A 144179-nucleotide genomic window follows, 5' to 3' on the forward strand; every position below is an offset into this window, starting at 1 on the left:
GTGTGATATATGCTATATGTCACAACCAGCAACACCAGGTGAAAGGTTAGAGGATTTGCACTATCAACAAAAAACACCAAAACAAGTGGGTTGGATCATGTACAGCCATGCCTACAAAACCATGGACCAGGTGTAATCCACAGGAAATGGTGTTCAGTGTGTGCTCTCCATCAACAAGCTCGCTTCTTTGAATAATATACTCCCACTGCAAACACACACAGGCTGATATCATATCCAGTATTCCTCCAAACAGCATGGAAGGTGATTATCAAAGACACCACAAACAGTAGAGTTCCACGCTGGTGGGTATAGTAGACAAAAGAACACACCCCTCGTCGCTTCCTCACACCATTATAAATAAAAGGCACTGGCCTCTAGAGATTTTGTTCTTTTTCTATGCAAGTACTGTTCAGAATGAATAATCCCCCTGACTTGTTAGTCATAAATAGTAATGTGTGAATGTCCTGTTCACGGTAACACAGCGCCTCAAGAACCCCTGGCTGGCAAAATTATTGTTCCTTTCCCTTCTCCGGACCATCTGCACCCTAGCTGTCTACTTACTGAGTTGAATTCCAGCCTGTGCGCCTTGACTCATAAAGCCAAAGGGCGGCAACTGATTGAAAATGTGGGGCGAAATTAAGTTTATGTCTGTCTGTCTTGAAGACTAAACTAATTTTTCAAGAGGCAGGTAGAGAAGTAGAGCATGCCATATGGTATACCGTTGCCTTAAAGCCATCCTGCTGCATGGTGATATTAAAATTAGATTCATGCAACTGTTCCTTTACTTTAAAATCAGACAAAATGTGACTGCAGTTTGTCATTGTGGGGCAGAATAGCTTAGGCGTCTGACAAAAGCGCACAAATTTATGGCTGGCTACGCCACAGAAATGCTCTGCAGCTTACAATACAAATAGAGGCATTGATTTACAAATAGAGGGATTTTTTTCTCTCTCTCAGTCATTTCCATTGCTTTCACAGGCACAGAGACACATTTTCAAGACAAGATATAAATGGAAGGAATTCATGACGCAGTTACTCCACCTCTGCGGTACATGGCAGCAACACCGGTGGAAATAGGTGTATGGGGCTACCTTTCTCTGTTCTGTCTCAGTGAGCAGCATCTCCTCCAGCCCTTTCCTCAGCCCCGTCAAGCTGCCTTGGCAACAATCAGAGCAGAGTGGCTGAGGCATGGCAAAGAGCAATGTACAGTGGTGGAGTGGTAGGAAATTACAAAAGGAATCAATTCAATGAGTTCCCTCCCTCCATGGAAAAATGTCTATAAATCAGGCAGGTGGCCAGACCCAAACAACAACCATTTAAGAGCCTGTCTACAAAAGCACAATGCATTACAGAGCCAGGAGAGCTCAGTAATATGGCTTCTACTGCTCTACAGTAAATCCCCTATATTTTTCACTCTACCACTGTCCCAACAGAGCCTTCCTGTCAACTGCACGACCTTGGTGCTTTTTCTGCTGACCTTATCCATATTTCTTTTTTTACTGGTATGAGATCAGATGCTTTTTTTGTACCATATTACAGACAGCAATGCCACAATGAGGACTTAACCGTCTTCTGCTCTTCACTGACAACAAAAAAAGCACTGTAGAAGCTGTAATCATTTTAACCCTTACATACTGTTCAAATGTGATACCTTCACAGTATGGTTCGGGTCAATTTTGACCCGGACCAAGAATTCCCTCATAGTAAGTGTCTATATTGAATTTTAAACTGCAGATCTATTTAGAATGTTTAAATGGCCTATGACACAAAAAATAATCTATGATTAAGTGTTTCAGAGAGCAGGGAGAGTGCATTTTTTAAGTTTTACAACACTCGTTTTTGGAGAAAAACATCTACTACACATAAAATCCATAATGATTTAAATATATTTCATTTAATTTTAAAATGGCATAAACATTGTGGAACTGTTGGAATTCATAGTATGACCATGTTTAACCATTGCAACCATTAGGTGCTATATGTTATACGAAATGCTATATCATAAGAAATCCATCCATCCATTTTCTTCCGCTTCATCCATAATTATCAATATTAATTCAACATTTACCACTTAGAACACATTAAACATTAGAAACATTAAATAATAAAATGCCTCCTATAAAAAAAATGCACTCTCCCTGCTTTATATATAATATGGTTTTCTTCGGCATCATCTTCCTGCTCTGACACATCCGCCACCAAATCACTATCAACCTCCTCCTTTTGGAAGAGCGGGTTTGGAACACCAGGTCGTCATTTTTTCCTCTAAAAGCAGTTTGCAGACTGCATTTCTGGGATGACGCCCTTTCTTTGTGCTTTTCCATGATTACAAATGTCAAGTCCTCAGAACAATTATTTTGCCAATTACGCTACCGGTGCCCATCACTTCCTGTGTTGTTTTCCCATGTTTCCCATCGTGACGCTATCACTTCATGGGATGCGAGGCTTAATGGGGGTTGTAAATAAACTAAGACGCAAGGTCAGCAGGAAAACCACTGATGGAATACATTAGTGTCCTGCTCTAAAGAAAACAACAGAGAAGACAACATGAAATATAACAGTAGAGAGCGGTAAAAGGCCTCCATGACTGTTACCCACTCCTGATTTATCTGCCAAGAGAGGCAATCTAACCCTTCTCTGCTGATTTGTCATGTTCCCCGTGACCTGTCCACAGACATGAGCATGGCGTGGTGTGTCAGGTTGTGGGTTTAAACAACCATCATGCGGTCATTGTGGAGCTCATTTGAGTTCACACATGTATTTGTGTGTGTGTATCTCTGCCACATTAATTTTCAGTGTCTGCTGCTGATAAATGTCAAGGTCACTTGAGAGATGGCGAGCAGTAGTTTATCCCCCCCTCAGAGACAACACACACACACAGATGCAGTACTGTAAACAGCAAACACATAACAGCCATGAATCATCGTGCACCTGTGGTGGGTGTGGAATAATTACAGCGGAGTCAATAGCATTAGACTTTTTAGATGATGTAATGTTAAAAACATGTGCTGCCAAGTGAAATAATATGGGTTTATCCATGAATGAGCAGCTGGATGTGTATATATCTGCCCTGTAAATTAAAGGGCTGCTCCCATGTTTCCGGATGACTGGTCACTTTCCTCCTTCATCTACTGTAGGTGCAGCACAAAGTGACCTTACAGTGAAATGTAACCATCCCTCTATTTCAGCTTCACATGCTCTCACTGTATATTCGACATAATCGCATGCCATGCTATAATTAGCTGAACAAACCTGTTATAGCATAGCACTTCACACTGGGACTGCATCATGTAATTGCGAAGATGCCAGAGCATAATAATAACATCATGTCAATGGCCTCTTGCAGTGGAAAATTAAGTTAGGAATAAAGGAAGAAAAAGACTTCCACTGATAAAATACGTAAGTGATTGTGTGTGCGCACACAATATTCCAGCAACATCAGTGTTACCTTGGTTACTAATCCTGTTTACTGAGGATTGGATCCATTATTCAGGTTCTTCGTCTCAAAGCTGAATAGTTGTTATCACCATGTGTCAGGGACAGAGACTCAGAGGAGGCAAATATTGAATATTCAGTATTTTCTTCACAATATTTCACAGTATTTAATGCACTAAGTGTAATCCCTTTTGGAATATAAACTGTAATGAAAACCTGGATTTCTACAGCTATAAAAATGAAATCATGTGCTTTCACTAAAAAGAAAATCAATTTTAAAAAGCAATGAGACATGTGAGATGTATTCATCTCTGTACCTATCTTTCTATCTATGACAATTAATTGAATATAAAAAAAACTTAAAATTGCTCCGTAGTGCATCCTTTCCTTGGGTATGTGCCACTGATTCTGCACCAAATCATCCTTCATAAAAAATAACATCCAAGTGATGAATGGGTCACTTAGAAATGATTTCAGGAGAGCTCTACAAAAGCTGAGGCTAATATGCGCTGATAACTTGACAGCACAAAAAGTCTGAATAAAACTGCAACATGAATTACAGCCTACGCATTCTGTGATCCGTGAAACGGCACACAAAGCATTAGGGATGCAACAATATGGGTATTGAGATAGCAAAAGCTTTTCCCACTGATAGCCACTGTATTTGGTTTCCTCACAAAACAGACAAAACTGCTGCAACATTCACATATTGTTGCTGTTTCTAATTCTCCCACTCAGCCATACAGTGGTAGCCTCTTAACCATGCAAAGAAAACCTGTCTTAGCAGTTGACTGGCCAGTACAGAGAGTAAATCATCACCAACTAAAGCCTTCATCAACAATAAGTGCATTTCCATTAAAGGTGACTGATTTTTATCTTGTGTTTTGTTAAACCAAAAAGGGTTCAATGTTAGGCATAAAATCAAAAATCAAAATAATAATAATAAATAAACTTGTTAATATGAAATGCTATTTCATCACTTTTATTGTCCTTTCCAGGAGTCCATTTGTTTTTATGTCAAATGTTGTTTTTTTTTTTTTTTACCAGTAACAGTTTTATTCCATTGTCACATTTTATTTCATTCTTAGTTTTCACAACAACAGTTTGTCACCATTTTTTGACCCCTCACTTTTAACGTTATCACACATGCCCAGCCTCTGAGTTTATGGACTGCAAGCTACAGTAGCAAACTACCTGTCGGCTGGAGAATTACAATTCTCTGAGACAGCTTTTAAAATCACAACACTGCCTAACACTTATTTAAACAGCTAATCCAAGTTCACAAACCACCATTGGTAGTTAGCAAGGTAGGTAAGTAACAGATGGAGTCTCATAAAGGTCGCTTAGCAACCTTAAAAATGTTGACCTTTTTTTTTTTCTTTTTGCAAAATTGTGAAGTTTTAAGGCCGTTGGTTTTAACAATTAGCTGTTGAGCTTAACCGAAACTCAATGGTTCTCATTAAAAGTTTGGTTTGCAGGGTCTCCATTGATTGTTTTCAGTACACAACCAATGAATCCTGGGATAAGCTGGACCATGAAGACTCCTAGATCCATCATTGTCTATGGAAAAGAAGGTTGCATTTGTAGCTACATATAACGGATCCTTAGAAATGGGACAGCCCAGTCATGCTGCTGTAGCTCAATTGGTCTTCAACAGCAGCTTCCCTTAAATGGAAAACAACAAAAGCTAGCTAATAAGGTAGCAGGCAGTTGATGAACCTGCTATAAGGCTCGGAACATGTGATAAAGCGAACGATAAAAAAAATACCATTTCATGATATTGAGTTGTAAAATTCGATTTTGTTTGTTCATTCATATGTTTATCTGTTTTGTAATGTCAGCAGAGTTAGCTGGAGTTGGCCTGTCCCAAAGCCTCTAAAGTCCTCTCCTTCCCTCTGTCTGTGTCCCAGGAGGGAAACTGGAGGAGAATGACTGGTAAAACCCAGACAAGCAACGTGACCAACAAGAATGACCCGCGCTCCCTCAACTCCAGAGTCTTTATTGGCAACCTCAACACAGCCATTGTCAAGAAGACCGATATAGAGGTCATCTTCGCCAAGTACGGCAAGATAGTGGGTTGTTCTGTGCACAAGGGTTACGCCTTCGTACAGTACTTGAACGAGAGGAACGCTCGGGCGGCCGTGGCAGGAGAGAATTCCCGGATCATCGCTGGACAGCCTCTTGGTGAGTTTTTACTCGTCGTTGTGTTTTGTGAGAAATCTGTTTGTTGCTGGCACTGCAGATGCAATTAGGACCCGATGAAGAGCCAGTAAGATACAGTCTACACCCCACTTCCCCAAAACTTTCCTCTCGAAATACAGAATATTTCGTTAAAGCCTTTGCTTTGCTTTGCTGGAGGAATGGATTGTCTCTCTTGGGAACACAAAATGCCTCGGGCATCTCTCAGACTTTTAGTTTAGAACCTCCCTTGGCTCCTAAATGCTGAAGTGTCTGTGTTTGTTGTCACGCTGTTCTGGAGAAAATCCCTGCAGAATCTGTTAACTGATCCACTAGTGAATGTAAGCACAGTTTGATGTGAACATTTACCAGGCTGCAACTTGCAAAAAAAAGTATGTCAAAGTTCTTGTGACACACTACTACTACAGAGCAGAATGTGTTAAGTGGCATGGGATGCAGCTGCAATTTGCTGTGCAAGCATTGATTTTCTAGCGCGCCTGCTCTTTGTAATGGCTTGTTTTTGTGAATGTTGACTGTAAAATGTTTTTTATTCACATTTATTTTGCTCATGGTTTTGAGGCAAAATATTTCTGGGATCGGAAGATGTGATTCATAAAGTACTTTTGCAGACAATCTGTAGAAATTTAGAGAAAAATGTTGTTTATATACAGTCAGTAGGTCTTCCTGTCTTACCTTACGCCCCCCAAGCTAACAAACAAAATTTAATGTGGAAACAGGTTTGTCTGTAGAGGGCATCGGGCCTCATCTTGTTAAAACATCTTACCCCAGGGAATGATTGTGAAGGCTCAGCAGATCATTCTGTTTTAAAACTTTACAGTGATGGTGATGGTACATGTTTTTGTTTCAACCAGGAGGCCGGGGTGCAGAGTGCAAATATCACTGGATGTCAGAATGCTGCAGAATGAAAAATGTCATCATGAGATGATCAAAGAGAGAATGGATTATTATGTAAATGTTAGATATGTGCAAAGTTTGGCCTCTCAGCTTTGACCTCAACAATTCCTCACATTCTGCACTGCGGGGATTAAGGAGTGACAATGTAGTATATTATCCACCTTTACTTTTTTGCTTAAATATCTTGTATTATTTTATGTTCTTCTTTGTGTGTGTGCTTTGTCTGGAACTCAAGGGATGTGTGAATCAATGTCCTGCTTAGAAGTAATCTGACTTCATGGAGTATGTCCATATGCAAACAAGGTGGACACAGTGGTGGAGGTTGAGGTGCCGTGGGACAGAATTTGTTTGGTGTCCCAAACTGAGAACATTAGGCACTGACTGTAGGGACTGGGGGGGTGACAATGATAACATTTCCCTCTAATGAATATACTATAGACTCAAATGGATTATTATGGGAATGTAGACCATGGTTGATATTTGGCATCTAGGCTCTGACCTCTCTTGCCACATGGATAAATCAAGCTCAGAACAGCAGAAATTGGGAGCGTGACATTTATAACTTTGCCCCCTAAGGAAGCATTGACTCAGAGTGCTGGACTCTGGGTAGAGGAGGGTTTTCGGATGCTTATAGTTTTTTGACCAGGCAACAAAGCTCTTCCAATCGGGTGAATGTAGAGTACAAACTGATTTGATCTTTGGTATCTAGGCCATCTGATTGCTCACCAAGTTGCCCCAGCAGGAAGTGGGCTCAACTTCCTGCCAATGGGATCATAGATGCAGAACTTAAAGGTGGACATCAGGATGGAGATAAAGGTGCAGCTGACTGGAACCTGTTTGAGTTTCACAACAACACATAGCTTAGCCAGGAGTTGAAATGGATTATAATGTGTGTGTAGCATATTTCCATATTTGGCATCTACTGTAGGCTCTGACCTCATCGCTCCAGATGCTCATTTAACAAGCTCAGCACAGCAGGGATTAGGAACTAATGGTGGTGATGTCCCCCAAAGGGAGCGGAAACTTGGACCTTGCAGACGGAGTCTATATGGTCAAGATGGAGAAAGCAGTGTTTTGTTTCAACTTGAAATTGTGGGCAAGGAAGTAAAGTGCAAATACCACAGTGTGACAGAATGTTACATTGTTAGAGCAGAGTAGAGCACGATGAAATTTCAGCCAGTAACATTTGGCATCTAAGCTTTGACCTCGTCCCACTCCACAGGGAGACACCAAGCTCGGTATTGAGGAGGGATGATAATAACTGTCCCCCCCTCAGGGAATTTAGACTTGGAATCTATAGGTGGATGCTGGGATGGGGTGGAGGTGCAGACTTGAGTTGACTGCCAGGAATAGCTTGCTTTATTCACATTTCAGCCATCGTGTTGGTATGAATACAGTGTCTCTCTCCACTGGTATTTCAGCAGGACACGTATTTATCAGCTCAGGTCCTCCGGCTTGAAAAATGATCTTTCTAACCGCTCATGCACCCTGCCACACCATTACACTGTTTCCTCAGGGCAGTTTTAGGGGTTAGGATTGGGACTGAAAGAGGAAAAAGTTTTATTCAAGATAATTAACACGAGTGAGGTAAACAATTCCAGTTAAGAGGCATTAGCCAAAATTATATTGCCCACACTTGTAAGTGCTTTGTTGATTAACATTAGCTGGAACTAACATAATTAATATTTGAAAACTGAATACTTGAAAACAGGAAATGCAGAGCTGAATCAAAGGTTGTTGTGTCTCCTCTGACTCAACAGGAAAAGTTATTGCTGTATCTTTTTTTTAGACTGCATTTAGCTAACACAGACATGTGTGACTACTGCGAGCAGAGCTGAGCCAGTCAAATTCATTATTTTGGTATTGTCCAATGTTGTCTAAGTCCTGCCAATTCATACTTGATATGTTTTCCCATAAAATCCAGAGAACCATCAGCCCCCCTTGCTTTGTTTAGTGTGGTGACACAATTGCAACAAACAAAGGCTCTTTCTTTTGCCATACTGGCCAGGTAATAACATTTGTTTTAATGGAAAGGCTGTTATCCCCCGACATTCTGTATTATATTAAACTGGAGGAGCTATGTATAGTGGTAGGAGGTCAGCTGACATATTGACATTGATATGGCAAAAAGAAAAACATCAAATCAATTGTCCAACTTAGAGACCCGTGTGGTTCCTTTAGTTTCCATTGGCTGCTTGCCACCTACGCCACCTCAGACAGGCCTCTTGGCTGCACAATTAACATATGATATTCCCTCTTAAACTGATTTATTTTGGATTTGATTTAACTTTCTGCATGTGTATTGATGATTCAGTTTCTGCATCACAATGATAAACAAGTCCATGTAATGATGTGATCCCTGTTTGCCTGATTAATAGAGGCTAATGGCTTTTTGTACTTTGGGGCTTTCATTAGTTTGATATTTGGCATTATGGATGTGGTAATCAGCGAATCAGCAGAAAAACACATCAGTTATTAAAACCCAGTCACAGCCAGGTCCGGCGCTATCGGTGATTTATTTGTGACTGCAAATCATTTGACTCTTGACACGTGATGGCTTGATTTAGGTTGGGTAAAGCAAACATAATCTAAAGAATTTTCATTACTCTGCCATTTCAGCACATCCTTAATTGACAATTAAGGACACCCTCAATCTCATCCAACCGAGCTGATGCTTTTCATATTAACATGGCAGGGAAATGAATCAGCAACGAAATGACTCGGAGTTGAGGAATGACCTCCACAAAGGATCCGTCTTTCTGTTCTGAAATGTCTCATTAAAAGCGTTATTACCTTGCGAGCTGATTACGCAGAGATCGCACCTGTAGATAACACAATCTGGCTGTGTTACTTGAGTAATTGCATTCATACATGTCGGTGTTTCAACAATCGCTGCCTCTGTTTACTGAACTCGTCCACCACCCACTTAAAAAAAGAAAGAAGCAGAACATGTTGTGGAGGCAGAGGTAGGCTACGTTTGAAAAGCATGCTTCTCTGCTGGCAGTGGTCACTGGAAAGGAGGTCAGTGGAATAATCACATCACACTGCGACTGCACAGATCCACTTGAGCTGCTCAGACACACTGCTGATGACTAATCTGTGCACTCAATGATAAACAGGGGTCAGAGGTCACAGTCACAACACAAGATAAGACTATCAGTGTGTGTGTAAGTGTGTAGGTGGAGGGGTATGTGTGTTTGAAAAACAGCTGATGAACAAATGCAAAGATTTTATAATAACACAGCTGGCAGCACCTTCCTCTCCTCGCCGCTGAGTGAAAAATGGATGCTCCATTACCCTATCAAATATGAATAGGAGTTCATGAGAATGCATCTAAGATCGTGAGCACAGCAATCATTACTAAATAACAGTGCATGTGACGCTACTCTGGATGGCATAAGTGCAGTATTTCTATAGGATTCAGAGTTACAAGCATGAAGATATTTCTTAAGATATTTTTTTTTTTTGAGAATCACTTCAGATGAATTGTGTTGATGTCGAATATTGAGTCTTACAGAGCAGACGTGGGGAATTTTTCCTTCTGTTGTCTCTCTCCATCTCTCTGAGGTGCTGAAACATAAAGGCAAGGCTGTGCCTCAATAAATACCTCAGTATGATATATTGAAAATAACCTAAGAGAACTATTATGGCAGCGCTAGACAGAAACGGTAGGAATTTTTTGGACATCAACCAAATGTTTTGGAAAAGCTGCTTCTTGAATATTATTAATACTGCCATTAATACAATTTATATCATCATTACCTTAATATGTGCCAAGTGCAGGTCACATTCGTATGCCCCACTTGGAAGAATACAGCAAAGAGATTCAGCATATTACTCATGTAGTTGTTTTGTGACACTGTCCATGGTGCTGAATCTGTATGGTAGTGGTTTACGAATATGAATACGAACACAAATTACTTTATTATAGTAATTCCCAAAAGGAATGTAATTGTATAATAGCAAGTAGTTTGCAATTATTTATCTGTGTGAACTACTCCCTAACCCTCCTATTTCCTCAAAGACACAATTTGTAAATCTTTGTAGAGATCCGTCAATCTAGTTTGTATCCCACTCTCGCCTATAATGTCAGCTGGGATTGGCTCCAACCCCCAAACTAAACAACACAACATGTCGGCTGTGTGGCTCTTTTACAAAGTGTATGAGACTCATTTAACGTAGCCCCCTGCAATGAATGCAAATGATGGTTGGTGTGGGTTGTCACTCATAGATGATCAGTATGAATATCAGCGGAACAGAAAACATGATCCCAGCAACCCTACTTAATACTGGCACTGTTGTGTCTCTGTCCGTGGTGCTGACATTGACTCAAACACTCAAGTACATGTATAGAGCACTATTTTAGTAGTTATTACACAAGTGTATCCCACCAGTATTTTATATTAGAATACAAAACTGTATGTAGGCTATTTAATTTCCTATATTAAATTGTGGGATTAAACTGAATTAACACAGATATTCTGATATGAATCATACCATTCAAACACTTCCCAGTAAAATGATTTAATGCTTCAGTTTTGTTTTCTTTGAAATGTCTTACCGCTACAATTGATTTCTAAAGACACACAAGTGTCAATTAGGTCTCTGCTCAGGTGAGGGATTTACAAGTGGCCTCACTTACAAATAATTACAGTTAACACTACAGTAATAATGGAAATCAGCCAGTAAGTATGATGTTGAGTCATTCTCCATTGATAATTAAAAAGCAGTAATGTACAAGCTTTTTAAACTAACAGCCGCCTGTGTTGGCAGTAACACTATAGTCCCATTACAATATGGATTCAAACTAGCACAGTGCTTTGGAGTGTACCCGATTGAGCAAAGTCTGTACATGTAATCAATCCCAAGAAAAGGTCTAATGAGCCAAAATGCTCAAAATGACCTGTGCAATCAATGCCTCGAGTGTGCACACTTGATATCTTAGGGTACAATTAATTTTGTGTGGCTGCACAATGTGTTCAAATCTTGGATTAAAATAAATGTGCAATATGTACACTGTAATTAGGCCACAGCACCACACTCACCACTTTGTCACCAAACTATTTTTAATTCCACTGACAATCACACAAGTAACGTGTTTTCTCCATCTGAGGCCAGCTGCTGTGTTGTTGCATAAGCCACGTTAAGTACAAATATTTCTATGTCTCACTTCTGTTGCCATGTGTTCCCTCCCCCTCCGGCTAGAAGCTGACATGGGGGACTTCCTCGTGACACGGTGACATGATGATTGCTGGCATCCATGCACCTCCGATGCATCTAAGCATTTTCCGTCTTCAACCCGCTGAGATCTATGCGCTGTATCTCCATGGCCCCGCACTTTAGTGGACTCAGTGGGCTGCCATGGAGACAAAGAGTGACAGATTTTTCCAGCTCTGAGCTGTCCCCTGCATGCCACAGGCCTTGTGTTAGTGCTGAGTCTCCAAATACATAGCTACACCACCCTGACAGCATACACCCCATATGTTTTGAAGGTTTTTAAAGGGATACGCCAACATTTTTTTTTTTCGTGTCTTGCCTCACTCCCGAGTCCATGACAAGCAGATAGACACCATCCTTTCGACTGTGCGTGCAGTAACAAGGGAGAGCCCATATCGCCTGTAATTAGCTTAGCTCAAACGCTGGAAGTGTATAGGTAGTGTTAGCCTGCCTCCACCTAAAGTCATCAGAGACGCTCTTCAGCAACTCTAAACGGAAACCGGTGGGCCGATCTTCATCTCAGAACTGACAAAACTCTCCGGTAAGGCATCTTGAGCGGTCAAATGCCGGTAACGGGACGAGATCGGTCAAAACGGAGGGTTCAAGCAAAGACGGTTTATTTTGGTTCAAGCTAGCTACATCGAGGGTAGGTTAGCTTCCTATTTCAAAGTAAAAGCACACATTTTATTGTTTATCGACAAATTAACGACACACTGCTGATCTAAATGGCTACTTTCTCGCCTAAAAATGTTTGAAATGTTGATAAAGTGATATATTTACAGAGTTTAGAGCTAAAATGAAATCAGCTTCTGACTGCTGATTTCGGCTTGGGGAGGCAGGCTAACACTATATGCACTTCCAGCGTTTGAGCTAAGCTAATTACAGGCGATACGGGCTCTATCTCCCTTGTTACTGCACACACAGTCGAAAGGATAGTGTCTATCTGCTTGTCATGGACTCGGGAGTGAGGCAAGACACGAAAACAAAATGTTGGTGTATCACTTTAAGGGTTACGATTGTATAAGACTCCTTTTATTTATCTGCACCAAACTTGAATCCATCCCTTCATGGGGTAAGATGAGGATCTATCGTTCCTTGTTTTTCTCATGTACATAGGTTGTTGTTTCAGCTACTCTTCATGTGCCACTGTGCGCTTGTGTGTGTCTGCCCGGAGGCAACAAATGCGTGATTGGCAGGTGGTGATTGAAGCTCTGGTGGAAAAGGACAATAACATCCTATATTTTTCTATGAGAGACCATGAATGAGGATACAAGCTGCTGTGCGACCCGGGGAGCACAGCAGAGGAGAGAGATCAGCAGAGAGAGGTTAATAGCAGAGAGAGGGCAAACTAACAACATCTCTGGAGAATCCGTCTGGTATAGCAGCACACCTGATAATCGCCCTTCTGTTGACTCCTCTTTTGAGTAGCCTGACCCTCCCAGAGGAGATCTGCATTCCTTTCCACCTGGAAGTTTCATGGTGAAGGTCCATCCCATCGCAATATTAATGACCACACTGAAGGATAATGTGTGATGGATCACCAATCATACTGCCTCCAAATGGCATTGGCAAGAGTTAGGCACATAAATAATAAAGTGATTTAGATGCAAAATCCATCCTAAGCGGATTACAAAGGCAGTGGCACTGCAATCAATCGTCATTTTGGGCCAACATGATGCATAGCAAGCAGCGCAGGACACAGAAACTAAACTGTGCCGGGAAGAGGGAGAAGACTGAGGAGGGACAGGTAGGAGGAGAATGTGCAGGGGGAGACTGCCTCAAGTGTGGCTGCAAGTCCAGATCCAGAAATCTGTTTAAATTCCATATCAGGATTTCTGGATCTGGACTTATTTGCAGCAACACTTTTTTTTCCCTTTAGAAAACTGACAAAACGCAGTTGTATCATTGCTTTGTTTGGAATATTTAGATTTGACTTTAATGTCATAAAAGCTTTCCATTTTCTCAAAGGACCTAAACAACTGGTGATTTTGGGCCGTCCCAGAAAAATGTTTACAACCGTGTCTTTGTGAAACCTTTTCATGTGGATCCACTGTAGGAAGGTTTGTTTTGATCCACCGACAGCCAGTTTAGAGCTTCACGGATAAAACAAATCTATGCAGCAGGTTATTATTATTATATTATGGGCCATGGTTATGTAATATAGTTTGACAACATCCAGCGGCTGTAGTTCTTATAATAGCATCTAAGATCCAGAGACATGATAGAACAAGGGACAAAGTCCACATAGGAGGAGGGTGTGGTGGATGGAGGGTCAACAGAACGCAGGAATATGACACAGGAGAGGTGGTATTCAATTTGCACATGGAAAAGCTTTTTATGTTGTATCTGTTATCTGTGAATGCTGTACAAAGTTAACCATGTTGTTATAACTGTTGCCATGGCAAAGATTGTCTTATGTCCACACAGTGTCAACTTTAAAGGGATACACCAACATATTTTTTTTTCGTTTCTTGCCTCACTCCCGAGTCCATGACAAGCAGATAGACATCATCCTTTTGACTGTGTGTGCGGTAACAAGGGAGATACGGGCAGAGCTGGTGCACCACTAATTAGCTTAGCTCAAACGCTGGAAGTGCATAGGTAGTGTTAGCCTGCCTCTTACCCAAGCCGAAATCAGCAGTCAGAAGCCTTAAACTCGACATTTCAAACATATTTAGGCGAGAAAGTAGCCATTTAGATCAACAGTTTAGAGTTGCTGAAGAGTTTCTCTGATGACTTTAGGTGGAGGCAGGCTAACACTACCTATGCACTTCCAGCGTTTGAGCTAAGCTAATTAGCGGTGCGCCAGCTCTGCCAATATCTCCCTTGTTACTGCACGCACAGTCGAAAGGATGGTGTCTATCTGCTTGTCATGGACTCGGGAGTGAGGCAAGACATGAAAAAAAATGTTGGTGTATCCCTTTAAACCACACACTTTTGCTAAACCAAACTACGTTGTGACCATTTATTGCTGTAAGCATCCATTTGTGTTGGTATACTCCTCATTGCATCCGTTTTTATTGTAATTATGACAAACAACATTAACAGGACTCTTTTGTCTGCTAAACTATCAACATTCCCATCAGCCTATATTAGTCTTGATTACATAATGACCACATGCTAATGTGCTAAACAAGGACACTAAAGCTTGTACTTTCCAAAAACATTTGCATTTCCAATGTGAGTATGTTACTGTAGCATGCTGACAGTCTTCAGTGGGCCAGTCTTGCACAGATGATATACAATTACTGCACTTTGGATGTCGTAAATCATAGTTTGGTGTAAATCTGGCAGATTTCAAATCTCAAAAATCACCACTTTGCACTGTCTTGATGTCAAACAGAATGTAAAAAAAAAAAAAAAAATCTTCAAAGGCATTCAGATAAAACGTGTCACTCACATAGATAAAGATGAAGCTGTCAATCAAAATGCAAGTACATGGCAACACCCCGTCAAAGAGCGCAGGTAACTCCGTGAATACATTGAATATCACAGGCTTTACAAAATAAAAACCCGAGGGGGGAATTTTCTTTTCTTTTAAATCTCTCCAAACTGATCCTCCTCCTGCATCTCCTCCACCTGGCTGCTGTAATTCTCTCCATCATTCACCATTAGTATTCACAGGCTTGCTCTCACTTGAACATTTGCATAGATAATTCCAACTATGTCTACAATAACTGCACAGCTCAGTAACTTTATTTTGAGAGCCAGGTTCAGAGGCATGAACGGGCATGAGTGAGAGGCCTTGTGGGTATTGCAGTATGCAAGTAGATGGGCCAATTCCCCCTGATTCACTGGCCTGAACCATGCCAAAGCTAACCCCATAAGGCCCCCTCTGTGTCTTTGATGTCCCTGTGTTTGCTGTGAGAGTATTCAGTGAGTCAGAGTATGTGTGTATGTGGGGTATGCAGACGTTTGGAAATGCATGTGAAATATGTACCTCTTCATTTAGAAAAAGCATTTTAAGCTAAACACAAATTATAGTATAAATATAGCATTCCTCTTTTCCTTCCTCGTCTTAGTCACTCCTTCTCTCTCATTTTATATCTCTTCTCGTCCTTGTGGGTGATTAGAATGCACCCTGGTCGTCCGTCTCCTCCCTCATTAGTCACACTTGGAGAGACTGGGCTGGACGTTGAATGCACAGTTGGCCTGACCCGGCCGGCGTTCGACAAAAAACATCCATAACGCCAGGTACAGAGCAGCATGCAGACTCACTCACAGTCATACCATAACAACAGGAATACGGCCAAGCCTGGGGATTTATCTGAGCCGTAATGTATTCAGAATATAAGAGCATGTCTCTTTTGTGGAAACAATACTGAAGAAATTTAAAAGATTGTCATTGTGCACTTAATAGGCTTTAATAAAGCCACCAGGAAAACCAGGAAAGCACATTTCCCCGGCTGCCAGGATCTCCCTCTGTCTCTCTGTCTGTCCCTCGCTCTAGCCCTCCCTCTCTCTCTCTCTCTCTCTCTCTCTCTTCCTCTTTCATACATACTGACAAATGCTTTAGTGGGGCATGAGCCACAGTGTGGACAAAGTGAGATGGATTACTGTGTGGATTTTGGCAGGGGAAACTGCAGCTAATTCTCTGATTAGAAACCTGGGTTCAGAAGGCAGAGAAACACTGAGCTGTGAATCAGAGTCAGAGCGCAGGGCTCAGTGGGCTCCAAAAAGCTCTCTCTTTCTCTTTCTCCCTCTCTCTCTCTGTGTGGGCATACGTGTGTGTGCGTGTGTGTGGGCAGGCATGTGTGTGGTGGTAGGGCAGTAGATGGATCGGCTCATTTACTCATTCGAATCAGAAATCAAGCTTGTTTTATGCATTTGATGTGTATTTTTTTTGTCTTTTATGCGCAGGTATTTGTGTTTCAGTTGATAATAATGGCCTCTCACGTTTTTTGAAGCTTAATTTCTTTCATCTCCGCCACAGAGCAAAAGGCCGGCAAATATTCTTTTTAAAAATCACACTCATGCATGATTCAGGGCAGCGTGCTGGTTGTCTGGCAGGTTGCATATTTGATCCTCGTGCAACAGCCGATGTGTCAAAGTTCCCCTGAGCAAAACAAAGAAAGCTGCTTCCTCAGCACGAGCAAGAAATAAAGAAATAAAGAAAAGTAATATCCACTCCATAACGGTCAGATATTCCAGTATGTATCCACAGGATGCAATCATGAATAAATGTAAACAAAAGTAAATTACAGAGAGGTTATTGCTTCCAATTTTGATTGACAGTACGTGACATTTGAAGTTTTTATTTGGCTTGTGAAATATCAATCCTGTTTTTCAATTATGATTATGTAGGATGCTATTTATATCTCGGACATATTTTTCATCAATAAATGTGTGTAAATGTGGCAGAAAAAAATATGTATGGATAGATCAAGCCAGACTGACAGATTTTGCTCTCTTCATTACTTCTCTGAGTTTACATGGCAACTCATGTAGCAATACAACCCATTGTAATTTGATTTGTTCATTTCAATTAAAATGGTGTTCCTTTAAAAGTTCCTCCACAGTATGTCTCTGGGCGTAAATTAAATAAAAAACCAGCAGGAAAAACAGAAAATCTTGCATAATCTCCCACAGATGAAAGGCTGCTAATTAGAAACACAATCAAAGTCTGCTTGATACAAACAGGACTGGTGCTGTTTTTTTTATGTATTTTCTTTCTTTCTTTTTTTAGTATTGCATCACGTTGCAATAAAACACAAATGGCAGAAAGACTGTTGTTTGGGTTTATAAAAAATTTGCTCTAAAATTATATATTATGAACAATATAAATATTTTGTCATTTAGTGTAATGATAAATGATTGGTTATTTCAAGCCCAGTCACAGCAGATGTTATCTCAAGGCACTTCTCAAACAGTGCAGATTTAAAGTGTGCTTTTTACAGAGTTGATTGCAGAGAAGTGCTCGCTTGTCGTGGGAAAGAAAAACTTGCTTTGAAGAGGCAGAAACAGCAGAACCAGAACCAAGCAGAAGCAAAAACCATGAGCCAACCTCTGGGGCTGGGGGAATGAAGCCAACATGAAAGTGCTAAAAAACTGCAGTTCTTCCAACAGCCGCTTGAGGCTGGCTTCAACAAATCCTCACAAACTCGACTTCACCAGCAGAATGAAACTCTTTCATCTCTATAGCTTATTTTCTCCTGCACTACAATTGTACAGGGATGAGTTTTCATACAACTCACCAATTTGATTTTTTATTATGGAGCAAGGTGCCACTTTGAGTGACAGGTGGATGAGTGTGTGCTTGTCACAAACTGGCATGCACAAAGCTGCGCACGCCACACCTCTGCCCATTTTTGGATTAGCCAGGAGGTAGGCGGAGTTAAGAAGTGCCAAGAGGAGAGTGATTCATAACCGCTTTTCAGAAACTCCTGAGTGACATCACCTTGGCTACGTCCATCTTTACATAGCGTCTGTGAATAGAAGCAGACTTTCGGTTGGTTGGACATCTGCCTCAATCGATTCAGAGTAGAGAGAAAGGGAGACCAGGAGCAAGGAACACCATGCAATAAAAATAAGACGGATAGTAACATAGTATAGTATAGTCTTTACTCGCACCTTCAAGACCACATTATAATACACTAACTCTTGAATCCATCTCCATAGTTTTCTTAGTCAGTGTACTACTACCATTGATTGGTTAGTTTAGTAACATGTGACCTAGAGACAGGAAGTGTTGTACTTGTGAGATGGAATGGAGATGTCTCCATTCATTTTCTTTTTAAAGGGATAGTTCAACATTTTGGCAAATTGGCCCATTGCCATAATCCCTATAGTTTTAGGAGTAGGTTCGATACCTTTAATTGTCGGTGCAAACTGTTTTTAGAGCGGCGGAAAAGAGCCGCAAGCTGTTCAGAGCTACGCTACGGAGCCTAATGGGATTTCTTGGATTACCTCATGCATCAAACTCATCAAATACACAATACAACAACTCCAAAACGCTGTCGTGGACAAGTTGTGACCTGCACATTCACCACGCTATGAGATAATAACGGAACATTACGAAATGGAGTTGTTTTAGAGGTAAATGCAGAGACTACTTGCCGGAAAACTGCCCCTGACGGGCATGAATTTACCTCTAAAACAACTCTGTCTCGTAACGTTCCATTATTATCTCAAATCGTGGTGAATGTTCAGGTCACAACTTGTCCACAACAGCGTTATGGAGTTGTTGGATTGTGTATTTGATGAGTTTGATGAGGGAAACCAAGAAATCCCATTAGCCTCCGTAGCGTAGCTCTGAGCAGCTCACGGCTCTGCTCTGCCGTTCTAAAAACTATCCCTTTAACTAAGAGTGATTCAAACCAACACATATGGGATGTTTATGTTACAGTAATAATGCAGATGATCGTGATACTTTTTTTATGATCATAGGCGATATATTTTCATGCAGCCCTACTTTAATCTGACATATGGTAGTAAAATGATTAATTCCTGTCTTCACCTCCGATCATGTCAGGAGTTGACGTATAACACCGATGCTGGCGTGAGTCAGTAGCAGAATCCATCTTCATATCTTCCAGCTGACCAGCCAGCCACCTCCGAGTCTGAGGCCACATTTGTTTCTTTTAGCTGACAGGATGGATCCTTGAAGCTCCTGTCCTTCTCTCTGAGCCGATAGCACTCTGTAAACAAACTGCCGGGAGACAAACGCTCCGAGACGAACAGTGGGGACGCTGAGAAACAGGATTAGCTCAGAGCCTTAACAAGCATCCTGGCTACGATGTGTTCATTCATTAATATTTACATCCATCTACAGAGAAAGAGAGAGAGAGAAAGAGAAAGAGAGGGAGGGAGGCAGTCGGGGGAAGTGGCTTTGGACCACTGAAGGAGAACAGATAATTGTTCTCTGTGCATAATCAAAGATGCTTGTTTACTCCAGAGAGTTTAGGTTCACGTTTAGGGCGTGCTGATGCAAACAGGATGGGCTTGAATTAGAGCTGGACTTTCATATTAAGTAAAAAAAAAAAAAAAAAAAAAAGTAACAGCAGATAGATATGCATGCTGGCAGACTGCCTGTTGTGATTAGACAACATATTTGGAATGAGCAATTTAACCAAAGAGGCTTGTCTTCGCTCTGCAAAAGTCTGTGCGATGTGTATCAAGAGTAATAAGCCTTTTGTGTAGGATTAGTGTTCTTACAGGCGCTCTACTTGTGCATGCTGGGAGATAATACTTCAATGAGACAACTGTGTGTTTGTGCCAGGTGTGCAGCCTTGCGATGACAGAGACCACTGCAGTGCGACCTTTACACGGAGCGTCAGCTAAACAGACAGACAGACCTTCAGAACAGACTTGATACAGACACCACCACATCACACAACCCACCCCTGAATGGAAAACCTGCCCTTTAACACTCCATAATAATTGATCCAGTCAGTCATGTCTGCGTCTTAATTCCAGCCGTAATTGTCGACGCGCACCTCGGGCTGAATGACAAAAGAGAAATCCAGGCGATAAAAGGTGACGTATTGTGTGAGTAATGGTTCGTGACTTGTGATTACACATGCAGTGATAATTACCGCGACCCCCCAGAGGCGTTTTTTCTGCGGACCGTGTGTGCTCACAGGGCTCTGCAGCGTAACCCCTCTGACTCCCCCCCGCTTAGTGTGCGAATTAAGAATCACTGTGACAGACTCACTGGGGGAGTTCTGCCCCCCCCCTCCTGAATGAAGACGGACAGTATAAACAAAATAACATTAAAAAACAGCCCATAACCTCGCCCGGAGCGATGAGCTGCTCTCTCATGTGTTTACTTTGCCTCTCACATTTCCTTATTTGACTTTGCATTTATTCCCACCCCCCTCACCCCCAACCCATTCGCCCCCTCTCACGCTTGTTTGCCTCCACCTCTTCCTCATTCCTCCATCCTCTTACTCACAAGGCGTCCGCACCAATTACGCCGCAAAAAGCTGTGGGGCCTCTGTGACTCACAGCCGGAGCAAGGCACACCCGGCCTCGAGCCCCCCAACTGTCCAGTAAAGGTCACGTCCAGCATGATGGCGGTTAACTACGTAGGCCTAACTCGCGTTTATTGCAGTCAACACAAGCAGTAACTCCTCTGACACCGTCCAGACACAGTTTACAGTCAGGCCACCATCGTCCTGGAGGTAGCTGGGCAAAGCATCTGCTGCATTATCCTAATATTATTTTACAGCCATTTTCTCCACTTCAATCTCACTTATCTCAAAGCTTAAAATGTCTTTTCTCAAACTCAGCTTCTTCTCCTTTATCTGTCTTCTCCTTCTTTGTGACTGCCATAGATTTAATTAGGGAAATCAGCGGCGTGATAATGACCTCTACCTGAATTGACCTCATTGTGGAAAGTGTCCCGAATATTTTTGCATATTCAGTGTTAAGATTTGATTAAGACTCTGAACTTGCCCATGCCTCACTACTCGATGAATATACTGGCTTTGGATGAAGAGTTGATTTGTCAAAAGCCACAAGCGATACTTAAATAAGAGGAGGAGCGCACTGTGCTGAGGCTGACAGGATGATGACCAAACATCCATTGCAGCTGTTGAGGGGAACGGAAGCAGAACACACAGCTGTCTGCTCCGTGTCTCCGAGGAAAAATTGACAAACGCGAGCTGTATACAGACAGGGAGGGGGGGAGGGGGGGTTTGTCTTCAATAGACAGCAGCTGCTTGTGCATTCCTGACCTTGACAACTCCTTATGGCTTGTTCGCATATGCTCATTAGCCTGTAGCCTTGGTGGAGAAGAACTGAGTGGCAAACAAGTTGAGGGACTAGTGGTCAGATAAAAAAGCAAGAGCATTTTGCAGTTTGCAAGAATAGTATGACGATGACTAGAATCCAAATGCAATATGTAATAGATGGATAAAGAACGGCTTTAAGCAGGATTGTTGTCTACCAGTGTAATCCCACATTATGTGGATTCAGGACCAAGGTCTTATGTTCTCAGGGTCTAATGTGTGAACATAGATATTTGGGCCTTTGCAGCTGATGAGTTCTGGGACTTGGAGTGCTTGAGTTGTAAAGTGTGTCGGAGTCTTTCTCAGTTGCCTACCTGTGTGACAGCATTATTAATGAGCTGTGTCTGTATTTATGCACCTCATCTAACCAGTGAAGATGGGCTGCCTTCATTACTTTGAGTTGCGGGAGCCGTCCTGTCAAATGAAATTTGAGCCTCAGCCAAGACGAGAGCTTGTTATAACAAAAGGGGAAATTCATCAAGTGTTCATTTGGTTGGAAATGATGGGTCAAGACAGCGTCGTCCTCGTCTCCTCGTGCGTGGAAGCGAAGTGGAGATCATGGACTCGGGAGTGGGAGTGCATCAGAGAAGATGGTCTTTCACTCTGTGGTCACTGAGCACCACACAGTGGTACACAGCTGTTATTACCACCTGTGACTGACATCAGCAATATGCAACCAGGAGACACACGCATATAAAACACTGTTTCACTGAGACAATTCATTTATTTTCGTCGATTGTCAGAGGATCAGGGAGAAACTGTTGCTCATGTGTCACTATGTGTGCTGTCAGATGTGACACACATCAAACAGAGGTGTGGAGTGGAGATTATGATTATCTTTACAAAGGTTTAATATGATTATACATTTATGGCTGTTTAAACTTTATTTTTCTGATCAGTCTCAGTTGACATTTACAGAAGCTGGTCGGAGTAAACCTACATAAAGCTTCAGGACATATTTTCATTATGTATGTTTTTGTTTCGTACAGTATCAAGGAATTTTTTTAAAGTCCCACTCCCGCGACCCTTTTCGGTCATTTTAAAACCAGCTCATTAGCAATGCACCTCTGGAGGGTGGGCGGAGACTGCGCTGCTCTGCACCCGCCCAGCCACCTCCTCGCACCCCACCCCCCGCTCACTGACAGCTGGACATTGTACAATTACAGATTCAGCACATTTAGCGTAAAACTCCACACTGGGATTCGATCCCAGACTGGAACATAGTCCCTGCTCATGGTGCAAGCAGCTCTACCAGGTGAGCTATACCTGCTATACCTTGACAGCTACACAGAGCTGTCAAGCCTTTCACCTCTGAGCCAGATGCAGAGCGGGGCGTGAGCTTGTAGCACTAGTGCCCTCCCCTGGAGCTGTGACACGTCAACCCCAGTCTCCCTGAAACTGCCAGTTTGCGTCTGCCATTGGTTCACAGCAGTTTGAAGGCAGAAAAACTCAGAAATGCAATTTTGCACTTCCTTTTCTGCTGATATGTCCTCTAACATCAGAAAAATGCCACAGGAACATGTGAAAAGCTCAAAAAACACGATTTTCACGGGAGTGGGTCTTTAAGCATTTCCTTCAAAGCTCTGTTTGAGATTTACTAATCCATAACTGTGTATGTGACACCTTAATGATTTTTTTTTTTTGAATGACTTTTTGTGACTGATCTGAGGAGAACCTCTCACACATGACTGTTTAAATCATCAGATTGAAATTAAGAAATAAGGTAAAACTAAAAGACATTTCAAATTTAAAGCAGAAGTAAGCGGAATGTTTGTGTTAATATAAGTCTTAAATAGTTATATCTTCTGACAGCAATCACTTATATAGAGTGTTTGGTCTGAAACACGGGTCTGTCAGTCACTCTGCTCTGTTGTAAGCCGAGGAGAAAACTTTCCTTGTATCCTACAACCTTTATCCAATGAGGAGAGAGAACGGCATAAAGGGGCGGTCCTCTCTGTGTGTGCAGCCAAGGGATGCGCGTGAATGTGGTGACGTAGGGACTAGGACGGTGACTGCTAACTCCATCGGCTTACAGGAAGTTAGCCAAAACGACAGGATCGCTTACTGCTTTAATGTTAGTTTCAACAGTCACTGTTGTTATCTTAGCTCCACTACTTCAGCCACTATTACTGTACAGTAGTTTAGCGTTTAGCATGTAGCCCTTTCAGTATTTGCCACAGTGCCCATAATGGCTGATGTTATGCAGCAGTTACACAGTCTGACTCAGAGAGCAGGGCTTAGGGCTACTGGACGTGCAATGTGTCAATACGAGTCGTCAGACAGTCTGTGGAGGTATTTATGTGATTGATTGACAGAAACACATACACAGACACACACACACACACACACACACACCCTTAACCGCTAAACGCTTCAGAAAAACGCCTCCAGCAACGGCGGCTATTCGTATGTGTATATATAGTGGAAAAAATTAATGTATGCTGTTTGATCTTGTGGCCAGGTTGTGTTAACGCAACCACTCAGCACTGACCATCACAGATCAGTGCTGCTCTGTGTGAAGTGTAGAAACAGTATAAGTGAAACAGCCTTCCAGTGCAGTTCAGTTCTAAACTGAAGAACATTACTTCCAAAGGGGACTTTGTCTTGTAAAAATCTTTACTTCAGTGAATCTAATAACCTGCCATTCATCATCCTCGGTGCATTAATCCCTCCCACTGTTCTTTAAGTGCCACCTTATAGCTCGTGGCAAAGCAAACTTCTTAATCCCACATGCTGTAGGTGGAATCAGAAATGAAGTGAAATCCATCAGCCTTGTTTCTTTTTTCTTTAACTTCTTTGGTTGAAGTCATTCAGTGGGCGCTGGTTCAGTCATTGTGGCTCCATTACACCCAGGAGAAATTACTGTCTTTGTATTGGGTTTTTCTAACCCTTGTCACCCTGTGTGGTTTGTATTATCTCTGCTGACTGGGTGAAGGGCCGTGGCACTGATAGCGTCTGAGCTGAATTAGATTTGGCAGCCTTTAATGCCTGTATGAATAGCAATCGCGACTAGTTCAACATTTGAATACTCCTTAATGTGATTCTTTGCACTCTGCTGACCCTGACAGATGGAGGGAAAAAGAGAGAGAGAGAGAGAGAAGTAAGAGAGACAAACGAGGAGAGTGAGAGAAGGAGAGAAGGAGGGAGTGGGGAGGGGAAATAAGTAAAAGGAAGGAAGTAGGAAGGAGGGATGATGCAGACTAGAGCCTAAATAAAAACCAAATGAGGTCTTAACTTGAGAGGCCTGATGAATGTGAATCATGTGAATGGATTCATCTATATGATTAAATGAGGGCACATTAAAGAAGAGGGTGAGAACAGTTCATTTATTTCCAAGCCTTACAACATAATCCCTCAATTTAAAACAGAATTTAGTCGAGTTCAAAGTCACAGATAGTATTTCTATTCAGAACAGGATCAAGTTTTACTTCAGATTTTTTAACATGTCATTCCCACAGTTTGGATAAAAGCAGCTAGCATTAAAATCATGTTATAATCAAAATTAACTCATTTATTAGGACAATTTTAGACTTTTTGAATACAGAGTGTAACATCTGTCTAAGGGGTCTCAAGTGTTGTGGGATCATGGGAGTTGTTGTCTTTATCATTACTGCAATCAGCTTCTCCCGGATTGGATTCCTCCAGTTTCAGTGATGAGGTTTTGCGGGAGATGAATTATCCACAGTGATCTCCACCTCTACAATTCAAATGGATTTACTGATTACAACTGGCAAAACACTGAATAAAGTCATTTCATATTAAGAGTCAGTACTTTCTGTCTGCTGAATAACAATCACGAGATGTATACAGTAGGAGCTGATACTGCTACAGTACCTTTGTTGTAATCGTCCGTGATGATCCATGCGTTCAGGGTGTTTGTAACAGCTGGTTTGTCCACAGAAGTGTCCCTTTGTCCATGACGAATGGACCGGGAGATTAAAACTATATAGTCAACTTTGACTGGTTATCATAGGCATGCAATGGACATATGACCTCGCAGACAGGTGACCGCACTGTGATGCTCATGAAAAGATAATTCCTGATACTGTACATTTGGGATTATGTTATACACAACTAAGGTCTACTTAGTTCATTTTAGACATTAAAATGTAGAAATGGACCACATTCACTTTAAAAGAGAGACTGGGAGCAAATTCCTGATTACCAAATTTTATTTACCTTCTCTACTTGCGGGCTATAACCTAGTTTCCTTCCAAAGTTCAAAGACATGTTCCCCACTGGTTTGAAAATGTTTTTTTCTGTCTGTGTTTTGGTTCTGTAAATAAACTGTCAGACAGTTTTTCCCTACCTTTGGCCCAGGGTTTGCTGGTATAGGCTCCAGGCCCCAGATGTTTGTTCATTTCACCAAAGAAAAACAGGGAATAAGATGAAGTTGAATCACTGCTAAAAAAAAAAAATAGAATTTAATGTGTAGTGCTCCTGTAGTTTTAGACAGGAATGCTACACACTAAATGCTCACAATTACGTCTTTAAATATAAAATATTTAACAAGTGACAAATATGGTATGAGGCATGCTGCAAACCCATCGCTGTATATGAAGAAAAGAGCCCCAAATGACACTGAATAAAAGTGAATAAACAAGTGAATGAGCAATTTTACTTAAAGTGAATAAAAATAAATATAAATCCCTATCATTCAATAGAATATTGTCAAATACAAATAATTTGTTCAACTCAGATTGTAAATCCAGATTTATTTTTTACACTAAATGAGGACTTTTTGTCACCCAGCTTTTACATTGAATGTATATTTAATTTTAATTTATTGGTTTATTTGAGAGGGACAGTGCAACACTGATCAAGTGAGCCAGAGTTAGCCAGTAAGGCTAGTTTTCATCTGTTGTCCCTGGCCATATGTTATACAGGGAACCTAAGAACCAAAAGAAACAATTAAGCAATGCATTAAAATACATCTGAAATTACACATCGATTTACCTAAAAGCTCATACTAACAAATAGGACATGTACATAACAGAAGGCAGGCGACACATAGCAACACTGGCATGCAGACATAACATGCAGACAGAAAAAGAAAAGTAGATACATATAGTACAGAGAATAAATATAGCTATGACATACCGTAAGCACAAATAGTAACAGACATTAAAAAGCAGAACATGCAATGACAAACATAGGGAAACAGCACGAACAATGGCAAGCATTGGAAAACAGGACATGGACATATACAGAATATAATAAGATATATACATAATATATAAGACAGTGACATGACAAAGCATAATGTGGTTCACATGATTAGTGGGTACATGATTGATTATTGATTAACCACTGCCTTAAGTATATTAGAATGAATATTATGAAAGTAATAGGATGAATGATCACAGCAGTATCACAGCAGATCTCACAGTTGTCTTACTAAGATGATGTAAAGTGACCCACTGACACTGATTATAAGATACATCCAAGGGAGGTTTGTTCAAATACAGGGCTTAATCAGCTCAACAGGGAAATGTGGATTCATATAAAATCCCCAGAGCTGCTTCCATATGATGTGTTTGACATTTAAAGTCTGTAGAGAAGCTCTGGTATATAATCATATCATACAGTCTGTTTGTTTGATGTTCAGTATATAGAGAATCCACTAACTAAGCCGCTAATATAGGAGCATCATCAGTGAAATCTATTTTTAGTGTTGAGGTTGATGTTCCAGCTGTCAGCTCTCAGCTCTTGCTGTCATACTGTGTGCTCTCCACTAGAGTGTGCAATTTCCCTTCCCCAGGTTTGATGCTCTCAGCACTTGAACCAAAGGGATGCTGCTCTTGTTAAAAACCTGTGGAGACATTTCCTGTGGTTTTCTCTCACAGACACTCATGTACTGTTAGCGATGTGTGTTGGGTAGGGTGTGTGTTTTCTCCTTGTGAAACTCTTAGCAGTGATTTTGAAGTATTTCCACAGCAGTTTTTCCTCTGAGTATAAGGTAGACCTTGAGCACAGTTGCTCCTTTGAGTATATGCAAGACTAATTTACATGTGGAAACTTGGAGGGGGGACGTGAGAAAGTCACGAAATGACTTGGAATCTTTTTTTTGCATTTGTGTCTTTTTTTTCAAGCTGGTCTGGCGAATGGGACCAAATCCAACCAAATGAGGCGGTGAGGGTTTGTAAGCATAGTATCAGCAACGAGAGACGATTCACTGTCACAGACTGCTAAGCAGTTGCGGCGGTTGACACATTAGATAGGTTTGCAATTACTCAGTGCCAAAAGCAGTGGCTGTCTAATGAGCTGAGAGAGGCTTAAGTCATAGGCCAATGAGATGTGATGGCTTGAGCAGATTTATATCCATCATGTAGAAAATCTTCCCCCAGGGCAGCCGCTTTATCCCCTCCATCTCAGCTATAAATGAGGATCATTTGTTAACAGGGAGTCTGTTTCAAATGCCAGCAGAGGTACTCTGTGTCTCTGTGTGTGGATGTTGAGGTCGACGCCTGTTCATCTTCTCAGAGGCTGCTCATATCTTAAAAAGGGTAATGATGTGCTCAGTGTGTTGAAGACTTTATCGCTTCCAAGAAACCCAGGGCATATTGCTCTTTTGTTTTCTTTTTTCTAAGATTGTCACATCCGACTTGGTAATTTGACGTCAGCTCTCCGCTCACACCGAGGGAACTTCAGCTCCCTGACTGTCAGGTGAGATTAGCTCATCTGGATTCAACTGGTGCAGGCTAGGGGGGGCAAGGGAAATAACAGTGTCTGCTTATGGGAGGACGAGAATATAACACTAGTGATGGATATCAGTGTGGAAGTCTGACAGCACTGTGCTCCTTTGGGAGGATGTGTATATTAAAGTTTGTCACACAAAAGCACTGGAGATTTAAACAATATAACACCTGGAACCAGTATGAAGTTTAATACTAAACATTATTGGGTTTTTACTTCTCCTTTTTTGGGTGCCACTTGGGGGGGCAGTGGAAACAAAATGTGAACACTGACACACTGGTATTGTCAGCCATTTTTAGCCAATATGGCAAACTTGCTCATATACAGCAAACATTTCCATTCCAACATCTGCATTCATTTATAGTCATCGCCATGTGGTGTAATATTGTGTCCTTTCAGTGCTGTTGTCGGTCCCCACTAACCCCTAAGAAAATATCTGAGTCTGTAGCTGCTAAATTCTTTTTTTTTTATTATCTAATCTATCTTTATCTCTCTCTGTCTGCTAATTAGCTGTTCTTTTAATTGTGAACAGTGAAGAGTATGTGACTGAAAAACCAAAATAATTAGGTCAGAGACACTAAAATATGTTATACGTTCTGTGTGATGATGTGTGTGAGGATCGATATTGGGTGATAATTGTGTGATCAGTTATTTATGTATGAAGAGTATGATCAACTCAATTTCTATTATACATAAATATTTCATTCAATTATTATATGAAATCATGGATTTTAGCTTCACTTCAAGATAATCAACAAATTGGAGAGTTGATACTGTATATCAAGATCACAGAATGTATATTGGAGCATTAGTTTATTGAGATAAAGGGATAATTATTATTACATAACAACGCTCTGTTATATCATGATAACTGGAAATTGAAATATTTGTGACAATGACTTTCTCTGCATCTGAAAATAGCCTCATGGAAAGAGGCTAAGTTATGTTCATCATGATTCAAACTGCAGTGAAAAGGCTCAGAGTGGAGTGCAGAGTGCTCATCTTGATATATTCAGTACAAAACTTGAAATAAATATATAAAGATATTTTGCATAAACTCTTTAAATGTATTTTTTTTTCATAAATATGAATACAGTACTTTTAAAGTTCACATCAAACAGAAAACATCATGATTATTCACAGAGTGAAGCGCAGTTGTTTTTCCCGCTAACTACAAGGCTGCTGAATCCTGTTCCACAAAGAGCATTTAATTAAATATTCTACTCTTTAAATAAGGAAATATTAAACTTTTAAAATGAGGAGTCCATATTCACTGGGAGATTTAGTCTGTCTGGGGCTTTGAATGTTAAGAACAGCCGGCCTTGTGCAGAACAGTTCTTTAATTTCTCATTTGGAGAGAAAGTCATTACAAAATGGAACACATTAGTAGAAAAGCACTGATTATGGTTGGTTCATATTTTTTCTTTGTATGCCAGCCACGTTGACTTCGTGGCTCTTATTGTATTCACCAGGCTGTTTGTTGTATTAATCCATCATGGACAGCAGATGTCCCTGCTATGCTGTTAAATACTGCTTTTGCTCATTGCTGGTGGCTGAGTGACGACATTTAAATTCTTTATCCATAAAACAACAGTTTTAAATATAATTGAGGAACAGATTCACCTCGCCAAAAAGGTCATTTTTACAATAAACGACTTTGACCCACAGCCCATGCAGTGTGTGATCATATCTGCTCTATTGATTTATTTGATTTGGCCATTTTCACAAAATCCACTTTGCAGGATTTCATCTCTTCCAAGTTTCAGAGTAAAAAACATAAAGAATACCATTTGTCATTCTGGAGCATGTGAGAGCAGCAGCAGTTTCAGAAGAGAGCAGTATTGATTGAATTCCTGCTACTTCCATGCAGTTGGCTTTCAGAGTTGTTTGTTTTCACTGCACAATTCATCTTGCCCCTCTACCCCAACCCCCTCCCCCAAAAAATTTGTATTCAACCCACACAACAATAATGTAATAATGTAGTGGAATGAATCGCACAAAATCAGCATCCAGGCTGCTTCCTTATCCCTGTCTCCTTAGCAACACAATCCCCTTTGCAAGTAAGATGAGATGCACCTTTACTGAAGTGTGCCCAGAGGTTGTGGAAGGAGTGGAATATTATTTTTATGCCAATGTCATGTGGCGTAAGATAATAATCAGTATTACAGTGGAGAGTGGTTAGCTGCTGGGTGAAACCTCCTTGTCGTACGGAGAGGAGCGTAAAGGAAAGGAAATACAGAGTGGAACTGCTTTATAGTTGGGAGGGACTATAAGCAGGAGCAGTGTAACCTTGAAGGTCATGGACGGTCCTCAATTTCATGGTTTTGTCCTCTTTCAAAGGTTGAATTGACAGAAAATCTCAAGGCACCGTGAGTGAATCTGAATTAAAGTTACCATCCCAGGCAGCTGTTTTTTTTTTTTTTCGTATTGCACAACTGAGCACTAAGCACCCACCCACTCTGTTCAATCAGGAATCACCAAAACCGTTAAATAGGTCGCTAAGTGATCGGAGTAGCACAGAGCAGAAGAACTATAATAACTAACTGTAATAAGTAGGATAATGTAGAGTTAGTCTGTTGTTATGGAGAAATAAAGATTGAGACATCCTTCATCGTAGCCCATATGATCGTAGCTGTGCCGTGGTCCCCGGTAGGTCCTCAAGATGGCGCTGCATGATTTGGCAGTTTGACTGACAGATGGGCCATCCAACCAAAGTTGTCTTAGACTAATTTGATTGCTAGGACAAATTTTGGCCCCTGCTCCTTTTACACAGATTACCAAATTTCATCGATATGTCAAATCACTTATGTCATCAATTACTAACCAGATAAACTCAGATTTTTATAATTTTGCCAAAAATTTGCCGCCTGGTAGTGCCTTTAACCTATGGAGAATAAATCTAAGGCATTTTTCAAGAATAACAAGCAGCTACAAACATTTGGAGGACAAAGTGACATCTCATTGTGCATTTATATTGATTCTAGCAGACAGCCAGACCGCCATTTTGGTCCTGACAGAATATCTCCAAAACTACTGGATGGTTTTATGTGACATTTTTTATATTAATGGTGTCTAATTATGACTTTGGTAATTGCCTGGCTGTTTCTACAGTCTTAACAAGTAGATGGGATGCTGTGAAACTCGTCAAAGACATTAATCTCAACCTACAAATTATTGAAACTCTCACTCGCTCATAACATCAAAATTTCATGGGATAGTGCTAACTCATCAGCACTATCCCAATCTATCTAACGTGTGTTACATGCTAAGTGGCAGATATTGGCATCCAACATGCTAAGCTAAGATGGAGAACATGTTAACATCAAACCCAAGAAAGCACGGTCAAGCTAGTGTTAACTCAAAATACTAAAGCCACAGAGAGACGTTATAGGTTAGACTTGTTTTGACATACCTGTCTAGAGTAAAAGGAGTGAGCAGGTTGGAACTTACTCTTTAATATTTCACACACATTTTAAATCTTTCAAGCATAGAAAAACCAACATGGCAGTTTTAGCAGGAAAAAAAAGAAGCTCCAACATATTGTTTTATACAACGAAAGCATTTCCTATTGCTAACCCATTTCAATATCAAATCAACATTCATACTAACTGTCCTCAATAATTAATCTCTGATAATTCATATATTGTCATGAATATTTCCCTAATAGGCCTACATCTTACTGAACAGATAACTTTGTATAAGCTATAGGCATTTTGACCAAATTTGTTGTCAACATCAAGGAGATAAAATTAAGGGGGGTTCAAACCGGGCGACTTTCCCAAAGTAACACAAACTGAGGGTGGGTGTGATCAGGATGAGTGCACCACAGCTGTTTATTAAACTCACATTCGGCTTTTCTTCCTGTTTTTCTCGTCTTCGTCCGCTGTTTTCGTGTCTTTGTGAGGCACCGGGCTGATATGCGTGTGTGGATAAAACACCCCGGTACCGCGGGTCCTCCCCCTCTTCCTCTCCACCTCCCCCTCTCCAGTGTCGGAGCATGGTATGATCCTCGCTCGAGCAGCGGCTCCGACTCTCTGTCTGAGGGGCTAATTTTATTCCTAGTCAGAAAGTATCACCGCTCGCGCGCTCCAAGTCCCGCTGCTCTCTCTCACTCTCTCTGTGTCTCACTCCCACTGTCTCTCGCTCGCTTTCTCTCCCTCCCTCTCCCTCTCTGGCACCTGGACGAGGATCTGAAAGAGCGCAAAGCTGGACCCGTACACAATGACCATGTACAAGGGGAAGCGTCGCAACCATCGATGTAAGTTTACCTTGAGAGCTGCAGGCTAATAGCTACAGCCAGGTTTCCTTCCTGTCGCCGCGCGCGCTTCGCTCTGATACAAGTTGCAAGTGCATTCACGAGCTGCTGTGTATTCGTGCGTGTTAACCCGGGTACAGGCTTATTTGTTACAAATTGCAAGTTGTTATCATTTGCATTATGAAATGTGGGTTCACGCAGTTTACGGTTGTCAAAGTTAATCTTGTCTTTTGATGTTTTAATCTTAAAAAACGGTTAATTCCGTCGATTAGACGGAAGTCAAGTCATCTTGTTGTTGCTGTTGATTTTGTGTATCTACGTATATAGGCCATGGTTATAAGCTACTTCTTATTCTTTTTTCTTTCTTTTAAAAAAAAATCAAGCTGTTAGACAGGAAAAAGCCACACTCGAGTCGCACCTGCCTTGTTTGTTGTAATATTCATTCTGCTGAAGTTAGCATACATTATCTTGAAATGTGTTGACTATCGCGGCTGAGGTGCAGCTATTAATAATGTTAACAGTCATTTTTGGGTTCAGTTCACACTTGGTTGTGATTAATAGCTCAGAAATATGAATTCCACTAAACAATTGTTCTCTGACACACACACACACACACACACACACACAGAGAGAGAGAGAGAGAAAGAGAGAGAGAGAGGCTGCATCAGATTCTCCTTTAATTATTTCACTGATTGACAGTATTAAGTCTCAACTCATGCAGCCATTTGTCCAAAATTGAGAATTAACAGTATAAAGATACAATATTACTAAATTAATCAATTAGTTACGTGACAAATTGGCTGATAAATGTTTACTGAGACACTTCTCAAGCAGAAATGACAGTCATTGGTTTGATATAATCATCTTCTACCACCCAAAAAATTATAGATGCATCAATTAATCCGGGAAATAATCAGCAGATTAGAATTTAAATCATTAGTAGCAGCCTAATAACTGATGGTATTATGCAGCTCAGTCTAATGCCAGTCTTGCATGAGCTTCAGTATTTGAAGCTTATGGATATTAGGCCCAATAAATATGCCACTGAGTTATTCTGCTTTACTGTTTTTAGGCCAGATTAAAAAATAATTAGGAAACTGGAAAGATAAGTCATCTCTCGACAAGCAACGTATAATGAGTTTCTTGCTAATTAGACTATCATTTGTTGGTGACACAATATTCTGCAAGTGTGTTTTTCTCTCCCTGTCTCCTATTATGGTCCATCTGTAACATACAAGCAGATGAAGCTGCAGAGCTGTCTGGATGTGCAGACTGTGCATAGACAAGGTGGAAACTGGTCCGTGGACACTGAGCACAGAGGAGTCAGTGTCAAGAGAGCGAGCTGGTGGAGAAACCCAGGATGTCCTCTGCCAAAGAGCGAGGGAGAGACGGCCACAAAGCCAACGAGGCTCAAATTGGTGGAAGATGTCGAGCTTGTTAAAGAGATTGTTCTGTACTTTCTCAGCCAGCCTTTAGTCCTCAGAGACAGAGAGCACCACTGGCTGGAGTCCACGCAGAGGTGTTTTATTAGAAATCTAAAGCTTTTTAGAGAAAGATACGTGTCTATAATAAGAAAACTACAGTTGTTTGGTGTTTCACCTGCAATATAAGCGACGATAGGCCATCAGCTGCACTTTCAACCACTGTTTTTATGTGTCTCATGACTTGGGGCTTCATCAGACCTTTCTGCAGGAATGTACAAGAAGAAAGTACAGGTTTTTTACAGCCTTGTGGGTTTTTAAAGCCCAACACTGTCAAACACCAGTGGCATCGAGAAGTGATCACAGGGAAGTATAGCGAAGAGGTGCAGGACGAATGCTGCTATTGACGGGTGAAATTTCACTCAGAGAGTCTTGTTGCTCGGCTGCTGTAAGGTTTTTTTTTTTTTTTCTGTTAAGCAGCACAGGGTGCAGATTCAGCAATGTTCCGACGAGGGATGTGTGACTGACATAACTGTGAAGAGGTTTGTGTAGGTGTAACTTTTTGGGATGAGTTGGTCTGAGACTGTTGCGATATATTATTTATTTCCTGGCACCAGCAGCTCTTATTTTGAGATGTGATCTGTAGATGCCGCATAGATGTGCTAGAAATGCGAAAGCCGGCATAGATCGTGTATGAGCGTTAATTAGAGAGCAATTAATGAGCGAATATCTTTTTTTTTTTCTCTCTGTGCTGTGTAAACACGTCCCCGCACGGTAAAAACCCAGTGGGGAATATAACTTAGTGCCTTTCACTTTGTTCTTCATCAGGAAGGTGAACTCCTCCTCACCCGTGAGCTTAATTGTGATGCCGTCTATTGTGACTAATTGCATTAGGAGGAGAAAAAGCTCTCGGCTTCTTTCTTGTGAGTCTCAGCTTAGCACAAGTGTTTGAGTTGAAGTCCATAAATATTTAAGATTTTGCAGCTCAGGAATCTTTGGAGATCAAATGGGGTTCCAACCCTCTGCACCACTGGGATTTGGTCTCCGTGCGTGTGTATGCGTGCGCGTGTTGCAATGTTTGTCCGTGTGCAGCTAGCGCTCATTCTTCAGGCAAAAGCAGACTTTGAAGCCTGGTTAATGAAAAGTGATCACACAAAAAGAAACTTGTTTTAGATTTTCTGCTGTTTTGTTTTTCTGTTTTTCCTTTCCACATTTCTGGGCTTGGACAGCTCAGCTCTTGTTTCAGTTGTAATTTCTGCTGTGATTGAAGGCTGCAGCGCATAACAGATAAATGCGTGTGTCTGTGCTGCAGATGTTACTTTGTGGTTGTGTGTGTGTGCTGTGGTGCTGATGGTTAAGGGAAGGAGAGAGGAGGAGGGGGGGGGGGGGTTGCACAAGAGGCAGGCTGTTACATCTTCTGTCAGATGTCCTCCATGTATCTCAAGCCATGTGTCAAGGGCAGTTGTGTTTGTGCGAGTGTGAAGAGTATCTCTTAGTGTGCATGCGTGCGTGTGTTTTCTTCTCTGCCTTCCAGACTACTGTAGTAGACTTCTTTTCGGCTTAGCTTCCATTTTGCCCAAAAATTTTACTTTGCATGTCCGTGGGAAGGAATACAAATCACGCAATCGTGCAACACAATGCTGCCGAGAATCCACAGCAGAATATATTACAGAATATAATCTGTTACACACACTCCAGTTGCTACCAAAAATGCAGTTGCTCTAGGGCTGGGCGGTATGACCTAAAATTCATATCATGGTATAAATCCAATCCCTTCACGGTAACGGTATATATCACGGTATAAATTTAAGTGTAAAAATTATAATGGACGTGTTTCTAAATGGGTTTTGTAGTCCCTTGGCAAAGCTAAATTGATTAAAACCTACCTACTAAAAAAAAAAAAAAAAAGCAATTGTGTAATTTTTAGAGCATTTATTGAACAGAAAGGGGCATTTGAACTGCGCCATCTTGGATTTTAGTGGGAGTCTACTTTCCAAATTTGGAGAGGTGCGGCGGTTTTCCGGCTGAGAACCCGCCCACTGAACTCGAAGCAACCAATTGACGGCCGGTAACTGTCTGCGAACCTCTCACTCAACGTAACCACGCCCCCATTTATGTACAAATTTGAAGCCTAAACAACACTAAAACAGTTGTGGAGGTGGAAACTATTGGTTGAGACCAAAAAAATAAAATGTACCAGGCTGTAAATATGTTTTTTTTAAGCTGTAAAGTCGGCTATTTTAACATGGGGGTCAATGGAGAGTTGTTCACTTCTGGTCCCAAACCCCAGTGGCCGCCGGAGAACTGCAGCTTTTTGAACGCGGAAGTGGTCTTCACTTGTAGAACCCACAACTCCCCCCTTGGTTTTTCCGACCTGTTCCTATGGTAACCCGTTGGAACGTACAGTCAAACTCGTAACTTCCCACCTGTGAACATGTACTCCCAGTTCCCAGTTGTAACTCGTAACTTGCCTGGAACGCTACAAAGTCATAACTGGTGACTTGAAGTTGTGACTTACGGGTTCAAAAGCCTGCCCTGAACGCACCATTACTTTCTCTTTCGTCATTATAGCTTTACAGCTGAACCGAGTCCATATCACAGACGTAGCACTGTTTTTTTGTTTTTTTTAACAAGCTCTCTTGCTCCGCTGTCTCTGAGGCAGGTGCGATGACATCATCAACAATAGGACGGTAGAGCGCAATGTCTACCTCGGGCCAAATTTTCTACCGTTTACCGCAAATGCAGCGTATAGGCTACTGCGTAGGGCTTTGACATTTTCCCAAAAAATCATATTTGAACTTTGTTTGTTTATTAATGTTAATATTCCAATATATTCCAATATTTTTTAAAATATTTTGATAAATCCCCCCCCTCCGAAGCGAATGCCAATTAGAAGCAGCGCTATGAATGAACGGAAGACATGCTGCGGTGGTGTATTTGCGACAATTAAATAAAAAAGAAAAAAAAAATTGAATATGTATATTTCAACTTCTCCCTCTGTGGTTGTCGCACTCCCAGCCTTTTTCTCCACCATTGTTTATCAGTGTAGAAGTGTGAACAGGCGTCAGGCGCTAACGACGTAACGTCATAAGTACAGGAGCCCCAGGTGATCAATGCTAATGAGTTCGCGTTTCACAACTTCAACTGGCTAAAAAAAGCCTTGAATCTGGATTGAAAACTACGTTTTCAGGCAAACACATTTACCAAAAATAATGCTTATTACAGGTTTGAATATTTAGAGCTGCCCCATATTCGTTCGAATATATATATATTTTTTTTAATATTCTAATTATATTCGAATAACGAAGTTCGATGTCAAAGCCCTAATACCGCACAGCCCTAGTTGCTACAGATTTAAAAATCCACCCAGCTATGCCTCCACTTTTTTTTTTTTCTTGACTTGGACAATCGACCGCATCACACTCCACTCTGTCCTGCAGATGTGATTTCATCTGTCAGAGAGAGGACCTAATGAGACTCCTCCGTCGATGATAAGATAATCTGACAGAGTTGTCACAAGATGTCGCTTCCTCCCTCCAACCTTCCCACCGCCACCTCCCCCCCCCCTCCTTCAGAGTCCTCATCTCTCCCACCAGCAGCTCCACTAGCGTTTAGTAGAGCAAAGGCTGTTTGGACTGTTGCCAGGAGAAGCGTCAATCAGCCTGATGTTAAAAAGACACACACACACACATACAGTGATGCATGGAGAAAACATCAACACTCCCATGTGAATGACACCTTATTATCCACACTCCTTTTTCTCCTCCAGGGGATGTTGATGTTTTTGTTCTTATCGTGAAGAAGCAGAATATTCAGAGCAACAAGCTTTGGTGAATGGCGTGTATTAATATTGGATCTAATGTGCACGGTCGGCTGATATGACTGCAGCGGCGCACCAGTCTGAAGAAAATTAACGTCTCGTCAAGTGTCATGGCGGGCACATTGAAATAATTAGAGAACATGTAACGTCTTGCTTCCCCGCCACGGAGCCTCTATCTCTGGCACGCACAACGTCGTTGTGTTGGCGTCTACAGGAGGAGTGACTGACACGGGTTCATGTTTTCATGTATATAGGCAAGCAGCGTGCCTGTCAAATGTCGGCCAATCAGTGATTCTCTTTATTTCCCTGTTTAAATGAAATATAAATGTGTAAGTGGGAATTTTTAAAGACGCATGATATCAGAACAAGTCAAAGATTTCTGCTTTTAAGAGCCGAAAACAAAGATGCCTATTTTTAGCAGGGAAGGAAGGAAAGTCGATGGTGATAACCTGATTATCAACGGTTGTCACGACTGGAGACTCTTGTTTTAAAATGCTAAAAAAAAAAATGTCACAACTAACTGCTTGCTGTTTGTTTTCATGCCCCGGCTCCCCACCGCCATAAGCTCCCCTCGCCGCGCCATGTTCATCCGTCCAGCAGCCCTAATCGTCCGCTTTTTTTTTTTTTGAAGTGTATCATTGTTGACTCGCGCGAGACAGATCACTGGGTTTTTACAGGTCACACAGAGGGACGTGATCTCAAACCGATGCCATGCCTTTATCTGTGCTGCCGGTGCCTGAAGGGGCCGGGGATTATATGAGCTGATCCCCCCTCGGAGTTTGGGGTCCATGGAGCTGAGGAGAAAGCCACTGAGGCAGGCCGGGCAGACCGGGAGTCACACTCCAGTGTTTACACAGTGAGAGAGAGATGCTCCAGTTTTTGTGATGGTTTGCCGTCATAGTCATATATAATAAAAACGGTTCTTCCGTGAACTCTGGTCTGTATTAAAGTGGAAGCGTGGATGGAAGGTGTGAGTTTGGAAGCGCTCGTCAACATCAAAATGAAAACAGGCGAGCAGCGGCTTCCTTGATCATCGATTTCTGAAAACAGTTTCAGCCTCTAAAACGGCAACATTTGCTGGTTTACTGTGATATTAATGGTTGTAACTGCTGCTTAGACAAAACACATCATTTGAACATATCAGATTGGATGTTTTGAAGAAAAATCTTTTTGTTTTAATCAAGAAAATAATTGGTAGATGAATAAAAATCAAGAATGATTGAGGCCAACAACAGAAACTACAAATACACTACAAAGAAAATGAAATCCTTTAGTGTTAAATGGACAAATCAGTTAATCAGTTAGTGGGTTGAAAGAAACGGTTTCAATCTGATATTTCATGAATAATTTTGTGATCCACCAAGCCAAACTACTGTAGCAAATATTTGTTGGTTCCAGCCTCACAGACATTTGTTGCTTCTCTCTCATTTAAAAACCACTGGATTTGGACAAAAGGTTCTGTTTTGAAGACATCACCTTGGTTCTGCTAATTGGTGTTTGGCATTTGGCACATTTTGCTTCTCTTTTGTGCAGCATTTCATAAAGCAAACATTGGAAATAAAGGTGTGGAGGTGTGAAACCAGTCGTGTGTAGGGAGGCAATCCACTATTCAACAGAAACGTACCAGACACCTGAAGCTTGTGTCACCTTGAGAGTAGTGATGGTTTGGATTCTGTACATGCCAGCACAGATGAATGGCTTGCAGTTTTTATTTTCCACGTATTTATGTTCTTCCTTACTGAGAGTAAATCTTGATGCACAGCATTAACAAAGCACTATATTGTAACTGTCACTCGGGGCACTGTGCTTAGGTAATAACTATTAAAGGAGCTACTGTAAGTAAGATACTTCAGGCTACTGAGATATTTGACCCAGGAGTAACCTGATTGTTTGGTTGTGTTGCGTTTATTGAAAGACGCCATTCTTCAGATGCAGCACAGTGATATGTATCTCTAGGTGTGGGTGCATGTTGTCAAAGTCCATTCTTTCCATTTGAACGACATATGCACAACAGTGTATAATACAGTAATACTGGTCAGGTCTTCGATATATGAAATGTAGTGCTGCTTCAGTGATTATACTCATTATTGATCAAGGTTTGGTTAAGGTTAGCCTGAGCCCAAACTAAAAGCATCAAATCATCATATTGGCTAACTAAGCCAGTTACTGACTAATCTTTTCACATTTCAATTATAAAGTTGATCTTTCCGGTAAAATTGACTGACTGATTGTTAATAGACTAAAGCCGCTTTCCCACTAAAATTAGCGAGTCGACGCAGGGTTTTTTAAACGCGGGTTGACCCACTAACAATCGGCATTTGGCTCCTTTCCCATTGACCAAAATAAGCCCCCATATACATACTATACTATACTGTATATATAGTATACATTTGGGTCAGACAGAGCATAAACCAGTCGCCCTGCTTTCATCCGCGGTGCGAGAAACACTGTCATGCCACATGTCAGTTAAACAGACGGTCGCTATTTTTTTTTCAATCTTTTTTGGTCTGTGTTGTTTGATCTTTTGATCAAATCCCAGTCTCAAATGCGAGCAGAGCTTTGTTTTGGTACGCGATATGAGACTGGCGCGATGGCGTCATGTAACGCTCAACTTCATCACGTAAATTAGCGGCGTTTCCACTGCAAGCCGATCAGAGCCGAGCCAATTGAAGGCGATTTTAACCCGCGTCGCTTGCCGAGTCGTTTGACGCGGGTCGACGCCTTTCCCACTGCCACCAAAAGCCGATTGTTAGCGGGTTTAAACAGGTTTTTTGGCCAGTGGGAAAGGGGGTATAAATAACCATGATGTTAATGTACAGTATGTGTTGTGCTACTGCTGATGCCTGACATTTGAAGGTACTTCATAACATGATGCAAAACTCAGGCAGGTCCAGTATCTCCATCAGCAGCAGTTCTGAGCATTGGTTCACAACAACCATCATCTGCCATAAGTCATTCAATTAATTAAAATGCCCTGCAATTATTTTTGTTTGCTAACTTGGATGGGAAAGAGTGTTTGTCAACAAAAATATCTGGATTCAAACAGAAAAATGCAGAGATGCATCTCACCTCACCTTGAACTTCAATTCATGGTTCTCTTGAATTGGCCAGTTTGATGTTTGATCTTCAAAGGTTCCTCAAACAACACCTTTGATATGCAGATAGCCCCTTCCACCGCCCTCCCCCCAAGTCTCCTCGCCACTCTTTCTCCGTGTAATTAGACAACAGCCATCCACTGCATATAGCCTGTTGTGACTCTCGTAGCCGAGGCTTTCCTAAACAAGCCGCTAACACGAGTTCCAACATCGACGGAGGAAGAGGTTCACGCTTATTTCACCTTGAAGGGGACCGCGGCAGCGCCTTGAGACCTTGATTGAGCGCTCCGCGGGTACAGGAATGCAAGAACAAGGCTGATGTCTGGGAATGAAGTGAATGAAATGTGAGGTCTGATTCAGCAAAGTGCAGCGAGGCCTTTGTGAAAATGAAAAGCTGTCCAGGCACAGTGAGAGCCCGCCGTGATGGCATATTTGATTGTAATTCACTCTGAGATTTTGTGGAAATCTGTCAATTAGGTTGTCAACCCTGTACCTGCAATACGGCCTTTATCAGTCTGAGGAAATATATCAGAGGTGGAGAGATGAAAGGCATACCTGGCGTTTTATGAGGCCCACACCAGCCAGGGCCTCGCCTGCAGGACATGATGTACGGTGTTTGGTATTAGATGAGGCACTTCCTTCATCTCAGACCTTCTGCCTCTTTCGCAGACATGTCCTGGTTTCACAATTCAGCGAGGAGTTTTCACGTCAAAGGCAACCAAGATGAAGCCAGAGTGGAGATGAATTTCCCTGAGCATCCCTATACCTGTCCCTCCCGCACGTCCATCACCTGCATGATTCAGCTGCTCCGCTCTCTTCTCGTCTCCGTGCTCGTCTCTCCTGCTGAGGAACAATTTGCATGATTAGTTACTTTGTTCAATTAATTAAGACATTGGGGAGATTGGCGGCAGTCGGAGTTTCTCATTCCACGAGGAGATGATCGGCAGCTCCCTCTGCGTCCGGCTCGCTCATTCTTTTTCTCCTCCGTCTTTGCCTTTTAATGTTTATCTCATCAAATAGACAGTTGGTGTTTACAAGGAGAGGAGACTGAAATGAAAGAACACGCAAAAGGGAAAAAAGAAATGTGACAAATGTGTTGTAGAGCCATCAGCTCTGGTCTGTAGGGAGCTTTCCTCTGTTTTTTTTGGGAAAAGAAAAGAGCACATTTCTCATTCCTTGAAGGTCCTCACTGGTATGTCTGAAAGGGAGTTTATTGCAATCACCTGGTCGCCGTGCTGCTCGTCTGTGATACGACCACAGCTTTTTATGGAATCAGGAGGAGAAAGAGCTTTTTGTGCTTTGATTGTGACAGAATGTTCTAGGCTAAGAAGACTGTCTTATAAATTAAATATATAGGTTTGATCCCTCTGGTTAAGTTGAATTTCAAGATCATCATTATAGAAACGTATGGATTGGATACTGTAATATAATATAAATTGGCTAAATCAGCTTTGCATAGAGAAATTATGTTTGTTTTTTTTCCATTTTTTGTTTGGCATACTTGATGGCTCTAAATACTTAAATATCCATGAACCTGACCCAGTGGTATCTTACAGAAGAAGTGAGTCAGAGCTGTGGTGAATTAAGCTTTGATGCAACAGCTGGGACACAAACACAGGGCTTCTGGCCATGTTTGCACTAAAGAAGTTTCTGATAAAGTTTTTCAAGCTGCTCTGAGTACCTAGGGACTCATTTAGCCCCCATAAAAGCTCCGGGAGATGGTTCTTCAGGGGGCGGTTCCTGCTATGGAGACACGCACCAACACCCCGTAAAATTACCCTGAAGTTGCTTCAGTGGAAACATCCCTACTGTTGCTTCCAATATTGTCCCAGAATCTTTAAGTAAATTGCTAAAAGCTGTTGATTGTGGTATAGTGTAATTATTTGTTGCCACAATAGCAGCATCATTCTAGGGTCTCTCAGTCTGTTGGATCCTCTACTCAGTCCAGACTGGAATATCACCATAATTGACAACGTCAACCATGAAAATCAATCTATGACCATATTTGAAGTTGACAAATTGTTTCCCATAAATTAATTTATTCAGGTTCTATTCACTATGAATCTTAAAATGGCTTAGAGAAACCAGCCCAATCACTTTACTTCAAATCCTGAATTTATTATTATTTATTTTTTAAAGAAGCAGTGGATCAATAAGGATATGGATTAGGTTAAGACAAACTCCTAATGATCTAAATGAAAAACAAGTCTTTACCCAGCCAGTGAAAGTACAACATTTTGCAAAGACTTTCCCTGGTGCTTGCTTCACTTTCTCCCTGAAGTCAGTCAGACATATCAACAACTATTTTCCATGAAATGTGCAACACACATATTCACATCCCCCTCAGGAAAAACACTTTGGCGATACCCTGACTTTCAGTCTGGCAGCATCATTGGATCAAATTTGAATTTTCTTCCCATCAACCTCTGCTTGCAACAGTAATTTGATAATGAAACTAACTGACACTAGCATTGTCTCTTTTCTGCTCTTAATGTCCATTAAAGGAGACATATTATGCCCCCCTTCCACAAATTAAAATAGATCCCAGATGGTCAAAATCCCCCAAGGATCAAACACCACAGCTCTTTTCATCCTCTCAAAACAGCCCTGTTCAGAACGGCTGGTTTCAGTGCCTGTCCCTTTAAATGCAAATGAACCACTACTTGCCCCGCCCCTTCTACCGGTCCCTGGTAGGGGTGGTGTTATGCAAATTCAAATCCTAGCTAGAAGACAACTGAGGGAACAGCACGTAAAACCACATGGATTTCAATCTAGGGAGCCTGCACATTACAGATTTTTTGTCAATTCTCACATTTTGGGGGCCGGAAGGCAAGACAAACACCCAGATATCACCTAACACCATACATAAATGAACATGGTGCACACTTTTGGATCTCTATAGTATTTTTCAGCTTACCACACAGCTCTAATAGCAGGTCAACACATCCTAAAAGTAACTAGTTGCTATTCCTAAAATATAGCACTGACTCATTATCCTCAGTGTCCTCTCTCAAAGACATATCACATCCTGTCAAAAAAATCAACTAGATCGACCACCACAGCTAGTAATTGGTATGTATCTAGGAAGAGACAGAATCCCAACGTGTTTATTTTCAGTCCCTCTGTGAGGGCCCAGACATATTAAAGGTGATAACTGACTCACAACAATTGTTTTGTCAATTATAGATTGTGTGCTGCGCCACAGCGGGCGTCCAAACGGGTCATTTGCAGCAGCAGAGACCAACGGGGGAGAGAAAAAAAAACGGACTGTGGTTTGGTTGCTATGTTTTCTGTTACTGAGGAAATCTGACATGGAAGGAAGGTAGTTTGACATGCAAATTACTGCTTTTGGTGCGTTTGCAGCCATACAGCGGGGGTAATTCAAAATGAGGGCATGAGTCACTTGTGGGTTTTGATTTCTGCTCTAGATGTAAATGCTACCGAGCCTGTTTTCTTTCTTTTTCTGAGTGAATAATGCAGTTTGGATGTTTGTTTACCTCCGTCATCACTGGCAGCATTGATGGATGTTAGTGTGGTATGCGTTTAGACAATGGCCTGATGCAGAATTAGCCGCTGAAAGCCGAGGGACTGGATTGCCATTATTCGGTGTTATGGCTGATGAGAAAGCCGGCTCACACAGGAGAAATGCTTTTTAAGGAATCTGCTCTCCTGTCCGTCGTTCAACAACCCTGCCCACACTAATACAAAGAGGTTTTTTGGCTCACCGAGACACAATCTATCCTTCTCTTCGTCTTCCTGACCTTGCAGTGACCCCTGCTACCCCGTGCCTGATAGCATTCCTCTGAAGCCTCGGGCTATTAGCTGGTTTTCTTTCCTCTGTCTGAGAGGGGAAGAGAGAAGGTAGATCTTCCCCTTTCAGGACGAAACAGAGAAGCAGAAAGATTAGAGTCTGATTTGTTGTGACTTTAGCCGGTTTTGTGCCTGCCGCAGAAGTTCATTCATATTCCTTGAAGGAATCCGAGGGTCTTCCTGCTCCCCCTCCTTATGTTTGCTGTGGTCCTGTTGATTTTCACAGGAGCACTCTCTCATCCCAGTGATTCCCCAGCAATATGTTGCCATATGGCTCAGTTTACAGCCGTGATTTATTCAAAGCCTCGGCTGCCATTGCCGTGCTGTGCTGTTATTCATCCCTTACTAATGAAAGGAGGGGAGGAATAAGACTCGCAAAGCTTTCATGGGCGGCACAGGTGTCAAATAGAAAAAGGCCCCACAGGTGACGCTCCGCAGTGAAATGTCTCATAATGAGCTTCCTCGGCACGCACAGAGACACGGGAAGAAATACGGGATGTGAGGGAGAGTGATGGATGGGCGAGGTGGGGTTAGATAGCGTCTTGTGCGAGGGAAGGGGGAGGGGGCTGGAGATAGAGAAAGAGACGTTGAGGGATAGGGTGAGGCCGAGGGCAGAACAGGAAGCATGAGCAAGAGCAGTGAGAGGGAGACAGAGACGTAAGGCAACAAATGAGACCAATAAAACACATGGGCAGGTTCCTGCGGGGAGTCACGGATCCTTGTTTTTCTGACAGAGGAAACACAGGTTTGTCTTCAGTGATTACTTATTCCTCCGTGCTTCTGTCTTTCCACTGCAATTTACTTCCAGAACAATTCATTTTCCTCCCAATTCCTCAGCCAATACCTTAAATATTTATTCCTAACCGGGTTGTGTTTGTTTCACTATCTATAGACAGGCCTGATAGACAATCCCTGAATATCTGCGAGAAAGGAAAAAAGAGGGTGCTCAAAAGCTCAAACATATCCATAAATAATTTCAGGCCTGCAAAATTCAAAATGGCATCAAGTGTACGTTCATGCAGCTGCAAGGTCGAGCCCTTTTTTGTGTTTTATTCGCTGCCCAGACAGAGCGGTGCAACAGACCTCAAGAACCTTTTGTAACTTGTTCAGCACCACGGAGAGCTCCAGCTGCATATTGAGCAAGCGGAGCAGCCGATGAGTGCAAAGCAAACCAACGGGAAACAGAAGAGTTACTCACAAAAAACCTCGCCAAAGCAAAGCACACACAATCCTTTCGTCCCCCGACCCCGCTGCGTGAGTCCTCACTGCTGCACGGATACAAAATGTTCTGCATCAGATATGAACCTTAAGAGTAGTTAAGCACCAGGCCTCTTTCACACAGACTAAATTGAGGATGGTGCACACACACACACACACAGCACACTTGCTTGTGGAATTTTGTTTTCGAAGGAGGCTATGTACCAAAAACTGCAAACACAGAATATCCACAAACGCAAAAATGAAAACACATTCAGACTTCCTTCACACTTTTGTCTGAGAAAAGCATGTTTATATAGTTTAGAATTATAGTGGGCCAGATAAGCAAAATAATTGTGCGTTTTAATGACTAAAGCATGATACTTTCAGCATTACATCTCCAGACCTCAAGGTTTAATTTCAGACGTGGAACCACTTTGGTGGCTGACCTTTAGGGGACTTTAGGGGTCTTTTTCCACATTATTCCCCATTGGAAACCTATGAAAATCTGGGAAGTAAATCATTACCAATACATTTCTTCACCATTGTGTTTAGGAAGGTGTGTAATATCATGTAATAAAATGTTGAAATTCAACTCCAGTGGGAAACCCCCTAAAAAACTACTCAAAGTTGGGGTACCCGTGCAGATATTGCAAAAATTCCGTGATGTTAAATTTGGCCTTAAATATCTTGTGAGGGGTCAAACTAGGGGTTTTTCATGATTCTGAGTTGATCGCAAACATTAGTTTTTCAGCCAAAACACTCCTTGGTGGAAAAAAACAGCCACGCCCACTTTTCCTGCTCATCGGAACCCCCCCCACCACCAATAGAATGTATTGCAGAGAAGCCATTCCTTAGCATGGCAGAGGTTGTGTCACATAATACTACTAAATACTCAATAATATAACTTATATTCTGTAGCCTTTTTTCTTGTACAACGTTATACAAACGATGAATATAAGTTATATTATTGAGTATTTAGTAGTAATATGTAACACAACCTCTGCCATGCTAATAGCTTCTCTGTAATACATTCTATTGGTGGTGGGGGGGGTTCCGATGAGCAGGAAAAGTGGGTGTGGCTGTTTTTTTCCACCAAGGAGTGTTTTGGCTGAAAAACTAATGTTTGCGATCAACTCAGAATCATGAAAAATCTCTAGTTTGACCCCTCACAAGATATTTAAGGCCAAATTTAACATCACGGAATTTTCGCAAAATCTGCACGGGTACCCCAACTTTGAGTAGTTTTTTAGGGGGTTTCCCACTGGAGTTGAATTTCAACATTTTATTACATGATATTACACACCTTCCTAAACACAATGGTGAAGAAATTTATTGGTAATGATTTACTTCCCAGATTTTCATAGGTTTCCAATGGGGAATAATGTGGAAAAAGACCCCTAAAGGTCAGCCACCAAAGTGGTTCCACGTCTGAAATTAAACCTTGGGGTATGTAGATGAAATGCTGAAAGTTTCATGCTTTAGTCATTAAAACGCACAATTCCTTCAATATATGAGCTTATCTGCCCCACTATTAGTGCTGAAGCAATCATTGCCAGCAGGTGCTATTATACAAAGCGAAAAAGCGAAAAGTAAACAAGGTGAAGCAGCATTTATAGAGCTTATGAGTGAAAACATCCAGAGAAAAACTCCTGATCTACAACGCTAAGGTACGCAGCTGTCACATGTGTGCATGTGTATTATCCTGACAGCCTCAGTCAAAGCAGTGATACTCTCCTTCAGAGGCAAAACTCCTCAGGTTTGGGTTGAACACCAGGACTGAGTAGCAACAGAGTCGTGCGTATGAAGCATAGCAACAGTCTTGTTGTTGATGTGTTGGGTTCCTGCAGGCTAATTAAAGGTTTGATCGTCCTATCTCTAAGTAAACCTTCAGCCTAATGAGCAAAATCATAATTATCTCATCAGTCAGCATCATGGTCAATCCCAGTGTGCTCCTTCAAGTACAAACACACACACACACTCATTTGGTCATGCAGCTCTGTGTAAAAAGTCTATGTTTTAGCATGTCTAAGTAGGTAGTATACAAACAGACTGGGGTATAATCCTATTTCTCGTGAGAGCAGCCACTGGGAGAAGGAGGTAAGGAGTTTGCCAGCGAGCTTATTTTTACCCCAGTGCAATTCCACTCCCAGGGATTGGGGCGCTTCCACTTGTTTGGTGTTGGAGGGGGTGGGGGCATGCATTATTTAAGCAAATGTCTGTTGCAGAAAGGGGCAAAATGATACCGAGACCACGGCATGCAAAAAAAAACAATTTGTCAAAGAGAGTGCCTTTAACGCGATCGGTGCACCTATGAGGCACTTAGCCCAGGCTCTTACTCACAGTGACTTTGCAACACTGAGGGGGTTTGGGTTCTCTCAAGGGCACCTTGTTGATTTGGCGTAATGTTCTCTGTCTTAAATGTTTTATCCTGCTTGTTATGAAATGGCTTTTCTGAGCAGCAGCGCCTCATATCTTATTATGCGGGCGATTAGATGCTTGTCCGACTCTAAGTTTGGTCCAACTATGCAAAAATGTCCGCATCCATAAAATTCCTGGACAGTTCTCCTCAGCATTTTTAGTGTTGTATTCTGGACCGGGTGCTTATTCTGACCCACTGGCTCCTCTCCCAGGAGCCACTCAGACTGTGTACAAAATACAAGGACCTTGCAACACCCTTGGCGTTGCACAGATAGCGATTTGAAAAATCCTGCATCACTGGCTCAATCACAAAACCGTCCCCCTGATGGTAATATTGTTCTTTTCTCTTTTATTTATTTCATGTATTTTTTTTCCATGAAGAGCAAACATCTGGCTATAAATCAGAGCTCCTCTATCCAGCTTTTGTTGGAGTTTCTTCCTTTTCATTGTTTCTGCGTTTTCAAGGATTCTCCATTGCCTTGCAACAAGAAATGTATTTTGTAATCTTTCCAGTGCACAATAACAAGGTCTCCAGCCTCAGATAAAAGGCTGTTGCACTGCACCTCAACATTAGTTAATGTGTCCCACAGAACCGTAGCTTTGTGTGTTACATATTTTTATGTTGCAATAAAATCTTTCAAGTTAACTGTTACTGTGGAAATCACACCCAATATGAGCTTTTTGTTCGTGTTCAGGCTGCGTCGGGCTGCTGCAGCAGCCTCGCTGCCACCATGAACCATCACTGATGGAGAAGACCTTGTTTTGCTTTCAATGACACAGTTCTTGGAGTTTGAATAATGGGCGAAACATTGGTTCTGATACACATCAAATGAAATCCTCCAACATAGCCTTCAAATAGAGGTTCAGTAGAAGTTCAGACTATTCATGAATCAATATATAAATGGTTTCTTTTAATCTCCTGTTGGAAACTAGGCAACCACAATAAGTTGCCACATATTTATTTATACTTCATGACTACCCACATTCGATTGTGTTCTCATGGAGTATGAAGTCATTACAAGACTATTTTATTGTACAGAAGCAAATAAAAGTGGTTAACACTTTACAATAAGGGTCCCTTAATTAACGTTAGTTAGTACATTATTAAGCATTAATTAACTGTTTACAGAAACATTAACAATCATTATTATGTATTACTTAGGATTAGGAAACACATTAATTAATGTAGCCTATTAGTAAGCAGTTAATTAATGTTTACTGCTCAAAGTTAGTTAATAAATTATTAAGTAATAATAAAAGTTGAATAATAATTAGTTATCATTATGTATGCATTACTCAGCATTAATAAACACATTAGTGTATATATAATGCTTAATAATTTACTAACTAATGTTAATGAAGGGACCCTTATTGTAAAGTGTTACCTAAAAGTGTTGTACTTTTGTTTTTGTGTTTATTTAGACAATTTAAAGAACAATTTTAATGAAAATCCTTTCAATTCAAATATTGGACTGGATTGGATATATAAATTCAGATTTGTTTTAAAAAGATTTTAGAAAGTAGAATACTTTATACAGCATACATAAAACAAAAAAATACTTTACAACACAATAAATCCAGCCCAGTAACTACTGCATTAGGCATTCAGTTGCTTATACAGCTCTAATTAGTATGGCGTCTCTCTGCCTCCATCAATAGGAATGCTTGACATGAGGATTTATGAGAGGGGAGGAGGGGTTAAAACGAGGTCTTGCTAATAAGTTTTTATTTATGCATGATTTATGTAATCGCTGCCCACTGTGGCGCATGAGTGAGTGACAAGTGATTTATCCATTTGTGTGTGTGTGTGTCTTGCTGTCGTTGCAGACATAAACATGGCGGGCGAACCCAAGCCATACAGGCCCAAAGCCGGCTCCAAGCGGCCGCTCTCCGCCGTGTACAGGTAAGATGGTTTCCTCCTCCTCGCAGCACACTCCAACATGCTTCACATGCAAAAGGTGCTGCTCTTGTCATAAATATTCACTATCTCTCACATCCTGCTGCTCTCGCTGATGTAAATGTGGAGTAATATTTAGAATACGAGGATTCCTATTATGTCCCCCCCCCCACCACTCCTTTTGAACCTTGAATTTCTAATTGAGTTTTTAAAGCTCGCTCACATTTCTCCAGCCTTGACTGGAGTTTGTTCCGCACAGCCCTGCAAAAGCTCAAAGGAGTTGCTGTTGTTATAAGCATCATTAAGCATGACCCTGATTTTCTGGCCCGTACACATCTCCTGGTCACAGACAGATCAAAGCAGAGCTTGTTTACTGAAGTCTAATGTGACAGCGGGCCAGACATGTTTTTTTTTTTTATTCACTGGGACACTTTTCTGTGTACTCTGATAGTTTGTCCATTGGCAAAGTTTATATTACCACCAATTTGCTCCTTTCTGAATTGTTGGTTTTGTTGCACTGCACGTCTCATTTTACTAATTCATTAGTCTGTGTATTGTGTTATTCTAAACCTTCATTTGCATTTTATAGCTGCGGCTGAAAAGAGCCAGGATGTAATATGGTAATTATGGAACAGGAGAGGCGAATACCAACACTACACTTCTCTAAATTGAAATAGTAATACATTAATCCTAATTAAAATTCCTGGGAGAATAGCAACATTTCAAAACAGCTCCTTCTTTTCTCCTCGTCTCTTCGTTTTATTTCTCTCTCTGAATCCTAAATTACTTTCTTATCCTGAGCGTATACTTAACATTGATTTTCCTCTCCAGGGTCTAAGAAAATAGTTTTTTTCCCCTCCTTTCATTCTCCGACAGTGTTTCTCCTCTGAAACTTTAGTTGTTGTTTTTTTCTTTTGTCGATCTGTGCTCTTTGCATGGCAGTAAAAACCCAAGCTTCCTGTTCAACCTGCATGTTCTGAGCTAAACTAGAACATGTCCGTCCCAGTCACAACGGCTTGAATTGATCTGCTTACTTTTGACAGATCCAAAATGGCCCCTCTTAATACGACCTTATCTGTTTCTCCCTGTCCATCTGTGCCACCCCTCCCCCTCCTGTCTCTCTTTTTGTCTCTCTCCTAGTGGTTATGAATTTGATTACGAGTACTACAGGGATGATTTCTACAACAGGTATGTATCATTCACATAGTTATTAAATTTGGGATTTAACAAGGGAATGAATGATCCTCAGCTAAACCCTTTACTCCTTTATTACTGTTCCTACCGGGCCCTGTATCCCCAGGTGTTAAATAATACACTGTACAATGATAATAGTGGCAGATTTATCAACAAAGTCAGTGGAGTATTTTTCAAATCCAGCTAGCTAGCTATCTAATTAAACTGACAAGTGGTCTGGCTGACCTTTGAATGTTTTCTGCTCATTTTTAAAGCTGTCCTGTGGAGTTTTTACGATGATATGAACCAATATCCATAAGGCTACATTACAGCCACTGCCAAACGAGTTATTAGGATGATCATTGAACGCATCTCCACCACCACGAAATGACGCATTCAACGTAGAGTTTAAACCAGCCTCTTGCGGAAATGCATTTTATTTCATTCCGAGGGAGAGTCTGGCCTCAGTCCCGCTCTAAGCGTTTGGCCTGAAACCCTCAAAAGACCGAGCCAATCAGCGTCGCCACTGTGAATGACACAGCACGTTGGCCAATCAGGGACCGACTGGTGCAAAGCCCCGTCACTACACCAACTTGCTGATTGGCTGAATGGGGTTGTCTGTCAACGCTACTACTCCCGCCCACCCCAAACGCTTACAGGGGCGATGAGGCCAGACTCTCCCGAGAAATGAAATGAAATGCATTTCCGCGAGAGGCTGGTTTACGAGGCTAAAAGAGCGCATGCGCAGTTGGAAATGACACGGTCAGCAAAAAGCTAACGTTAGCATTTGGAAGAGTGATGGACGAGACTGAGGCTGCAAGGTTTTAGTCTGTGGACATCCACTAACAGCTTATCAACTAGTGTCAAAATACACATGCATGTAATGTAAATGGGAAAAAAAACAAAGAAACATTGTCATTAGTTACCTCATCTGACGAATCCATCTTCTTTCTCCCTACCTGTTACGTAGAGAGGGGGGGGCGTCACTCGTATTGCTGACGTCATTGAATGGCGCACGCCGACTGTTATTGTTGCAGTACTCGGAAAAAACACGGCAGATGGTGCAAATATGCAAAACTTCACAGGGCAGCTTTAAAGGCAGAAATCCTTTTAAAGTGGTGTTTACTGTAAACTTGACAGCCAGCTAATTAAGCTTAATCTGTGTTAGATGAAAACAGCCAGGCTGGCTTCTGAATGTTATCTGCTGATTTTTTGTTGTTGTTGTTCCAGGCAAAAATCTTTTTTTAATAGCCTTCACTGTGAACTTGACAACCACATGCATGGTAGTGTGCTAGGAGACAAACTTATATTAAAGCTGCATGTCCCAGGCAAAAATCATGTCCATGTAGAGGACAAAAGTAAAGAGACAACATTGTCTTATACCTTATTATTATCCTTCATTCATCAATCGGAAAAGGAGAGCCGGCTCCTTTTCCTCCGGAGGTTCAGGTCCTGCTGCACATGTTTTATCAGTCAGAAGTGGCCAGTGTCCTCTGACCTGAACACCAGGGCCCAGTTGTTCAAAGGTAATCCGATCGGATTTTGGATAATGGATTGGATCAAATCTTGAAAATGGGTTGTTCAAAACCAAAAACGGATTCTGAGATCGGATTAGATCACGTAATCCAATCTTGGTTTTGATCTGGATAAAACCCTCAGTTTGTGTTGTTCAAAACTTTTCAGTAGGATCGGGATAACTTTGATCCAAAAAAACAGGATTATTCTGATCCCAGCAGTAGGGTGGATTCAGGGGGGATTTCAGGAACAAAATGTGATTTAAATTAAATTCAAACTGGTCAAATAAACAATATTCATAATGTAGTATATATACATGTATTGATTTATATTTTGCACCTAATTTTAAACCACAACAGTGATTAGTAAATAATGTTAACTTTTGAATATTCTACAACTGAAAAACTTTTCACCAACTACTTTTCCCCAAACTGAATGTAATGAAATTTGAAGTTTGAATTTTAAAATTTGAAGTTTGAATTTTAAAATTTGAAGTTTGAATTTTGAAATTTGATGTTTGAATTTGAAACACATTTCCCTAATGTACTGTATATTTGCTTTTTAAAATGTATTTTAACAGCCCAACCAGATGGAGTCTGGCTGTTTTGATTGATTGATTGATTGACTGATTGATTGATTGATTGATTGATTGATTGATTGATTGATTGATTGATTGATTAGTCTCTATTACGAATATATTAAAAAAGATAAAGAAAGAGAAAAAAAAGGTCACATAAAATAAGTAACACATTATAGTGTCCTAAAAACAAGTCCCAAACAAGTATTTAAGTCATAAACAAAGTCTGGCCGTGAAGAAACAACAAAGAGCACAGAAAACACTCAAATAAATACACTTTGAGTGACCTCATGCTGCTGTTCTACCTGTTGTTTACCGACCAATCAGCATTCAGTGTGATGCACAGTCCCATCTAGAGCACTCATTATCCGGATTTGGTAATCTTGAAAATTTGGATTTGGATCAGACTGATTCAATCCAACTTTGCATTGAACAACTGGGATAGAAGTAAGACGGATTACGTGATCCTGGATAGCAAAAAAAGGGATTTCAAAATCCGGATAAATTTTATCCAGATTACACCTTTTGAACAACTGGGCCCTGGAGACTGGACTAGCTGGTCTAAAAGCATGGGACTGTGTTTGTCTGAACTAATTTAGGACTGTTGAGGATGCATGCAATGCCAGGTTTGTTAATAATGGGTTTCAGGGCAACTGAATTTCCCTAATGATTAATTAAGTATCTATCTATTTAAACAATGAGTCCCAGCGTTAGGAAACAGGTTTTCAGACCCTCAACATGAGCCTGTAATTTAGCCAACAAGCCAAATGTCATATTTTATGGTTTGTGGGCTTAGCTAAATCCTATGAAACAAAGAAAACAAAGACTTTGTGAGGAAAGAATACACAATGGCTGTGTAAGTTATGAACATAGCTTTTTTAAATAATAGATAAATAAATGTGACCTATCCCTAAGTCAAATGATGGTTAGCTAGCTCGCTAGACATGCTAATGCTAAAAATTAAACCTGTAAATAAATTTCACACTTTAAACTAGAGAAATGTAAGTTTGACAGCCCTGTCATGTCTGCTTATGGTTTCTAACCAATGATTAGACAATGCCTATTTGGATAAAGCGGTTCACACAGCGGTCAGCAGATTTTTTTTGCTTTCAAGATTTTGCCTGAGTCTTCCTCATTAAAGCGTCCCCTGTCAGATAAGGTTTGGTTATACCTTCCCACAGAGGCACCTTCAAATGGTCAACTTGTCAAAACAAGCGGAACGCGCTAAAGCACGCTTCTCCAACACGCTGATGCAACGGACACTTGTTGACTCTGCCGTTTATCTGCCGGTGATCAGAGTGATTATCTATGCAGACGTTTCCCAAATGTCAAACCTCGTTGAGAGCCGTGACAAGACATCTGATGTCACAGTCAAAGCTTGACACCTTCGTTTGACATGGTGGCGCCCTCTTCTTTTTATCCTCTCCACTTCTAAAATGGATGTGAGGATTATTTTTATGCATCTCGTAGTGTGGATAGTTGGTACAGAAAGAGGGATATTGGTCGAGTTGAAATGTAATGTCTATACCTTTTTGTTTTATGTATGCTGTTTGAGAACAAGAGCCCAAGAGAAATCCATTGAAAATCTATCCTGAAATACGATACTGGGAACAGATAATAGGCTTTAGAGAGAGGTCATGGTGAAATAAACAGAGAGAAATCTTTTTTTTTTTTTAGTTCTCACAGATCAACGTTATCTGAATGCTATACGGCCTTTTATTGAATACAGTGACTTATAGAAGACAAAGAAGAAGTGCATACGAGGTGAAGTGTAATATTATACTTTTCTTTTCTTGAGGCTTTTTGACTACCATGGCAGAGTGGCCCCCCCACCAAGAGCTGTGATCCCCCTCAAACGCTCCAGGGTGATCGCTCCCTCCTCCCGCCGCGGGAAGACCTCCTTCCCCATCAAAACATCCTCCTCTTCCTCCTCTTCATCCTCCAGACCTCCCACATCATCTTCCTCCTCCGGGCTCAAACGTACGTACAATAAGTTGCTTTTCACTTGTCTTGTGTTCACTCTGGCCTGTGTTTTATTCTTTTTTTTTTTTTTTTCTCTACAGCCTAATTACGCTAATGGCATTCTGTCCTTTTCAAAAAAAAAAAAAAAAAAAGACTGAAGGCTTAATGCAAATCTCCAAACCGTGGCACTCTCAGAGAAAAGGTGGTGGCGTGATTCAGCTATGCTACTTAAACATGGCGCCACTATAAAAAGCTATTTAATTCACTCCAGCAGCTCAGAACAAGTCACACTGCAATGTAGAGCAAAACACTAAACCGCAAACACAAATATAATGGCGAGCAGCAACCATTTAGCTGTATATTCCTGTCACCCAGGATCCATCTGGATCTCATATTGGTTCCTCTGATTAACTGTTGATGCATTATGAACGTCCTAAATGTAATTAAAGTGAGATTGGGGGCATCTCTGTGGAGCTGTGGTCAGCTGTGTTTTCCTAAACGTTAGTTTCTATCCATAGCCTGTGTAATTGGCTACACTGTTTGTTCATTGTTGTCTGTCTAGGCCAGTGTTATCAGCGCGAACAGCTTGGTCAGGTCTGTCATGAGGACCCAGTTGCAGTTGGTAAAAAATAAAAATAAAAAAAGGAGAAAAAAAAGAAGCCCCATCTCCCATCCTCTTTTTGGATAGAGTCAATGAATTCTCTCCCTCTGTCTAAACAGTGCTGCTATATGTTCGGGAGACTAATTTGCCCCTGCCAGGACCATGAAAAATCACTGCTTGTATCGACTCTGGCCGAGATAGATTGGACAGCAAAATAAGGTTAGCTTGTCCAAACAACGGGGTGGGTTAGTGTGGGCAGTTCCTGCCACTTGGGCTGTGTATGAGGAATAATTCACTTGATTTGACAAAAAAAGAAGCTGTATGGATCCCAGTGTCTCCACCTTGACACACAGTGTTCACTGTCAGCTCATGAAGACACAATTATTTTGCTACATTAAGAATCCCTCTAACTTTTAACATGTCCAAAAATAATTCAATTACTTCCAGAACAAACCTCGCAACACAACACATCACAATTTCACTAGAAGGTTCATTTAGAAGCAGCTATTTCTGGAGTTTTTGATTCATTATTTTTTTCCAGTTTGACCAGTTGCCATAGAAACAATGGTCGAATCTTAAAAATTATGAGCACTTTGCAGTGTCCTCATGCATGTTAACATTAAAGCTGATAATAGTCCTAAGTAGACCCTGGGGGGAAATTGTTTTCTAGGTTACTTTGAGATTAAGAATGATTTCGAAGCTTTCATACCAAAACGTTCTCCTTTCCTAACCACTTTCTCTTCATATTGATGGAAAATTTGACATGTCATTCATATGTATTTTTTTTATTAATGGTGATGATAATGTTAACTTATCATTAACATGCTTGGACTTCTAGACGATCCTCCCTGAAAATCAGTTATGGAACAGTCCTTGTTGGATGTGGTGCAACACAATATAAAGAGCTGCTGTTGTTCCTACTGCTGAGACACTACAATGGAACATCAGTCTGAATAGTGCAGTTGCAAAGAAACTGTGGCAGGGTGCTATCTCCTTTTTTAATAAAGGTCCAGTGTGTCCTATTCTAAAGCACCAACGCTCCTTTCCTTGACATTCAACCAGCTCCTGTCATGGCTGCCATTCAGATTCTTCCAGATCATCTCACTCATTAGGATCCTTCCGAAGCAAAGAAGGTCTAAGTCAAAATATATTAACCTGAGTTTATAGAAGCGTTGAGTTTTATTCTTGCAGTTTCTTTCTGTTTTGTGTATGTTTGCATGTTGAAATGGTTTATTCAGATACTGTTCGGGCCAAATGGATCCCAAATGCAGAATTCAGAGACAGAGAAGGCGAGTCTGAACCAAAGAGAATTTATTACCAGCTTGGTGGTGATGCCGGGGAAAAACAGAGCAGACTGATGGCCGGGAGAGCGGGGACACAAGCTGAGGCAGGGACTAATGGCAGAAGGGGGTCAGGGTTGGGGTTCTGTGCTGGAGGATGAATGGAGCAGGATGGGGTCTTTGTGGGAGGGGGGCGGGGGGTTTGGCAGGCAGGCAGAGGAAGTCCAGGGTTTCAGGGAAGACAGGAGGGAGAGGCGGTGCTGGGAGTCAAACTGCGGGACACTGTAGAAAGGAAGAGCAGCAGAGCCATGAAGATAAATACTGTAACTGTGAGATGGGATCTTAAAGGGATAGTTCACCCAAAATTGAAATTTCGGCATATTTTCTCGGCATAGCAGTGCATGTCCATATAACGGTTGCAAATGGATACCAACTGTCTTCGTAACAAAAAGACACACCAAAAAACATCCAAATCTGGACGAACCAGGGTCTGTCCTCTTCCCAGTTCGTCCAAATTTGACGAACCGGGAAGAGGAGCTTCCGCTACAAAACAAGCTTGAAATATAGATTTATTTATTTTTTTTCGGGACAATTTCGCATTTCGGGGCTTCAATACAAGATGGACATTACATACGAGCAGCATGGAGGTATTTGGATGTTTTTTGGTGTGTCCTTCTGTTACGAAGACAGTTGGTATCCATTTGCAACCATCATATGGACATGCACTGCTACGCCGAGACCCCCTGTAACTCAGAGAAGCCACGGAGGACTCTGAAACTTCTCCCAGCCCTTAGTCGACATGAAATTTCAATTTTGGGTGAACTATCCCTTTAAATTTGGTGGCGTCAAAGCTGGGGTAGGTATTTATAGAGAGCATGACGGTGATGATGACGATGTGCTGGTAGCATGACTTACTGCACACCTGTCTCCACTCCTGCTCACCAGGCGAGGATGAAGAGAAAGAGGAGGAGAGGGGGGGTGGTAGAAGTCGAAATACATACATAAATTGTATAAAATCAACATAAAGACTCCTAATTTGATATTTAGGGGAGTGATACAGTTTGCTGAAGGCAGTTTGATTGATTTCTTTAAAAATGTTTTATTGAATTTACAGTTGTATGTTGGTGTAACAAGCCAACGACTAAAAGATGGACGATTTTCCAGACAGCACGTAACGCATCAGAAGTAAAGTATTAAGATATTGATGTCAAACATGAATACAAGATCCGCACATGAAAATGCATTAAAAGTAGCACAGAAACCATGTTTCCCTTCTTTTTTCTTTTAAAATTCCTTCCAAAAATCCAGTGTGAACATGTTCGAGCTGGAAACTTTACAACATCTATTTATAGTCTGAATTACATCAGCGTTCCCAGCTCTACGACTTTTTTGTCCAGTTTAATCTTCATAGACCAGCGATTCAAAAGATCCTCACTATCCCCAAGATACAAGTTCTGCAGTTCATCGTGAGGCTCTAAAATTAGATCCATGTCTCATCCCCTAAATCTTCCATAATGCGTATTAAATAACAATGGCACTTTTTCATTCTTCTCCCCTTTTTTTTTCCCCTTTAACCCCGAGCTTTCTGAAAAAGATGCCGTGTTGATGAAACGACGTCGGATTAGAACGTGTATGTTTTTCTCTCCGTGGCTTATGTGACTGATAGCACAAAAGGAAAAAAAGGCCTGGAGGCGGCGATAAATTAGAAAACTGTTCCGCACTTCCTTATCATCAAAGGACGACTAGTAAGCTGCCCACAGCGAGCCCAGATAATGTTGGAATTAGGGAGCCAGTGTGTACGGGGTGGGCATTCACGCATGTTGGTTTGGTACACATGGAGGCAGGTGATACGGAGCGAGATGGAGACACTTCACTGTGTGGAGATATCATTGTATATCCACTGTTTTCTCCTTCCAGAAAGGTCGATTTTCTGCTTCTCTTTAGCTTCAGGCTTGACGGCTGCTTTTACAAAACACTATTAGACTCATTCTTGGAATTGCCGCACACGTATTATGTATGTATTGCTTCCAGAGTGGCGTCGTGTATGTATACCACTTCTCTCCGCCGCTTTCTCATGAACGCATTAATCATCATGCACGTAATGCATGGAACGAAATCCTGTATAGAGCATCTTGCATCCTTACCTTTTTGTTTTTCAGCATCAATTGCAGTGAGAGATTAAAACGTCCTTTTAGAGCAGGCTAATATGTCATCCATTTTTATCATGTGCTGACATCTCATCTCCTCCAATTGGAGGTGTGAATGTTTTATGCATTAGTTTATCTCATACGCGGCAGCACACAGACATAGGAGGAGCTCCGCATTGTGATGCAGCGTGGGTGTAAATATACATCAAAGCAAAAACTTAACTTAAAGAGCAGCGTGCGTGCAGACACCAGACCAGACAAGTGATGGTTTGATTCCGTGCGCGTCTCCTGCTTCTACAGCCTTTACAGGAAGTCATGGCTTTGTTTACTGAGCGCTCATCCATCCTACTTTCCAGCCCTGACAGAATCTGATAGGTGTCAAAGAGAATTTTATGTTCTCTCCTCAACTTCTGGTGTCTGTATTTTTTTACCCCCTCCTCTCTTTCAAAAAAAAAAAAAAAAAGACACATTTCAGCTGCCAAGGGTTAAGGAGTGAGATTATCTTATTACTTTATGGTTTAAATTCTTTAATCTGCTCAGTTCAAGCTGCTAGGGAGAGCACTCTCTTTTCAGCAAACCATGACACTGGCGAGATTAAATTAATGGTGACGTCCTTCAAATAAATACAGTTTTTTTTTTTTTATGTTCAGCAGATGTTATTTGCATATGACACATCAAGGTTAGGACTCAAACTTTGACATGATACTGCTACGCTTCATTTACCCAAAACCACAGATATGTATTGTAGAGTGAACACCGAGAGCAAAGCAGAGCAGGAAGGGGAGACCAATTATTCATGAGGCGGTAAACAGAAGCCGTGGGAGGGCAAATTGTGCCCCCCGTTTCTCCATGCGGCACCGCTGGTGAGGAAATGAGCACGCAAAGTTGCTTTTTAAATATAAAATAGGATCGAACACATTGATACCAGTTCCTTTTTTCCACCCGATTAGTTTTCATAACCACAGGTGTTGGTCATGCAAATTTAATTTCAGCCTTACTTCAACGAGAGGAAAATGTTTAAATCGGCTGTGCATGCTACTGGTTACTCACATTTTCATTTGCAAAATGAGCTTTTTGGGTTTTGTGCAGAGAAAATAGGAAAAAAAAAGAAAAGAAACACAGATATTTCAAACAGTGAATGAGCTGCTATTCATCTGCAACTGAATCACCTTAGCACAGAACTGTTAAAATGAAAAAAGAAAAAGAAAATAAACCTGAACAAATGTTTATTCACATGTGGAAACCACCACTGTATGCCTGCCCGTTGATATTCGTATACTGTATCTTCAATTGATTCGATGTTCACTGAATAAAATACTTTAAGCTTCTAGTTTGTTCAAGGACGTATATGAATTGTTTACTTCCAAAGTTGCAGTTCTCCTATACCGAGAAGAGTCAAATAAGGTGTCTATATAATTATATAATTTTACTTTGAACAAACATCTCATGCCAGCTGAAAGATATTGGCACTACTGAGCAAAACTTGAGCAGCACTGCACACAGTGGTGGGCGTAAAGCCGTGCACTAATCTCCAAATTGAAAGCAGCAGGTTCACAGTTTCAGCTGGGTAACTTTGCAGTTGGCCAGATTGAGATGTTCTTCCCTGAGGAAAGTGTGAGTCAGAGAGATGATTTGATATCCAAAACTAAAAAAAAGAGTATTAACAGATGACAGCGTGCAGTCTGTGATAAAAAACCGTATGAAGCGGCATCATTAGAAGAAGGGTACAAATGAACTCAGGGCGAACTAAGCAGCAGCTTAAATAAGGACATCTGCTTATGTGTTTCCAGCAGTGAAGACGGACCAGCTTCAGACCATCAAACGGGAGCTGACTCAGATCAAGTTGAAGATCGACTCTTTGCTGGGACGCCTGGAGAAGATTGAGAAGCAGCAGAGAGCCGAGTCGGGTGAGGAGCAGAGCAGTGGCGTCGCAACTGCACTCTTAGAAATAAAAGTGCTAAGTAGAACCATATAAGGTTCTTCGGCTTGTCCTCATAGGAGAACCCTTTTTGGCTCCAGGTAGAACCTTTTATAAAGGTTCCACCTGGAACCCTTTTGGAGGGTTCGACCTGGAACCCAACATAAAGGGTTATACCTAGAACCATCTGTCAAAGGTTACCTAGAACCCCCAATGAGAGGTTCTACAAAAAACCCTTTTATGGTGTATTGGTTTCACCCAGAACCCTTACTGGGGGTTCCATCCAGAAACTATCCGACTTCTTACGGTTTCATCTAGCACCCACATAGGGAGTTCCACCGAGAACCCTTTAATATTTCAAGGGTTTCATTTAGAACCCACAGTGGGAGTTCCACCAAGAACCCTTGAAATACCCTTTTCTTTGGGGAAAGGGTTTTTAAGGGTTCTCTGGATCAAAGTGGTTCTTACTGGAACCCGTATTGTTACCAAGAACCCTTGAAAAACCCTTTCTTCAGGAAAGGGTTTTTCAGAAGAAAATGGTTCCAGGTAGAACCCCAGCCCTTGTAGAAGAACCCTTTTGGAACTCTTATTTCTAAGAGTGTGGCAGAGGGAGGGGGGATAAAAAAAAATAATGAATAAAAAAAAAGAGGGGGGGGTACCAAGCACTGAGTGAGGGAAATTAACAGCACACACTGCCCATAAGTCTTGGTGACATTGTGGGAGATAAGAGCAGCAGAGCTCTCCGTCATAACAGCAAACAGGTGTCAACGCCACGCTGACTCAGTTTATATGAGAGGTCTTTACAAATGTCCTCCGCTACGGGACAGTCTCCGAGTGCAGCTCCCTGTGAAGGTCAGGAAGACTTTTGTACCACAAAGTGTTTGCTACAAAAGCACAAGTGTGCAGCTTTATTCACACTCAAAAGCGTTTTTCTGCTTTGCCTTGAGAAAAAAAAATGAATAGCACTTTCCAAGATTTTGGTAGATAGAAAGTCTAATCTTCGATCTTTTTAAAAAAAATTTAGGAGAGAGAAATGAAGATTCAACCATAGACTGCAGGGTTTCGAGGTTGCAGTCAAAGATGATGCCAAGAGTGATGAAATCTTTTGATTTAATAGGAAAACGTGTACAAATCTAAACTACACTACTGTCAAATTTGCCAAACTAAGTACTTTCAGCTATTTTTGCATCCATTTTTTCATTTTAAGATTAGATGTAAGCCCTAGGCTGTGACTGTTAAGACAAAACACAAAGTGAAGTCTGCTGGATGAAGCTATAAGATGCTTCATACTCTCATGTACTGTGAGTTTGTATAGATCTCTCTTTAGAGAATGACAGGAAGTGGAAAAGGAGGGAAACTCTGAGGTCAGTTTCAGAGTTTCAACACAAAAACACAGGCACACTCTGAGGCACTGCAGCTTTTAGCAAATGTACAACTAGTACATTTGCTGTTTTTTTTGGTCCAGTGGTCAAATTTGTCTCAATCGCACTGAGAGAGACTTTGCTTCATTTTCTGTCTGAACACACCTCAGCAGTTTCTTCTAAGTGCCGTTTTATCCCCTCAATTTAGCAATGAGTGGAATTCCACAAGTATTTAGCCGCGCTTAGCGTGGAGTGGTAACACCTTGTCTGCGCCACTCACAATTTGCAAGAGCAACACGACGGCAGCGACAGTTGGGTTCACTCAGCCGTCGTCCGCCTGGGCTTCACTCAGTCATGTGCTGATTAAATGGAAAGTAAAAACGAGATGCTTCGGGCTGTATTAATGCTCGAAGCGCGAACAGGATTTTGCACCGGGTGCAGACAGATGTATGAGTCGAAATGGAAGCGCGATAGATCAGTGAGACACCGCGGGGGGGGAGGGATGTGCAAACAGGCAGCAGTGCTAGCTTGTCGCTTGTCGCTTGTCAGTTGTTGAGGTCAAACTACTTCTGTCCAGTTGAGTGTGAGAGAAGCAACTCGGTCTCTCGGGACCACATGTGACCGAATATTTGTGTTTCAGCACTACTGGGAAATATAGGAAACAGTGGCCAAGTAAAGTAAACTCTGCTGCTGACGTGTGAAGCAGAGAAAACCGAGACTGATCCCACTCTCACTTCATTCTGTGTCCTCATCTCTCTATCTCAGAGGCTCAGAGAAAGTACGAAGACAACTGCGACTCCCTTCATGAGGAGTCCGTGTCCGAGACGGCAGAAAACTCCGGGGAGGAAGCCGGCGAGGGGGCTCTGGATGTGGAGGCGGGAGAGATGACCGATGGAGGTGAGGACGACTACGACGAGGAGGGCAGCCACCATCTGGTAAGAGAAACGGTTGACAGGGCTGACGGGGAGGGAGAGAGAGAGCGAGGCACTTTGGGAGCGCTCAAGTGGGCAGACGGTCTTTGCTTTCTGAAAGTTAATTTTCCAGAATTATTCATGGCCACAGATCTGAGAGAGCGGGGCTTCACATGAGTGAATGGTGAGGGCGCCCGGACTGACAGTTTCTCCCTGTCGACCCCAACTCAAACAGTGGAAGCAACGCTCTTCACAAGCCCACACACTGGCACAATCTCACACATTTACACACACTTACAGGCTATACAGTAATTAAAGCAGAGGACTGAGTTGCATAGGAAGAGGTTTAAGACCAGATGGCTACAGACTGTTGTCGATCTGAAATGGTAAATGTGAAACAGAAATGATTTTGGCTGAGTAACATCTTTGTATTATAGTTTAATTCACCCACATTCCCCAAAAGATCATGTTTTTTTCTCATATCTAACTCATACGTTAAAGGGATAGTTCACCCAAAATTCAAATTTCACTCATTATCTACTCACCCTCATGTCAACTAAGAGCTGTGAGAATTTTCAGAGTTCATTGTGCCTTTTCTGAGTTACGGGGGGGTCCGTGCAGCAGTATTTGTCCATATAATGGTTGTCAATGGATACCACTTTTCTTCGTCCAAAAAGACACACCAAAAAAAATCCAAATACCTCCATACTGCTCGTCTGTAATGTCCCTCTTGTATTGAAGCCCCGACATGAGAAATTGTTCCGAAAAAAATTAAATAAGTCTATATTTTAAGCTTGTTTGTAGCGGAAGCTCCCAGTGTCTCAGTTCACTGCTTTGCCTGTGTCAGTGCAAATCTCGCGTGATTTGCACTGACCGGCGGAACAATTTCTCATGTCGGGGCTTCAATACAAGAGGGACATTACAGACGAGCAGTATGGAGGTATTTGGATGTTTTTTGGTGTGTCTTTTTGTTACGAAGACAGTTGGTATCCATTCACAACCATTATATGGACAAATACTGCTGCGTGGACCCCCCCCCCCCCCCCCCCCCCCCGTAACTCAGAGAAGGCACAAAGGACTCTGAAAATTCTCACAGTTCTTAGTCGACATGAGGGTGAGTAGATAATGAGAAATTTGAATTTTGGGTGAACTATCCCTTTAACTGTTGAATGAATGAAACCTGTATTTAAACTGTAACAAATGATTATTACTACGGATTAGTTATTGAATGACATGTTTAATGTTGTCTTGACACATCAATCAATTATTTACAGTGTCAGAATTGGATAAAAGATTTTGTCTTGACAAAAATCAGTTTAATAATTCAGTATATACACAGCAGGACCAAGAAAAGTAAGAACAGAGAAGCGAAGAAGTGCTTTTACTTTAAAAACAAACCAAATGTGTGTGAAAGGCGGTGTGGCAGACTCACACAGCCTTTCAGTTCATCAACTAATCTTTCAAGGTCTTATTTTGTAGCTGTATTCATCAATCTTTCTGTCAACATGATCATATGAGTTGTATTCACTCAACCACAATCAGTTGTACTTAGTGGGCAATGGCTCAGACATGGCACATACAGTATACATTTCATCATCACTGCTCACAGATGTACTTTACTGACAAAGCCGGTCTCTGTGATGGAATATTGCACTTCTCAGTTGTAAAATGGGCAAAAGGAAGAGTAGACTGGAGACTGGTGATGGCCTGGGGCTGAGAATATCATGTTAGCGTTGTGTTTCTTTGAACAGTGTGTTCAGTTTTTTTTTTTTTTTTTGCTTTGAATGTTGTAAGAATGTATGTCAATGTACAATGTACAATTTCAACCAAACAATATAATTACCATCCTCTTTACACTGCTATCTGCGTGCTTTAAAACACCCACAGTGACAAATTATACAGCAGTTATACATATTATTTTGAACAGTATTAATTAGATAGAGCTAGTCTGTTATTTTGCATCTCATATAGTTCTTTAAGTTCAGGCAGAGCCATCAGAGTAATTATCCTGAGCTGTGCACAGCGGCCTCGCATTTGGACCAGTCTTTCTTCATTATGCTATATTTATTAGCCATTAACCAGGTGAGCATGGGCATGTCATCCTTGATGAAAGCCTCCTGTCCTCGCTAATCGAAGAGATTATTTCTCAGAGACATGTTGGGAGAGATTTATTTGTTTCCTGAAGGTCACATTGATCACTGACTGTGATAATGTACGACAAAGACCGTTCCACAGGTTGACATGGCAGCTTTTGTTGAGTGTATTGACCTTTAGAAAAGATTGAATGCAAGCTGTGCTCTCTGTTAAAAAAATCCTACCCTTGATTTCAGCTCTCCTCTCTGTGCTCTCCTTTTCAGATAGAGAACCACGTATCGGATATTGACAACTGAGATCAGGTGAGAGCTTAAATCCGAGTGTCCGTTACAGCATCTGTGAGGATGTTCTACAATCCTGCTAAAGGTCCTGGAGGCTCTTACAGCCAGTCCTCATTAAAAGGCCTTACATCTGGTCCTCATTAAAAGCCATAACCACTGAGCTGTGTCTTGAGCATCTCTAAACATTCGTTAATCATCTCCTAAGACATAAGCTCCGTGACATTTGGAAGCCCAGCTCCACTGAAGGGCGGCTAATGCTGAATTCGACAGAGGGAGCAATAATGGCATTCCAATGGGCCAGAACTGCCCATAAACAACATTCATCTAATTGAATTGTGTAGAGGGGGGTATGAACGGCGAAGCCTAAGGTAAAGAGTTCCCTGCCTCTCGCCTCTCAGGGTGTGGGTAATGATGCAGCCACATCATCAGTTGGCTCAGTGCCGGCTGGCTTTTCATAGCAGGGGTACTTGATTTCACTTTTCTTTTACTGCTGGATTAGTAAAGAAAATCTCAGTTCATTAGAGACTGTAAATATCACACGTTGGCACATCGTTTTCGTTTAGTTTTTTAGCTTTGATCAGAGTCACTTGAGATCATTTAACAGTTGGTAAAGAAAGACATTTCAGTTCATTTTACTGTTTGAAATCACTCCCTGTGGAATGATCTGACAAATTAACAGGTGTAGTGTTGCCTAAATGTAAAAAGCAGAGCATTGCATTGTGGGATTGTTAACACAGGTGTACTTTTTGTACCATTGTGGGAATTTCTGAAGGCAATGTGACTTTCATGCAGAAATTACACTCAAAAATAAATATGGCAGATTGTTATTGTGAAAGCATCTGAAGTTGTTACACAGGTTTGTGGAAAACGCACAAGTTGGCCTACAAAAAGTTCCAGTATGTAGTCTAACTCTACATAAAACAACAATGTATGATGTTCACACTTTGATTCTTTTGTGAATGGATCACACAACATATTGATTTGTCAACTTTTGAGATTCTGATACCAGGCTGTTCCCCTCCACTTGCCTTTTTGAAGCTAAGCTGCTAGCCTGCAGCTTTCTGCTTTCTATTTAAAGCTGTACAGAAAAGAAAATTGAATTTGAGCCCACTGTGGGTCTTAACATTAGTGTAATAACTCATCTATCAGACGATGGAGCCCAAACTTTGTGCAAAATTCTATTTTTGATTAAATCCGGTGTGAAAGTTTTTTTTTCGTATTGTATAATGCAGGCGCACGGATTATACGTCAGCCTGCTCACGATTCACCAGCCACCGATATTGGATCTGTCATCCGTCAATCAAACGTCTGAGACGCACACACACACCAAGCTCGGTCTCGCCCCAAGCTCGATAACGACCAATCAAATTTGTTTTCCTTACTCTGCAAAACTCATGCAGCAACTCGTCACAACTCGGCGCGACAAACAGGACAAACGGCCATTACTGTACACCTTTAAGAGAGTAGAAGTTAGGGTCAATCAAATAAAACAGTATTTATGTCTTTGACTGTGTTAATCATGAATTAATATCTGTTATTCCCATAAATAAGCAGGACAATTCTTTCCTCCGCGATTTTACAGTAATCGTGTTCTGCTAGTGTGACCGATGTTGTTCTGGTCTGCCCTGAGTGGGTTTTGAACGATGCAAACTGTTTCGCCAAGAGGTCAATGACCACTTGGCAAGTAGGTTTGCACGTCTTTTATGGGCGAGTGAGTTTAACTTCGGTACCGCTAACCGCCACACGTCGTCACTTCTCCTCACTGGTAGCCTACCTCGTGACTGTGGCTATACCCGCAGACCTCCGTTACACTAGCAAAGCATTCTCAGAGATGTTAGCATCCTGGCTACTTTATCATTTCTGTTATCTTTTCTTATTTAATCTGATTGTTGAATGAGATTTACAAAATTAGAAACAATTATTTTTTACTACACCGTACTCCTATTGTTATTATTTTTATGTTTGTTTTTTTATCGTACACAAATATTTTGTAAGACATTCTGCTTACAATATTGGCACAGCTAAAAAGTTTGTGTGCTCTAGCAAAAACACTCGCAGCTAACATCAAACCATAGCCGTCCAGGCGTCTGGTGTCCCAGTTCTATCCACCGCTTTAGAAACCACATTACACTTCAGTTTCCCCCATTTCCATATGTCTGCTTTTTCAGAATTCTATCAGACTCACAAAAACCTCCTCGGCACATACATTTAAAAAAAACCTGAAAATCCCTCTCGAGGTCGTAGCGAATATATGAATGTTTTGCTTGCAGGCCTACCAAGGATAGAAAATCACATTGAGAAGAACCTCAATAAGTCATGACCAGAAGGATTAGAGAGGCAGCTCTGTCTACCAGCAAATATTTCTGCACTTCCCAAGATATTTCTGGGGCCATTCAAAAACGGACAAGCTTTAAAACTCTGCTTAATCCTCATCAGATTTACAGCTTTATAAACAGCCACCATGTTTGAGGAGGGGACAGAGTGATATAATGTGTTTTCATCTGGTTGTTTTTTTTCCTCTTTTATCACTACAGGGCGAGGAAGCAGACACCTCTGCTCGGTGGTATAAGAATTCATCATTACCTTCAAGAGACAGAAAAGGATCTCTTGAGGGATCAAGACAACCATTCTGGACTGTAAGTTGTGTTCAAGAGATGATGAATCACATTTTAGATGCCCAACTGTGCAGCACAAACCGAATGTGATTTGCTCTCAAAAGAAAAATGTATTCAAGATCCATTTTAATGCATTGGCCCAAGTTGACCTCATGGATATTTTGTGCAATTCCTATTTCATAGCAAGAGGCTGACAGTACCATTATCCTGTTCCTGACAAAAAAATAAATAAATAAATCAGAAGTGAAGTAAATGAATAGGGACTTTTGAAATTTGTTAATTGAGTTATGTTGCAAGAAGGGAACTTGACATTTGTCGATCAATTGTTGCTGCTTTTATGAAGTGTATCTGTGCTGTAATTTCACAAACTGTTTTTTCAATGAATTTCTGTTGTTGCTCAAAAATCTAAATGAATAAATGACAGTCAGAACAATCTGTGAGCTCAGTGTAATGTTCGGAAAATGAATGAAACATCGGTGCCGTCTGGTTCGGATTCGACTCATACATAAGCCAATAGCTGTGAGCATGACTTTATCCCGCTTTATCCATTTATCACACAAATGCCCTGTGGGGCTGTTCCATCATATATTCCAACTCCTGCCAAGTTTCAGAAGCAGAAAGGGCTTCCTGTGGTAGAGAGCCAATACTGGCACAGGCCTCCTGCCAGGGAGCATTGCCCTAGCGTCTCAGTGCGCTCCTCCCTGCTCAGCCTGTGCATCGCAACATGGACTGCTGCTGTTCAGGAGCCAACGCCTTTTCTCCTTCTCCTTCACCATCTCCTCTCTGCATTGATTCTGTCTAATGTAGGTGAGGGAGCAAGGCCAGCTTTTTGGAAATGGTGGAAATGTAGTATTTTCAATGATACATTCAAGGCAAGACTTGGCTTTGATTTTATCCAAGTACATGATTTGCTTAGATTATTGAAAAACATGAATTAATTAATTTGCCTAAAAATCAGCCAAAAAAGAGGCAATATAAAAAAAATACACAAAACGTGAGCTTAGAATTATAAGGTTCTATCTCCATTTTTTTCAAAATTGAGTTCTTTGCATATGGTCTGGTAATGCCTGTGTGGTGTTATTTTAAAATTTTCAACATTTTTTAATTAGTTATTCATAAAATAAAAAGGTTCTATCAACCAAAACACAAGCCGAGTTGGAACTTTGATGCTCAATATCTTGGAACTACCCAAAACGGAGATAGAACCTTATAATTCTAAGCTCACGAAAAGTCAATGTGACTGTAAAGAACAAACACATGCGATAAAGCTGAACTGGTCGGCAACGTCACTCATTTGGTTCAGTTTAGCAACATTAACGATCACTGTACAATTTCACGACTACGCCTCAGCTGAGCAATTATAATTAACCTAATTACTACAAAATGAATTTTGTCACCAGTGATTTGGTGTCAGCACGTTCTACTGTTAAGTATTCACTTCATGTTTGCTCCATGTTTTTCTGCTAAGATGTGGCCGAGATACAGTAGTTGTTAGGAACTTCAGTCAGCTGATATAAACCTGATGTCCCAGCTGAATGCTCAGTAGCATCAATTTGATTTGACAGTTTAAATGATGGAAAAGCTTTCAGAGACCAGAGCTTGTTGACCAGGGCAGTTGCAGCTTAAAGGGACAACGAGGAGTTTCTATTTGGTTATAAAAAAAGTCTCACGTTAATGTGGATGAATCTCCGCTACCCACACTTGTTAATGGGCCCATTTTCGTTTTGTCTCTATCGTTATTTTGTTATTATTAGTGGTGGTGGAAATGCTGGGCGAGCCGACCAGTGTTTCTTTACTTTCGGTTTTGTGGCGAGTCATGAGAATAACGCCGCCGAATCACAGTTTATGGTCGGAACTACGACGGTATGTGAACCTCTTCGAACCTCTGACTTTAATTCTTGATGAATGAAAACATGAGTCCGTCTTGCGCCGGTCAAAGAATTTATCGGTGCGTGCGGAGGCTCATAAATGTAGTGTGAAAACGCTTCGCTTTTCCAAAACTCCTCGTTGTCCCTTTAACCCTTTGTCCTGTTCTGTGATTAGCTTCAACATTTGCATTACTACCACACTGAATAAAGATTATTGTATTGTTATTCTTATTAGAGATTAGAGATTTGTTCAGGTAGGTTTAAATTTGTGTCCTCAAAAGATATGGTATTCTGCTATTAAGACGGTAAGAAGGTTCAAAGTAAAGATTTAGTTGGATGCATGCAAACAGCTCAGCCAGTGAAATGCTAAGTCACACAGCAATACCCAGTGGGTTTTCTACTCAAATGTTGAGAAATTTGACAAAAGTAAATGCATTTCACTCCACATCTGTTTCGTGGAAATTAGGCGTCTAGATATAATGGAGGTACATTTCCAGATCATTACAGTCACTGCAGAAAAAGAAGATACAGATTATTAAAAGACTGAATGTCAAAACTGCAGAAGGGAAAAATGAAGTAGAAAACATGGTTTTTCTGTTTGTTTTGTGCATTAATATGTAAAAGGTCTCTACACAGATCTGATGTTTTCATCTACCGTTATTTTTCAGTCTGCTCAGTGGAGCGGAGGCATCGGTGGACATTTAGGTTACACGCTTCATTTGCATCATGATTTATTTGCTAAATCGGTTTCCACTGCACTTTTTTTTTTGCAATATTTAATTTTCTTTTTCAAATTTCCTGCACAGATTGAAAACATGCATAAAAACATGAGGATGGAATCTGATCTGAAGCCCATGACAGAATCAACCTAATTGATGCCACTGAGCAACAGTACTGTATACAGGTTAGGGCTGTACCACTTCCTCCGCCCCAGGCTGGTTTGAAAGGGGAAGCATGAACATAAACGGGCCTCTGTCATATTTGTAGTTATAAACTCCTCCATTATTTTAATTTCAGTGCTGTTGTTAGTTTAATTTAAACAAAGATATTCCTAGATTAAACCTGATTGGTGTCCAGCCAAGCAGATAGTTGGTTTTACCAGGTTCTCAGGTCTTTGCTCCTGAGACTTGTAGCCATGGTTATTCAAGGTAAAATAAATTTCATCTGCTGCTCTTGTATAATTAAATTTGAAATATTTTACTGCTTTGTTCCTTCTCAGACACTGTGCTAATTACTTGGATAATCCACACATGCCGCTGTAGACATTTTCACAATATTATTTGACCTTGAGTGGTTGAAAATGATTCCCATGCAAACAATGAGTTAGTTTTATAGTCATGTAATCCTCCAGCCCTTTGAACATCATAAACAAAATCCCATTCTCTCTTTTGTTGTGTCGTATTAGTTGCACAGAAAATGGGGGAAATAAAACTTTATCACCAGGGGTGAGCGAGAGAATGTTTTAAATCCTTTAAAATGGATTTATTAAAGTTCACACAATTTCATGAACACACCAGTCAACCCTGGCAGTGCTGCCTGAAAAAATACATATGATACAATTAAAATAATGACTGTCCTGCAGCTCATTCAAAATAAATGTCTGGTGAATGATGATAATGTGTTATATTTAGCACTATTTTTGTATCTAAAAAACATGTTTAAAGGGATAAATGGCTCTGCTACTTGTTTATCTTTTTTGCTGGTAGCCTGTTAAATTGAACAGTATGGTGATGTGTCAAATATTTTGCAAAAATAGGAAGAAAAAAAAAACAGCCCCATTGCTTTTAACTGTTGTAATTTATCTGGGTCATTCAAGAACATTTCCGGCTCATTTTTTGGTTTGCCATGTAAATAGTTCCTTATCATGATCATTTTCAATACCAATGGATTAAAAAGCAACATTTTATTAAGTTTAAAATAATATACTGACAGTTTGTTGGAATCGTTGTGGGTTTTAACCAGAATTGTGGGGCTTGTAGAGATGTAACTGACAACTGTTGTATAGAAATGTAAATTTTTTTGTAAAGATATTTTTATCAAAAGGCATGTTAATTGTAACTTTGTATTTTCAGTTCATGTAGCGGTTGTACGGCTAAAAAGAAAAAAAAAAGAAAAACACTCATTGTCGTTGTAGATAACTACAGTATTTGTGTTCTTATCAGTCAATAAAACGTTTGTGTCATAAATTCAACCAGTCAAATGTTTCAACACTTTATTTTACAAATAAACATGAACTAAAGGACAAAGAGACCTTTTGACTTTATTATTAAAGTGTTGCATATGAATACAGACATGATAATTAGTTTCTTACAGATTGTATGTAAATGTTTGGTGCATCATTAAGACGTGCCACTTAAAAATCCATTCTCTCCATTCATTACCATCTTCCTTCAATGCAAAAAACCCATTTAGTCAGGATCTATAATGCAGCAACATGTGCTGCAGTTGACATTAAAATGACACCAGTGTCTGAATATATGTCAAATTGGCATCAATCAGCAAGAAACTGGACAGCATAGTGGCAGCTTGTCATCTGTGTTTCACTAATGGCGACAGTCACAGCAGCTGCCACTGTGTATCACTGTGTGCCCTCAACAGGGGCTTTTCATAGAATACTAGCCTACATGACAATTTAGCAACATAAGTGGTAGAACATTTTAATTCTTGATTCTACTTCTGGCCTCAAGTTGTGGATTTTGGAGCACAGATCTCATTGTGAATAGATAAAGTTTGTTGTCCCCATTTTGAATTGAACAAACCCGTTGAACTAGCCTCTATTGGAAGTAAGTCAGATGAATGACGTAGACAAGCAGATTTTCATTATAAAACACAATGCATTTTAATTGTAAAGAAAATGGATGAATTATGGTGTAAGAAGACACAAGACCATTATCTTCCCCTGATTTTTTCTTTAACTTTATGTAGCACTAGCTGGTGAAAACTATGCCTAACTGTGGTGACTTTAAGGCTCAAGGGTTTCACAATGTTTTGCCAATGGCGGCTCTGGCTCAGGACAATGGATGGGTGTGAATAAGCTTTTCCGCGCTGTGCCTAGTGCTGTATGAATGTGTGTGTGAAAGGGTGAATGTGACCTACAGTGTAAAGCACTTTCAGTGGTCCCAGAGACTAGAAAAGCGCTATAAGTGCAAGTCCATTTACCATGTTACCAATGTTACTAACAGTTGGGCTCCTTTCTCACCAAAGACTGCTGTGGGCCTATTTCTGTTCTTCTGTGGTTGTTTGATTTGAATTGAGTGGGCACAGTTTGGAAAAGTTTAGAACACTATGAACCAATCAGGAGAATGAAGACATTGTACTCAATAGTAGGCTATATTATTATTAGTTCAATATTAGCCTATCTTATTTAATCAGGTAGGCCTATGTGTAAAGGGGCTTTTTGTAAGCTGTGTCTGCCTCTGAATGAGGTTTCTCTCAGGTGGTGATTGTCATTTTCAGCCATATTTAGATGGAGTTATTATAGGTAGGCCTCTGTCTCTGATGGGTGCCACGTCTTTAGGGCAGGATAGAGGATAGCTAGTTAGCAGGCTTGTCAGAAGAAGAAAATGTGGAAAAAAAGACGGGATAACACAGCCTAGGTGTTGTTTTCTATTGTGAGTAAATGAAGGAAGTTTGATGTTGAACTGCAAACACTTACTGGTAAGAAAACAGCTGTTAATGCTAACACTGGATATGTAGCAATAGCAACGCCTACCTATTTAGCTCCTTAAAGGTACAATATGTAAGAAATCTAAAGCAACTGGCCGTAAAATCCTCCTAATATGTCACAGAGACTCAGGAATAATGTTTATATAACATGATGAACTCACCAACAACAATAGTACAGCCAGAGTATTTTTTTTTGCAGACTGCAAATCATGTTTATGTTTTGAATTTATGTGTTGGCATGTTGCGCCACCTAGCCCTCTCTCCTAGTCACGGCGGCGTCAGTGAGCTGCCGCTACAGCTGGGAGAAAAAACAGATCGCTGTGTTTTGAATTTGACTGTAGTAACCGTTTTTGGCCACATTCTTACATATGGCACCTTTAAATAAATAAAATACAACTTTTAAATAAACTTTTAAAACCCACTACATTGCCTGAAAACAGTGCTCAATATAAACTGACATTTTGGAGGGCACATACACATAATAAGGAAACACTACACAGTGAAAATATTGTGAATTGTTGCTTGGCTCAGCCACACCAGAAAACGTACCCACCTCCTCAACAGAGGTACCAGTAATAAATGTTAGAGTTGTATTGATCCAAGTGAGGAAATAGTTTCTGGTACCCACTTGAAAAATGTCAGTGTCCAGGGTTAGCACCAACACAAGTGCTAGTAGAGAATCACTGTCACTGGAGGACACATCATCAGGACATTAAGGACTTCTAACTTGTCCTCTGCTCGAGCCAACACCTCCAAACCCATTACACTTGTCCTCAGTCAGATTAGCAAACAGTCCAGTTCCTCTACTCCGCCTGGGAATGTAGCTACAACGTGATTTAGAGGCTGATGACGACCCTTTTTAACATTGTGGAGAGGCTGCACTTGACTGTGCAAAACTCAGCATGCACAATTGGCTGACATTATCCTTTCCCTCCTTTTTTCCCCCCAAATGACTCTCAGAACTGCAAAATGTCACAGCTGGGATGAGCTTTTTTTTCTCTAGTTTGAGCTGGAAGAAGAGAACCAAGAAACATCCACAGACATCTCTCTGTGTTCAATGTGTGAGCTGCAGCCTTTTCACAGTTGGATAGGATTTGTAGCCCACATGGACTACAAATGTTTTGACTGCATCTACTCCAGGATTTTTTTTTTCTCCCTTCCCACCACTTTCTGAGCTGCCTGTCACTGAAATCATACCAACTACTTATCTCAAGGGTGTCAGTCTCAAAGCAATTCATGCAATTAATAAAGGGAAAAAAACATCCTTATTTATGTGGGATTTTTCAGTGCATGAAAGGTGCTTTGCAGAAGATTTTAAGACCCTAAATCAACAGCTGTTGAAGGAGAAGCAAGAAGTAGGCTATTAAAAGGCTAAAAGCAACAAGACAAGCTTGTGACATTAAAGTTTAGTAGTGACTTAAAGACTGCGATGCCTCCTCTGTGTCTTATTAGAGATTCCGTCCATAAATGACATTAATGTCCTTGAGAGGTTTGGGTGCATCACTTCCACTCCGATGCTTCGACGCAGTAAAATGAAGGTAGGTGGGCAGCAACAGATGGCTGATTTAAAGCCCCCCCGCCTGTCTCCCTCCCATTTATCCACAGTTTCAAAAAAAGGTGATGCAGTAAGGTTAATGAGGGCCAACGTTACTGCCACACACAATTAACCCGCCCGTAGCGAGTCCACACCACCAGTGGCTGGCATGATTGCACACAGCTGTTCCTGTTTAACCTATATATGAGAAAACTTGTCACCCCAGCTTAATGCACTGGAGTTTATTCATTCATACAGGGATAACTGAAGCTTCTGAAGTGAGGGGGAAAAATAAAAAAGATTTAGCCATGATAGTTAGCCTTAGGATGAAAATTGCGTACACAAATTTAATTCCTCTGGAGCTGCTAAAGCCTCTGCAATATTGATTTTTTTTTTCTTTCACAGCTGTGAAATATAAATAAATGAAAAAACAGATTAAAATTATCGGCAGTTTTGCTGCTGCTGGCCAGTTGGTCATTACTTTGATTTGAGAGCTTTGGAGATGTATTCTTAATTTAAACAAATGTATTGCTCAGTCTGGCTCCTGCAACCCTTCAACCCCACATGTGTTCACTGCAACTGACAGATTCAATTCACTTATTTTAAACTTGTCTCCCTCTGTTAAGGAAATAAATTATGTGATCAGCTCTGTTACAAGTTTATTGTTAGAGTTTGCATGCAGATTTGCATCTTTAAATTATCTCAGCAATGGAACCACATGGATTACTGGCAGAGAGAATAAACATCACCCTGAGCCGAATTTGCAACACATTTTTGAAGCAGTGTTTTGCTGATAATTCATTTACCATCATCACCATAAAAAAGATGTTGAAAATATGTACAGTACAAAACCACGAATACTGTATTCCATTTCAAAAAGTTGAGCGAGACAGACAGACAGACAGACAGAGGGAGGGAGTTGCTTTATTGCAAATATTCATTTCCCCAGCTCGCTGCACAAATCTTAATTAACATTTATATTATATTAGCTCAGGGGTGCATGATGAGCATATTCTCAAGGTTTGATTTGAAAAATATTTAAATGAATTTGCATGTGTTGCCAGTAATCTGAGTGTCAGGCTGCAAAACGCAGAATGAGGAGGCTTTAATGAAATCAGCAGAGTTTGTGACAGCAGTGAAAGATGAGGTGTTGCAGTGTCATTAAGTTGAGCTAGAGGGAGGACAGCTAGCATTAGCCTTTAGCTCCTCGCAGCAGAGTAAAAAATCAGTCGCCGCTATAGTGAAACAGTTGAGCTTCTTTTTCAAGGTGTCAGATTAATGTTTTTCGGGTGACTTAAAAGTCAAAACGATCGTACTAACTCTGAACTCTGAGCACATTCTGTAGCCCACTTGAAGTGCCTGAGGAGGAATGGAAGGATCTGAACGCTACAGTACATCTTCCCAAATTGTTTTATTGCAGGTGCAGTTTTATAGGCCGATTTGATGACATTACATTGATTCAGGAGCGGTGAGGAACAATCACTCCCCCCCCCCCCCAGTTGCGAAAGTCATCAGTTGACATCCATCAAGGGGTAATTTACGATTGAAAACACGTCATGGTGATATATCGGGGAGGTGGAACAGGGAGCGGGCTGAATCATAAAAGGTTAATCCTGTTAAATCTCAGTCGGAAACAGACAGCCAAACGGTACATGTGGTTTGGATTTGCAGACTCAGCAGAAATAAGAATTGTCATATGAGAAGTGAAAATCAAAATGACAAGATAAAACTGTGAAAGTTTAATGTTCTTAATGCAGAAATCGGAGGACATGGTAGGACTTGTGTGAAAAAAATAGATATAATCCTGGCTGCAGAATATTAAAGTGAAAAGTAGACTAGTAGAAATAAATAATTAGACTAATACTAAGATTTGGTGCTATAGGCTATACAATATACACAAAATAAGGCAAGGCAAGGCGCTTTTATTTGTATAGCCCATTTTACAAACAGTTTGTCTCAAAGGGCTTTACATGGCATCATAACAACTTCCTCTGCCCTGAAACCCTTTTAACAGGGAAAAATTGGAGAAACCTCAGGGTGAGTAACAGAGGAGGGATCCCTCTGTCATAGAGGAGGGTCTTAAGCCTAGACTTAAATGTAGTTAGAGTGTCTGACTGCCTCTCTGACCCATGGAGAGAGCTGGTTCCACAGTAAAGGAGCCCGGTAACTGAAGGCTCTACCTCCCAGTCTGTTTTTAGAGATACTTGGAGTCACTAACAGACCTGCATTTTGGGAGCGAAGTGCTCTGGTAGGACAGTAAGAAATGATGAGGTCTTTCAGATAGGATGGACCGTCGTCATTAAGAGCCTTATAAGTCAGCAGAAGGATTTTGAAGTCTATTCTAAATCCTACAGGGAGCTAGTGGAGAAAAGCAAAAGTGGGAGAGATGTCTCTTAGTCCTGTCAATACCCTCGCTGCAGCGTTCTACCAGCTGGAGCTTTTTTTTGGACATTCTGACAAGAGAGAGTTGCAGTAGTCCAGCCTAGAAGTGATAAATGCATGGACCAGTTTCTCAGCATCACTCTGAGAGAAGATATTCCTAATCTTGGCTATTGACCCCTTGCACGTGACGTCACGTTCCACTCATGGTAGCTCCGGACGCCATGATGGACGGCAAAAGAACAGTGGACGTCAATGTAATTCAATGGGCGCGTTATAGTTTTGTGACATACCGTGGTTGTAGGATTTCCCCTCCTTTTCCACTGAGCTGGTTCGAGTGCTGGTTCGGAGCCAGAGCCTGACTAGCACCGGTTCTTTGCTTTTCCACCGCTTAAAAACCGGTTATTGGTCCTTAAAACTGGTCCCAAGCACCAACTCCTTGCTGGTTTAGAGCTAAGAACCGGGGGCTGGCCACTGGCAGGGGGGTTACATGAGCAACAGGACCAGTGCGAGGACGTTATCGATGCCATTATAAGTTATCTATAGTGTATAGTCGATGTAAACACAGTTGAAGCTAACTAGCTGAGCTACATGCTGTGGCTAACAACAGCTAACGCTCGTATTAAACGGTTCCAGGGTGCCATTCCGAAGGGCCGCCACTCCGAACGTTTACTTTAATTTGTCGGAATGCCGACCCTTAATTATTTATGGGAAAAGGGTGCCATTACGAACCTGAAAGAAAGGGTGCCATTCCGAACCTGAAAAAATCTTGATGGTTTACGGCACGGAGTAAAAAAGTGTAATTGCGGTGGTAGCGTAGTGGTCAGAGCATATGCTTTTGACGCGGTGGATCAGGGTTCGACTCCCGGGGGAGGTACATATTAACTGCGATTTTATTGGCCTCTACCTAACCTTTTTACTAAACTTAACCAACTCCTTTCTACATTGCCTAAACCTAACCAAAGCACAGAGCAAGGACATTTATTTTCAGCAGGAGTGCCGCGGCTGCATCAGACCATGGATGTAATGCATCAGACTCGCACCTGGGTGAAACTTTGGAGGCGGAGGGGCAGGGGGAGGGGGAGGGGCCGGTCGGGCGCTGTCCCCGCGGCGCGTCGTGTCAAGCCGGGCAGGAAGTCAAACCACGAGAGAATCCGGTCAATTTTCAAAATAAAACACATTCGGAACGGCGGCCCCTCGGGAAGTTCGAAATGACGGACCTTCGGGAATTTTCGGACTGGCAGACCGTCGGAATGGCGGTCCTTCGGAATGGCGGTCGCCCCCCGTATTAAACATAGCACCGTCACAACGTAGTTGCCGCCGGCGGACGGATCGCGGCGATTACAACGAAGACGGCTTCCTGTTTTCTTTTATTTTTCAGCCGGCTTTAATCAGAGAATGACCACTAATTAGACAGGTCTTCAACACCCACGGGTCGGACTTCCAGGTCCGTTAACTGTAGTTAGCAGCAGCAAAGACAGGAGCAGCTGCTGTATGGGGAGTGTGGCACTGACTGACGTTAACTCCTTAGCTACCAGTGGAAAAAGCACAGAAAACTGAGATATTCTACGGCGAAAAACAAAAAAACAAACAGAATATTGCAACGGATGAGTAGATATTCTATTTAAAATAAGTGATAATGCTGTGAGGTTGTAATGTGAAGTGATCGAGCCACATTGTAGGACGGCACCATACAGTCTGTGTAGACAGTACATTATCACTGAGCACTTTCTGCCGTCCGTCATGGCGTCGCCTCTTGCGTCACGTTCTAATTGTGACGTAGCTGCAAGGGGTCAATACTGCTAACCCTCAAAAATGACTCCAACTTTCCTTGCAGTTGTACTCGGGGACAAGGTGATGCCATCTAGAGTAGCAATCTGTTTTGAAAAAGTGTCCCTGAGATGTTTAGGTCCAAACACAATGTTCAGTAGCAAGAAGTTAGAGCACATCCAGGATTTAAAGACCCCCTCCCATGAAAATCGTGTTTTTCGTGCTTTTCACATGTTCCTGTGGCATTTTTCTTGTGTTAGAGCACATATCAGCAGAAAAGGAAGTGCAAAATTGCATTTCTGAGTTTTTCTGCCTTCAATATGCTGTGAACCAATGGCAGACGCAAACTGGCAGTTTCAGGGAGACTGGAGCTGACGTGTCACAGCTCCAGGGGAGGGCACTAGTGCTACAAGCTCCCGCCCCGCTCTGCATCTGGCTCAGAGGTGAAAGGCTTCACAGCTCGGTGTAGCTGTCAAGATATAACAGGTATAGCTCACCTGGTGGAGCAGCTTGCACCGTGAGCAAGGACTATGCTCTAGTCTGGGATCGAATCCTAGTGTGCAGTTTTACGCTAAACGCGCTGAATCTGTAATTGTACAATGTCCAGCTGTCAGCAAGCGGGCGGTGGGGTGTGAGGAGGTGGCTGGGCGGGTGCAGAGCAGCACAGTCTCCGCCCACCCTCCAGAGGTGCATTGCTAATGTGCATTGGTAATGAGCTGGTTTTAAAATGACCAAAAAGGGTCGCGGGAGGGGGACTTTAATGTCTTTCAGGCAGTCTTGCAGATTGATGAGGCAGCTTCTATCATCAGGCTCTATCAATAAATAGAGCAGAGTATCATCCGCGTAACAATGAAAATTGATTGAGTGCTTCTGGATTATATCACCGAATGGGAGCATGTAAAGAATGAAGAGAATTGGCCCTAAAACTGAACCCTGTGGTACACCATATCTAACTCTGCTGTACTCTGAATGGTCAAAATAACACAAACATACAATCCTATACTAGCTTGTATGTTAAAACACTTGCTTATACTTTATTGTTTAGTTTTTGTCAAATTAATTCATTGACATTGGAATGTAGACATAACATTTCATTGCAAAACTACATACTGCGTCTGTTTTGTGTGGATTTTCTTCCTCAAAAACATTTATGAAGCCATTTTTATATAGCCTGTTAATTATCATACTGTACACTTAATTAAGTTTACTAGCAGAACTCTTCCCTTTTCTTTAATGGCCAAAAACTCCACAGGATGCCTGAGTTCCTCTCTGCTGATGCAGGGTGTTTTAATCTTTTACACTTTTCTCCTTTCTATCATTACATCATTTCATCAGCAAAAACTGACTGACTTGTTTATCCCCCTGTGCCTTCCTGCTGTGTAGGTTGCTTTGAGAACTGTTATAAAAACTGATCTGACCCCTCTTGAAGTTGTCTCGAAATATTAATTGGTATTCATCGTAATGAGTCACATGTGAATCTTCACGACCTTCATCATCTGTTGTCTTTATATCTCTCTTGGTCACAGTCTGTCATGCAAACGCTGAAAGACGGCGCAGTGTGGCATTGCCAAAATCCAAATAGCATGATGAATGCTGTTAAAAGGCCACAGTGAACCTTCACCATTATTGAAAGACACATCAAGGATATTTGCTCAACAAAATACAATACAAAAGCCTGAAAACTTAACATTGCATCGATTCAAAACTGCAGGGCATTGCCGGGCATTTCTGTTGCTCTGTACCCTGTATATGTTTTTGTGAATGGCCACCAGGGGGCAGAACAAGCTGTGCATACAACACTGATGCTGCCTTTTTTTTTTTTTTTTTTTTTTACATGTTGGCTAACACCTACCAACACGTCTAGTATTTAGTTAGTTTAAGAGCTGTTTTGGTTTGATGTTTGCTGTTAGGCTGAACCAAATTAGTAAATTATATAGCCATAAAACCAAAACAATGAGCTGAAAGATGCTAAAAAGTGCAGTCCGAAAAAAAGGCACTATATTTTACATGAAACACCTTCAACACTGTATGTCATTGTTCACCAACACCACGAAACCATGTGCAGCAGCAGAGAAAATACACCTTTAATTTACAATGCAGAAAGTACAAGAGACACGAAATCAGAAACAGAAAATAAAATGAGAAACTTAAATAGTAAAAGGAAAGTGAAAAAAGAAAAGCGGAAAGAGGATGAAACATATCAGCCCATACAAAGGAAGATCTGACTGTTGGAAACAAGAAGGGAGTAATCCTCATTACCTATTCAGCTGTGTGGGCTGAGTTATTCCTTCAGTTCTGCACTAATTGCTCTGAATCAATAAAACTGTTTAATCCAAAGGAAAAGTTCTCAGTCACATTCAGGGCATCGCGGCCATGTGAGCCCCTTATGGAGACAAGGCACATTTATCTACGTTTTATGCTTTCCAAAGGAACACATTAGGAATCACCGACTTGAGAAAGCGAGAGCGAGAGAAGGTGAGACAGGCAGGCACACAGAGGGAGATAAAAGGAAGCGGATACATTTTGACTGATCTCCTTTGAAGCAGCGTGGTTTTGCTGCACGCCTCAAGGTGTCACTTCCCAATTGAATCCTTTCCTTTGTACTGTGGTGAGGCCAAAGAGGGCTCGAGGACAGCCCGAGGATGGCAACGTGAATGCTTCCCAGGACCCGCAGGCCACAGTTTCCCACCCCTCACCCCCCCGATGATAACACTGTATACGAGCTGTATCGCCACCTGATAACTCTCCATGGAGACAGGCTCCTGATGGAAACAAGTCATTATGCATTTCAATGGGGAAATGATAACATAGTACAGAGAATTGTCACATTATAATTATGAGCAGCAAATGGGTAGAAAAGGAACCCTTAAGGTTTTCGTGACTGAATCAGCTCCTGCTCCAATTATATTCTCAAGAGGCCGCTGTCCATTCATGCACAGCCACAAATTATTGTAATTTCAGTCCCAGCTGTCATAATTACTATTTACATTGTGACAAACCATTAAAATAAGTTGGGGAAGGTAGTATGAGGTCTCTAAAGGCATGGATGGCTGTATATTTAGCACTTAATTACAATGTGTTTGTACACAGTGTAGAGATTTTCCAGTGGCAGAAAAAGCACTGGGATGTATGACTGAAATAAAAAGGTAGCAATGCTTAGAAAGCTTTTTGGTTTAAGTAAAAGTACTATACAGCATTACTGGTTTTAAACAATCATCATCATCATCATCATCATCATCATCATCATCATCATCATCATCATCATCATCATCATCATCAGTAAAAAAGAGGTGACCAAGAATCTGATGATGATTCTGGCTGAGATCCAGAGATCCAATGTGAAGATGGAGGAAATATTAACCAACCCTAAAACATGTCTGAGTCTTCAAGATACGATGCTTAGAACTGAGGCCAGACAGTTCAATCTTATTCCATCAGACCAGATAATCTTGTTCTCAAAGTCTTAGGGTCCTTTAGGTGTTTTTTTTGGTTGTGTTTTTTTTTTTTTTTTTTTTTTTACAAACTTTCATCTAACCACTCTGCCATAAAGCTCAGATCAGTGGAGTGCTACAGTGATAGCAGTCCTCCTGAAAGTTTGCCTGCCCTGATCTCCACACAGGATCTCTGGAGCTCAGCCTGAGTGACCATCAGGTTCTTGGTTATCCCTCTTCTCAGCCTTCTCCCCTGAAGGCTCAGTTTGGCCAAGTAGCCGTTTCAAATGAGAGTTGTGGTTGTTCCAAACTTCCCCAAATATCACTGTGATGGAGAACCGACCAGATTTTTATTTTTTATTTTTTTTTGCCTTATCCATTCCATATTAGGCTGCAGTCAGATCCTTCCTTCCTTGTTTTTTTCTGTATGCATTAATATCCATGCATCAGCTTTTACTTTACTTTATAAACAGTTGCATGTCATTCCAAATTATGTCCAATCAGTACAATGCACCACAGGTGTAGACAACAAATTAACATGCAACACATCTCAAAGATGATAAAGAAAAATGAGGAGGCTTTCTTTTTGCATAAGGTTGCAACGAACAAGTGAGGGGGTCGGAATATTTTGTGAATGCACCATCCATCATGTGTGATGAAGTCTATGCCATTTCCTCAGCATATGAGATCATACATTTCAAAGCTGCAATTTCACGTAAGCAATCTCACAATCTTAGCCGCACTGCCAAGGTTAGCCATATACAAGCCGATGAGGGATTCACTTCTTTACTGTACTGGTCATAAATGTTCATCATACTTTTCCTGACTTCTCCATTCTGAGAAGAGGAGAATAAAATGAATTTTCCTTGATCCATTCAAGCCTCATTCCAAGGCCAAATTGGCTATTGATCTCTGTCTCTTTGTCTATTAAGGGAGAGCCTTGCATGCCAAAATCGGTCACCACCGTGACGGCTGCCCATATCTCAATGCTGATTGATTCCATGCAAGCTGTGGTCAGCCGGCCCAAACCAAGGTTGATGGGAGAGGGGATGAGGATGATTGTCTGGAGGTTGCTGTCAGCCCGGCAGTCGATGCACATGATCAGTAGAGCAAGAATCCACATAGACCTGATCGTTTTCGCCTCGTTTCTTTGGCTCAGCGTTCCCCGCGCCCTCTATGTTTCTACCAGCAACTGGAAAGAGGAAATTGATACAGAGAGAAGCACTGTAAAAAAATTTTAAAAAAACATGGCCGGAGAAATGATGGTAAAAAACTGACAAATAGCAGCAGTGAAAGACCGTACAATCCAAAATATTATATCACCATAGTAAATACGTCGAATTACTGAAAATGAAAAGAAACATGCATAACTTTAATTTCTACGTGCATAATTATGTAGAAAACACACAAAAAAGTAAAATTCATGGGAAAATATCGTAATATCACAAGTGTGTAATTACCCTAAAAAATATGGTATTGTTCTGCCTAAATTACAGATTTTGTTGATATGTTCATTTAAATTTACGGTACAAAGTTGTTAACCACTCAGCAAAATCATACCTTCATTTCTACAGAGATGTTAAAAATATGATACGGTATGTTTGTTAGATATCTTATCTGGCACAATCTGGCACAATACAATACTTTCTTCATTATTACAATTACATACAATAAAATTGGATAGAACAAAGGAAAAGAAAAACACAATGGGCTTATCATGTGGCTCTATGAAATAATCAAAATATACACAGTTTAAAAGCAAATTATGAATATTTGCATGCACGTGGCTGTGGCTCAGGAGGTAGAGCAGTTCACTAACCAGAAGATCGGCGGTTTGATTCTGGGCTTCTATAGTCCGTAGGCCAAAGTGTCCTTGACACTGAACCCACACTTGCATGTGTGTGTAGCTACAGTAAATTGTTAAACAGTAAAAATGCTTATACAGTATTATATCAAAGTCAAGTGACTTGAGGAAGTGAAAATAACTATGTCAAGACAGGACCACCTGTCAGGACAGAGTGGGCGTGGCTCTGATTGACAGCTCCCTTGTTTTGATTGACATCTCCCATGCCCAATAAAAACAGTTACACCTACTCTCTGGAGGACGTGTATCTGGGGACGGCACAAACCGGCATGATTGATCGATAGAAAGGTAGACGGATAGCGAGATAGATAGCTTGATAGCAAGCTAGATAGATAGATCGATATATAACAGTGTTTCCCATTAATTGACAAGTGTGGTGGCCCGCCACAGTCTCGTTTGGGCCCGCTATAGTCTCTCACTGAAAATAAAAAGGGTTGTTTTTTAACAGTTTGTCCAAAGTCCAAGTAAACATTTCTGCCAACAAATTTAAATTTATTTAAATAGTAATTTCATACATAATGGTCTCAGACTGAATTATGGCTATAGCGCTTTTCATGGCACTCAAATCGCTTTACATAAAACCATTATTCACTCATGGTGGTGCTAAGCTACATCTAGCCACAGCTGCCAATGTGTGCCAAACGGTTCCTCCAACCACCACCAAGTATTCATACACACGTGTACGCATTCACATGAGTTTTGGACTGTGTGGACAAAGTATATACGTACATATGGGAGATAGATATATATCTATATGGCAAATACATAAATCTTTGTATAGGTCATGTTAATATATAAAACTGTCCCATTTTCGGAGGTTTCATGTATAATTCCAGTTACTCCATTCACCCATTTGGGAGGACTTGAAGCAATCAATAGTGGCAGAGTGGAATGATGAAGCAGTGGCTAAGGCAGTGCAAGGACTTTGGATGTGGTATTGTACAAGGAAGCAGAAGAGAAAAAAGGAAAATCCCCCACTGTGGCCCAGTGAGGGAACAACAGTCACTTTGATTGCTCTTTTCACTGAGAGAGTTTTCAGCTGTGGCTTGTGGCTTTTCACTGGTTTGAAGCAGCTTTGATTGATCCTCAAAAATCCCTCTGAATTTACAGCTTCTTTATTTTAACTCTTCAAATCCAACCATTAGTGCTTGCAAGAACAGAGATTCGGTTTCCTTTTTTCTTTCTTTCTTTCTTTTTATTTTTTAAGAACCAAAGGTAATACCATCTCAGATTTCAGATGAACAATATCATCAACTCCTGCAACATTGGATGGTGGGCTGTACCGGCATGTGGCTGAGGACATCAACTGTTTTGTTGTGATATCAAAAAGGAAATACTAACAGTTCTTGAATGCGTGCTGTGTGTATTTTTCTGTGGATTGCACACTGGTATTTTCCACATTGAACCTGGACATGAGTTATAATAATGAACATCAATATGTTTATATACAATTTTTATGCCTTTAGTGACAGAGGGAGAGAAAAAACAGAGTTGGGGAGAGAGAGATGATGAAATGCAGCAAAGGGCAAGATGCTGGATTTGAACCGAGTCCTGTGCGCTTAGGATCAATGTAGCACAATTTACTATAGGTGGGCCAAAAGGGACCTTTAATAGTGAGGCTTTGCAGCATTTCTCCATGCAGCATTCATTTTCCAAGTTACTTTTAAAAAAAAGATCAGGGGTAATGAGCAGCAATATCTATATTTAATTCATTTCCAGAAAACAGAACCATGAAATGGGATTACTGTATGTGTTTATTTGATACACCTAATGATATCGAGCAATGACATCAAACTTCAATTTAATCTTGCTATTAAAACGTGGTGTTTTTTTTTACCGACCAGTTGATTTGATTCAGTTAAATAGTCCTGTGAGGAAAGCACCTGGAATAAGTCACACAGCAGGAGGTGGGCTGCAACCAAGTGCATTAGTTGTGCCTCTGACACGCTTATATACAGAAGTTGATATGGCTGAAAAAATGTTTATTTGTTTGATTTTATACCTGGAGCTGAGTGCTGGTTAGATAGATAGTGGATTTATTTATTTTCTCTGCTGCAAAATAACTTGCTGAAGCTGGGGGAAAAAATACAGATGAGTGTTTGTCATTTTGAATGACAAATTTCACGTAGTATTTTCCATTGTTGATATAACAATATTTAAAAACGAAGCCTTCAAACCTTGCTGTTATGCAGGGGTGTAATGTGGGTGTTTCTATGGTTCACGTTTTACCTTGAGCTATTATGATAGAACATTTATATTTTTGTTAGACAAAGGGTTTGGTTTTTTTTTTTTCTCAAACAGGGCTGTACAAAAGCATAGCTCAAACAAATGTAATTTGAAAGTGTCTGGAAAACAAGAAAGGTGCAAAGTGGGTAGAAGTCGCTTTGCTCCCAACACATGCAACCGGTGAGATGGAAATAAAGTGTTAATGGAGTACTGGGGGGAAAAAAACATGTTATTTAAGAGTTTGTGTTATCGCTTTTAGATTAATTGTCACAGTTTTCAGAAAAGGGAACCAAGACCATGACAAAGAAGGCACAGATGTAAGAGTACCTTTTTACAAAAATCCAAAACAGGCAAACAAAGGACAAAAACGTCAAGCTAAGGCGCAATCTAAAAAAAACAAGGCCAAGTCAAAATCAAAGGTGTCAGGCAAAGTACAGAGCAGTGGAAAACTAAGGCACATGGCTCAGAGATAATCTGTCAAGAGAGAAAATGGAAACAGGCTGATGTAAACACGGGAGCCAATGAGTGGATGGGGACCAGTGAACAGGTGATTCCGCAGGGTGAAATGACAGGTCTGAACAAACGAGACTGTCCTCCCTGTGTTAAAACATACGCCTGTAGGTCGTTTGTGCAGATGATTATTATGACACATCGTCACATGAGCCTTGTTCACACTGCCACTCCAAATCGTATTTTAGCATATCCAGATTATATCTACTTTGAATTGTTGACAGTCTGAACAGCCAAAAACCACATGAGATCAAAATCTAAAATCTGATTCAAACCACATAGAGCGGGCGGTTTCAAATGTCATTCTGATTGGATTTGTACAGATCTGTTTCAATGTGAACGGCTCCATTGCTCAAATAGGATTTCGAAGTGTCTTCTTTGTCACTCGCAGCACAACATGTGTCAGCGGAGACACCGGAGCTGTCGGCTCAGGTCGAGGTGGCGTCTGTGAAAAGTCACCGCGGTAACGCAGTGAGGAGGAATGGAGCGTTACACTGATGCTGCATTCACCTGCAGTCGGGCAGACTGCACGTGAATCGGTAACAAACCAGATGTCATTTTAGTCACAGAAGTCCAGAGAAAGCCGGTAAAACATGGGTCAGGTAAACAATACCACATCGCCATGACAACATATTGTCACGTGCATTGTTTTGCCTCGTGCTGACGGACCACTTGTTTACATAGAGGCTTGTTTATGCCGTTACGTGCAGCGGCTGTCGTCCGTCTGCCGTCTGCCCAATTTCACGTGAATGCAGCATGAAAAATACGATTGAGTTGCTTGCAATATACAACCGCAACGCTAGATGGGAGTAATTCCTACACAATGTACCTTTAAGCATATAGTCACAGTCAGTAGCACTTCCTGCACTTTGCTGCAGAGACCGTGTTTCTTCCTGTCTGGATTTGATCTTCAGTTCTCCATGTTGCTGCAGAATTGTCTGCTTCTCGTTAGTGAAATACTCTGCTCTGCTGGAAGGAAACAAAAGAACAAAAGAACCCAACAAAAAGTAGTTTTAAGGAGATTACACAAAGAAAGTTAGTGTGTGTCTTGTCATTACTCTTGCCACTTGCATTATGTAATGTGGACTGTCAGTCAGTAAGATCGGATTCTGATCAGATTCTGATCAGATTCTGGGTTGATCTGGGTTGCAATCTGAACAAGGCCATGTTGTTGTTAGGCAACATCAGTCATTATCCAAGACCCTTTAATCCAGTTCTTGTTATAACCATGACAAAAAAAATCATGTAATTTTGAGGACGTACTTATTTTAACCCAGATCATCATCTTTTACTATTTTTCATGCCTAAACCTATCCTCAGCATGAAGATTGTTTGAGTAACCATGGCAGCGAAAGTAGGTAGCCTACACTGACCCCTGTGGAGTTCATATCTTTATTATTGTACCCATGGCAACCAAGGTCTGGTATGCCAACCTAAGTGATTGTTCAGGTTGGAGGCCTTGTTGGCACAGACAAATGGACTGGATGAATCAGTGGATTGAACTTAAAACCACCATGAGCTTTATATTTCACCAGCTGCCAGCCAGCACACCAACTAGTGAATGAAATCTCTTAAAAGCGAGTCATGCTTTGAAGAACTCTGCTATAACCTTCAAAATGTTTCTCTGGCTCTTGGTGGTGCAGCAGGTCAAACAAAGACGTTGTGTCATTCAGCGATGTCGTGCAAATGGGTTGTTTCTGAAATGTCAAATGAAACGGTGCAACCTTTCCAAAGGTTAGGTCTAACAGGGGAAGCCCTACGTTACAAAGCCCAATGACCAACGACCAGCGCAGCTCCAACACAAGATTAACCTCCTATCCCTATCCCTGCAAAACTGATGGAAAGATAATGGAGACATCAGAATGGGAGCCGATCTGAAATTGAGTCAGACGGGGCTTAATCTTAACGACAATATTAATGTCTGCTCCAAAGTATCAATAAATCATGAGATACACTGAAGGTGCCTGCTGAATTTAAATTTTATCTCCATGCATAATTTCATTTTCCCAAACAGCTACTCAGCGTAATGTGGAGGACTTGATGTGGAGGTGATGGAGTGAGCTCTGAAGAATCCAATGGCAGAGGAGGGATCCAAGAGATGGCCTACAGCGCAATGCTCTGATTTAATGACTTTATTTAATTAGACAATGCCTGTGTGTGTCTGTGTGTTTGTGTGATCAATTTAAGGCCGTCTGTGTGTGAAGTAGCTCCTTTTGTTTTGATTGCAAAAAAAGGTTTGGTTTATATAAAGTGAGATTTAACCTCTGTTGTTGGAATTACCCAGCACTGCAAGTCAAATATTCACATTACCCTTCCCCAATTTCGAAACACACCTGAATTCACTTTGCGCTGTCACAGTTGATAATGCGGTTTGTGTTCAACCCCAAAAACTGTGGTGGCGTGTTTGCAAAACACCTTGTTGAAAATCGATCGAATTTGGTTGTAAAATTAGACATTTATTTGACAAAAACAGAACACGTGTTTTTTACAGAACACATTTTTACAAAGTGAGGATGGTATTATTATGCCCATTATAGCAGTTATAGCTGTAAAATCTTGGTGTCAGCTTTGATAACAGCCTGAACAAGCAGTAAACACATTCTCCAGTCTTTTTTCTCGCTGCCCAGGAAATCTTATAAGATCAGTCTTGTCGAATCCAGTATATCTAGAGATGGTCATATTAACGTTTGTTTTGGCACCTGTAACTTTCTCTATTCAAGTCTGAGCAAACACTCTTGTTGGCATTTAATTAGCAGGCGTTGTTTTAAAGGGACATTGTGTAACTTCTCCTGTTATCTATTCACCGGGGCGGGCTGGGGCGGGTCAGAATACTTCATAGATGCGGGACCCGCGGGTTGGAAAAAAACCCGGCCCGCGCATCACTAGCGTCTGTGAAAAGTCACCGCGGTAACGCAGTGAGGAGGAATGGAGCGTTACACTTATGCTGCATTCACGTGCAGTCGGGCAGACGGCCGTCGCTAACAAACCAGATGTCATTTTAGTCACAGAAGTCGAGAGAAAGCCGGTAAAACGTGGGTCAGGTAAACAATACCACATCACCATGACAACATACTGTCACGTGTATTGTTTTGCCTCGTGCTGACGGACCACTTGTTTACATAGAGGCTTGTTTATGCCGTTACGTGCAGCGGCTGTCTGCCGTCTGCCCAATTTCACGTGAATGCAGCATGAAAAATACGATTGAGTTGCTTGTGATATACAACCGCAAGGCTAGATGGGAGTAATTCCTACACAATGTACCTTTAAGCATTGGTTCATATCATCAAGGGGGCAGAATTATGAATATGGTGTTGTTTTTTCTGCTGGATGTGTAATGGCCAAAAACTTTAAATGTTGTGTTTACAGCCCATGTGCTGTCCCTACAATGCCAAATAAATACATAAATTATTGCTACTTTTAAAGTTTCTGCCAATTAAAATATTTTAGGCTGTTGGTGCCTAAAATAACTCTCAAATGCCAAATACCATTCAGGCTTCATAGACTAGCATTTTGAAGAAACTTTAATTTGATCATAACATTTTCTTGCAAAGGAAACAAGTAAGCTCTGTTTCTTGTGTGGTATAAACAAAATCTTGATTGTGTCATGTTGTGGTTTTTTTTCCCAATGTTGCATGAAGAATTGATTTTCTACCCTCATTAAAGATGAAGTTTAACACTATGGCCTCACTTGATCCAGCTGGACATAAACAAATCAATGTCAAGCAGTAGACTGGGTCATTTTCAGCCGTCTCAACAGTCTCTAGATAGACCAAAAACAAACCCAATCTTTTTTTGGGGGGGGTTATAGTAAAGTTTTTATGGCTATGCAGGTTTGTTTTTTTTCCACACTCCATGTCCCAATGTGCCAAGGTTTCTTGTATATTTTTCCTCGGATTTACCTTTGAGAATTCAGAATTTCTTTCAGTAGCACTCTGTCATTTTCACTACTGTTGTATGCCTATGCCAAACCATGCAGAACTACACAGTCCTCCAATAAACCACTGTTGCTGGGACTCAAAATGCACAATTCCTGCTGGAAGACTTAAATTCCAGTCAGATTTAGTCCAAATAGGAAAATAAATCCAACTGGTACTTGAATCACATGCTTTTTTTCTTCTGGCCCAGATTATGCCCAGTTCCACGGGCCAAGTTTGGTCTACATATCTACTTTCACATTGTCCTTTTCTATGTTTTGCATGTTTTTGCTGAACCAAATGTATGGTTCTGCCTCTCTGGCCTGTGGTGTTCCTCAATGATCTCTTCTTGTTCTATTCTCTCTTTACATGCTTCAAATCCCATCCAATTATATTAAATGTCATTTTGGCAGTGTTCCTCATCATGTCCAGCTATATGTTTGTGAAACCTGGTGATGTACTTTAAATCTGTCCATTTTTCAACATTAACTTAATCGGATTAGTGACTGAATATTTTCTGGTCTTTGCATCATGTTGGTCCTTTGACAGTTTTGAACAGTACTCAGGTTCCTTGGCTTCAGACTCGGTGTTCGCCTCCAGAAATCCCTCTGAGTCATTTCTGATTCCCTGATGAACTTTCAGAAACGTCTTACTTCAGTCACACAGTCTGTCTGTTTTTATTCAAGAAACCAGTCATCCACTATTTAATCTCTTGATGTTTTGTAATGCAATCTATTCTTGTTTAGGCCAAGATGCCTAAGAACAGCTTGATCACTTACAGGTTGTGCTCCATTCAAACCACTGCTCAATGTCTAATAACAGACTTTGAAACAGTCTGTCCAGCCACTATAGGTTTTTATTAATTTCAGTGTTTGTGTTTCCTGTTTTATTCCATTCCCCTCTTGACCCATTTCCTGTCAAGTTTCCCACCTGTGTGATTGCTCGCCCCGCCCTGATGTGTTGCAGAGTCTCACTGTTCTCTCTCTCCTTAGTCTATTTAGAGTATATTTTGGGGGGGGGCTTTAATGGAAAGCACAGTCGAGAGAGAGAGAGAGAGAGAGAGGTAATGGGGAGGCAGAGAGGGGGGAATGACATGCAGGAAAGGGCCACTTGATGCGGGATTCAAACCGGGGCCGGCTGCAGTGAGGACTGTAGCCTCAACACATGAGGCGGCTGCTCTACCAACTGAGCTACAGTAAACACCGCCCCATCTATTTAGTCTGTCAGATCTTCTTTATCTTCGTGTGAGAGTCCCAACATTGTAGTATTGACTTCCTGGTGTGTGCCAACCTTTGCCCATTACTTGCCCTCTTGCCTGATGATTTAGATACATTTGTCCGTTGGACTGATTATCCGTGTACCAACCTGTTCTTGATTAAACACCATTGAAACTTTTCTTGCCTGAGGTCTGCTTTCTGGGTCCATTACCAGTTTGTGCCTGATAGACTGCACATCGGGAGCACCAGGACATTTCTCAGTGGCATGGTAGTCAGTCCTGTCTCGATCAGTCAACCTCACCAGCAATTAAGCAAGAATGAGTTGACAGACCAATCAAATCCACTTATCTGGCAACCAAATTACTCATGCCTCTTGGTAAAGCACAGAAATCAAGGGTATTGCAGCCATGTTTACATACAAGGTGCAAAAAATGGAACATGAGGAAAAAAAGGAAAGGGGGAGCAGAGAGGGGGAGAAACATAAAGCCCTGGATTCAACTGAATGCTGAGAAATAAGGAACATATTCACCGGGAGGGCAGGTCAGTCAAAACCCCTATAGCTTTCTGGAAAAGAAGTAAAACTGGGCTCTACCAACACTCAGTCATGCCACATAACCTCAGGAAAGTGTGGAGCCTGCAAACAAGCTACAGTAATGTAACTAATACAGTCTGTGCAACACAATGATGAATAGACCGATTATAGTGATGTTTTGCCATATTCATGGCAAATTATTTTGTTATTTAAATTTCTTCACCCATAAGATTGTGTCCAAATATATAAGAAGTCTTTTGACCATAATAAAAAAATTATGTGGCAGTCTGTGTGAAAAGTGCAGTGCAAATTCCCAGTTTGAGTTATTGTCTCAGTTCACCTCAGTGTGTGAGCATCTTTGTATATTTTTATGGAACTCTTAACGGCAAAACTATTATGTTCAGATATTAACCAGACTTAAATAGTAAAAGTCATATTTTATGTGAGTACAGTAAATATTATTAAACAGTCCAACACTTTTACACACTGGCTCCTCCATATTTTGATGGTACTGCCTTCAGGCACTTCTTCGTTAATGAATGTAGCTATTTAGAATACATTTTGGACTAACGATAGTAAATGTTTCTTTTTCAAAATGTTTCATTGTGTTTAAAATTGCTTCTAAATGTCATGTTCATGAGGATATTAAAACGCATTCAACTTCATCACAGATCCAGTGTTATGATTCCGTAAATCAATATGTTGTGCGCTGTGAAAGGACGCTGTGCTGCGCCTCACGTCGCATACAAATGTGTGTCTGCGGGGTCATTAATGGCATCGCAAAGATGTGGCAAATTGAAAATAGGAGCACAGATGGGTTTTCGCACAGTTCATTACTTAGATTACCTTCTGAGAACAGAATTGTGGAAATACAGTGCGTTGTGCATCGATGAGTCATGTACTGTACTGTACGGGCAGCGGCCACCGTCAGCTGCAGCTCGCAAGGCCACAGACGGACTGCTGGGAAACAGAGGCACGGCAATGCAGCCACGTAGAGGAACGTCAGTGGGTGTTTGTTGTCCCGCTGTTGCACATGCACTGAAGAATTTACACGGTTGAATAATGAATTATCCGTGCTGCAGAATCAATAGATGCAGTATCTATGTCCTCTTGAGCCTTATATTTTAACTGGGGTGCTGATCAATACCTACAGGCTGCTGCTTCCATTTCATTTTCCAGTGTGACCTTAAGAAATCTTAAACCTTCCCAAGCTGTGGTGTGTATTATTCATCAAAATGAAAATATATTTAGTTTTCCATTAATTAAATGCCCTTTTAATAAGAGGAGTGGTGCCTTCAGCTAAGCACACTTTCTCTTTCACACACTCTTTCCTTAGACTTTCACCTTGTTTCAGTTGAACTTAAGTCAAACTTTGAAACTTCCAGCTCAAGATGTATTCAGATGTCTTCTTGCAGTTACATTTATTCAACTTGTTTCAGGGTTTTACAATATATAACTTTATCCTCTTTTTTTTCTTTTTTGGTCCAATGCACTTCACAGCGAGAAGCTGCGGTTAATAAGACATGGCAGACATGGAACGAGCACTGAGACTTCTTTGCTTTCCCCCTTTTCTTCTAACATTGTGCACACACATAACACACTGGCTCCTGATGCTGCAAATCAGTAGAAAAGTGTAAGCTACAAGTGATGCATCTTGGGAACTTTCCATATCGCTGTCACTCTCCAGCTGACACAGGTGTGTGTTGTTTGGCTCATTAGTCGTCTCCTCAGGAAAATGTCGGCTGCGTGCATGAAGCTGTTTTCCTGCTGGATCTTGCAGCTCATTTTTAGAGAAACATCTTCTGAACCAAAAACTCCTGATTTTAGACCCCACGCCAACCCATCACACACTCTCTCTCCCTCTAGCGAAGTATTGTGTTGATAAATGATGGAGGTTCTCCTGCCCTTAACACCACCACCTTGCACTTGGAGCTCGTTGAATAGACTCCCTGATTTACACTGAACTGTCCTCCAGCAAAAGCCAGACTTGGCCTTTTATGGATTAAGTGAAAGAAAAAGCACTGACTGTGACAGGTACCTTCATAAAATGAACTTTCCTCTCTCTAAATTTGAGTGGTAGAGCTTTGACTTTTGGTTGATTTTATTTAACTTTTTATCAAACTTATCTAATTTTCTGTTAAAGCAGAAGTAAGCGATCCGGTCGTTTTGGCTAACTTCTTGTCATCCGATGGAGTTAGCAGCCCCCGCCCTCGTCATGGATCTATTGGTCCTCGTCCCTACGTCACCACATTCATGCGCATCCCTTGGCTGCACACACAGCCCTTCATGCCGTTCTCTCTCCTCATTGGATAAAGGTTGTAGGATACAAGGAAGTATACAAGAAGTTTTCTCCTCAGCTTACAGCAGAGCAGAGTGACTGACAGACCCGTGTTTCAGACCAAACACTCTATATAAGTGATTGCTGTCGGAAGATATAACTATTTAAGACTTATATTAACACAAAGATTCCGCTTACTTATGCTTTAAATTGAAAGTTCCCACCATATACAGTAGTGAGATCACAGCTCACAGCTTTACCCAGACACTTAAAGGATAATTCTGGGCAAATTCAACCTGGGGATATAGTTTCCTAGTGTTTTAGGTCTAAAAGAATGAATCTGCAGATTTTCTTTGTGATCGCTCCTGTTCTGCAGTTCTGTCTGTCCCCACATCGCCACAGCAGTGTATAATGGAACAGACCAATCTTACGCTGTTTAGGCTATTAACCTACAGTACACATTTGTACTGTACTACAGCTCTGTTTACAAACATGTCAGCTTTCTTGAAGTAACAAACCCTTCAATGTATGTTTGAATAGCCATCTGATGTTGTCTGTGGGAAAAAAATGTGGTTTTGAGGAATGTAAACAGCCTAAACAGCGTAAGATCGGTCTGCTCCCATTATATGCTGCTGTGGTAATGCGGGGACAGACAGCACTACTGCAGAACAGGAGCAGTTAAAAAGAAACTCTGCAGATTCATTCTTTTAGACCTAAAATATTAGGAAACTATAGCCCCAGGTTGAATTTGCCAAGAATTGGTCTTTAAAACAAGCCATCAGGACTTCTGTAACTTTGTGATGTAACAAAGCAGTTACCACCCCCAGCCATCCCCTAAGCCCCACCCAACTTCAAATAAAACACCCAAAAAAGTCTATGGATATTATCATTCATCCAGGTCATAGTTGAATTGAAGGCAATTGGACTTGTATTACTAGTGGCACGACCCAGCCAACCATCGCCGTGAATCCACCCAACATTCAACGAGAGTCCAGTTGCTCTCAATTCAATTTGTTGCCCAGAGGACCCCAAAAAAGCGTAATATATGGGACATTTTTAACAGTGTGATTAGTTAAAACTGCACCATTCCCCTCAGTGTTTGCAACAGTTTTCAGTGAAAAAAGCACAAAATCCTGACCAGCACTGTGTCAGTGAGAGGCGATGAACACAATAAAGCTTTTAGAGACCAGTTATGTTCCACAGTGATTTAGCGAAACAGTGCTAAAATGTGCAAATAACCCACTGATAACCATATTTTTAATTGGGGTGAGAAATATATTGGTGTAACTCTGAAAAATCTGTAAATGCTAATATACCTGATGGTGATTTAAGTGAATTATTTTGAATAGTTTTAAATCTGTTTATTCAGAGTATTTATTGGTGCATTTCTCTTCCTGCATTCCTTCCTTGTTGACAGTGACTGACTATTGATATGAAACTTCATCTTATCTGCAGCCTCTCCTCCTCCCTCAGACTCTCAGCTGCACCACCCCATTGTGTCCTTGATGTTTTACCTGTGTGCACCTTCACTCGCCTCCATTTCATTCTTCTCGGTGCACAGCCGCGCTCCTGAAATCCATCTCTTCGCAGCACCTCTGGGTCTTCTCCACACTCCCTGGGGGTGAGGTGAGCCCTGCTGTCACCATCTTCTCTCAGCTTGTTTGCAGGTTGAAAACTTCCATCTCTTATCTGTGGGTGTCTGAAGAGGCCTAAACGCCAGGAAGAAACACAGGGTTTTAAATCTCACTCAGTCGAGGCAAACCTCATCCAACGCGGATTTTCCACTCAAAGTACAAGTGCCTGACTTTATCTGGCAGAGCTGTGAGACACTGATAGCAACATATGTGCTAAAAAATCATTTCAGCTATAAACACTTCAAGAGGGGAGATTTTAAACATTTATTTTGGTGACATCCTGGTACTGAGACAGCCAAGTTGCCCCCCTTTTTATTTTTTACAGGGATCACCTGCCAATCAAAATGCTGTGTGTAATATAGTGCAGCCATCCCTCAGTTTTTCTGTTGATGAAAGCTGAGTTATTGTAGACTGCTCTAACTCTCCTCCTTCTATTCCATATTAAACAAATGTTGCTGCTTCAGATAACATAGAAATATGTGTGCCAGACCTGCCCGACAGAAAATATAAGACTAATATAATAATCAGGGAGACACTAGCCTGATATCAGCAAATACATTTTAGTAGTCATTCCCATATGAGAATAGATGACATCAGATTTGGTGTAAATTGAAGCATCACAGTGGCATCTTGGGTACTAAGATTTCTGGTTTCCACATTTACTTAAAGCCCCAGTATGTAACTTATTTGGCTTTTTATCAGCAAAAATCAAATATTGCTTTCATAAATATGTATTTCACTGAAGTCGAATCACACCCGCATACAAATGAAAGCTTTCTCATACGTTAGAATGAGTTGTTACAAGTCGTCACAAATACATAAGTGGGCGACACCGAACCGAGGCGGCCATGTTGCATCGCCATTTTTTACGTTGAGTGGCAGCGTGACTGTAGGTAACCATAGAAACTCAGCGGAGCTGTGGGCTCGGCCTGTTAAAACTGTCACCACTGTGTAGTATGAGGAAGGACGGAGGCACTGGTGTTGCATTCAGGTGCAGTCAGGCAGACGGCCGTCGGGAAACCAACCGGATGTCATTTTACTCACCGAGAGAAAGACAGTAAAACTTGGGTCAGGTAAACAATACCACATCACCATGACAACATATTGCCACGCCCACTTGTTTACATAGACGCTTGTTTATCCTGTTACATGCAGCGTCTGTTGTCTGTCTGACGTCTGCCCAATTTCACGTGAATGCAACATCAAAAATACGTTCCAATATGCAACCGCACCGGTAGATGGGGGGAATTATACATATTATACCTTTAAGATGTTGTTAGATTTGTAATTAATACTATCTTCATTCTGTTTTATTTCTATCCCAACCATTTCATATCTGTAATAACTGTACTTGTTTTGATTATTTGATTGTATAAAGTTTCAGGATGTTCAGGTGTCACATGATTATTATGATATTAACTATGTAGCTCCATCACGTCACCTCCAGGCGATGTCTTACTTGTAATGTATTTCCATGCTTTTCCAAAGCACGTTTGAATTTCCTTGTGGCTGAATGATGCTATATAAATAAAGCTGCCTTGCCCTTACAGTGCAGCCAGGTCTCCATGTTGTGTTTCTGCCCTCTCCCCACCGCCCCCGACAAGCCTCGGCTCTTCCAACTCCTGGATCCCCTGGTGGTCCACCCTCACTCAACCCAGCCAAGATGGCAGTCTCCTCTTCCTATACTGCTGAGACTTCCCCTCATCAGCACGCGCTTCACGTCCATCCCTTTCTCCCTTGAATCACAGACCTGGCTCCCTTATTGCCCTCCTCTGCTAACACTGAAAATGCTCCTGCCGTGTTCCAGAAATGTATGAATAACATTTTCCCTCGTCCTTGTCCTCCATGCAACTTCTCTATCATGCCCAAACTTCTGCTTGTAATTTCACTACTACTACTACTACTACTACTACTACTACAGGCAAGGTTGCTGTGATTTCAAGTCAAAACTAATGTGCTTGCAATGTCCTGGCTGCAACCAAATCTTGACTTTAAGACTCTGCATAACAATAAAAACAGATTTTTATGACTTGTTAAAGAGGAACTATGCAGGATTTTTACCGTAACTATGCCACATTTTTACTTTAATTAAACAGCTTCGAAGTAACTGTGATGGTTAAATAAATGACTTGTAACTTGAGGGAGAATGGAGGCTCTCTGCCATCCACGCATGTTGCAGATAAGAATACACAAATATACACATAGTAACGTGTATATATATATGATAAATAACATTATCCATCCCTCCATGGATTTCTTTCTCAGTGGCTTAATTAAAATCAAATGCACGTGGCCAGGAGGATGGTTAGCAAAATAGGAAAAAAGCAACAGGACTTGCATAGTTCCCCTTTAAACACAAACTGCAGAAACCGACTTATGTTTTTTATATGGTTATAATAAATTGATGGTGACCATATTTTTTCATCATTTTATACACTGAAGGAAGTTTTGCTGAGCATGCATACTCTTTTCCAGCTCCATGACTTATTTATATTTGTACATTGCCTTATGGTACCATAGGTATATAGTGCCAGCCAATGAAAGGATCCAGCAACTGGGACTCAGTGTGCTCAAGGGAACCTCCACGGCATCTGTTCGGAGTAAAAGGAACATCACTACTTTGTTTCTTGCCTGCAGGTTTTTTTGTAGATCATTTTGGGATTCAGCACATTGACCACAAGTATTTTCAGCAACGAACCACAGTCTTTCTTGAGTACATTTAACTCGGACTAAACAGTAAACAACAGTGATGTAAGGCGACTGGCAGGGGTGGTGGGATTTGCAATGAAAAAAAAAATGCAACCAACTTTGAAATCCAAATGATGAAACAACTTTCTTTGGTGTATCATAAGAGTTGTGAGAGAAAACAAACCAAACACCAACATGATAACATGTCACTATGCCTTATGAAGCCAGTCTCACATGTATTTACTCTTAAGATCTTGTTTTTCACTTTAAAAGCACAATCTGCTGAGATGTTTTCATGTTTTTAATTTCAAGTGTCAACAAAAATGAATAAAAAAAAAACAACCTTGCTTTACAGTCTGTAAAAACTTGGACTTACTGTAGTGTTTCTCTGTGTTTCTTTATTAAATTGAATATGAATGACTCTAAAAGCAAAAAAGTTCAAGGAAAAACATCTTCAGTTATTATTTTTAAAGAATTTAAGATGTGAAATCTTCTTATTTAGGACTATGTAGCTCTGGTTTGATCAGATTTGACTGAAAACATTGGCACATAATCAAATTCTGTCTGAACATTAGCCTCATCAACCATTTCACAACAATGAGAAAACCATACACAAAATCACACACGCAGGATTTTCTCATTTAAAATGAAACAGAGATGTTTCTGTCTAACATCTTCATAAAAAATGTCTATAGTCGCTCGATACTCAAGGAAATAAGATAATAAAAATTAATGCAACCACAGTAGAATATTTAGTTGTACAAACTCTATGAAATTGTTCAATAGAATTTGTATCAGTGGTAAAAGTTGCCTGCAAGCAGCAGAGGGCATTTACATTTGTCCAGTTTAAGTAATTGGAAATTGATACAAACATAAACTAAACATCTACGTCCACTCAAATTGATACAAAAGCCACTGCTGCAAGTGCAAGGTTTTCTGCCCCGTAAGTTGTTGAGGCGGCGCCCTGTGACATTCCCATGATAATTTATTTTGTTACACACAGTCCTCTATTCAAAAGGGCCAGGGGCATTATGTTTTTAGGTTGTCTGTTCCATTCTTGTAAATGCGTTATCTCAGTAACGCCTGGAGGAAATGTCTTCAAATTGGGCACAAACATTCACTTGGACTCACGGATGAATTGATTCAATTTTGGTGGTCAAAGGTCACAGTGACCTCACAAAAAACGGTTTTGGCTTGGTGAACGCAATAGCTCAGGTGCTCTTCAATGAAATGGCTTTTGGTGTTGAACGTCACTTTAAGTGTTACTGTACAAATAGTTTTTTTGATTACAACCCAAGACTGTACAGAAAAGAAAATTGAATTTGAGCCCACTCTGGGTCATAAAATTAGTGTAATAACTCATCTATCAGACGATGTAGGCCAAACTTTGTGCAAAATTCTATTTTTGATTAAATCCAGGATGAAAGTGTGTTTTTTTTTTTTCGCATTGGATAATGCAGGCGCACGGATTATACGTCAGCCTGCTCACGATTCGCCAGCCACTTATATTGGATCCATCATCCGTCAATCAAACATCTGAGACAACACACACACACGGAGCTCGGCTCGCCCCAAGCTTTGAATATCCCGCCCGCCCGATAACAACCAATCAAATTTGTTTTCCTTACTCGGGTAAACTCGTGCGGCAACTCGTGACAACTCGGCGCGACAAACAGGACAAACGGCCATTTCTGTGCATGTTTAATACAGCAATTCATGATAAAAATTTCACACAAATGGTAATAGTTTTTATGGTTCTGGATAAACAGGAATGTAATCTGAGTGGGAGAGGCAGACAGCCTGTATCAATCTTAAAGTATTTGGCGATGGATACAACTCTAACCTGTAAAACATAAATGATTCAACAACAATCAAAAAAATTTTGTGTGTTTTGAAGACACTGAGACGGACAAAGATTTTTTTATTTATTATTTATTATTAATACTGTAGTGGGAATAGGAAATGGACAACAAAACAAGATTTGTGAAAACTAGATGGCACAAAAAACATGTTGTGTGTTTTGTTGTCTTTCAAGTATGGTATATGTACATTTTTTACAATATATACAGTACTTTTGCATATATGCTGGATGTAAGGCTACATTCTCATTCTCATCCTGTGAATATGTTTCAAGTAAATATAGAAGCAGGAGATCTCCAGAGAGGAAGAAGCCGGCCTTCTGTTATTCTGTTGGAATTGTATTTCACAGACTGTTTGCATTGTGGTATTTGCTGCTTTGAACATATTTTGCTCCACTTTCTCTGCGAATGTGTATGTTTGTTTTGGGGCTCATACGTGTGTGAAAAACAAAGAGACAGCGAGTCGGAGGCAGGCAGACGTAAGTGTGCTGTAAGCCCTGTTTTTAGATGGTGACATCTGATGAAGGAGGAGGGGATGAACAGATGTACTTTGTTCATGCGTCTGACAGGTGTACCAGAAATCTCTCACTCCCCCTCCCCACTCCGCTGACAAGAGAGCACGAGCTCCTCTCCAGATCTCCTCTGAGCCGTACACCTCTCTCCTCCCTTTCCTGTCCCTCAGCCCCAAAGCGGCCTACACAGCACCTGCAGGTGGGACCTCACCGGCGACTCCTGCAACGTGCCCAGGATCCTATTAAAAAAGCAACTCTGTGTGGTGTGTTCTCTCAAGTGTAAAGCCTATTTCATTCCCTCGGAGCCAAACAGCTTGCGGTCGCTTGACGCTCTGGTGGTTTGTTGCAGATGGAAAATAGAGCTGCGGAGGCTTGAGTTTGTTTGTTTTGGCATTTGGTTGTGATCCAGATACAGTTTGTGGTGTGGAGTTGATGGAGTCTTGACTTGGCTGAGGAGTGAGTTTTGTATTGATAAAATGATAGTATCCAGCCTTGGTCATAAATGTCTAATTTCTAACTTTATTTAAACCCCAAGATCTGAAAAATAACAACTTTGACTGACCATAATAATTTCGTATTAAGACCCATAACTTTAGAGACTTGCAGGTGTCCTAGTGGCTTGTTGTATCTAAAGCACAGGGTCCAACTTACCCTGTATATGGGGTAAGTTGAACATAGGAGCGGGGTAAATTAAGCCAACCCCCTCCTTCCCTTCCATCCATCTCCCACCTCCCCCTTTAATCAGTATTCCACCTGTCCAGGTTGCAGGGGAATACAAACTACTGGGACCTGCTGCTGCTGAGCCACCAACTCAGTGAGGTTTGGGGAGTTTTGTGATTATGGTACATCGCATCTTGGGAAGAATCCCTCATCCTTCTCTTTGAAAGTAAAGCTTGGCCTCACCATTTCAGCTTTGCCTCTTCTCAGGATCTTACTAACTGTGGCAGGTGGTTCAACTTACCCCAGAGCTACCATATTGACTTTATTAGTCCCCACAGATAAAATGGTGCACTTTCATGCTGGGTTTACTACCTTGTGTTGTAGCTCACAGATACCAGAACTCATGTATAAAACAAATGTATATTTATCTCTTTTGGTCTAAACACAATTTTCATGAAATTATGATAGAATGATTTCACATTGAAGAGTTAAAAATGTTGTTTTTCTTTTACATACTGTAATGTCAAACCACTTAACTCATGTGTTTCTTACCTTCACAGACTTAGCACGCTAACCAGCTTCTGTGGAAGAAAACATGTTCCAATTAGTGGTGCTGGAAATGGCTCCTAGTGACTAAAGCAATGAAGTTTGATTATACGCTTGTAATGTTTCCTCTAAACTGGTCAATAAACAGTTAGTGCTTACAGTATGCTAGCTGTAGCAGAAAGTCTTGTAAATAGTCCAATTCCTTCCAGTTCATTATAGCCTACTACATTTCACACATTGCAGATTTTTTATTTTTATTTTTTTTTCATCTCTTCGTTGGAGGCAAGGTTTCAGCTGATGTTTCGTGTAGCCTACATTGTTTTCATTAACATGGTGAAACAGTTCAAACTACCTTCATGTAACATCTAAGTCACTTGCTGCAGCTTTTGACTCAATACCGGCTACATGTATTCTCGTCTGCAAAAAAAAAGTCAGCTTTATACCAAAAAGCTGAAAGCAGTAAATCTCAAATTCTGTTTAATTTGTTTGATTTCAATTTTTTTCCAGGCAAAGACTTATCAGATACGTGGGTTGGGTCTGTAGTCTCTAAAATTATCTTTCTTCCCTGACCTTGATACCAAGACTTTGCTTGGATACCAGACACAATCTTGTAGGATACCAGGAACTACACGTACCACTGCATTGCTTAAAGTGGAAATAGGTTTGGCTTTAACGTATCATTACGAAGTAAATGTTGATTCAACAGTGTAATGGCTGTTGAATAATGACAGCTTGGTTCCCTATGAGCCTCGCTTTTAGTATTCATTTCTTTTTCTTCTTTTGTTTCCCCAAGTAGCTAATGGTAGCTTTCCTCAGTTTGTGGAAATGGTGGATGGTGAAATAACCAGAGTAAATGTAGAAACTCTACTCTGCAAAAGCACAAGGTCTCATTGTTGGAAGAAGACGGTGAAGATAGAGAGTGATAAAAACTTAGTAGACAGAGAGCCGTGGTTGGAATGGAAAGAATTTCAACCCAGAACTGGAAAGATGACCAGTATAGAGACTGAGAAGACCAGAGGACCTAAGGTTTCAGATCAGGGCTACATGCGAAACTCTCCAAAGAACCTACATCTTCAGTATGGCTCAGAGGAGATCTGCCAGCTTGTAGAACATCAGTACCTCAGCCTACAGCACATCATCTCTAACTGCAAGCTAGCAGCTAGAGGCACTAAGATCTGGGCACTGACCTTGATGGCTAGTTAAGGTTCCCAGAGCAGATCGCCATAACCTCCCTTCAGCCAAACACTGTGCTCTAGTCCACCATCATAAGGTTGGTCATTATGGCCAAACTGACCATGCCATGAAAAGATGGCCCGAGGCCTGCACTTCAGAGGAAGATGGAGAAGCACACTGAACTTTCAGCTGCATGCACACAAGGAAGGTGGAGAGCTTTCACTGACTGCCAAGACCTCACTGGACCTCAGAAACCACTAGACGGAGGGTCTGCTGGTTTCTGAGGCCAGAGATGGCAAGCTGAAAAAGGTTCTGAAAGACCTGGTCGAGATGGGGGAACAATGGAGCTTCTGGCTGGGGCTTTGAAGCAATGACAAGATGTGTGAGAGACACGGATCCTAGGGCTGGCAGACAGGGTCAGTTGGGAGACGTCCCTGCCGCTGCTCCACCACCTGGAGAATTTCTGGGATTAAAGAAACGGAACATCTGCGACCCTGCAGCCGGCCCGATGGCACTGTTGGAGGTGCATCAGGAAATGCCTTATGGGATTTCTACTGGTAGAGCTCCAAACAAACTTTCAGTTTCTCTACCTCTACTGAATCCATAAGTAACAAAAGCTGCCTACTCATTAATACAACTGGGTGTTTTACTCCTTATAATAGCACTGAGATCAGAGTGTCTAGCGCTAAGTGGGGCAGTTATTTCTTGCTTTGGACAGGAGCTTGCATCTAGAAACGGAAACAAACATCAATGATTCATTAATTAATCTAATCAACGAGCATGTTTTCTGGCAAAGGCATCTCAAACCTACAAGATGTGAAGCTTGCTATTATATTCTCTTATATTCAGTAGCTACTTGATACTACTTGATTTGGGCTTGTTGGGAAAAGTTGATAGATTTAAATAGGCTATGTGAGACGAAACAGAAATACAAGAATAAACCACCTTTCCTTGCTGGCATTAAAATAATCAAAAACAATGTTAAATCACAGCATCTTAAATAATGCAATTAACACAGCTCAACTAAGACTTCTCAACTGTGGCCCATGTGTTAAGAACGGCTGTAATGAAATTTTAACAGGCTGAATCACAACTGCTCCAAAAAAGTGTTGCCAAATTCAAACAGTCCTTATGTAACTACAATAAAAAATTCAATATCTTTTGGCTACAACAAGACAATGTTGGTCAGATAAACTAGTTATTTGAGTTCAGAGATGGTAAAGGGATTGGACTCCAGATCTGGTTAAGATTCCCATCTGCATCAGTAAAGCTAGACCATCTGTTCTTTTCTTTCCTGCTCCAAGATTTCATATCTAACATGAAGAGGAGGAGGGAAAAAAACAATATGAGCTCAATGTCGGCTGCTTATCACGTCTGTCAGTGATGGTATTGGTGTTTTCTGTGGGAAAGTACCACAGGGTTGAGTTTAATCTTACCTTTTGGAAAGACGGACTCTCCATCAAATAGAAAATCACACTGAGGGCACAATAGGAGCCACAAAATATCCCCGACTTCAACGCTAAGATTGAAGCAAAATATACCGATTCACATGAGATAAGTCTGCGGGCGTGAGAGCGTGAGGGGAATTTCTCGCTACCGTGAAGACCCAGTAAGTCATTGCTCAAGTGAATTCTGGTCTGAAGAGCAAACTTTAAACATAATTGGATTCTTGGCTGCCTAACTTGTTGGCAAAATGCCTTTAAAGGCATTAAAAGGGACGTTCAGGCAACGCAGAAAAGGGTCTACATTTCTGAAAGAGAAGTCAACGACAAAATGTTCATCCGTAAAGACAATTTCATGAATAAATATACATTCATGTATTTCCATTTCAGTCCAGATTGTGTGGTATTTTAGCTCGTGCTGTCGCGTGAAACCTCAGAGGTGCGTCAAGATCATTTTAATCATTACTAATGATTTAAGCTGAATGCATTTTATTGCAACCATAATTGCACTCATTTAGAATTCATAGGGCTTTATTCAAAGTAAAGGGCTTTGCTTTTGAGCAGTTCACGAGGAGGAAGAGGAAGAAGTTTAAGAGAAGAGTGTTTCACCGCCGAGGCTTTGAAACAGCGAAGTCTGGGTTGTGACAACTGCTGCGATCCGCAATGGCTGTGAAAAGCAAATCTGCATAGGCAAACACAAGCAAGGCAACACACACACAAACACACACTGGCATACACATACACTTGCATGTGTCTGTCTCTCTTCTTGCACAGACAAAACACAAGCGATTCTTATTTCTGTCACAGGAAGAAGTGCAGGTGCTGTAACCTTTTGCTGCTCGTCCTGTCAGAGAGAAAAACCCAGCTGTGCGGCAGGAATGACATACTGCAAATAGGCCTTCAGCTTCTTATTGGCATTCAGAGAGCCCAACTCTCCTGTCTCTCTCTCTCTCTCTCTTCTCCCCGTGTCCTCAACTCACACACACACACACACACACAGATATTGAGTGAGAGAGAGTGAGAGCAGGAGAGAGAGATCCACTTCCCTGCTTGTCACCATGCATATTGATAAGCCCGTCCAGAGCACCATCTTGTGGACATTTCCAACTCTGGCGCTTGTCTCAAATGTCACTTTTGATCAAATTCAATTAAAGCTACTGACTAATCAGCGTCAGTCAAAAACCATCCAGGTTTGTTTTTTCCTTCTAATAACGTGATGTATGGAAATCAATTATTTTACTAACTTTTAATTATAAAATATAGCATCATTAGATTTGTCTGTCTTGGCGCTCCTTTTCATTTTTCTGAGTGAGATATATTGAGTCTAATTCCTGCATACATTTATTTATTTTTTTTGTCTTTTGAAGTTTGAAATTGGGTGAGAGGGATAAGTTTTAAAGGGATAGTTCACCCAAAATTGAAATTTCATTTCATTATCTACTCACCCTCATGTGGACTAAGGGCTGGGAGAAGTTTCAGAGTTATCCGTGGCTTCTCTGAGTTACAGGGGGTCTCGGCGTAGCAGTTCATGTCCATATAACGGTTGCAAATGGATACCAACTGTCTTCGTAACAAAAACACACACCAAAAAACATCCAAATACCTCCATGCTGCTCGTGTGTAATGTCCGTCTTGTATTGAAGCCCCGAAATGCAAAAATGTCCTGAAAAGAATTAAATAAGTCTATATGTCAAGCTTGTTTTGTAGCGGAAGCTTCTCGAAGCTCCTCTTCCCGGTTCGTCAAATTTGGACAAACTGGGAAGAGGACAGACTCTGGTTCGTCCAAATTTGACGAACTGGGAAGAGGAGCTTCCGCTACAAACAAGTTCGTCAAACAAGACGGGCAGCATTACATACGAGCAGCATGGAGGTATTTGGATGTTGTTTGGTGTGTCTTTTTGTTACGAAGACAGTTGGTATCCATTTGCAACCGTTATATGGACATGCACTGCTACGCCGAGACCCCCTGTAACTCAGAGAAGCCACGGAGGACTCTGAAACTTCTCCCAGCCCTTAGTCCACATGAGGGTGAGTAGATAATGAGTGAAATTTCAATTTTGGGTGAACTATCCCTTTAAAGCAGGCCTCCTTTATGACTTGAAGCAACAAAAACTGACTAACAGCATTCAGTAAGCAAACACACCCTAAACCCACCACTAACACAACCCACTACCCCCTACCAGCTCACGTAGGTTACATTCAGGATTCACTGAGTGTGTGTGTGTGTGTGTGTGTGTGTGTGTGTGTGTGTGTGTGTGTGTGTGTGTGTGTGTGTGTGTGTGTGTGTGTGTGTGTGTGTGTGTGTGTGTGTGTGTGTGTGTGTGTGTGTGTGTGTGTGTGTGTGTGTGTGTGTGTGTGTGTGTGATATCTGTCTCCCCAGGGTGTGTTTTGGTGCAACCCCACTGCCTGTGCTGTGGTGCTGTCATCTGGATCACAGCGGAAAGCACCTGCTCGGAGGCTGACACCTTAACACTGCATCTGCTTTGCGCTCCTCACCGATAGTTTCAGTCAAAAACTCTTTTTCTCTGTATTATAAATAAGTATTTTTGCCCCAAAGGCATTGACTGAATGGATTTCAGAGCAAATGTGTCACATTAGTTGAATCTTACTGTGATTCTGCTGTCATTTATGGAACTTTTGTTGATGCAAAATTGGATTTGTTAACTATTTTCAGCAGCAAGTGTGAAAGCGGTTGCTCATAGTTAGGAACTCAGAGAGGAATTGTCATATAATCAGGTTTATATGGCACTTTAGTTACAGTTCACAAACATTAGAGTTTTGGTTGAGTCTCACCACGCTCATCAGTGAAAATGAACTACTTCTGGCCTAGGACTAAACAGACTTAGCAACTGGTGAACATAGCTCTGGGGCGTTTAGCAGCTAAAGAGCCAGATAATTTGTCAAGCCAAAGAAACAGTGCAGGAAAAAGGACGCATACGAAGAGCATGGCTGTGTAAGAAAAGAAAAAAACAGACACCATATAGACCTACAGCTGAGAACACTCAGCCCAGTGGAAGCATTGAGAGCAATCTGCTCCACCAGCCGCAGATGTTACTCCTGCGGCAAGCAATGTCAGCTGAGCCCCATTTGGTTTTGAATAGTCTTGTGTTGTTGTTAAGCACTTCTCATGAATCACTCTGCATAGTGAAGGTTGAACATTCAAGTGAACCAAATCATATGTTTGAGTGGAGAGAAATTTTAAAACATCCCATTAATGCAAGGTTGGAGTTATGGATAGGGTTAGGTTGTTGTCATGGGGGAAAAAAACCTGTACAGACTGAAACTGGCTCCAGGGATTCAATAACCTTGCGTATAATATAAACGTAACAGTAAGCCATGTATGCTACTGTATGTATTTAAGCCATTGTACAGGTTGAGACTGATATTGATAGCCTACATCAGAACTACAAAAATCATTTTAAATCTAATTTGATACATGTTTGATATGTGCTTTATCCATATTCAACATAATCCAACATTTTATGATTATACAACTAATTAAGTGTTTTTTCATGGACAAACGGAAAGAATATTTCCTTTTTTCTCAATTTGTTTTTCACATTCTACCTTCATATACAAGCGGTTGAAAATTAGGCAATTTTCACACCAATGCAAGTTGAGGAGAGCAGTTACTTTTCTCAAGGATAATCAGTGGTTGTTGTTCAGTTTCTGTTGGCTTTTTTTGTTGTTTTGTTTTTTTTTTTTTTACAAAACTGTTGGTCAGAAACTGCAAATTAACAGCTTTGAATCATGTTTTGCTGCAGAGCTGCTGTTTTCCTGACATGAACAGACAAAGAAATTGGATAAAATTGTATTCAGCTTCAACACATTTTTTAGTTATCTAACTATTTCCCATTTCTAATTAGCTACATTTCTGAATTCACACAACTTCTAACAGTTTGATTTAATAGAGGAAAGAAAGGTGAAGGCTAGGCATATGATTGCAGTGAGTTTGTTGAGTAGAAATGTGCCACATTTTCTCTCTTACACATTAGCCTATTTGTGTTTCTAATTAATTAATTACTTTAGATAGTATAAAACTAGCTAAGTAGCCTATGTGTCTAAGGATTGATTAAAAACTTCAACGTTGTCATTAGGTTACTCCCAACAACATCAAACCAAACAAACACAGCTGTGTACATACTGTAAGTGTCCAGGTTGTGTTAATGTGGTACTGCAGCTTTGTGTGCTTATATCTTTCAGTTCTTTCGTGCTGCCCTCTACGGCCCAGCACAGCAGGCCTCCTGCAGTGCAGCCTCAGATGGAGCTGTCCCATCAGTATGCAGTGGTGCAGGGACTCAGAGACGCTCTGTACTCTGCCATCAAGGAGATCCAGTCTGGAGAAAACTGACCTGCAGCAGAACCAGTGGAAGCTGGTAAGGAGCTGTGTCCAAAAGGAGCTTGGTCAAAAACAAAAGCTCCTCAAAAGGAGTATGAAGAAGAGGCAGGTTCTCATAAGGGCCCGCATAAATGTACAGCAACGACTGGAAGAGCTCAAGCTGGAGGCCAGGGAAGAGGAGTGGAAGGCCAAGTGTGGAGCTCTGGGGGAGGGAGTGGAGCACCATCAGAGAGAGGAGGACTGAAGCAGGACGGAGAACAAGAGTCAGGAAGAAAAGATGGAGAATTAGGAAGAGACGAAGACAAAAAATGAGGCTGAAAAAAAAGAGGGAACCGGGGAAGAATAAAACTCTGAAAGAGCAGAAGGGAGTCAGGAGTCAAAAAGTACAAAAGAGCAGAAACACAGACAATGAGAAGGAGGGGGAGGAGGAGGAGGAGGAGGAGGAGGAGGAGGAGGAGGAGGAGAGAGAAAGACGGCGGATGATAAGGAAATATGTGAAAAAAAGAGAAAGCCAAAGAAGAGAGCGGAGAAGAATCAGCAGGAGTTTGCTCTGAAACAACACCCCTCCTCCTGAAACCTCCACCCTTCTTGCCTTACCCACACCCCACTCCCTCATTCCCCATCTGCCACTTACCCTCTTCTCCCCCACATACTCTTATCCCTTAACCCCTATATTACATACATTTGTATTTATTTAATTGTATTTGCCTCTGTTTATCTTGAATATAGTGGTTTGGATACTGAAATATTATTAATGGGTTTAAGTCCTGCAGTGTCACAGTATTTTCTCTGGAGGATATGATGACGTTACATCACATTTATCAGACTTAAATAGACATTAGGAGTCAAGATGTCATAGTGAGTCTTGGAGGATGTGGAGCAAAAGTCATTTTTCTCTGGATGTTTTTTGAGTTTGTGTCTCATTTTGATGATCAAGTCTAAAACCCTGAAAGAAAACTGGGTCAGCACACTCAAGTCTGACACAGAGCCTCAGAACTGGAATGTGATTTCAATGTGATAAACACAGACCTGCGTAAACCTGTAACCATAAATACCATATTATAATGTATAGGCTACAATGTTGCTCTTTTTTTTAATCAATGACTACTAGACATTTCAGGTGACCCCATCCATTTGAATTCCAGGCGACCCCATGTGGGGTCCCGACCCCAAGTCTGAAAAACACTGCACTATCATACGGCGTCCCCCGAGCAGCTCAACATCTTCAGGATAGGAAGGCTTCAGTCAGTCACTATTAAATGACAACAGTTAGCAGCTAGGGTAACACTTTATTTTAAGGGGTCCTTGTTCCAGTGTAATTACCTAATTAATTACAGTGTAATTACCTATGTAACTGCATGTAATAGCATGTACTTACATTGTAAATACATTGTGTATTTTGGTGTACTTACAGGTCCTTGTTACACTTGTAATAAGAAATGCTTGTTACAATACCTGGTCAAAGTGGCCTCTCTCTTTGGGGAAGGGGTACATCTGCAAGAAAAATGGGTGAAACCACAACCCATGTTGCCTGGGAAAACTTTTCCATCAATCTTCCTCCTGCCTCTTGAGTCTTGGAACATTTATGCTGTTTCACAACTTAGTCTATGTAACAGTTGTGTTAGTACACCGTTGTTACTCTTTGATACAGTGGAATGAGCACATTGAAGTGTACCTGCTGGGATACCTCAGTTCTTACACATTAACTGCAATAACCAGTGTCTTTGATAGTGTACCAAGTGTGCTGTTACACAACTTAGTATATGTAACAGTTGTGTTAGTACACCGTTGTTACACTTTGATACAGTGTAATAAGCACATTAAAGTGTACCTGCTGGGATACCTCAGTCCTTAAACATTAACTGCAATAACCAGTGTCTTTGATAGTGTACCACGTGTGCTGTTACACAACTTAGTATATGTAACAGTTGTGTTAGTACACCGTTGTTACTCTTTGATACAGTGGAATAAGCACATTAAAATAAAGTGTACCTGGGATACCTCAGTCCTTAAACATTAACTGCAATAACCAGTGTCTTTGATAGTGTACCACATGTGCTGTTACACAACTTAGTATATGTAACAGTTGTGTTAGTACACCGTTGTTACTCGTTGATACAGTGGAATAAGCACATTAAAATAAAGTGTACCTGGGTCGGGATACCTCAACTCTTATACATTAACTGTGATAACCAATGTCTTTGATAGTGTACCACGTGTGCTGTTACACAACTTAGTATATGTAACAGTTGTGTTAGTACACCGTTGTTACTCTTTGATACAGTGGAATGAGCACATTAAAATAAAGTGTACCTGGGATACCTCAGTCCTTAAACATTAACTGCAATAACCAGTGTCTTTGATAGTGTACCACGTGTGCTGTTACACAACTTAATATATGTAACGATTGTGTTAGGACACACTTGTTACTCTTTGATACAGTGGAATAAGCACATTAAAATAAAGTGTACCTGCTACATACTTACATGTAACATCATGCAGAAACTTGGTACTCAAGTATTTTTACATAAACCAATAACTAGAATAGCATTTTTTCAGAAAATTAGACAATGCTGGATAACTCAATTCAGGAACTGAAAACATCATCAGCAATCTGTATGCATAAACCACACACTCAAAAAAATGCATTTCAGTGTTCCTTTATCGTCCTTTATTTTTATTATCCCCAAAAAACCACACGGCTTGATCTTTTCCTGTCCTTTAATGAAGTCCTCTATTTCTCCTCCGTAAAACTGAAATGATCACAGAAACACAATTTACTTACAGTACTTACAGTAGCATTGCATGAATAGGTACACTTCAATTAGCATCCAGATTAACAAAATGAAAAGAGTTAGCATAGACTGAAAGCTAGCAAGGTATTTTTACCGAAAACATAACTAATTATGTCTTAATTACAAAAACACACAATCATGTAACACTATTGACATATTCTACTCACAGATAGACATTCCCCAAGGCAAAAGCATCCAACAATATTATTTAGCAGTCTGTTTAGCCGTCTGTGCTCACTTTTACACCCGAGCATGAGAAGTGAGCATGCAACAGAAAAAACACAACATAGCTGGACTTGACGAGCCGAGCGCTCACTTCGACGCGGTTTCTCTGAACCAAAGAGAAGACCACTCACTCGGACATGGTTTCTTTGAACAAAAGCACATATACATTTTAACTTTTTTAACCCTCAAAGACAGTACAACGACACTGGTTATTGCAGTTAATTTATAAGAGTTGAGGTATCCCGACCCAGGTACACTTTATTTTAATGTGCTTATTTCACTGTATCAAAGAGTAACTAGTGTGTACTAACACAACTATTACATACATAGTACACTATCGAAGACACTGGTTATTGCAGTTAATGTTTAAGGACTGACGTATCCCAGCAGGTACACTTTAATGTGCTTATTACACTGTATCAAAGAGTAACAAAGGTGTATTAACACAACTGTTACATATACTAAGTTGTGTAACAGCACACTTGGTACACTATCAAAGACACTGGTTATTGCAGTTAATGTGTAAGAACTGAGGTATCCCAGCAGGTACACTTCAATGTGCTCATTCCACTGTATCAAAGAGTAACAACGGTGTACTAACACAACTGTTACATAGACTAAGTTGTGAAACAGCATAAATGTTCCAAGACTCAAGAGGCAGGAGGAAGATTGATGGAAAAGTTTTCCCAGGCAACATGGGTTGTGGTTTCACCCATTTTTCTTGCAGATGTACCCCTTCCCCAAAGAGAGAGGCCACTTTGACCAGGTATTGTAACAAGCATTTCTTATTACAAGTGTAACAAGGACCTGTAAGTACACCAAAATACACAATGTATTTACAATGTAAGTACATGCTATTACATGCAGTTACATAGGTAATTACACTGTAAGTAATTAGGTAATTACACAGGAACAAGGACCCCTTAAAATAAAGTGTTACCGCAGCGAGTCTGTTAGCATGCTGACTTTGGAAGAGATCGAACTGTGATAAGAGCTCATTTGTAGCGTTAGCAAAACTTACAAATAGAGCCCTAAAAAAGCTTTGGGGGGGATTTTTGCTTGAAGACAATAACTTGGCTCATCATTTCAAAAACCTTTCCATGATAATGTCTCATAGTCAGTTATGTGTCAGTGTTGTTGCCAGCTCATTTCCGCCGCCTGCCAAGCACCAAAAATTGTATTTACTGCCAGTTTAGGCTTTTCTCTCAACCTCATAGGCTACTGCGTAATGCAAGCTGTCTTGAGGCAGGTGGATTAAAACCATCACTCAGCCAAACTCTTCTGTCATGATAGTCATCTTCACCTTGAAAATGTCATTTGTTTATTTACGTCGACCCACTCGAGCACCAGTGTGTTTACCAGCCTCGCTCGTCGTCGTGCCCCAGATTTATTGACCAACTTACTCAGTCAGAGGTCACCACGGAGACAAGCAATTACCCGGGCAACCGGTACAACCCGTGACCTTCGATGTCAAGTTGCTACGGCAGCGGCGACAACAGCAGCAACACCTGGAGCAGCATACTGATAACAGCAAGCTGCACACAGGCAGTGCCAAAAATCTATACCTCATCTTCAGGCTGATCTCCTGTTGGAAATGACAGCATGAGGGGCTGAAATAGAGTTTGGAGACAAAATATAGGACACCACTGACCACATGATGCAGTCCAGTACAGGCACATCCCAAAGTGAGCACTCAAAATGACATGAACCAACATAACTGCAAACTCTGTGTAGCATTTGTATTTGTCTATTTTTAAAAGACACCACATTAAATAACTTGTACAGATAGCCTATATTAAATGAGAAAACCTACTTTACTGTATGTTAAATTCTCATTTACATTCCATGATTTTTTTTGCAACACAACTTTGTTCCTGTCATCTTTACAAATGGCAGTTTCGTTAAAGGGACAACGAGGAGTTTTGGAAAAGCGAAGCGTTTCCACACTACATTTATGAGCCTCCGCGCACCGTGAAATTCTTTGACCTGCACAAGACGGACTCATGTTTTCATTCATCAAGAATTAAAGTCAGAGGTTCAAAGATGATCACATACCGTCGTAGTTCCAACCATAAACGGCGATTCGGCGGCGTTATTCTCATGACTCGCCACGAAACCGAAAGTAAAGAAACGATGGTCGGCTCGACCAGCATTTCCACCACCACTAATAATAACAAAATAACGATAGAGACAAAACAATATATTTATCGAAAATGGGCCCATTAACAAGTGTGGGTAGCGGAGATTCATCCACAGAAACTCCTTGTTGTCCCTTTAACACTAAATCAAAGACAGCATGAAAAACATGAGGTGTGAAAACCTTGAACAACCAAACAAAACAGCACTCAGAGAGAGCCCGACAAAACGCACGCCCCTTCGAAAATGTTCCAGGCTTATAATAACCTTTATAAAATGCCTGAACCACATACAGAATTGAGATGATGAACTGCGTGGCACATATTTTAAAATCTGTTTGATGAAGAGAGGTGAGGGATAAATGTGAAACACAGAAACTGTTTTGCATCTGTTTTGTAACTTGACTGAATATTTTGGCCATGATTCAAGCAAAACATCTGCTCCAATGTGAGTTTTTATAAAGAGAATATTCTTCGTTTTGGGGCTGTTGACCAGAAAAAAAGTGAGCAATGCGTTTGGGCTCTGGGACCTTTATATAATCAGCTTTTTCGTAGATTTTATAAATAAAACATGTCAATTAATCAAGAAGAAAATGACAACAGAAAATGGTGATTAGCGGCTACCCTAAGAGAAATCTAATATTTATACACTGATGATATTTACGAATTCAAATCCATGTTGCTAAGGCAATATCACAAGCTCTGAGTAATATATTTCTCTGCACAGAATATACAGGAAATTATACACAAAATGTTATTCTCATGCCACCACTGCAACCTCTTCTCATTATAGATTTATCTGCAGTCTGTAGTTTGGCATGAAATGTATTGCAGCAGCTCTCAAAACCTGAACATGAGCAGAGAGAAATATTTCCTCTGTTTTTCCTCAATGTTCACCGTAGTCCATTTTTCCTGGTCCGTTATAGCTGAGAGAAGAGTTGAGCAGCGCTGTCAACATTTACAGATTCCTTTGGTGGCTCCCTGACAACCTAAAAAGACAAAGAATACTTATTAGTATGAATTACATTGAGATTGAGTAACTTTTTCAATGTTGGGTGATGAAGAGGAGATTTAGCTTCAGTTTCCTCCTCTAACCTGTGTTTGTTTCTTTGGCTTAGGAGCAACAGACTTTGAAAGACTCGTACAATCCCTCTGGACCTCTGTGAAGATTTGATTGAGGTTTTCCACCTTCTCATTTTTCACCGCATTGATCTGTGAAGCCACAAATGATGTTACTAGAGTGGGCACAACATACAAGGGAGCGTAGAAAATGTGTGAAAATGTGGAGGAAAAGAATAAAAAGGGAACACGAGAGAGAGAGAGATCTTACGTGTTTGAGTGTTGTTGTGACAGGTTTGGCTTTGTTCTTGTGCTTCGAGTGCTTGTTTGCCACTTGAAAGACATTCTTCTGTTTCTTCCCTTTCTGTTTATTCTTCGCCATGTTACCTGGGGAGAGAAAGCACCAGCTGGCAGGGTTATTTTCACGGCAGAGTTTTCCGTGCCATGTGTCCTGACTTTCATCCTGTTTTCCTTTTCTTTTGGCCTGCTTTGGATGCTGTGTCCACGTCGGTCGCACAACCTTACCCCTCCTTCTGAACAAGACACATGCTGAGGTTATTCCAGGTTCTCCACATGCTACCTTAACCCCATGATTAGCATAGCAACACCTTGTTATACCAGAAGCTCACTACTTGAAACCGTAAACTGAAACACTTCTACGGGTTTAAGAGGTTCGGATGATGTATAATAAGTGCAACTGAAGTGTTTTTGATACAGACATTTGATTTCTTCACATTTTCATACTGTCTAGACTTTAACCAGGTGTTGCACCATAAACAAAAACAAACCCTCTCTGTGTGCAGCCTTGGGGGTGAAAAACAGGGATGTTCTTCAACAGGATCCTCGAGAAAAAAAACAACATACATCTCTTAAAAACCTGAAGCTGCTGGCTCACAGCGGACCATCCCACCCTCCACTCCTGTCAGCCCACAACAAGAAGGTGAAGCTGCAGTGAGAGTGTGGAAAAACACTCCTGTCTGTCTACAGCACAGATGGTGAATCATATATTATGGTTTAAGTTTTGAGAGGCTGATGGCAGAGACTGGTAGTAAACATAGGCTACATCTGCAAATTCATGGTGTATGGTGTTTGCAGTAGAAGCTATGGCTGCTGCTGTATCATGAAGACTTTTCTTGGAGTGGTGGTGGCAGTGCTAGTGGTGGTGGAAACACCATTACTGGTCACAGGGGTGATTATAAATGTAGCTCAGGTTGAGAGCACCTGCCAAATTAATGCAATAAACTTAGTAGTGATAACAGTAATAATAACATACTTTATAAAACATTTTATACATATAAAATAGAATGAGAGATAGATATTACATTGGTGCCAAAATGAAACTGCTTGAAAAATGTATTAGGCTTCACCCAAACAAACAAAAGCAGAACTGTCCGAAATTATATACTATTGCAGTTAAGTGTGAGCAGAAACAAGACAATTGGGTGGGGATATTGTTAGGCTAGAGCTGCAACAACTTATTGATGGATAAACTAGTCTTTTGGTATATTATTTTGAAGATTAAATAATCATTTGAATAATTTTCTTGAAGCTAGAAATATATCATATTTGCTGTTCCTTGTTTCCCAAACATAAGGATTTGTCTCTAATTTTCCACATGCCATAGTAAACTAAATTGACTGGCTATTGGTAAGACAAACTAAGACGGCGTTTAAAGACATCACTTTGAACTGTGAGAAATAATTACATTTTAGTCTTACATCCTAGCTATATATACACAAAATACTAACAGGTAGTAGGGCTCCAGACTGCCCCTAAATGGGAGCATTTTGCCCCTAAAATTTGAGACAGTGCAAGTAATTTTTTCATCTACCTGCACATGTGCAACCAGTAAAAACTGGTGAAACATGGAAAAGAATCTGGTATTTGTCATTATGATGTTTCTATCACTGAAATGTCCAACACAGAAGAGAGTGGACTTCCACTAACATGTAAATCTAGGCAGAAAACTATGACATTAATGACATATTAAAACAGATCTACAAACTCTGGAGTAGTGAAAAAGGTGGCAACACAAAACTAAAACCCTCTTCATTCACTTCTACTACCCTGGTTGACAACGACGAAAACACTGAAAAGCATCCATGTTGTTGACAGCTGCAGTCTGTTTACACAGTAACACACGACTGAGTGAAGCTTGTTCGCTTGTTTTTTCTCTGGAAGTTCAATCAAACTTCTTGGTGTCGTTACTTTGACCAAACGAGTGTGAACCAATGTGTGTAAATTAAACATTTCGGCTGTAAAACAGACCTTGTATGTGAAGTGGTTGTCTTCTGTTGATATCCGCGTGTGCTGCAAACGTGCCTCCTCTGCTGCCTGCGTCACTAGCACGCGACAGTCGACGTACGTTTTACGTCAGGATTTTCTCCCAATGGATTTATCGGTATGATAATGATATTTGTTTGTTTTTGTGTTTTTTTTTTTGCTGTTGTTGTGTTTGTTTTTATTTATTTTATCTTTTTTATATAATTTCCATGTTCCTATCGTGGTCCGGTTGTGACGTTGTGACATCGCCTCAACACAGTGTAGACTGGTTAGTTTTTTTGTTTGTGTTTTTTAATTAAACTTTGATCGTATAATTATTTTTATTTTAACTGTACAACCAAAAATCACTTAATTATTTAGATTTTGAGGGGGGGAAACTGGACAACACGAAAATAATAGCTATTTCCGGTATATCTCATCTTCAAAATAAATGTGGACTTTCAGTTTAGCTCTTTTTACAGTCTATGGTTTAGCTACGGCGACACAACATTTCACACACGATATTCTTTTGAGCAATTTCACTTAGCTTAATTGGACTGAATTAGTTTATTTCCCCTACACACCTTGAGACGAAATAGAAAAATGAGCCAAAAAGATCAATCTCTGCAAAGTCTCCCTGACTGCAAGCCTTGCAGTCTCATCGTCCAACAGCAGGTGGCAGCCTAATACCACTACAGAAGTCATTGCACTCTGAATCTGTACTGAGCTGGTACTCGTTTTTATACAGTCTATGAGCTGGACTGACTGCTAGGGTGGATTTAAACTGTCCTAGAGATTTTTAGAAGAGATATGATTTTTTTTGCCTATAGGTCAATAGAAGAATTGATTGAGCACAATAGCAGTGTATTGGCCTGACTCTGATGCACATCTTTATTTTACAGATGCAATTTAAGTGGGGCAAGTTTAACAATATTGACAGAAAACTGGGCAGAGAGCATTCATAACCCACATGCCTGAAAGTTAATGTTCTGATTAATATATGTGTCTCACAGTCATGAGGTTTAGCAGTGGTGTGGTTCTGACTCTCAGGTAGCCTACTAATCTTAAAACATTTTAATGTGTGGTGGATGTGCATTGAGCCTGAGCATGTAGCCCCTCTCTTTTTCCCTGGACCTCAGCTTGGCTATGGCACTAACACTGCTGCAGCACACTGATAGACAAATCATGCACAAAGTAGACCTTTATTTTGTTATCATTGTTACTGAGCTGTGCAAGACCCAACCAGACAACTTTTCCATTCTATTAGTTTTATGTTGTACATTAAAAATGGTTTATAAACAAGTCAAACTCATGTGTTTGCCAAAATGATATGGCTTCTTCTACAACTGCACATGATAATTCCCCGTGTTTTTGTTGTCAGGATCCTGCAAGAACCCTTGAACAAGGCCCACAGTCCATATATGTTCATATAAAGAGGCTCACATTTCTTTCTGTTTTTGGATCAAAGTCCACTGATACAATGGTTGTTCAGCGTCCTGACAAATATTTAATGGAGTCACAGTAATTCCACATTAAATACTTCAGGTTTCCCTTGAGTCACCTCAGCAATCCAACAAGTCATAGCCTGCATGTTAATGATTATTTTCTATGTCTGTTAATATACTAATAGGCTATAGAAAGTCAGAGGTCCTTTTAAAGTCGCAGTATCAAAGTGAAACGAAGGCTGCAAGCTGTTGCGTAATTCCGTTATTTCCTGAAATTACAGACGAGTTACCCGTTAGCTGAGCGCACGTTCGTGCAGAATTACGCAGCTCACCAGCTTTGTCAATGGAGACTCCGCCGCTGCAGAGAGAGAGAGAGAGAGAGAGAGAGAGAGAGAGGAGAGAGAGAGAGAGAGAGAGAGAGAGAGAGAGAGAGAGAGAGAGAGAGAGAGAGAGAGAGAGTCATTGATCCTCAGTGTTCCAGCCTTGCTGCGCATCTAAACTCCTCCCGATCAGTGCGCGGGGGCATCATGTGGCCAATACCAACCGCACACCGGGGAGCCTATATAAGCCGTGCAGCTGTCAGGTGGAGGACACTGGCTGCATTGCGCTAAGGGACGACTCACTTTAGGGAATTACAACTCTTAATAGACACTCACACATTCAGGCTCTAATAATGTCTTGGGGATACGCAGCGAACAACGGTGAGGCGCTCACGACTTGTGCTATCATATGTAGTGGATGGCAATGCAATACTGACAGCGCTGTTGCCGCCAACAGGCAGGGTGCTGAGAGAATGACACAGAGGACGGTGCATGCACGGGTCACTGCAGAGATTTGATTTAATTCTGCATATTTGGGGGATTTTTACGCGCGTTCAAAGCACCATCCTCATCCTCATCCTCAGCCATCCTGCATGCGCAGCCACAGCCTATATGTCATTGAATCAACCTCATGTGTCAAGGCGAACATACTAATAACCACAGTGTTGTAATTATATGATTTTAGGACCCGACAAATGGGCTGATAACTTCCCCGTTGCCAATGGACCCCGCCAGTCTCCCATTGACATCGTACCTGGTGAAGCATCATTCGACGGGGGGCTGAAGCCGCTCAACCTGAAGTACGACCCCTCCACCTGCCTTGATATTCTCAACAACGGACATTCCTTCCAAGTGACCTTCGTAGATGACAACGACAACTCAAGTTAGTGTTATTATATTGTTATTATTGGATGGCTCCAGCTGCTCAATGCTGTCTTGATATCACCTCACCGGTCTGTGATTAAGAAAATGGCATTTTAATATTTCATCTTAACATGGAGAAAACAGAATTTAAAATAATAATAATTTAATTTGGTTTATTTAAACATATTATTGTTACTATTGCAGTCTTTTTTGGTAGAATAGAGGAGCTGTGATATTGCTGGACTTGGTTTGCAAACAAAGGCAGCAGGTTCTCATGGTGATTTGCAGGGTGCGCAAACTGCACAATGCGGCATTCAGGGTTTTTTGTATGTCCTCTATAGCCTCCAGCTTGAAGGCATGCACAGAACTCAAGCATGTTAATATTATGTTAATGTTAATATGGTTGCATTAGTCATGTGCCCCAATTTCATTGAAGCATGTGGGGGTTTTAACTGTTTTTTTTTTTTCAAACTGTGATTTTATTTTAATCAAAGAAGTGAAAAGGCTCCAGGAGTTCCATTCAAGGGCCAAACACAAAGCGTGCAGATACTAATTGAATTGGTAATGGTAACCTCTGCTAAACCTTTCCCACGCCAGTTCTTTTTTACTCTGCAGTGAGGTCAAAAGACAGAAAAACGAAGGTTAGCCTGCAAATAAACCTGCTTTTGGTTAACTATTAATGTGCCAAACTGCGTGGGAATGTGTGATTTTATTTCTTCACAATGTAAGACGCAAAGCATTGTTTTTTTTCTCTTTTTAGTTTTATTTAATTTATTTGGACCAGATTTTAATCCCAAAGGATACAAAGAAACAATTGCTTGAGTTTTTTTTTTTTCATGGTTAGGATTTTGGATTGGTTGTTCTAAGCGGATCTGATATAGGATAATGAAGAATATAGTTACATAATCAACAAAATCACATCACATGGCCTATTTCAAGTGGACACACATCAAGATAAAGGGGAGAAAAAACAAAAGCAGGATTACTAAGAATCTGAACTGTAGGCATGTTGAAGTCTCTGAAGTCTGCTATGGTATTTGACAGCTCTTATTTTCCACCCTGCACTTCTAAATAAAGGACGAGCCGCTGCCAGTCATCGTCATGGGTTTCATCCAGTCATAAATCATGCCAGGCAGGGAAAAGATGAATATCGCAGCAGGTTATATTTAATATCCAGTAATGTATAGACAGACACCTTCACTGTAATTTGCTCTGGGATCAGATCTGCCCCCTCTAATCATTTCAAGCCGACTACTGAGAAACAAGTATCCTGTTTTGAAGGTGACCTGTATGTGGGTGTGTGTGTGTGGGTGTGTGTGTGCATGCGTGTGCATTCAGTATCACCAGAAATAGAACAATATACGGGATTATCTGCTACTGTTCCAACCATGTTGTGTAGGCCTACTGCAAATAGGTACATTGTGTAACGGTGGAAGGAGGTCTGATGTTAACAATACCTGGACATGTAGCCGTCAGTCTGACCAGGTCTTACACAACAGGAACTGAGTCTGTTTCCATGAAATAGGAAGTCTGCCACCCTGACACATGTGTGTGAGAGAGGATATTAGTGCTTTTGCGGTATGTAAGATGCATTAGATAACAGTTTTGCAATGTAAAAAAAAAAAAAAAAAAAAAAACTAGACAATTGCATTGTGCGATAAACTGATGGGAGTTGTGTTTGTGTATATGTTTGTTCTGCAGGTCTGAAAGACGGACCAATCTCAGGTACCTACAGGCTCAAGCAGTTTCATTTCCACTGGGGTGCTTCTGACGACAAGGGCTCTGAGCACACTGTGTCCGGGACCAAGTATCCTGCTGAGGTAAAGATGCTCTGATGATAATTATAGTTGATGTAACAAGAGGGGAAGTGCTGTAGAGTTGAGATTAAATTTTGTTTGTATCAGAGGTTATAATAATTTCTCAAAAGAAAAAAATTTGTTTTTTTGCATTGAACCACACTGGCTGGAGAAAAGGCCTTGTGTGGTAACTTATTGTGACACATTTTCAATGAAAAGGTTTCTAAATTGTTGAGTCACATTGCTGTCTCACAGCATTTTTTTTTTTCATTTTCCGCTAAGCATCTTTTTAAAGGCGCTATTTGTGGGCTAAACTTTGAAGATGCTACAAAGCTAGGATTATGATTAGCATTGGCATTAGCAGCGTAGAAGAAAAAATGTGATTCACTTTCTGATCACTTTTTCTTCTCTACGTAAGTTAGCAGGCTAACCAGCTAGCCCCATCTTGTTTCCAACAGCGATTCACTGTAGTGCTCAGTCTACCCGCTAACAATGTGTTTAACACAACACTGGTCAAAGCTCTTGACAAGCATCAATCACCACTGTCAAGAATCAATGTTCAGTGGCATAGAAACCCTCAAGCTAAATATTTATTTAACATAGCTCAATATCAGTATCTGTTAAATAGAGCATGACAGGATGTAGTACGAAGGCCTAGATTTCATCCATTTCATATCTATTTCATTGATCCCCAGCTCCATCTGGTGCACTGGAACACCAAATATCCAAGCTTTGGAGAAGCCGCCAGCCAGCCCGACGGACTCGCTGTTGTTGGAGTTTTCCTGAAGGTCTGTTGCAGTGATTCATGCCTATTCTTTAGTTTTAAAGCATTTAGCGCAACACATACATTGAGTTGCTTTAATAAATGATAGTCCAAGTACTGTACCATATGCATAACACTGTTCGCTGATTCCATTCCAATTTACTGTTTTTCAGATTGGTGATGCAAATGCGAATCTCCAGAAGATTCTTGATGCCTTTAATTCCATCAAGGCTAAAGTATGTTCATATACAGACATATTTTCATGCATTTTATTCTAACAAGACATTTGACTGACCTGTTCTTCACAATCTCATACCTCTTGTACCCTCAGGGCAAGCAGACCACTTTCGCTAACTTCGACCCTGCCTCCCTGCTCCCTGGTTGCCTCGACTACTGGACATACGATGGCTCTCTGACCACACCCCCCCTGCTGGAGAGTGTAACCTGGATTGTCTGCAAAGAGCCAATCAGCGTCAGCCCTGACCAGGTATGTCTTCTCAGAGAGCCCATTTAGAAGTCCCAGGGGGATTGGCAGAGGGCCCACGGTCTAGAATAACCCCACCTGCAAATCCTCTCTATATAACTGCGATCTAAATCAAGGGCTTAATTGTTCAGATTAGTTTAGACGGTTGAAGTGAGCTCTGTAATGGGAGGAAAGGCAATACAGCAGCTTCTTTCACTCTTTCACACGAAGAAAACAAGAGCAACTGCAGGTTCACACAGACACCGGAGATTTTGCTTCTCTGTTTCTGAGTCAGTATGTGGGGTGCCAACAGGAAGTGGTCATCCCACACATGGTTCACAGTCTGTCTGTGATACAGCACAAGCGTGGGAAATCAGACTCTCACATATACCACGTATAAGTATGCTAGAATAATACCTGTCTTTCCAAACTATTTACCTCTAAAATTATACCCAATCACACCACTGACATGGATATTTGACTTCTAACCACCCATTAATCTAAACTAACAGCCTCTGTAGTCAGGTTTGTGCCCGTGGTTGGAGTCTTTAGGCCATGTGAAAATAAGCACAGCCTAGTCAAATGTTTATTTCGTCAGTGAGTCGTTGTCTCATGGGTAAACATGAGGGACATGTGGATACAACCTTTAGACTCGGTACCATATAAGGCAGGTCAAGCAGATAAAGAAGCCATTCATATACAGTAATACAATTAGCTGATGATTTGGTATCAGTTAATGGCGAGAGTATACACACACCCGATGAATTCATTTGTCCCAGCAGTGACTACATATTCACTGGCTGCAGCAGTGTATAATAACCATGGCCCAATTCATTAGCCAGAGTCAATGACAAGTCTCTTAAATAGGTCATCTGACACCATCCTGCAGCTATTGTCTTTTCCTTCCTCCGCATGAAAATGTCAAGAAGTTGTCTTGTTCACTTCCTATCAAAGATTTGAGGAGAATGCGAGCTTATAAAGTCTAGAAGTGAAAGGGAACAAGTCAGTCTGGTTCAGATTCACCTACCAGAATCTAAAGCTCAGGTTTTTCATCATGGTTAGTGCACCCAGCCCAGGCATGGTTTTACATTGACTAAAAAGATTAATTTTTACATTTCGGGAAATACACTTACTTTCTTTGCATAGAATACAACTTGTTTTTCAATTTAGTTAAACAATTAAAAAAAAAAAAAAAAAAATTTATTCTCAGCTAAACTAAGCTAACCAAAAGCTAGCTTCATATTTACTATTTCTCACCAAACCTTTTGGCAAATTTTGTCCACCTCTCACATTTTCCCAACTCCCCACGGTCAAATGAAAGGTCACTGGGGCCTGATTTTTGGCCAGGAGGTGTATCTTTGGGTAAACTCTGAATGTCCCGAATTTCAGAATTAAAGTCAATTTTTTGGACCCGTAATGCATTTTAACAACACCCATGACCCTTCAACATGTCCACCTCCACCTATGGGTTTTTTAATGTATTTTACAGATATCACCATGAAACTTCCCAAGTATATTACTCACATTAAGACAAATATTTTTTGTATTACAAGTTTTGTCAAATTTGATGTTTAAATATGTAAATGAGGCAATATCTAATGAAATATGCGCTAATTTCCAGAACTGAAATCTGAACAATGGATAAAGCCCTTTCAGAATTCTTGTTCTATTTTGTTGACATATTAGAGTCAGAAGTTTTCACTGAGGGGATTTTGGATATCTCCTTTTATCACTCTGTAAATGAAACCAGCCCTAAAACCCATACAGCCCCATAGAAATGTTGTGTTTTTGCAGCAAAAACAGTTTTGGGAGTAACTGATGTCTAAATTTTGTCCAGGGCAGCTGCTGCCTAGTGTAGGTTGTGAACGTAACTCTGTGACTCAGCTCGGGGCGAGTGATGTGCTGTGTGAGTGACAGTCACAGGAGGTAATGACTATAACCTCATGAGTGTCCTGTGTCTTCTCCCTCGTCACAGATGGCCAAATTCCGCAGCCTGCTCTTCTCTGCTGAGGGGGAGGCCGAGTGCTGCATGGTGGACAACTACCGCCCTCCCCAGCCGCTCAAGGGTCGCCCCGTCCGCGCTTCCTTCCAGTAACGCCCCCTCCCCCCTCTCTTGCCCTTTCTGCCCTGTTGCCCTCTCCTTCCCTTCCCCCTCCCTTTAGTTAAAACCCAGAGTTACCTCTCTTGCAGTGAGCCACACAGCACACATATCTCACTCCGTCCATTTGTAAAAGAAATCTAATTCCTGTTGCCCCGTTGCTCTCAGTGAGATGGAGCACTCACAGGACGTGCATCTCTGTTCGTTTATGTGTAATAAGCCAGCAAACACAACCTGTCATAATTTATTCTATAAGGCAAACACTTCGCGTTGGAGGTGACACGTTTACCAGGACTAAACATCTGGTGCTAGTGTTTTAAAAGACATTACATCAGTGTGTGCAAAGGTCCAGCAAATGCCACATAGATGAAAAATAAGAGACAAATTATAGTCATAATGGTGCTCTGAGGCCAGCAAGTAGCACAAAGCACAGGCAGGATGCAGTAGCCAGGGGGATGATGAAACTATACCACCAGCTGCGAGGAGGATGGTAAGGTGCAGATAATAAAAATACACACACGCACAGACACATACGAGACAAGTGCGCTCCCGCTGCCAGTCTGTCTGTAATCTCCGACTGACTGCCAACCTCTGCATCACAGCAGCTTAATGAAATGCTGCAGCCGCCTCCATCACAACCGATTGACTCAGAAAATCCCCCTCTGGCACACACAACATCGCACGCGCAGTCTCACGCAGACATGACGCCTATAGGCACTGACCTGCTTATTGATTTGAATTCAACATACAGCAACAAAGGACATGAGGACAGACTGCTAGTGCAAGCTGCTGAACGTCATGACAACGGCTTATTTCTCTGGTTTTACAGTCTAATCTTCACATCATCCCATGTTGTGTTTTTATTATTATTATAGATTGTCGTCTTTTTTTTTTTTTTTTTAGCCTGACAGCTCATGCAAAATAAGTCTTAAGTGATTCCTAAATTATGTTTTCTTACCAAAAGCACTTTGCATTGTCTGATGTCCTGATAATATAGCAATATAGAGCAGTGGTTCTCAACTGGTGGGTCGGGACCCAAAAGTGGGTCGCGGACCCGTTCTGGATGCGTCGCGGACAGTTGGTCAAAAAAGTAAATAATATTTAATGCATTTTGTGCAATTTGATATTTATTCACTTTTGTGAATATGCTCTGAATGCAGAGATACATTAGAAGTCAAATATATCGTTTTGTTGTTCTCCATTTTGTGCAGTTTGATATTTTTTTATTCACTTCTGTACATGCAGTTGTCATTGTCCTCCTCAGTTTCATTCATGTGCTCTGAAATGCACTTTGCTCAATAAAGAGCAAAATGAATTTTTAAAGGCTTTAAAAAAAATCTTGGTTTGAATTCTATAAAAGTGGATCGCGACTTATTGACCATGGGACAATGTGGGTCCCAGAGTGAGACTAGTTGAGAACCCCTGATATAGAGGATAGATCCTCCTTTTCTAAATGAAATGTAATGTGAAATGAAAATCCCTTCATGTCTTGTTTTGAAACCTCAGTGTGTCAAGTGCTAATGCTTAAAACGCACAGTCGCCTTCTGGGCAATGCCATAGTGGCTAATGCACAAAGCCAAGGAAGGAGAAATTACCCTGCCAAGGCGGCCACAGAAGGAAAGAAGCTGCCAACAGATAAGATTATAGTGTCAGCCTGATGTCAGGCCCTGTATAGAAGAATAATTAACACAAGATCATGCGAGCTCCCCTTCAGCTTTGGGACCTCAAACATTAGAGATAAAAAATGATGTATTTCCAGAAAGATTGTAATTAGCATTGGAAAACTAAAAAACAGCCTTATGCCAATCACTGTCCGGGCCGTCCCAGGAGTATGTGTTCTCATTCTATTTTGGAAGTGGACGTTTTATTAGTGAAATAAATATATTTTATGACGAACACATGTCTTGTGTTTTCTCTGTTTACTCTTGTTTTGCTTGTTTACATACATAAAGACTTGCCTGTGTTATTTCCATCATTAGCATTGTGAGTTTAAGTCCATTAGATTTTCTAAAAAAAAGTCTAATTGCTGACATTCAGCTGTTATTGTAAATTCCCTTCAGTGGCTATAACTGAGATCAACATTATATAATTGTAAATAAAATGTCAAAACCAATAATGTGAAATCCTAGCTTCATCTAAATGTTTCAGCATTTTTGGTTGCTCCATCATTTATTCCTGTAAATGGGTAATGGGCTTCCATTAGCAAATTCAATACTTTTTCAAAGGAGTATAAGTGACAGCTTTGTTGAACACTGTGCGTGCCTCTGTGTGCAGCTAATGTGGGTTTACCTGGTCAGTGAGATTAGCTTATCTTATCTCAGAGGTAGAAACATGCGTTTGAAGATAGAAGGAATGTCTAATTCAGTTTATGTACTTTGAAAGTCATTCATGTCCTTATTATAAAGAAATTAGCTGTTATCAGACTTCCTGCTCATGTTGGCATCCATTTACAAGAACAAACAACCACAACCTCTGTAGCTGTTTGCAGTGGCAGGGAAAGTACTCATGCACTTCTGGGAGTTAGATGAGAAGATGAAGCAATTATGAAATGTATAAATAATTATAATTCAGCAGTCAGTCCGGTTATTTTGCAGCAGTAAAATACTTCCAAAGTATATTTTTCATCTGGCAGCATATGAAGGTTTTGGACATTCAGAGACAGTAGCTGCTGTTGTTTAGCCTAGGACTTCCAGACCAATTCGTGAGTGAATAAACATGATCTCACTGGCTGGTTTGGTTCCCAGGTTTCCAGTTGCTGGGATTTTAAATAAGTAAAAAGCACTAAACCTTCAGCACTGGTGTATTTGTCTGCACTGTTAGTGAGCCTGACTTGATCTATATTTAACCCTGTTATAGTTTTACTTCCGTTATGAAGAGTTGTTACTACCATCACCGTCATCATATGGACGGCACAGGGTGATGACCGGATAAGAAACCACTGCTAACAGCCAACTAGCAGCTGACACCTAAGTGTGGTGGAGATTTTAATCAGCTGTGGCATTTCTCTCTCTGTGAAATGTGAGCAGCGCTTGACTTCTCACGTCTCTTATAAACCCTCCACAGGAAGATGAGACAAATTTTAATCAACAAAACTTTTCTACCTCCTCTGCTTGAGGGTGGGTGTTACGTTTTTTTTTTTTTTTTTTTTTTTTCCTGTTTTCCAGCTGGTCTTCAGAGCGTCTTCAGAGAAATGTGTGTCTCTTTTCATGAACAGGAAAAGCTGGCATGACCACGCAGATCCCTGAATAGAGCTGGACTTGTCCTCGGAACATCCTCAGTCCCTTGTGCGCCCTCGGTCACCCCAGTGTGTCCTACGAAATATCAATAAAAAATAAGAGCTATCGATTGTTGAAATGTCTGGCTGACTAACCCAGTCAGAATCAATAATGACTTGTATAACAAAAAAAAAACCTCTTTGATACAAAGCAGGATGGAAAAGTTTGTTTGAGGTCACGTGTGATCACTAGTAGGCTACTGTAGCTGCTCTGGGAAAACTTTCATAACCAGTCATTCCACAAGGTCAGCTATTTTGGAGCCAGAAGTCGACTATGGTCCAGGAGATTAATGGTCCATAATATGAGTGATGCCTGGATTCCCTCATTTACCTTCTACTGTAGTCAATCCTGTTGTAAAGTTATGAAGAAACAATAGTGCACTTTGCTACGCCAGATTTCACAGGTATGAAGAACATTTAGTTCTCAGATGTACTGTAACGCCCTTTTTAAAAGGAAAAAATATCTTATATGTATTCGTTCCCTGGAATTTACTGCTGCTCTGCCTCCATACAGTAGTTTTCTGTTCTCACATTCTATCTTCTCACTTTGCAATAATACTGGTAGATTTATTACCTTAACGTTAGCACATCGTCTCTCCTTGATCAAAGGTTTGGACTTGTTTTAAAACAAGAATCTTGTGAAAATTAGTTTTAACGATGCATCTGATGGCTATTTAAAAATCATTGTGTTGAAAAGCTGAGGTTGGAGATGTACTGTATGTTGGTGTTTAGGTGATGATCCATGCAGGTGGACACAGAAACATATCAATTCCCAATGATAGAATTTTATTGAGCTGAATAACTTATGAATGTTTTCACTTTCATTTCAAGAGAAAATTTGTTTTTTATAGTGAGCACTAAAGCAAGTGGTTTGCAAATGAAACTCGTTGGTAAAGTGACATTGGCTGATATAGATGGAGTGTAAGCTTTGCCAAATTCAACAGAAAGCAGGACAGTTTGACTGACGAGAGTCAAAACTGATGCAGGACTGCACAGTGGTTAGATACACTGTGGTTGATTAGATACACAGTGTTAAGATACACAATGGATGTGACAGTGGTGAATGGGACTTTTTTTTTTTATAAAAAAAAACATTAAAACTAACATAGTCAGTAAAATGTTCATATACCTTTGGAATAAGACTGGAAGTTATAACAATACAGTACCATTCCCTCTAAGCGTTAAACTTTTCCTCTTGTGTTTTTGGTTTTAGAAAATGCCAGAAAGACGACCATCTGCCTCTAGCAGTAGCCTACCTGCCATGCTAAGTTAAGATAGTCAAGCTAAAATTGCTCTTCTGAAAAGGTGTTGAATAGCGATAGAGATAGAGATTAGATTCTCTGCACAAACCAACTGAATTAAACATGTGAATAAAACCAGATGCCGCATGTCATCCCTGCTGCTGGGTTATTTAGCTAACTGCCATCGATCACCTTCATCTGCTGTTGACATTAGAGTACAGCTTCCTATTTCCACAGTCTTGTTATTTCACCAGCATTCCCATTGTGTTGCATCTTTTCACCCCACTTTGGTGTTGTGACAGCTGGGTGAGAGGAAAAATCCTGCTGGGTGCCATCATGCAACACAGATGTGGCCACGCTCATTAGCATGTTCTGTCTCCTTGGACAAAGTGATGAGAAACCCACATGTCCAACCATGTAGTCTGCAGCATGGGTGTTTGTCAAGGTCAGAAAATTCAGTCATAACAGATTAGTTACACCGGCCTGGGCCACATGAAACACACGTGATGACGATGGTGCATTGTTGTTGTGTAAATGGATTTTATTGAAACATAAGGTGAGTGCAAACAAATCAGGGTCAATTCTTTATGGTCAGCGCATAACAGGGATTTGACACACACCATGGTCAGCAGCATGTCACACATTTCTGGCCCCCAGGCTTCTGACCAGTGCTGCAGTTTGTTGCATAATCGAGCGTGTCAAGCGGGTGACATATATTAAGGAGACAGGAACTACACAACCATCCATTAACTGTGAGAAGCGAGGGCGAGGGAGTCAGAGGAGAAGGCCATCTGAATGCATACCACTGCAGTATGCGGTCAGTAGATCTGACGTTGCACTTCTGTGTGACAAACAGCCAGGACAAGCTCTGAAGTTAAAGATAGTCACGTTCATTTCCACAGAAGGGGGGATGTATAGAAACATGGTGTTTAAAGTAAATGAAACAAATAAGTAGCTATAGCTACAGTAGAAATGTAAAAAAAAAAAAAAAAAAAAAAAGCCTATACATTATCTTCACAGGGATTGCCCAGTTGTCACAGAACTGTGGATGTTTCCATGTTTTGTGACCATTTTAAAAGAGTTTTGCTAATGCTACATAGCCAGCATAAGCAATGACAGCTGTTCATGCAGTGTGCAAGAAGAAATGTCACAGGTTCAACTAACCCTATACTCAAACTTCATTCCTTAAGAGCTGTCAGTGATACACTGATGTTAACTTGCGCCTTTTGTGTCTTTTCTCTACCTGAAATTAGCGGCTAAGCAGCTAGCCTCAGCCCACTCCATCACTTTTTGACACAAATGTGTAGACTCCACTTTGCCTATGATGAAATAGCGCAGCTCAGATGGTAGCCTATGTTATGACCTTATCTTGTGAATGCAACATTGACCAAGGCGGCAACAATCACCACCTGCAACTGGCGAGAAAACATCATGTTACAGCAGATTTATTTATTTATTATTTTCGGGCATGTTAGTTAAAGCAGATATCAGTGGAATGTTTTTGTTAATATAAGTCCTAAATAGTCCTATTTTCCGTCAGCAATCACTTACATGAAGTATTTCAGCCTAAACACGAGTCTCTCCGTCACTCTGCTCTGCTGTAACCCGAGGAGAAAATTTTCCTTGTGGGATACAAGTGTTATCCAATGAGGAGAGAGAACGGCATGAAGGGCTGTGTGTGCAACCAAGGGATGCGCGTGAATGTGGTGACGTAGCACGAGGACCAATTGATGCCTGACAAGGGCGGGGGCTGCTAACTCATGGTGCGTTCAAAGAAACTCGTACTTTGTGTTTTTCCTTCCTGTGAAGTCATACCAGTTCGATCTGGTACGAGTTCACGGGTCGGAAGTTACGAGTGGCCGTTATAGGGAACTTTCACAGACAACAGGATGGTAAAAACACGAGCTACGGGTTACCTGGAACGCTACCAAGTCGTAGTTGTGACTTGAAGCTGTAACTTACGGTTTCAAAAGCCTGCCTTGAACGCAGCATTAGCCGAAACGGCCGTGAAGCTGATATCTGCTTTAAATCAGACTTCATCACACATCATCTCAGTTTAAGTAATAAAGCAACATGGCTGAAAGGGAAAGCGGGAGAAGCAAAAGCTTATCTAGTCCCGCCCCTGGTACCCTCAGAATACATTCTCTTAATCAAAATTTAAAGATTAAACTTACAAATAGTCGTTTGAGGAAAACATCCCTTTTATGTCAACATCCATTTCACTGGCCACTGGTCACTGACCTATCGGGAAGATCTGAAATCTATTATGACAGAGGTGTCATTCATTTTATTCTTTCTTAATGTTTCATAAGGAAATAAAGGTTTCAACACACTTTCCACCTTTCATGTGGCAATATGATGTGGTGACATTGTTTTCGCAATTCCTGAACCCGGTGTCAAGAATTCAGCAGAGTTATTGATCGATTTGTGAATCTGTCAGGGAATCAAGGGCACCATTAGTCAAAGTAGTCAAAAAAAAAACCTTGCTCACTTTTGGTTTAACACCTTATTAATTAATTTCATTAAAAATACCTTTGTATATCACAAGTCCTTCAATCAAGACAAAGACACAGAAAAGGAATGCAAGAAAAGGGCCGGGGATGCTGGTGAGAAAACAAAAGCTCTGTGAGAGGAGGTGTTCTCTTGTGGTTACAGCATCGCCCTCAGGCGTCAACATGGATGTGGATCAATGCTGTTTCCTGCAATTCGCTGCTGTTACTTTCTGAAAACACAATTTGAAGATAAAGCACAGTGGCAATATGAATGGCATATTCATTTCATATCTGCTGTGGTAACAAAGCCCCTCATGCTCACGTAGCCTTCAGAATGTAGAAGTCACCGGTTCAGAGACAGAGCTCAGGAAGCCCTCCACTTAGCACTAAGCATTCTTCAAACTGAGAGTAAAAATGGCTCTATGTAAACATTTCAGCAGCAAATTTCCTCTGTAATTTCCTCCTTTCACTATTCATTGACCTTTTATGTCAACATCCATTTCGCTGGATGTGTGTTTCACTGACCTATCGGGAAATCTATTATGACAGAGGTGTGATTCATTTTATTCTACTTAATGTTTCATAAGGAAATAAAGGTTTCAACACACTCCAACCTTTCACGCGGCAATATGATGCATGAGATACAGTAGATCTGATTTCAACAAATACAATATATTACATTTTATGGACTGAGCCTTTTAAAGCACATTGTGTGTGTGTATGCAGGTTCACAATCACTTATCACCCTATGTTGACTCTGAAACCTCTCCAGTGTGTTAGGCCTAATTCAATCAGTAACTTAACGCTGAAGGAAGACCCATTGTATGACAACTTTGTTTATAGAGTGAATTCTTGAAAATTTGTTAAAATTTATCAAAAATGCATAGACTAAACATAAACCTCCACTGCTATGGTTGCGGCCAAGACACTTTGGGACGACAGGATATTTGCCTCAAACATCAACAACGGTGTTTTCACATGTTAATCCATGGGGATGACGCTAGTGGCCAAACATGAGCTCTGTCAATAAACAAAGTTAAAGTACACATTAATGAGGTGGGCCAACTCTATTTAATTTCTCACGAAGAAAAGCAAATAAGCACAAATATTTATTTTAATCTTGTCCATTAACTGATATCCCAAACTAGCCTCAAAAGTAATTCTTTCCCCCTCCCTTTTTAAGCATGAAGGAGAATTCACACTGGCCGTCAGCTAACCAAAAACTTTGAAAGGTCCTATTTAGAGCAAGTGTTTCATTTGTCGATTCTAGGCTGAAACACAGTGATGCAATATGGTGGACCATATGGTGAAAGAGGACCATCACCCAGCTAAATAGCCCTCACCCCTCCCTTTTCAGGCAAGAAAGAGAATCTAAAGTAGTCACCATCTGATATAGAATTGCAAAAATTTATAGAGCCACATTTCACATGTTTCATTTGTCCAGTTTGACCTACTGTAGTAAACATAGTGGTGCATCACAGTGGCCTCCATGGTAAAAGACCTGCTCTGTAGATATAAGGAGCTACTGTATTTCCAAGCTAATAGCAATAGTTTCAGGTACCTTTAGCCTCATGAAAACATACATATGGATATTACATACATTTTTTTCCCCCAAAAGATCCCCCTAAATCCTGCAAACTGGTCCTTAGATGCCAAATTGATGGTCTACTGTGTTGTTAGATGTAGCAACTTCAACGAACTGATCCCTACAAAAACAAGAGCGGAAAAAAGTTTGCCACTCTCTGTCACACATCACACTTTTCAGTGAGTAGCCTATAAATAGATTAAAAAACACTTAACCTGACAAGTGTGTTCTCCTCTGCATCAGTGTGAATCTGTATTACGTATGGCAACTTTACATACAGTAGCTGTAACTTTAATGAGATTATGGGATAATCCTTGTTAAGGACTATCTATCTCTGACGATTAGTACGGGTCAGTACAAACTGTTGTGACATATGTGCCATCCACTGACACGCATCTGTTTACGTGTCATTCATTCATCATTCCTGTGGTTTGAAAATGTTGACTGTGCATTTTCTGTTTTTGGCTTCCCAGCAGTACTCTCTGTGTGTTACCAAGCCATAATCCTCAAGATGCTTACTCATATTGATTACATCATTGGGCAAAGCAGTGATGCAGGATTTTTCCACTGTACTTTATAAGCTTTGGGCAGCAGCATTTCAAATGGGCACACTTCTTTTGGGTGTTTGCTCTGCGTGTCTTGCTCTTGTGCTTGTTTGCTGTTGATGACATTTTCAGTCATCGTACCCAATGCTCTTGCTAACCCATTACTCATCGGTTTTTATTCCAAACAAATGTCCTTGTATGTGTTTGCAGTTGCTACAAAGTAGCTAAGCAACAGTTAGCTGGAAATTACCATACCATTATGTGCACAAGTAACAAGATGCCTTGCTGACACAACTCAGGGAGAAGAAGGTCTGAAAGTTGAAATTTTGTGGCGACGTGACAAAACCACAAGACATGTTTGTAGCTTCCTTTTTTTGCCAGAAGTAATTATAGTAAGTCATGGAGCATACATATTCAGTGTCTGACAGTAACTCTTTAGGCCTACAGTGTGTGCTGTGAAACATCCGCTCTGGGTTCAGCACATTATTTATTGTTGAGAATTAAGTCTGTGAGCCTGTCTCTTATGAGGACAGGAAATGTTTCCCCCTTGTCAAAAAATGCCTGAACTGTGGGGAAGCCAGTGAGGGATCATCTCCCTGTCACTGCACTAGCAGCGTATACAGGTTGGTTGGTGGTGAGGGTAAGGCCCATTACCCTGAGAATTTAAAGGGATAGTTCACCCAAAATTGAAATTTCACTCATTATCTACTCACCCCCATGTCGACTAAGGGCTGGGAGAAGTTTCAGAGTCCTCCGTGGCTTCTCTGAGTTACAGGGGGTCTCGGCGTAGCAGTGCATGTCAATATAATGGTTGCAAATGGATACCAACTGTCTTCGTAACAAAAAGACACACCAAAAAACATCCAAATACCTCCATGCTGCTCGTATGTAATGTCCATCTTGTATTGAGCTTGAAATATAGACTTAATAAAAAAATTTCGGGACAATTTCACATTTCGGGGCTTCAATACAAGACGGACATTACATACGAGCCGCATGGAGGTATTTGTTTTTTTAAAGTATATTTTTTGGCTTTTTTTATTTTTTTATTTGATAGCACAGTGAGATAGACAGGAAAGGGGGAGGCAGAGAGAGGGGGAATGACATGCAGGAAAGGTCTGCCCGACACGGGATTCGAACCGGGGACAACTGCATTGAGGACTGTAGCCTCTACACGGGGCGACCGCTTTATTAACCACTGCGCCACGCACCGCCCTAGTATGGAGGTATTTGGATGTTTTTTGGTGTGTCTTTTTGTTACGAAGACAGTTGGTATCCATTCACAACCATTATATGGAAAAATACTGCTGTGCGGACCCCCCCCGTAACTCAGAGAAGGCACGGAGGACTCTGAAAATTCTCGCAGCTCTTAGTCGACATGAGGGTGAGTAGATAATGAGTGAAATTTGAATTTTGGGTGAACTATCCCTTTAAGTCTGTGAGCCTGTCTCTTATGAGGAAGTGTTTTCCCTTGTCAAAAAATGCTTGAACTGTGGGGAAGCCAGTGAGGGATCATCTCCCTGTCACTGCACAGCGTATACAGGTTGGTTGGTGGTGAGGGTAAGGCCCATTACCCTGAGAATTTAACCATGTGTATCCGAGGAGATATAAACAGCTGCTAGCAACAGGGTTTTCCAGGTCAACTTGGACATACACTGGTTCCTTCTAAATGTTTGATGTTAAACGAGTTTGTTTTGGCATGAAACACTTTCTTTGTTGTTGTATTTCTGGATTTTCAGGTTGGAACATTGTTGTGGGCATAAAAATCGTACTCCTAGCCAAATTTGAGTGTAAGATTGTAGCAAACATTGCCCATGCCAAAAACGTGTGACACAACACAAGGTATTGATGTTCTGTTTTTAGCTGTTTGGCATGAGGTCCCTCTGACTGCTATCTCCTAACTCGCATACAGTATTTGTCATTGATAACAGACAGAAAAAGGGGGCTGATAGCGGAGGGGTGTGCCACCTTTGGGGGCTGCCCCACTTGGCTTGTGCAGCATAGGAATAACGTTATCTAGGTCACCTACACAGAACTTCAGCACCACCTCCTCCTGCTGCTGCTCTGCTGGCCACGCTGATAAGAATGAGTCTATTCAGTGTGACTATGAGGCTTAGTGAGAGTCTGCCAAACCTGTACCAGTCCCAGCCATTTCTATGTCCACTTCATTGTTCACTTTTTGACTCGCGTTCTTTCACTTTTTGTCCCTCGCTTTTTTCTCACACACGCAAAGGGCCAAAACTTCTTGAGGTGGAGAAATGTCTTGCCTGAATAGACAACAACAGTCAGTTTCATTCAGTTTCTCATTCCTCCCATCCTTTGTCCCTTTTTTCCCAGTCACTCAGGCTGAAGAAAAAGTTTATGGTCTTCTTCTTCCTCTTAATGTCACAGCTGTTATCCACTGATTTCCCCCTTTCATCGCTCCTGACCACAGTCAAATTAATCCAGCCGTGGGCCGGATTTCTGTTCATGCTCCTGTGCTTTCTCGGTGGTATGCTGGCTAGCGTTACCCAGGGGAGTAGGGTTTCCTGTAGAGCTGCAGGACGGCATGTCTCTCACATTACCACCTGTTAGCTGGTGCTTGGGAAGGTAGGGAAGTGCAGAAGTGGGATGACGCTCTGGCAATTTTTTTCCGTTCAGCTGTTCATGTTGATAAAATACAAATCCTGACGACATGAGTGATTTTATTTTTAAAATAGAAAAAAAACTCAACTCAACTGGCTTTTCTTTGCTGTGGTCAATAAATTCAATATGTTGGACCGTGACCGCTATTTGCACCCAAGGTGTGTTTGTGTTTGTTTTAGATTAGACTTTAAAGATCTAATATTTGGTCTGGTTTACATCTGAATTGAATTACACAAGCTATTAGAAGATTACTTAATCTACCCTTTAGTCATCATTCCTCCTTGGAAATTATGTGGCAGTTCTTGGAAATACTGTGACTGTAAATACACAAAAAACCACACAAAAAAAGTAAAATATGTTTTTATTTTGATTGCAATTCAATGTGATTTTTATTGAATTAGTTTTTTAAAAGCAAGAAAAACGTAGTGGGAATTGGAGAAAGTGCAGAACACATACAACAACTAACAACATATGAAGAGTTCATTTGCAAAAGCAGATAAGTGCCATTTTGAAAAAAAATGAGCTGAGGCTTTGTAATTATTCTTTGCATAGTGTTGTTTTCAATAAAACTTAATTTTTTTGAGATATGTCTGTTTTGTTACATCTCAAAGTCACTCAACTTTGGTTTGACTAATATCACCTTATGTAAATAAAAAATAAAAAATAAAAAATGAAGATTCTAGTGGAGTTACCGGTATCTGCTTTTGCAAAGGAACTCTTCATATATATTTATATAAAACATTTTCAAATTCAACAACCTGAATCTTCAACATGCACAATTTCTCCACTATGTTTGATGCAAACTAGTTGAGCACTTTTCTGTAATCCTGCTGACCAACAGACAGACTGACAAGAGTTCTATAATAACCTCCCTGGTGAAGCTGACTTCATCCCCATTACCATAAAAACACATGCCAGTCTGTGAAAAATTTGTATAGAGAGCACACACCTAATATGTCGCCCACATTCATTATTTATTAGTTTTAACAACACATCATATTATATTGAGTGTCATAAATACATATGCAGATGCTGAATATGTATTTATGTATGTATGTATAATATGTTTTTGCATTTTATATAGAATGTAAACGTCTGCTCAGTACAAAATAGATCCCAAAATAAAAATGTCAGACTTGAAGGTATCACAACAGTTACATAACATGTTACATAAGACCTACGAAACAATAAAATGTGACTGAGTCGACTGATTTACAAACAGCATAACCTTTTTTGACTGTTGTCCACTGCAGTCACCTGGGAGTACTTGATCTGATGTTACAAATTGATATTACAGGTCTGGAAACACATCAAACCTCTTTTTGTGGTCAAACACTGAACATTGTTCTCATCAGAAAAACGCAAAGATAAAAAGGCATCTAAGGGAAACAGACAAAAACAAGGGGTCAGCACTTATCAGAAAACTGAAACATCTGTCACCGCACCGCTACTGTCGATATTTCAAAAGAATCCCTATCATTTCAAAGGAGCACTTGTCTGGCGCCGTGTACACGAGGAAGGAAATTCCTTCAGTGTAAACAGCAACGTATAGAAGGAGATCACGCCTTTGATAGTCCAGCATAGCCCAAATAGCTTCAATGAGACCCTCCGAAGGAGGAAATGTCTGCTGCTGTGGCTGCGAGGGGGTGATGAGGTGATAAAGTGCAGCAGCAGTGCTAGTGGCCCTCATCAGCTTTCAACAGGCTGGAGTGAGATGGAAGAGATTCTGAAAGTCCCATGACAGGTGATGCACATCACACACATAAAGCACATGTAACATTAGCAAATAGGTTCCTCAAGCTCCAATGCAAATACATGCCAAAATGAAGCCATGATTTACAACATGCCTGGTGAGATTATTACAGCTATTACAGTCCTCTGATGTGACAACAGTTTGTTCCCATGTCAGTTAGTAGCCTAGACATTTCAGGGACTATATTTCAGTGACCGTGGAGAGGAAACTAGTTTTCAAAAACCTGTTTTATCCAGTTTGTCCTGAGAGCTGGCAGTAGCAGCCATTGACTATGATCCATCTATTCCAGTAGAAGGAAGTTTACCCGATACTTTACGTGACAATGCTGCAACTACAGTCTGAATGATGTCCAGTATCTTGCGCAGAAGTTGGAAGATGGTGAGCGTAGGTGTGAAAGGAACGTCTGATTGATTTCCCTCTGGAAAAACTTGCATCTGTTCCTGTTGTGGGTTTGAAACTCTTGGGGAGGAACGTTGGTTTTGGCTACTGGAATAATCATGACTCTTTATTCCAGTCAGTGCTGACTTTTTCAGTTTCTCACCAAGACCACAAACTTTCCATAAACTCTGCCACTGCTTCAGTCGCCAGGAGCAGATGCTTTAGGTAGAGCGAATAAAATATGTTGGATGCTTTGCAGATTCATTCAGGATGAGCATTTCTGCATTGGTTTGCAGATCAATTCATTCCTTGGTTCCTTGCTGTGCTGATGGGATAATCTGGGTTAGCTATTTTTAGAAGACAGGATTAGTCCTTGCATGTGTTTGGGTGACATGCTCTTCAAACAGACATTTTATTCTTTAGCCAACTTTATACAAACATACAATTCATTTGATCAAATTGCAGTTCTGATGTGAAGCTGTTCAGTCTGGTCAGTCAAAATTAATAGATTTGTTTAGTCCTCTTAATCATAATTAATAAAACTATGTGATTAAATATGACCATAACCAAGGTTTATCACTGCACTGCATTTGTGTCACACCTACAGTATAACCTTATGTCAACTCTAACATAAAGCACTGACATGTTGCTGCTTAGGTGTAGTCATGTAATGGTTAATGGTTTACCAGGGTTCTCCCTCTTCAGACCACTGACAGAAGGTAAACATAGAGATAGTAGAGGTGACACCAGCGAGGGCCTGAGCTCTGGTCAGATTTTCAGCTTCAGTATTTATTACCAATCACCTTCCAGTTTGTTTCACAACTGTGCACAAACAACCGTGCAAAGAAACATCATATCTGATGCGTCGCGAGGCGTGGTTGTCCTTTGTGTACTCCAGACTTCTGGCACCGTATGTTGGTTCTCTGATAACATACAGTTATATTCTGATAACATACTGTATGTTCTTTTTTTGAGGACACGTAAGGGGGAGAAAAGACCACCCAACCCTACACTGACTGACTGTAACTGGAGAGGGAAAATGCGCCAGATGTCGCTACGTGTGTCTTACTGTAATTTTTTAAAAATAGATATTGAAATTATTATTTTCGCCTCTGATACATTGTCGTGTCTTGATACTGTATGTCTTGAAATGTTTCTCTGTATGCTCCTATATGTTTTCTCTTGTGTATTTCTTGTACTTAATCTTGAATGTTTTGTATATCTAGTCGCTAAAAGTAACTATCAGGGTGTACCAGGTTTTATTATACTTTAATTGTTTCAGTAGTCTCAGGTTTCATCCTGTGGTACAAGATGTGGCCCTGGAACATGGATGGATCCACCCACCGTTTGACTCTGTCTCAATCTACAAATAGAGTGTGTGATTTGCCCCTTAAGACAGACTGAAGATGGCTGTGTAGGCTGAAACGTTTTAGTTGTTTTTGTTTCTTTTTTTTATTTTGCCACCACCATGGTTGCACTTTTTTGTTGTTTTTGATGGACCATTAAATGTTTGCTGCATCCGTCAATCTCTGGTAGACATTCCCATGGACCATGTGAATAAGAATTAAGTCAGTTTCAAAAAACATCTAAGATACATCTATAGCTCTTCACAAGCTTTCAAATATATTACATGATCTCCTTTAAGTCTTTTAGCTTTCAGTTTCAACATGTTTAAGAAAAAAATCAACTGTATAATTCAATGGGAAATGGCCAAATGCTATATGATGATAAAGATCATGGGATGCAGCTGAAAGGTTCTGATGAACGGGGATGAGATGCTTTTAATGTCCAATTCTAAGTATCAAAAATGCTCTCCCAGCTATGTCAAGTAGTTTGGTCATCGTCAGGTATCAGGTATGTTTCAGTGACTACATGTATACTGCAGCAGCGTCAGTGGACTTCTGTGTGTGAGGCAATATAGTATTTCCCTGTGTTTTTACAAGATCAATATTTGCCTACTATGCAATAAAATTACAAATTTATGTTACCCCATACCCCAGAATTTGCCTTGCATTTCTTGTAAACCATTGTCTGCAGTGTATGCTCGCACAGATTCGGCAGCATGTCTGTGCAGTCTAGCAAAAGCTGAACACAACTGAAGTGTCATCCTGCACAGTCCCTCGCCTGCAGGCCCAGTGGCTGTAGCAGAGAATACGAAATGACAGCTTCGTTGTAAATCTGGCAAATAGCACGACACGAGGAAAACCTCAGGGGTCAAGGCTGCCGAAGTGTGTGTTGGTGTGTGTATGTGTGTGTATGTGTGTGTGTGTGTGTGTGTGTGTGTGTGTGTGTGTGTGTGTGTGTGTGTGTGTGTGTGTGTGTGTGTGTGTGTGTGTGTGTGAATGTGAGAAAGAGCAAGGGTACAGGGAGAGACGCAGATAGATAAACAAAGATTGCTCGTGGTGCATTCATGGACACGTTCCAAAGTGAGTTCTGCGGAGCGTCTCTACAGCTGTTTCTCCAGATGGACATATCCTCTGTGCCTCTCCTGGGCAGGTGTTTGGTTTAGTTTATTCTCTGAGATGCTCACGGGAGCCTGATTCACTGACTGAGACACCAATCACATCTCTCTAGATATTAGCTTTACCATTTGTTTTGTAGGGCCTGTATATAACAATTTTCTACATTTTTGTGAACAATTTTCACAAAAATGGCAAATGACACTTGTGTAGTGAGTCAAGAGATGCGGGACATGTCTGCTTATGATCTAAAGGTGCTACGTGTCAGTTTTGCTATCACTACATAGCCAATTTTAGCATCAGCAAACCGCTGTTTACCAGTCATGAACGCTGCCATAAGGAAGAGGACCAGCTAAAGTAAACATGGGCATAAACAATGCAGCCTTTCAAAAATATCCAAAACACACAAGGAAGGGAGATAAGTCAACATTTTGTGGACATAAACTGTGTGAAAGGAACAAGCGATTCTAAAAATAGCACATCAAAAATTATGTAATTCTCCCTTCTGTCCTCTTCTGATCACTTTGCAGATAGTGATGATTGCAGTTAATTACGGTGTTGACATCAGGAAGCTGGTGGGGCTGGGTGTCCTATCACTGTGCCTCATGTGGGATACTGTTCCTCTTCCTGCTGCATATAAGCCAGCTGACCTGAATTCAGCGTCTGGATGCTCCTTTTTTTTCCCTGCAGGGGGGTTCTCATCCGCAAAACCAAAAATAGTGCTTGATTTTATGCTCAGTTTTAGTAGGATTTATTCAAGGTCCACACCAGCCTAGTTCATCAATGGAAAGCAGACTTATATAGCTTGACATTTCCCTGACCTACACTTCTCATGTCACCACAATTTGCCACCAGCTCACAAACCAGATACTGACTGTGTCTCAGTGTTGGCAAAGCAAACACAAGCGCCTCGGGCATTTAAAGTAAAAACAGACTGGGTAATGGGGCCAGCTGATTGCCATCACACTTCCTCCCCAGTGAGGTGCGGGGCAAGACTGAGGGGGGGCCGTCGTCAGGCCCTCTTATGCAACTAGACA

General features: G+C 41.0%; 3 protein-coding genes across 3 annotated transcripts; 2 read left to right on the forward strand and 1 right to left on the reverse strand.

Moving 5' to 3' along the window:
- Nucleotides 1-5363: 5363 nt before the first annotated feature.
- On the forward strand, nt 5364-68639 carry LOC311003381 (RNA-binding Raly-like protein; the record flags this gene model as incomplete). The annotated part of the gene is made up of 8 exons (XM_083995121.1): nt 5364-5619; nt 50019-50094; nt 51229-51276; nt 55152-55333; nt 61137-61250; nt 63388-63557; nt 65895-65929; nt 68443-68639. 8 exons carry the CDS (start codon nt 5364-5366, stop codon nt 68546-68548), a joined length of 987 nt encoding a protein of 328 aa, XP_083851247.1. The 3' UTR covers nt 68549-68639.
- A 46677-nt stretch (nt 68640-115316) lies between these two features.
- On the reverse strand, nt 115317-119127 carry rbis (ribosomal biogenesis factor). The gene is made up of 4 exons (XM_083995195.1): nt 119048-119127; nt 117051-117166; nt 116816-116932; nt 115317-116709 (listed from the first exon to the last, which is right to left on the reverse strand). Exons 2-4 carry the CDS (start codon nt 117159-117161, stop codon nt 116641-116643), a joined length of 297 nt encoding a protein of 98 aa, XP_083851321.1. The 5' UTR covers nt 117162-117166; nt 119048-119127; the 3' UTR covers nt 115317-116640.
- Nucleotides 119128-121060: 1933 nt separating this feature from the next.
- On the forward strand, nt 121061-128424 carry LOC311003946 (carbonic anhydrase 1). Its single transcript, XM_083995863.1, has 8 exons — nt 121061-121187; nt 121492-121689; nt 123372-123490; nt 124162-124254; nt 124403-124465; nt 124561-124716; nt 126668-127802; nt 128229-128424. The coding sequence occupies exons 1-7, from the start codon at nt 121160-121162 to the stop codon at nt 126785-126787; spliced, it is 777 nt and encodes a 258-aa protein (XP_083851989.1). The 5' UTR covers nt 121061-121159; the 3' UTR covers nt 126788-127802; nt 128229-128424.
- The last annotated feature ends 15755 nt before the right edge of the window (nt 128425-144179 follow it).

Source organism: Trachurus trachurus (genome assembly GCF_905171665.1).
Source record: "Trachurus trachurus genome assembly, chromosome: 20".
Lineage (NCBI taxonomy): Eukaryota > Metazoa > Chordata > Actinopteri > Carangiformes > Carangidae > Trachurus > Trachurus trachurus.

Coding starts and splice junctions, on each gene's coding strand:
- LOC311003946 (XM_083995863.1), top strand. CDS start 121,160: ATGTCTTGGGGATACGCAGCGAACAACG. Junction 121,690..123,371: donor AGATGACAACGACAACTCAA/GTTAGTGTTATT, acceptor TTTGTTCTGCAG/GTCTGAAAGACGGACCAATC. Junction 124,717..126,667: donor TCAGCGTCAGCCCTGACCAG/GTATGTCTTCTC, acceptor CCCTCGTCACAG/ATGGCCAAATTCCGCAGCCT.
- rbis (XM_083995195.1), bottom strand. CDS start 117,161: ATGGCGAAGAATAAACAGAAAGGGAAGAAACAGAAGAATGTCTTTCAA. Junction 116,933..117,050: donor TCACAACAACACTCAAACAC/GTAAGATCTCTC, acceptor GTGGCTTCACAG/ATCAATGCGGTGAAAAATGA. Junction 116,710..116,815: donor AGCCAAAGAAACAAACACAG/GTTAGAGGAGGA, acceptor TTGTCTTTTTAG/GTTGTCAGGGAGCCACCAAA.